The sequence below is a fragment of the Armigeres subalbatus genome, chromosome 1 (genome assembly GCF_024139115.2).
Source record: "Armigeres subalbatus isolate Guangzhou_Male chromosome 1, GZ_Asu_2, whole genome shotgun sequence".
In the NCBI taxonomy this organism is placed as follows: Eukaryota; Metazoa; Arthropoda; class Insecta; order Diptera; family Culicidae; genus Armigeres; species Armigeres subalbatus.
In genome coordinates, this window is record NC_085139.1 from 149,241,914 (window position 1) to 149,386,092 (window position 144,179).

The 144,179-nt window shown below is 40.3% G+C and overlaps 3 protein-coding genes across 12 annotated transcripts in view; 1 reads left to right on the forward strand and 2 right to left on the reverse strand.

The window, feature by feature from the left end:
* The first annotated feature begins 7,107 nt into the window (after positions 1-7,107).
* On the forward strand, positions 7,108-111,856 carry LOC134205239 (cell growth regulator with RING finger domain protein 1-like). 9 transcript variants are annotated; one of them, XM_062680319.1, is made up of 11 exons: positions 7,108-7,250; positions 28,272-28,740; positions 28,819-29,017; positions 29,076-29,940; positions 68,574-68,728; positions 76,761-76,935; positions 77,138-77,288; positions 94,397-94,504; positions 100,931-101,174; positions 110,032-110,129; positions 110,191-111,856. In XM_062680319.1, the coding sequence occupies exons 4-11, from the start codon at positions 29,834-29,836 to the stop codon at positions 110,197-110,199; spliced, it is 1,047 nt and encodes a 348-aa protein (XP_062536303.1). In that variant the 5' UTR covers positions 7,108-7,250; positions 28,272-28,740; positions 28,819-29,017; positions 29,076-29,833; the 3' UTR covers positions 110,200-111,856. The 9 variants fall into 9 exon arrangements, with proteins under 9 accessions (XP_062536303.1, XP_062536294.1, XP_062536295.1 ...); XM_062680310.1 differs by having other exon boundaries at positions 7,109-7,250; positions 110,032-111,856; XM_062680311.1 differs by lacking the exon at positions 28,819-29,017 and having other exon boundaries at positions 7,109-7,250; positions 110,032-111,856.
* LOC134205238 (uncharacterized) lies at positions 105,866-110,022 on the reverse strand. Of its 2 annotated transcripts, XR_009978098.1 has the most exons (3): positions 109,554-110,022; positions 106,236-109,136; positions 105,866-106,178 (listed from the first exon to the last, which is right to left on the reverse strand). XR_009978098.1 is itself a non-coding variant. In XM_062680309.1 (2 exons), the coding sequence occupies exon 2, from the start codon at positions 108,067-108,069 to the stop codon at positions 106,747-106,749; it is 1,323 nt and encodes a 440-aa protein (XP_062536293.1). In that variant the 5' UTR covers positions 108,070-109,136; positions 109,554-110,022; the 3' UTR covers positions 105,866-106,746. The 2 variants fall into 2 exon arrangements, 1 of the variants encoding a protein (XP_062536293.1); XM_062680309.1 differs by having other exon boundaries at positions 105,866-109,136.
* A 27,046-nt stretch (positions 111,857-138,902) lies between the features above and the next one.
* LOC134205241 (superkiller complex protein 2) overlaps positions 138,903-144,179 on the reverse strand; it is a 13,941-nt gene continuing 8,664 nt past the window's right edge. Inside the window, exons 6-7 of the mRNA XM_062680320.1 lie at positions 139,513-139,691; positions 138,903-139,450 (exon numbers count right to left, since the gene is read on the reverse strand). Of these exons, the coding sequence (XP_062536304.1) occupies positions 139,082-139,450; positions 139,513-139,691 (548 nt within the window). The 3' untranslated portion in view covers positions 138,903-139,081. The remainder of the gene's footprint in view (positions 139,451-139,512; positions 139,692-144,179) is intronic.

The window sequence follows — 144,179 nt, forward strand, 5'->3', positions numbered from 1 at the left end:
CCAAGGCGTTAAGCGACCCGTGCCGAGGGGATGCATGGCCAGGGGGGTGAAATAATAAGCTAGGCCTTTAACGGAGCCTGTGGGGAACCTGGGCACTCTCCACAGTAATTGTCCCTTACCGCGTCATGCTGGGCTCTGGCGTGGTGGACCTCTTTTCCCGAGCAACTCGTGGGACCAAAATGGAAAACCAAGTCAATTCTTCAATTAGTGGTAGTAGTGTAGGCGAAAACCCATTCGCAAGAGGTGGGTTGTTCAGGTCTCCGCCTAGGAGGTCAGAGGCAATAGTCGGCAGCTCAGTGCGCAGCGCCAGCGTGGGTCACTTAACCATCTCCCAGGCTCCGCCGGTAGAGGTTATAGACGGCCCATGGCTTGTGAAAGCGATGAACCGCAAACGCGATGGGCTTTCGGCCTTCGAGGTGGCGACGGAACAGCTGAACGCTATCATCGACTTTAAGTCATCGAAGCATAATATCAGTAAGGAACTCAAGAGGAGCTTGCTGGAGCTTCGAAAGTCGATGTTGGACGCCAAGCTGGAAACGGCCATGTGCGAACCCGTGAAATCTGTGGAGTCGAGGTCTGCCCAGACTGAGGCCCAAGAATTAGCAGATTTGGGCAAGGTCGAATCGACCAAGGGCGTGCCAGCGAAGACGGTGGTGCCAAAGTCTACCCAGACTGAGGCTCAAGTATTCGCGGGCACGTCGGGGGTGACTGCTCCAACGGAGCAGACACAAAAACGGGGGAGACAGTCTCCAGGGGATGAGCTCCCTGGTGGCCGCTACAAAACACGGAGGGTTACTACTCCGAACAAGGGTAGTGGGGCTGGGAAGCTGAACCCCGGCCAGGTACCTCCAAAACCGGAGGAGGAAGGACCTGGAAAGGTCCGTCCACCCAGGAAATACAGTGGTAAGGGGTTACGGCAGGCTGAGAACTCTCAGCCGCCCAGACCAGGGAAATAGAGGGGGATGACGCCTCCTGGACCCTGGTCAAGAACAAGAGGAAACCGAAGACGTCAAGGGCCGACCAAGGCGAATGAGGGTAGCAAGAAGTCTGGGGTAGACGCCAATCGCTCCAGGGGCGAACCCCTAGTCATCAAAACGGACGAGGCAAAGTACTCGGACGTCTTGAAGGCGATGAGGAGTGACGTCAAGCTCGGTGAACTCGGCGCCGACGTACGTCGAATAAGACGTACCCGAATGGGCGAGATGATCCTCGAGCTAAAGCGGGACGTCTCGCAAAAGGGCGCCGCCTACAAGAAGTTGGCGGAGGAAGTCCAAGGCGAGACGGTCAAGGTGAGGGCACTCACGACGGAGGTGAATCTAAAGGTTAAAGACCTGGACGAGATCACCGAAGTCGAAGAGCTCGTAACGGCACTGCGGCGACAGTGTGAAGCGGAGGCGTCCACCGCAGCCGTTCGGCTACGGAAAGGTCCGGCATGGACACAGGTAGCATTGGATCGGCTATCTGCAGCGGACGCCTCCAAGCTAGTCAAGTTAGGGAGCGTCAAGATGGGTTGGTCGGTATGCCCTGTGGGCATATATGAGCAACCCGAAGTTTGCTTCAAGTGCCTGGAACCGGGGCACAAGCAATGGAACTGCAAAAGCCCTGACAGAAGCAAGCTCTGTCGACGCTGCGGATTGGAGGGACATAAGGCACAATGCTGCACGAACCCTCCCAACTGTTTGATCTGTTCCAGCAAAGCTGCGAACAGCAAGCACCCCATGGGGGGTTCGAAGTGCCCGGCGTTTAAGCGTACTGCAAAATCACAAAGCAGGTAACGCAGCTAATCCTTAACCACTGTAATGCGGCCCAGCAACTGCTGTGTCAGACAGTTGCTGAATGGGGGACGGATATCGCCATCATAGCGGATCCTTACCAGATACCCACCAGGAACGGTAATTGGGTCACCGATGGGTCTAAAATGGCGGCGATATGGACAACGGGGAAATACCCAGTCCAAGAGTTGGTGTCTTTGACACACGATGGCTTCGTCATTGCCAAAATCAACGGGGTCTTCTTCTCTAGCTGCTATGCGCCTCCTTGATGGTCGATCGAGCAGTTCGTTCGAATGCTAGATTGTTTGACGGCTAACTTGATGGAGCGTAGGCCGGTGGTGATAGCGGGGGACTTCAACGCTTGGGCCGTGGAATGGGGAAACCGATCCACGAATCAACCGGGACAGATCCTGCTGGAATCACTGGCCATGTTGGATGTGGACTTGGCTAATGTCGGTACCAAAAGTACCTACAGCTGGAACGGGGCCGAGTCGATTATCGACGTTACGTTCTGGAGCCCTGGCCAAACGAGTAGTTCATACTGGAGGGTAGATGATGGCTACACTCACAGCGACCACCTGGCGGTTCGCTACAGTATCGACTATACGACCAGCATTCAGCGGACGGAAGAAAGGGCGAGGCCTAGCCCTCGTATGTGGAAGACATCATACTTCGACGACGAGGTGTTTAAAGAAGCGCTCCTCCGCGAGCACAATACTCTCGGTCTGAGCGGCGAACAGCTGGTAACAGTACTCTCGCGTGCATGCTATGCCACCATGCCTAGGAAAGTCCACCCTAGGAATGGGAGGCCACCGGCTTACTGGTGGACTCAAGCAATTGCGAACCTGCGCCGCGCCTACCTACGGGCAAGGAGGCGGGTGCATCGAGCACGCACAGAAGAGGAGCGTGTTGAACGACGGGTGGCGTTTGTGGCTGCTAGAGCCGCTCTGAAGACTGAGATTAGATCAAGCAAAAAATGGCCAAGACACGTAATGGCCAAGACACATGGGGCGATGGCCCCTACAGAGTGGCTCTTCCCACAACACGACCCAAGTCCCTGGCCTCCTTTTGTGGAGATGCTAGGGGCCAGGGTGGCCAACGAGGGAAGAGTAACTGTGGCGGAACTTGCGGGGATTGCACAGTCCCTTGTGTAGGTAAGGCGCCAGGATCGGATGGTACTCCGAACCTGGCCATCAAAGCGGCCATTGCTGAGGCTCCCGAGATGTTCAGATCTGTCATGCAGAGATGCCTGGACGAGGGAGTCTTCCCTGAAGCATGGAAAAGGCAGAGTCCTATTGCCAAAGGCGGGAAAACCACCGGGGGATCCGTCGGCATATACACCAATATGCCTGCTTGATACGGCGGGGAAGGTGCTCGAGAAGATCATCCTCAACAGGTTGTTGATACGCACGGAGGGTGCGGATGGTCTATCGAGTAACCAGTTTGGCTTCCGAAAGGGTAAGTCGACCGTAGACACTATCTTGTCGGTTACCAAATCCGCGGAGATAGCTATCCAGCGTAAGAGGAGGGGAGTTCGCTATTGTGCAGTAGTGACTCTCGACGTGAGGAATGCTTTCAATAGTGCCAGTTGGGCAGCTATTGCAGATGCGCTCCTGCGTCTTGGAATTCCCGAGTACCTGTACAAGATTCTCGGAAGCTACTTCCAGAATCGAGTACTGGTATACGACACGGAGGCGGTGTTATGGAACGGTCCGGGTCTGGATGTTATGGAACGTCATGTACGACGGTGTCTTGAGGTTGAAGTTCCCGGTGGGCGTGGTAATCGTCGGCTTCGCTGACGATATTACGCTGGAAGTCTACGGCGAATCGATCGAGGAGGTGGAGTAGACTGCAGCCCACTCGATCGCAATTGTGGAGGAGTGGATGAGTTCCAGGAAGTTAGAACTGGCTCACCACAAGACTGAGGTTGTTGTTGTTAACAACCGAAAGTCGGAGCAACAGGCGGTGATAAGGGCAGGCTGCACGGTCACCTCTGAACGCTCCATCAAACTCTTGGGGGTAATGATCGACGCTCACCTTTGGTAGCCACGTCAATTACGCCTGCAAGCGTGCCTCCACAGCTATAGTGGCATTGTCCCGGATGATGTCCAATAGCTCTGTGGTTTATGACAGCAAGCGCAAGCTTCTGGCTAGCGTTGCTCTGTCCATACTGAGGTATGGGGGGCCAGCTTGGGGCACGGCCCTGCGTATTAACTGCTACAGAACGAAGTTAAAAAGTACGTATAGGCTCATGTGCTTAAGAGTTGCGAGCGCGTACCGTACCGTGTCGCACGATGCATTTTGCGTCATCACCGGTATGATGCCTATTGACATCGTTATAGGTGAAGACATAGAGTACTTCGAAATGCGCGGCACGAGAGGCATCCGTAGGACTGTCAGATTGGCCTCAATGGTTAAATGGCAGCATGCGTGGGACAGTTCCACTAAGGGTAGATGGACACATAGGTTGATACCGGAGATAGGTACGTGGGCCAAGAGGCGCCATGGGTAATCACTTTCCACCTGACCCAGGTCCTTACAGGTCATGGTTGCTTCAGACAGTACCTACACCGGTTCGGACACTCGGCCTCACGCGGCCTCATACCGGTGCCCTGTGGTCGAACTCGATCCTTTTATCGAACAAGTGGCCGCATGAAGAACAACATGGTATCGTCGCTTTCGCGGCGTCGGTCAACCGGGCGGGTTCCGACCCCGAGGACGGAAAGGGGTCCTCGTCAAGGCTGGGGCAGGCGTAGGCACCGCGTCGGCAAGTCCCTCTGTGTGCTGGCGAATAGGCCCTATCGCAGAGAGGTCAATTTGGGGTGTACGCGGCATCATCATTCTTGATACCAGTCGTGCAGAGGGAAGCAGGCGCGAAGTCGACCCTTCCCACCTTCCAAGGACATAGGGCGTGGTAAACCAACCTGGAAAGCCGACAATGCGCTGGCACGATACCATGGTGTTCTTCTAAAAAAGCGAGTCACGATGTTCGATGCTGTAAGGACACGCAGGGTGCGTTATGCACTGGCCCCCCTTTGAAGCATTACTTTCTGGTTGTACCGAAGGGACGATGGGCTTGGCGGCAATGTTAACGGTTGAGCGGGTCGGGGATGCAGTCCTGCCTCCCTCGTTTGCTGTTGGAGGTCGCCCCTAACCCCGCACTTCCTGGACAACCCAGGATTTCTGTTGAGCAGATTCCACCTCCATTGCTTAGAAAGAAAAAAAAAACACAGACATCACCTCGATTCGTAGAGTTGAGTCGATCGGTATATAACACTATGGGTCTCCGAGCCTCCTATAAAAAGTTTGTTTTTTGAGCGAAAATATAGTCTTTTCGTATATTTTGTATACGAGAAAGGCAAAAAGAATATTTTGTACTGCCGAATTAAAACGACCTCTTGTTAATTTTTAAGGTGGATTAAGTATCTTCAAAGTTGCTCCTTGCATGATGGGTAGTTTGAGATCAGGATGTGCTGTAGCAAAATATCTGAGAAGTGCTGTAATATTGATAATTGATAATTGAAACTGGACACGCATGATCCCCACTTTTTGTTTCGGATGTTTTTTGATGTAAAATGCTTAAATTTATGTGATTTAAAATGCATTTGATGAGCAATTTAATTAGTTATTCAAAAACATAATTGAAAGAATTGATTTTTTCATGAAAGTTATTAAAAAATCAATTTTCCCAAAAGATAGAAAATTTGGCATTTTCGAAACTTACTGGAGACTTGATCCCCATATCGGGGGAAGTTGATCCCTTTATGAGCTCATCATATTTAGGTTTTCTTTCAAGTCTGATGAAAGGCCAAATTGGTTTATTTTCAAATCCTAATAATTCTTTATATTTTTTTATCATTATATTTACGTGTATATTATGAGTACACAAATGCTGGACTGGATTTCTTTTAAAATACTGAATAGAATCGGTAGGATACGATTGAAACAGTGATTCTAAATAAACTTACTCCATTGGAAAGAGAAAGTACAATTGAATAGTAGATCTAACAGTACTGATTTTATACGCGGTTAACACCCCCTTGAATATTTTCAAACCTTTATTTAATCTTAGATTAAACATTATGTTGTTTAATTTACTCGTATTTAATAAAACTAATCAAAGTTAAGTATGTTTAACTACACTTTGTTCTAGGTGATAAGATTAGGCTATTGGCAAATTAAAAAAACGCGTGTGCTTGAATGATAAAATTGAAGGAAGTAAATAAATATATTTAAACTTTTAAATCAGAAAAGAATTATAACAGATCAATAAGTTGCATGAAATACAATAATACGCCAACAATCCAACAAACGCCTAAATATATGCAATATCGAGATCAAGTGTATCCAAAGTGTGGGGGATCAAGTGTATCCATGTTGAGTATTTGTTTTGGTTTATTTCTCCATTCAGTGTGAAATGAGCAATAATCAATTTAATTAGCTTATTCAATTCTGCAATAATAAAACTACGTCCAGTAGAAATTTGACACGTTTTGGTTGGATATATTAAAAGTTATTAGGCCTTTTATCTTTGCAGAAAAAAAAAAGAATTGAGGACGCTGAAATTACAAAACCTTTCTAAAACCCATATACACAAATGAACTAACATCAAATGTTACTCAGATTCAATTATCTGTCTAACGGATATGTTTACACATTAGGTTACACATGTTAATAGGTTTCGAGAAAACAGGGGGGATCATGTGTCCCCGGGAATCACGTGTGTCCAGTTTCCCCTACTTATTCGCTTAATATCAAGAGTTCAATTCCAGTCAAACTCGACTTTACCGGCTGAATTTAGATTCAAAAAATAAACAAAAACTCGTTTCTAAAATCTTTATAATGACACTAGTCACCATTTTCCCCTTAACAAGAAACATAGCTACAATCTTAATTGTGAGAGTTGCAAAATTAGTATCGGTTTCGAGTGTGCTGTAACTGTAATAATGACATACTTCCAGTCCCTACTTTTTTCTAAACCCTTTTTCTGTTTTCTTACAATTCTGTAAAAGAACCTTCCCAAATTTGAATAAGAGCTGGACATATGCAAAAATGGTAGATTCTTTTACAAGATATCATACAGATTTTGGTAGGTTCTTATTCCAAAATAATGTCCAACAGTCAGTTCAAAAGTTACTCAAATAATTAGTTTATGGCACAACGTACAGGTGGAGATGGTGTACTTCTACTAACGCCATACATATCGCACATGCGCCATGCGCACAGTTGAACTTACCATTCTCACACTATATAGCCAAGATAGGGCGTATCATACCTAGCGTTCACGTTTTACAACTCCGTTTATGTACGTCGAAGCATCGTGCTCCTATAAATGGTTGTGTTTATATGAATCGCAGCTGATCGGGTGACAATATTAGTCACACAGAAAGAACGTAGTACTTTTTTATTTTGAAATTTGTAAACATTAAAATGAGCAGTCGAAGTACAGTTTTTCATAATAATTGTTGTGGCAAAATTGTAAGTACAAAACCAAAGTTTCAATGATAGAATAATTGTGGAAAACTCTTTATTGTATGGTAGTAAAATTATTGCTAGCTTGTTTTCTTGTATCTAATAATTTATCTCTTGAAATGATCAATTTTTGACGGTTCAATTTTTATTAGAGATTTTCTGAACAAGATATCAACCTAAATACATTGGTTGATTAATATTAGAAACATTTTTTACGATTATGATGATTAAATTTGTTTTTCGGCTTTATCGATCAGGCACACTTGAAGTTTGAAGGCTTTCAAATCGGTTGTTTTCAATAATAGCTTTCGGTTATCTACTCCCTCATAATTTAAGTAGAATTTACCGATGAAGCCGAAAAACAAATTAATCATCATATTTAAATCAATTAAGATACCCTCGTTGTACCACCGTATTATAAGATTTAAATACGGATGAATAAATTACATCCCAAAAATTAACAACAATTTTCCAAAACTAAATAAGAATATAAAATATTTTTGTTCTTTTTTAAGTCTTTATTATCGTGATTTTTTATAAGTTCATCACGTAAATATTATTGTTTATTTCAAGTGAATTCTACCATCATTAACTAGTAAGGGTCTGCTGTGTTCTTAAGAAAAAAAATTGAGCCATGAGATAGGCAACACACTTCGAAAACGTGTTTGATACATTTGATATATAATTCATTTCACGTTAATTGAAGCGGTATGCAGCGTGGCTACAAAGTAGATCACGCGGAAGCTGACTAGGTTTGATTTCTGTCCGATTACGTGGTGCCTAGCTATGAGTATTATTATTAGCTTGCAGTTCGCTCAGTTCTTATAAAGATCTTGGTTGGTTCTTTTACAAACTTGTAAAAAAAACTAACAAACGCTTGTTGGGTATGGTAATCTAACATTCTAAACAAGACGGTATTAGTGCCGACCGCATCCGAGCCTTGCGAGCAAAGGCGTAGGATTGCCAATCTGGAGATGACGAATTCGATTCTCGATCCGGTATAGGATATTTTCGGGTGGGAAACATTCTCTACTCCCTGGGCACAGTGTATCCATTGTAAGTACTTGACACACAAGATATATACTCATGCAATGGCGGGCAAAGAAAGCTTTCAATTAATAATTGAGGAAATGCTAGTAGAATACTAAGTTGAAAAGTAGGCCAAGTTTCAGTTGGAATGTAGAGTCATTGAAGAAGAAGAAGAAGAAGCGTCTGAGGAATGGAAATAAATTCGATTGGATACAAGCCGAGGTGTCCTCTGGGCTCTCTTGAGAGTAATCCTTTGGAGTTTGGAAAAGAGGCAGATTTGTTTAAGAAATCGTCCGGGTGATCGATTTGCAAAACTAGGGGAAGAAGCCCCAAAACGCCCCCCGGTGCAAACCGCCTTATGGGTATTCTATCATATTTACCCTATTTGGTATGGCCGTAACGAAACTAGACCTAAAATTATGTAGGTTAGGCAAAAAAAGTGTCATAATAACAGATAGGAAGGTTGGAAAACCCAAATTTTTCCACATTTTGATGAAACATTTAATATTTCGGCGAGACAAAACGCCCTATGCGGACTAACCTAGAATGTACTAAGCGTCTCCACGCACTATCCATAGAATGCTGATTCGCCGACGCGTGGTGCGTTGTACCCAAAGAGCTGCCAGCTTGAAGGCGTTTTGCCTCATGAGTTTTCCGGTAACGAAATATCACAACTTTTTTTAAATGTGAATATATTCAATATGATTAAGATTTTCTACAATTTTTAAATGGCATCAGCTAGCTATATTGTTTTACTGTTGCATGAAGTAAAAGTACCCATGAAAATCGTTACAGCTAAGAAACTAAAGCAGTCTTTGCTTAGCTAATGCATATTGTCCCTCCTTCCCCTACATGTTTGAGTGGAACTTTCCATGATTTGTCTGATTAATCATTTGTTATGAGCAATGAATATTTAGCAAACGCGCTTGGGATAGTTTATAATATCATTGAACCTTAAACGCGAGGATCTCACTAGAGCCAGCATGTAAAATTAGAATTCTTAACTGTTATTGTAAGAACAGAACAAAAACAGAACGAGCTGATAAAAAACAAACATGAGGGAGGAGCCACTAAAGCTAATGTTTGAAAAGTTATTAAAACAGAAAGAGACGAAATAAAAAAATATCTAAACATAAAAATTCGAGAAGCTACATTTTGTTCACCCAACCATTAGAGCAAACATCATTTTGAGTATTTGAATTATGTAGACTTTGTACAGCCTACTTGGAATGATTTAGTCTTACAAAAATTATTTTGAGCTTTTTAGTGGAATGTCTTCACTTGTTGTAAGACTAGTTTGGACAATCCCACAAAACGGGATTGTACAAACTCGTCTTATGACAAGAGATGATTTAGTCTATTATTTGATACTTTGAGATAAATAATTTAATTATTGGAAATTTGAAGAACCTGAAAATATCACATTTATTTGAGAACGAACTTCTCATACACATGTGAATTAATCGTGAATGATGCACATGGACTGATCGCATCAATATGTATATAAATCGTTGCTGAAGCCATTGCACATGTCTATCATCCATGATTTCAATGACATGTTACCGCAGCCCAATAGTCTGCCGGGAATAATCACAGATTTTATTTAACCTACACGAACATTAACATCCATACGTAATTGAATATAAAGAATTTGTAATTGAAACAGCTACGATTCGTACCTGAGTTATAAGTAAACTCTAGAATGATATTAATTCTACAGTGCTTGAGACACAAACAACTTAACGTTGATGCAGTCTCGTCATTGTTGAATAAACATAACTGTAGTTACCGTCTAGACAGCCAGCGAAATGGCTTGGCAAACATAGGAAGTGCATCTCACGCATTAGCTACACCACTAGTATCGAGGACAGGTGAGAAAATCTCCCGTAATGCCTATCTTGGTTGAAGAGGATGGATCAATATGCGTTTCTCGGTGATTTTCTATGCAGCTATATTGCATCCGATTGACAACATTCTTTTTTATTTAGTACATCTTACACAGAGTCATGCATGTTGGATCAACAGAGCCTCCATCAATCGAGCATCCACAGTTATTCACCAACCAACAGCGACACGAACAAGTGCAACCAACAATATCACATACAAGCGATTGAAGAACCAACTTCAGGAATAAATTGAAATCACGTTGATTGCCAGCGAGTATGTAGGGGAACTGTTCCGTTTTCCATCTCACTGAACATATATTAATCTCATCGCAATACAAAGAAATTCAACACTAATCTTGGCGCTTCTTTTTGCTAACATGCGTGCTCACTGCTGAAAACAATCACAAAGAATAAGAAAAAAAAAAATCAAATTCCTTTTCATAGTTTGGTTTTTGATGGGAAGAACATGGGAGCTATGAGATGAAGTGCCGAACAGTTTCCCTACTTCGTTTTGCTGGCATTGATCGTGGGTCCTATCCTCGCTGTCTCCTTCTTAAAAGACACTTCTACGGTACGGTAGTCAATCCCGTAATGTGGATATCGTCAGTTATCGTGATAGTGTTGTCGCTCCTAAGCCCATCAGCTCTCCTAATCGCTATATTAAACAGTAATTTCTAGAATAAATAAGTCTGCTTCAATCTATCTAAGAAGCAAATTATGTCGAGATCTTATCCATCTATATATGCAGTTTCGCCTTGAAAACCATTTTCCTTACGTGTCAACCAAAACATTTTCTAGCTTAATTTACCAAAATTCGTTTTCAGCCAATAAATTTCCAAATCAATAAACAGTTGATAGGTCTTCAAGTTATACTCCCGGAAAGTTGTACCACGGAAACGTGCCAACCAACTAGCACTCAATTCCTCTTCAACCAATGTTATCAATAATTCACTCATTTTTTGAGATTTGTGCTAACGTAAGAACTGTATCGCACACAAAACGCGACGAGAGACTGGACACAAAACTTATGGTTCTTACAAGCGAAAAAGGATTTTTTAAATTTACCTTTTTGTCAACCGATTTCGGGCTCGATGTTGCCCATCTACAGGACGTGGTCCAACTCCTGTCCAACCACGTCCTGTAGATGGGCAACATCGAGCCCGAAACCGATCGACAAAAAAGTTAAATTTTAAAAATCTTTTTTCGATTGTAACTGGACACAACCAGTCTCGCGTCGCGTTTTGTGTGTGTTATCATTAATTCCCAGGCCTGTGCTCTTTGCACTCTTCGTCAATGATCTATGCAACGAATTGAAGTCGTCTAAAATCATGTATGCTGATGACTTAAAAATCTTTCGAGTCATATCATCACTGGAGGATTTCTGCGCAGTTCCCCAATTGTTATTAACTATTTGGGGCAATCGCATGGTATGGTACGTGTCTCTCAAGTCAAGACCTGAGCATCATTTTAGACAGAAAATGTCGCTGAGCATAGCGTATGGTACACTGGGTATGATGAAACGCAACACTCGTGACTTCATCAATATTCCTTGGTTCGTAGTATTTGATGCTGTGATCACATCTGTCGTAATCTGAAAAAGTGATGCTATGTTCCAAAATTGGTGTTAACGAGTAATACCCATCGAGCTCTTTAACTGAAAAATAGAAAACCTGCATGTTGTAATTTGGCGCTTATTACTTCACTTTCTCAGATTAAGGTAGGACCCCATGTCGGGATCGACAACAGCTACCACCTTATCAACACCGTTGTGCATTTTTCCTAGTTATAAGAGAGAGGAGAACCTTGCTCCAAAGGCTTTTTATTTTTGACATGCTTGAAGATAACATCGACTGCCCCTTCGTTTCAACGCTCCCGGAAGGACGATACGCCACACAGGATTATTCAGACGTTCGGCACACCGAACGCAATATGGACATAACAATCCGCTTGATGCTTGCTGTATTTCATTCAATAATTTTAATCATTTGTATGACCTACTTATTAGTAGAGATGTTTTCAAGTCGCAAATTATCATTTAAGTTTTAGTCTATATGATGTAAATATGTCGAAGACTGTAAATAACTAAAATAAAATATGTGGCAAAATTCGTAAAGCGGCTCACTGTCATACTTGAAGAGTTTTTTCTCACCTAACAGTCACTTCAGTTTTTCATAACTAGTTCATTCAATTGGAAGGCTCAGTCGTGTTTAACACGGAGCGGAGCCGCGATTCTTAGGTATGATATTTTACAGTCGAAATCTTCTTATCATTACAGTTAGTGTAGAGAAGGGACATAAACCATAATACCGGTGGCGACTTAGGGATATCAAAATACTTAATTCAGAATCAGAACGGACTGGGTAGGGATTTGGGTTTGGGCAATTTCAGCTGCTATTATGAAGAGACTAGTTGACCCGGCAGACGTTGCCCTGCATAGTAGGCGAAAATGCGCCTTTCCTTATTATCCACTGGATATACTAATCTGAGCGTTTGGGTACTTCGCCTTAATATCACTAGTGCTACATGTTCTGTCTAGACATACTTGTGAGTGCACAGGCCATGCTAATTCAGATATTCGACGGATGTCTAAGGCATTCGCTCGGCCTCGATATGGCGCAGTTAGTAGGTGGCGTTGTGGTGGTGTTTTTTATGTAAAAGTGAGAAAGCAGGTGGAAGAAATTCTAAGGGAGGAAAGAGATGTAAATACCCAAGAGAGGAATAAAAAGGCAATGATAAAAAAAGAAGAAAAATGAAAAGAGACGGCGAAAAGAAAAAGATAAAAAATGCTCTACGGTGGATATAGACGGAAAGTAAGAGTACAAGTAGATATGGAAAAGAAAAAAACAGTTGGCCTTCGGTAGAAATGGACGGAGAGCCACACAAAAAAAAGAAGTAAAAAAATATAAAACCGATGGAAAAGAAAATTTTTTTTTTTTTTTATGTTGTTGTTTGATCGGTGTTTTTGGAACTGAAAAACTCAACCTATAATGGTAAAGCCGAGATCAATTGTTGCTAGGATGGTCGGTATTGGCCATTTTTGAATAATACCGGTATTCGGTATTTGGGAGAGTCAATACCGGTAATACCAGTAGAATACCGGTTTTGTGAAAATTTTAGGTATGAAAAGAAAAACTTTTTATTTGGACTTTTGGATGAAAAACAATAATTGTTGGCAAACTTCAAATTTTAAAATCATTGCTTGTTGAGCTGGGCAAAGCAAAACTTAAGTAGGCATAACATAATGAGCAACTCATCCCCCAATCCCCATTGGATTTTGTTGGCAACGGTGCTAGCTACTGAGTATGACTCCTCTGGTTGGACGAATGGATTCAAGACCGTCGAAAATCAGTGTCATGAACTTGCCCTTAATCCCTTCAGATTTAAAGTACAAGAATTCCAAGTGTTTTATTCTGCAACATTCTCTTCACAAGTTGTTCTTTTACTTATAAACCAGAAAAATAATCCATAGAAGCATCTTCTTCGTACCGATCGTCAGGTATGGTTGTTGTCTCTGTTTCAACGATCGCATCAGGAATCACGTCCGTTGCTTAATCAAAGTAGCTCTGGATGACTTGAAGAAAATCGTTTCTGATCCATTCTTAGTTTCATAGGGGTGTGACTGTGTAGATCGGTTTCTATTCGTCGATGTTTTCTTTTTATTATTGTACTATTTTCTCGATGATTTAATGATTTGGTGTAATAAAGGATGATTGTATCTTCCACCAGAATCAATAATCACGATTGTAGCTTTTGAAACATTTGAGTTATTAACAGAATATAAAATCGATTAAGAGAAATCGAACAATACAGTTACGCCCCTATGAAACTAAGCGCGAGAATTGCTTCACGACAGAATTATTCAAAAAAAGCAAAAAGATCGGCGCATTCTGACCGTCTGTTGGATTGAATTTTAATCGAAAAAATAGGCGGAAATTTCTGTTGATTGATTTGATAATTGTTCCAACATCGATTGGTGCGCCACTTCGGCTACATATAGAGTGCAGAACTCACGGCAGAGTAGTTCCACAGCAGCTTGAATAAGTTAGAGGGCTTGAATTATTTCACCAACAATCAACACATGCTATTCCAGCGTGCCTTGGTATCAGCCAGTAGACACTAATTCAGAAAAGACATAATTTTGCAGCAAATAGTTTTTCACAGGGGATCACCGGAAAAGAGCTACTACTATGGCACCTACCTTGTCCCAATGTCATATATTGCGGAAAAAATTAGATGGCTAAGAAAATGAAGCAACACGTTTGATTAATGACAATGATGATCGATTTTTGTGCAAAGTTACTCATACGCGCATTCAATTTTTTGCACGATGAGTATTGCTTGTAACCGAATATTTGTCCCATATATGCTGGATTTCCTATTTATATGGGACAGATAACCGATTACAGGCAGTTCAGCTCATATATGTTGGTGAAAACTATTCGAGATTTTTTATACTGACAGCAACATTTGAAATACCGAAAATACCGGTATTTTCCGTCTCTAATACCGGTATTTTCCGTCTCTAATACCGGTATTTTCGGTATCTAAATTTGGCCGGTAATACCGGTAACAATAAGACCACCTTTTGCTTTTTCTAAAAATAATATGTAGAGGCGAAAAGCGAAAGAAGAGGAGAGTTTTTGATGCCTGATGAGAAATGAAAACACAACAATATGTTCTTTAGAGATTATAATTTAACCAAATTTAATCAGTGGTATTAGCAGGCTGTTAAAAACACCGTATGGAAGCATGAATTATTCGAATGCCAATCGAAGCAATCTCACACCTAAAAATAATCATGTAATTTTAGGTGCTGCGACAACGACATATACGAGCGTCACTTTTGACGTAAAATTAGGTGATACTTTAATTTTACATCACGACTTTATTGACAAAAAAAATTGAACGATAAGAACGAGAATCGAACACAAGCCCGCTGAGTGAGAGCACAACACTTTACCACTCAGCTATCTTCGTCTCTTGGAAGAGAGATTGCTTCGATTGGCATTGGTGATCGAATTATTCATTGGTGATCGAAGTGAAACATGTTCCACGATTTGCACTGAATAAGTATTTTACTGCGCATCAAGTCATCGGCTGCTAGAGCGTTAGGTGCGTCGCATCGGGTGCTGTGTTTGGGTTCCATGACATGTAATTTTAAATCATCTAACATTGAAAAATATGCGATTCAGTTTATGTCATGTGGTTTTCTGTCATTTTTTCACATACGTCACTTGTAATATTCCTAATTTTTTGGTGTGTACGTACTTTCAAATGGTAGGCTCCCATTATTATCAAGACATTAGCTCGATTAACAGAGCGAAACGAGGAATAGAAGATTTTACTAATCGGAACGATAGGGTACATTGCATATATAATATATATTATATATATCACTAGTGCTACACAGAGCCGTAGCGTGGACTCTCAGCGCCCTTGGCGAAACCATTGTTGTGCGCCCTTTATTTACAAAAAAAAATATCAATATTTTATATTTGTATCGATTGTAACAATTGGTAATAGTTTAAAATTTCTAAAAAAAATAACTCTTGATATTTTTACAAATTTCTCAAAGATTTTAAAACCATACGACTCGATCCATTCCAGCTAAGAAAAAAAACAACTCTAGACCTTTAGGCCTATTCGAAGTTTTGAACCACTATTGGACCTAGTTGGGCCAATAAAATCCAACTCTGAAGTGAGATGCATGATGGTAAGAGTTGTTATTAGACCTAGTCGGATCAAAAACCATGTGGCCGGAACCGCCAGCGAACCTATTCAGATCAAGAAAAATCCAAAGCCGGTCGATGGTTTGAAGGAATATTACTGGACTTCGTTGCGTCAAAATAATCCTACTCTGACATGAGTCGATGAAAGGAACCACAATAACCCAGTTACCTACCCGTCCCTGGAATGGGTTAGTTATTTCAATGAAATCCAGTTGTGAAGTGAGAAGATCGATGATCGGAAAGTCGATTTGGATTAAGCAGGCACTACTGGTCTCTGGAAATAGTTGGGTTAAGGAAATTCAGCTCTCAAGTGAGTAGGTTGATGGTCGGAGTTGCTATCGGTAGCAGCAGGGCACATAACTTTCTAATAATCTAATACCAGTCAACAATTTTACAAAACAAATATTTTGTTGTCGAAATCCTTCGCTTCGATCTTTTTTGATGTTTCTATTTGGCAAAATTGTCGGATGAGTACCACTAGTTCAAATATGCATTCTCGTTTTAAGCTTTTTAACTTTTATTGGTCCCAATGAAGAAGTCAAATTCTAACTATCACTGCTAATCTAATATTCAACGGCTTTGTTTTGTTTTTCTACCACCGTGCTAGTTCGTAGGTGGTGCTAGTACAAGTTTCTGGTTTGCTGGTTCCAAAAAGTCGAAAAGTCAAATGCCCCCGAAATGATCAATTTTCGGATCACTTAAAGATTTTCTGAATTAAAAAAAACAAACTTATCTTGAATCAAAGATGAGCAGGCCTAATTCTGCTAGTCTCTATAATAAACGTTTCCTGGTATTAGCTAATAGAGCAAAATGATCCTTTAGAATTTGGTTAACCACCTGATTATTGGGGCGTAGTCCCTAAAAATCTACTGAGAAAATCTGAGTTATCTCAAACCAAATTGAGAATAAATTCTTCTCTCTGCTACATTATATTACGGGTCCAGAGCTCCCGGGTGATATTGGCAAAAATGGAACTAATCCGGTCACGCATATGGGTATCAAGCTTCAATTAAAACTTAAAAATCCACTAGAATCCACTGGAATAGATGAAATATTTTTGTTTGCTCTACATTACTCAAAATATCTCTTCTATAGATCTGTGGACTAAACCGTTTTCTTATTTTTTCGGCCCTTTAATTCATACAACTGTTTTCTTCTCATATGGTGATTCTTGATTTTGGTGCCCCCTTAAGGTTGGCGCCCTTGGCGGGGGCCTACCTGGCCAACCGCACGCTACGGCGCTGGTGCTACATGTTCTGTCTATACATACTTGTGAGTGTACACTGTACAGCCCATGATGATTCAGATATTCGTATAATGTGTGTAGGCAAAATTTCCTCTTTATTATTTCTGCGACTCTTCGTGATGTGAGTTTTACCCTATCCAGTTTTACGTGTCTTATACTTATAAATTACTAGCAGACCCGACGAACTTCGTTTCGTCTAAAATTGATTAATTCTCTGATTAGATCTCGAGTTATGAAGAAATTGGTGTTTCATTTGTATGGTAGCCCCCCTTTTCATAGCGGGGAGGGGTTTCGAACCATCTTAACCATCGAACCATCTATCTCTGCATACAAATTTTCACGCTGATCGGTTCAGAAGTTTACGAGTCTATAAGGTTCAGACAGACAGAAATTCATTTTTATGTATATAAGAAGAAGATGCAGCTTATATCCGTTTCCTTTATCACACAAACTAGTAACGTGTGGCCAAATCAGGTTTACACTACACAAACACTTCGTCCCCATCTTAGTCGTATATGTCTGAATGCTCTGAAAACTTACTAATTTTTCTTCCACGGTTAAATCTCAACTCAGGAACGATTTACAGAGCTCAGCATTACTGATCAAATTAGCATTAACTAGCATGGCATGAAGAGCCGTACATAATGGACGTAGTGATTTATCAAAGCCTCCCATTTATATAATAAAAAAACACACATTCACACTTTAGTATGCAGGTTTCTCTTTTCCATTATTTTGTCAACAACGTTCAAACTAAGAAGATTATAAGTGTATTTCAGCGCAAGTGTATTTCAGACCACTTTCTCCTATGCGTCCATGAATTATGAAGACTAGCGCCTCTGATGTTGTCGACTTGCTAAAAATTCCAGAGTAAATTAGCAGATAGAGCTGTGAACAAGGTATTCACATTGTTATCATCGCCACCATCAGCATCACCACTAAGTTGTTGTGATTTCGTAAAAGATAAACATGTTTTCCAGGAAAATTTGAGGAAAAAAATTCTTCATCAATTAAAAATGTTATTTTCGGCAGAAACGTCTAGCTACCTTCAGTATGGTACTTATCTTGAGTTGTACATGTATCTCGTTGACATACGTGTACGTACAATCATATCAAATAACGAGAGTTTTGCAGCGACATATTGAAATTTCATTGTGACACCTTAATGATGCTGCGCAATACGCCTTGACGTATCATATATTTTAGAAGGTTTTTTTTACAGCGATGTACTGAAATCTTTTAAAAAGGTAGGGTTGAAAATACATATCATAGTAGGCTACATATCATTATATGTTTTTAAATCAAAATAACTCAACTTTTTTGTTGCTAATCTTAAACTAAATCAAATTTCTAACCCAAAAAGTTAAACAATTTTCGGCCAATGTTTAAACGTTTTAATAAGCATTTTAAAATTGACATCATATACCCACAGACAAACAGACGTAACAGCTTGAACATTTTTCTGAAAAATCCATCGCTCAACTCCTCTACCACCATCTTGCGAGCATGTTACACGAAACAATGTTTCGTATGACATTGTCACCAGCAGGCACTGGAGTGAAACGTCAAACTCGAAAGATTACGACGCTCGCGTCTCTAGTTGTGAAACGCATAATCGATCAAATTCAAATTGATCACCATGGTCGAGTCATGGTCGATGGTAATTTCTCTAGTGTTACGTCTGTTTGTCTGTGATATACCTATGCTGTGCCGGTGACATAAACAGGGTGTCCATCCAGTCGTTAAAACCGGGAAAGCGGGAAAAAATCGGGAATTGGACCCGACCGGGAAAAATGCGGGAAATCATAAACCAATCGGGAAATTTAACTATCGATCAAATCATAAACATTCATTACCAAAATTATGAATTATTTTATTCTTGTAATATCTTAAATAACTATCATTTAAAATAATACGTCTGGCAATAGTATGAGTCATCCATTTTTTTCAGCTTTCGGTAATAATGATACAAAATTTAAAGTTTACACAGATCGCATTCCCCCACCTTGAGTAAATCTTCTGGAAGGTGGTCGCGACTTTGGGATGGTTTTTTAAGCATCGTTAGCATTTCATGGTTTCTAAAGTTGTTACTAACTTATCACAATTCACTACCATGTTAGTTATATATGAAATTATCTTTAATCGATTTTCGCATTGCATGTCTGAAAGCTAAAGTCAGAAGGCTATGCCTTTTCTTTACAAATTTAGCTTGAAATAATAGTGATAGCTCAAAAGGAAGTACGAATAGTCCTCCTGACCTGTTAAGATCAAACATATTTATGATGGACATCTTATTCCGTTTTTGGATTCATCAAAAACAAGAACTTTCTTTTCAAAATGATCTAAATATTAGTTTTGATCGGTTAAGTTAAGTAATATTTGCAAATCATGTCGATGTGTTATGATTTGATTGGGTGGATTATATTGCTCTAACATAAATTTTATTTCCTTTGAGTTGTTTGTCGACCATTTTTGAACGCTCAATCCACTACTTATACACAAGTGAATCTCACCATAAATTGAAAGATCTTCATCCGGGGCCTGAACCAGTTGCTAGATACTAATGAGGAAATTTCTCGAGGAACTCGAAGAGCAAGGCATTCTCAAGAGTTTCTAATGGAACTTATTGATGAATATCTTCAAAAGTTTCAAATTATGATAATAATTTCCGATGATTATTTCATGAAACCGATTATTCTAAAAGGAATTTGAAAGATTCAAGACGAGGCTGTGGGTGAACTTGAACAGATTTCGGCACTTTAAGCAAACTTCGGGTTGCTCGTATATGCCCACAGGGCACATCGACCATCCCACCTTGACGCTCCCTAACTTGACTACCTTGGAGGCGTCCGCTGTAGATAGCCGAACCAATACTACCTGCGTCCCTGCCGGACCTTTCCATAGCCGAACGGCTGCGGTGGGCGTCTCCACTTCACACTGTCGCCACAGTGCCGTGACGAGCTCTTCGACTTTGGTGATCTCGTCCAGGTCTTTAACCCTTAGATTCACCTTCGTCGTGAGTGCCCTCAGCTTGACCGTCTCGCCAAGGTCTTCCTCCGCCAACTTCTTGTAGGCGGCGCCTTTTTGCGAGACGCCCCGCTTCAGCTCGAGGATCATCTCGCCCATCCGGGTACGTCTTATTCGACGTACGTCGGCGCCGAGTTCACCGAGCTTGACGTCACTCGTCATCGCCTTCAGGACGTCCGAGTACTTAGTCTCGTCTAGGGCATCACCCCTGGAACGATTGGCGCCTACCCTAGACTTCTTGCTACCCTCATTCGCCTGGGTCTTCTTTTCGGCCCTTGACGTCTTCGGTTTCCTCTTGTTCTTGGCCAGGGTCCAGGAGGCGTCGTCCCCCTCTATTTCCCTGGTCTGGTGCGGCTGAGAGCTCTCAGCCTGCTGTAACCCCTTACCACCGTCTTTCCTGGGTGGATTGACCTTTCCAGGTCCTTACTCCCCCGGTTTTGGAGGTACCTGGCCGGGGTTCAGGTTCCCAGCCCCACTACTCTTGTTCGGGGTAGTAACCCTTTGCGTTTTGGAGCGGCCCCCAGGGGGCTCATTCCCTGGAGACTGTATCCCCCGTTTTTGTGTCTGCTCCGTTGGAGTAGTCACTCCCGACGTACCCGCAAATACTTGACTCAGTCTGGGTGGACTTTGGTACCACCGTCTTCGCTGGCACGCCCTCGGTCAATTCGACCTTGCCCGAGTCCGCGAATCCTTGGGCCTCAGTCTGGGTAGACCTCGACTCCACGGATTTCACGGGTTTACACTTGGCCGTCCCGACCGCCCTCTCCAGCTTGGCGTCCAGCATCGACTTTCGAAGTTTCTGCAAGCTCCTCTTGAGGTCCTTACTGATATTATGCTTCGATGACGCAAAGTCGATGATGGCGTCCAGCGTTCCGTCGCCACCTCGAAGGCCGAAAGCCCATCGCGTTTGCGGTTCATCGCCTCCATAAGCCATGAGCCATCAATAACCTCTACCGGCGTTTTTTTAGCCGAGATGAAGGTTAAGTGACCCACGCTGGCGCTGCGCACTGAGCTGCCTCTGGCCTCCTAGGCGGAGACCTAAACAACCCACCTCTTGCGAAGGAGTTGTCGCCTACACTACTACCACTAATTAAAGAATTTACTTGGTTTTCCATTTTGGCTCGGGAAAAGAGGTCCATCACGCCAGAGCCCAGCATGACGCGGTAAGGGACAATTACTGTGGAGGGTGCCCAGGCTCCACAGGCTCCGGTAAAGGCCTAGCTCATTATTTCACCCCCCTGGCCATGCATCCCCTCGGCACGGGTCGCTTAACACCTTGAGATTAGGGGTTAGGGACGATGGTCCCGTTGGTCGCACCCACTCACTCTAGCTGATGTCAGAAGGACAACATTGCCCAGGCTGCACTACCAGCTAAGTACGCAACCCTTAGCTGGCGGTCAATTGTCATCGGAAGACCCGTGGAAGCGTGAGATTGGAACTTGTGAGGACCAGAGCTGTGTAGGTCGCTCCTTCCCAGATGTCAACTCACCATTTCGCAGCACATGTGGAGATTGGACAAATCAAGCATCCGAAAGATATTCAATTTGCAAAAAAGAGAGCTAACCGTGGTGGAGGTTGGTACTCGGATTCTGATGGCTTTTCTGCAAACGTGACCTTTAAGTGGTCTTGTTGTGTAGGGGTTATCACGCCTATCTAGAGAGTAGTCGGTTGAGGGTTCGAGTCTCTCCAAGACACGTGGATTCTTTTTCGCAAATTTCATATCAATTTGTCCATTTAGAAACATATGCTGTGCATATGCACAGCCAAGATATTTAACAAAAAAATAATATCATGTTTTTTTTTCATTTTATTAAGGTTGCATGGATCGCATCACTTACCAAGGTGAATCCTGATTCGTGCTTACTAACTACTTACCCCGTCCCACTAACAAAAATCCCTCCTGTGGCAACTGGGAAGATGCAGAGGTGATCTCGGTCTCTAGTAACAACGAATGTCACACCAACTATTCCTTCCCTTCCCAGATGACCGTAAGAACGTGGTCGGCGCCGTTATTGATCCTTTATTTACTGAACTCTAGACCTGTACACATTGAGGTTGGAAAGCCAATCCCAAACCCCAACTATTGGTTCCCTGTGCAATTTTGATTGTTCTGGTCTATCACGGAGTAGCAAGTACGAATTGTGCGGTCATCAAGCTCAAACTCAAGAATATTTCTATTACTTTTTACATAGAAAATAAAGATTAAGTTCCATAACTTTGAAAATTCTAATATTGCAATATTGGGTGAAAAAAATGAAACATTAAATGTGGTGAAAAATCGACAACAAAACTCGATTTGAGAAACTGTTTTTGAGCAGTGTAAATAAAAATTTGGGTTTTAGAAGGTCAGAACATCATAAAATTCTGAAGCAATTCCAAGTGATTCTAGAGTTATTTTTAGAAGATTATTTGAAATTAATCCTGACTTGAGGAATTGGGAGGAAAATCTAAGTCTAAGTCACTTCAATAAGAAATTGTGCTTCTGCTTTTTCTGTTGCATGAGCATGATTGACCGCAAACGGTTGCTACTCCGTTATTGCCAGGTCAGCTGTAATTACACAGAGAACCAACAGATGATGTTTGGGACTAACATCTCCTCAATGTGTAAAAACTAGTGACCCAAAATCAAGCAATACCAGCGCCGGCCGTGTCCGAATGCAGGTCAATTGGGGAGTAGGTAGGAAACTGATGACGTGATACTCGCTTTGATGGAAGCCGACGAGTCATCTGCACTTCCACGAGAAATCATTGGGATGTTGGATATATGGGGTAGGAAGTGTAGCAGGGTTCGTTTTGGTAAACGGTTTGCCTTGTGTAACGTGTAGTTTGATGAACACAATCGAACGCGCACTAGTTAATCTATATTAAGTGTATGCGATAACACACTTTTTCCAGACGAAACGAAACGAAATTTAAAATGTCTATGTTGATTTGAAACAAAACGAAATATAGATTTACTTTCGAAACTTCGAAACGATACGAAATAAAGGTCCATTTAATTCGAAATTTTACGAAACGAAACGAAATTTTATGCTTTTTCTAATTTATTATACGCAATTTCTGATTTCATTTTTTCGAAGTCAAATAACTTCTTTACGACCAATAGAGTTATAGTAATAGAAAAAGCAGTCTGTGATAAATTGCCGCATTCCCGTTTATACACCGTTGGCGATAAGGCAAAACCAATTCATGCCAAATTGTGGGATTTTTTTTGTGTTAGGATTCAAATTCTGTTAAAAACTGAAGGCATATACGCAGATAGAGAGATGTTAATGGCAAACATTTGCTTTCTAGAATAATCTTCTGCATCTTTCTAAAATGCACAAAGATATCTATTTCAGAAATGTGATCGCAAAGTTTTTACGACAGGAGTTTGCCAGGTATGGAGAAATATGTTTTCCTTTCTCATACAAAAAGTTGCACCAAAAGTCTATCATTTCCTTCTATATTCTACCTTTTTATATTAGGCTGGGAGACATAGTCTTATATACAATCAGCTCGACGAACAGCTTTATAGAAGAAAATCAATTAAGTATTTGACGACTCAGAATAAGATAATGTAGTAAGCGTTAATAGAAAAAAATGTATAACATGTTTTTGTTTATACACGACCGTACTAGGCAGTATGGTTTAAGTTTAAATTTGTTTCGAAATTCCGCGGAATTCCGTTAAATTTCGTTAAAAGCGAGTTTTTTTCTAGCGAATTTTTTGTAATTTTACGAATTTTTTGTAATTTTACGTAAATCAAGAAATTAGATTTCGCCATGCTCAAATTCCGCTTCCGCGAACTACCTGAAACCAAATATACTCTATTATTATGTTAATATACTATATTTACTGAAACGAAATTTTTCGAAATACCGCATATGCCTATTCTATGTATCACAGACGCATGTACGCGACCTTTCACAAATTACGTAACGCTGTACGGGAAGGGAGGAGGTCATCGAGCGTTACGATCCATACAAAAAAAATAAACCTCCCATTCAAAAAGCGGAAAGGGTCTTCTTCTTCTTCTTCTTCTTCTTCTTCTTCTTCTTCTTCTTCTTCTTCTTCTTATTCTTCTTCTTCTTCATCTCATTGGCATTTCATCCCCCACTGGGGCAAAATGGCCTTACTCATAAAATCACTCATATAATCTGTTGTAGTACATTTACGAACGAATATTACCATTACAATTCATAATTAGTTATCCATCATTGAGCTCCATTGGAAAAATTTAGCAAAATCCCTTCATATTCACTCAAATTTAACGATTTGCTATTTATCCACCACATCCGTAAGATTGTAGTTCAATCCATTAAGAAAAAACAAACAACCTTGCGTTCACCAACATTTTACATGCAATTGTGTCATTTTAGACCACCATTCGGGCGTTTTGCCCCAGGCCAATTTTTAAAACATTTTTTAAATGCGTTAGAAAGTCATGAAAACCTTATTTTTTTGAATAGAAGATCATTGTGGAATGTAGCTGGGTTTGTAAATTGTGCACCTATACGTTGAAATGGTTTGATATTTTTGTTTATATGGGCGAAAACATCGAAAAAGCTTAAGTGGTGCATTTTGGACCGTTCTCCCCTACTATTGTTTTGTTCCCCAGAAACATACGTTTGTGTTTCTCGTAAATGAAGCAGCCCAAGACCAAGAATCTTTTTAGAAAAGATGAACAAAAAACTTTTGTTGCACTTCATTAAAAATTTCTCAATGAAGTGTTGCATGCCAATAAAAATCAAACTATACAAAAAATTATGACTGGCTTACTTTCTTTTGGATTTTTTTGTTCCTAATTTTAAACTCAAACAATCACCAAACCACTCTAATGAACTAATATGTATTCAATATTGATAATGGCTTTCGATTATATAAGAGATGTTTTAATACTATTATCTCATTTTTTTTAAATTTTTCTACAAAAAGAACCACCCTAATGTAAAATAAGTGAATCACCCTAACGAAATATGACATGCATAATATGCAAGCAGTTTCCAACGATATTGTCAGATTTTCTGGATATGATACACTGGTCAGATTTTGTAATGTTCTTAAATGGGTACTTGCACAAAACTTCACGCGGCGAATCACTATCGAAAGGTACGGCCGCGCCAAACAATACACCGCAATGCTATTTACCCATAAGCATGAAGTAAACTGGGTGCAGAAAGCGCGGTGGTACCTTTCCTGAGGTGTACGCCGCGTGCAATTTTGAGAAAATCAGGTAATATAAGACATGTCTCAGTACTAGTGCCAGCAATTAAATTCAAATCCTCCTGTATGTGAAAATTTTCCTGCTTTATGTGAAACTTGGCTAACACCTGATGTGAAACTTCATTTTCCTGATTTTAATATCATTCGCCGGGATTGGGTAAATCGATATGGAGGCGTGATGTTAGGGCACGAAAACAGCATTCTTTCTATAGAACCGATCTTGTTCCGATGTCCGATACCGACGCTGTCGCATGTTCGGTGAAGATTCGTAGATAAGACCTCAGTATCGCCTCAATATATCTTCTTCCGTACATCGAGCTATCTCGTAGAGATCTCTAGCACATCATTTCGGCTCAACCATGCTATAACCGATCATCTATCGATCGCATTTTCGATTTCCAATGGACATGATCAATCTGTTTCTATATCGTCCTCTCGTATGACCCCACCAAGCACATTGAATGGGGCAAATGTGCGGAGGCCATCATTGATAGCGTACATCCGATAAAAGCACTTCCCCCGAGGGAAAAGTACCACTTTCTACCTCAATTGATTTCTAAAAGCATTCCTCAGGCACAAAGGCGGCCGGTGCCAGGAGCTTCGGTTTGTAGGACACCACACTCCGTGGTAGGATACCGAGTGTACGAAGCGTTACAACGAGACATCCATCGCGTTAAAGGAATTTCGGAAACACAGATCGATCGTTCTTTACAAATGGTAGGGGGAAAGACGGCTTTGGCAGGTTTTGTTCTATTATTGGCAGGGGTTTTTTGTCGACCGAATTTTATGAAATTTGGCCACAATATTCTTTGATATGCAAAGAATGTTTAGGCCAAATTTGAGCTTAGTCAGTCATAAAAAACCCCCCTGCCAATAATAGAACAAAACCTGCCAAAGCCGTCATTCCCCCTACATCGAAATTCCGCTTCGGATCGTAATTCGTACCGTCCCATCGCGATGTTGTCTGTTTTCGGAAGCTGCTGGAGAAAACCTATGTGTTTTTTCATGGTGATTCGGCAATTTCACTTTTAAGCTTTAAGGCTACCTTACACCTCGGGAAAATTTTCCGCCGGATTTTGGTCCCCGTGCATTTTAAATGGGGCCGGGATTTTGATTTTCCGTGCCCAAATCCCGAAAACATCGCATATGCAAAAATACATGGGGAAAAAATCCGCGGATCAAATTCCCGAAGTGTGAGGCTACCTTTAAAGGTATTGCCGAAAAAGATAGGGAGCGGGACCATTTGGGCAGCACCCCCTATTCCCGTCCGCAAAGTTAATAACTCGACCTCGTTCCAACCAAATGGCATGATCTTTTGTACATCACTAGACATCGACAGAAACTAACCATGTAGGCTAGGTGTACCAGTTGTGGCTATAGCACCAGTTGTCGCACTAGTGCTTTATATGCCAAATGGCCAATCAAATCACTGCAAACCAAGTTCAAATCGATAAAGCATATTCATATGATACGATAACACCTTTGATTTCCTCCCAAACAAGCAACGCATAATTGTAAAAATTGATTTTGCTTAATTTTTGACGTCCTTTGCACCAGTTGTGGCACTAGTGGTCCCTATTTGGCCAGTCCCATAAGAAAACAATGGGATTTGCCAAATAAGGAACCAAAATTAAGAATAGTGCCACAACTGGTGCATGCGTTCCTATTATGGATTAATCAATTTTGAGGATAATAACAAATTTTATTGTGGTTTTCACAGCTGTACTAAGGAGCAGGAAGTAAAATCTTTCGCTTGATATATAAAGTCCACCCACATGCCTTTTACTTATTTTTTTAAAAATAGTTGTTCTTATGTATGGCGACAATTGGTACACCCACCCTATTAAAAAACAAGTAATTCGGTTTTAAAACTCCCGAGTAATGAACGTTGTGGACGGGAATAGGGGTGCCGCCCAAAAGGTTCTCTACCGAACTAAACCATATTGTTACCGTGTAGGATCTCAGGGCGACCGAGTATCTCGAGGCAGACGTCTGTGTGGAAGATGTGCTGAATATTGGGAGAACTTATGATTCAGTAAAAGCACATGTCCAAGTGCTTCATGGTAATATCGACTTTATTGGAAAATAAAGCAGTATGAATACCATAAATGCACTTAGTCCAGTTTAGTGTTGAACTTAATTTTAAAATTAAAAAAACACTTTAATAAAGAATTAAAAAAAAAAAAAAAAAAAAACTTAGTCCAGTTAGGAGCTACAGGGACTATTACGAATCTCGCCAAAAACAAAAACAAAAATTGGCATATATTGGATCACTACTCTTTTGGCTGCTACACCAGGTGCAGCGTCGGAGATGCCCTCCGACGGGAACCTGCTAATATGCGGACATCATGGAGGTTGCACCGTTGGAGCTAGAAAAAAATCCATTTTTTTTTCAATTTTATCAAAAAATCATTGTACGTAGTATTTTTTGTTTATTTTGAAAAGTGAAATATTGACAACGTTTTGAATAAGAATTCGTTTTCGGACGCAAAAATTTACATAAAAGCTTACACCGAAGAGCCATTTTTAAGATAAATAAAAACGGCTACGTACGATGACAAAAAAAATGTGTAGAATTAAAAAATTCAAACCATGTTTCAATCGAATGAGCCGTTTTTGTAGATAATGACAAAGTTTCAAAATAATCGCGTTTCCTTCGGAGCACTGCGATACTTCTTCACTTTTCGGCATGTAACTTTGCCTAATGAACCGATCTGGTAAAGTCTGCAATAAAGTAGATACTTAAAAAAAAACTAACCCAAAAAAGAAGAAATCAACTTTGCAGAATGTACTAACCTCTTGAACTAATTGTAAACTTTCGACAATGTTTCAAAAAACACCTCCATTCATAGAATCACCATAAAAGATAATTTAACTTGAATTTTTTGTTTCTCTATATTTCCAGAACCTAGGAACAGTTACGAATAAACGGATCTTTGTCTCGAAACGTGTATGCACAGTAAACACAGTTATAGTCATGCGGAGGAGCGGACCCAGACGACATGATCTTGAGCAAAACAAACAAAGCTCTAACGTGCATCGTGGTCTATCTATCGTCTCGATTTATAAGCAACATCAACGCTTCCGTTAGAAACGAACCTTCGTTGATGTGACCAAACGACATACAATACGCGAGTGAGTGTATTTCAAAACGGATCTGCCGGCAGCCCGCGTGTGTAGTTTAGCGGTCTTGCCGAATGGGCTACACGAGCTACACCAGTTGAATCGAGAATGCAGGCTGCACTGCTTGCTCTCGCACTGGGTCGAACAGAGTTGCTGTAGACGTAGCGTATCCACCAAAGGAAACATGTTTCGATCAATAACTTTTTCTTCACACTGTAGACTTTTGTATAACAGTTAGTATACCGCGAAAGGTAAATGCATCCATAAAATATGAAAATAGTTCAAAGCGTTATGTATTACTTACGATTTGGAACAATTATCATTTTTAGCAATTACATCCAAAATTCTCAGTTTGGATTGTTCAGGAATTAACTTTCCTTAAAAGTCGCGCTAAGCATAATGAGGGCGTAAATTATTAAAAAGCTAACATCGAAGAAAATAAATCGATCAATACAATTACAGACACTAAACTGTAATTATCCTGTTCCTGACATGATCATAATGCAGATAGTGCTAACATATTGTGAGGTGGGCGCGTGATTTATTTCATGATACATTCAACATATTTAATGAATGCATTCACCAGGTAACGGCGGAACACACGTTTCGCATTCTCCCCCAATCGCAGCCGGTTGCGAGCGCGCGCGTGGAAACAAAAAAAAACAACACCACGCGTAAAAGGCAAGAGAGTTAAAGCCGACTGAGACGGAAAGGTTTGAATACTAAACCCGTTGCTTCGGATACTATATTTCAACATAGCGGCGGCTGGCGGAGCCTGCTCAGTTATGTTTTTTCTCTTCTCGAGTGAGGTGCAAATTCCGAAAGCGGCGGCAGTTCCGGCGACTCACGCATGTGCGGATCGAGTTATTGCGAGGCTGTTTGTGCAATATTAGAAAAAGTGATTGTAATGGTAAAATTTTTAACGCGCCTTGGGAAAATATAGTCTACCGAACGAGATTCTGCTAGGCGCAAAAAAAAACGAATACCAGTCATCCTTTGTGAAGTGCTATAATCTTGGGAGGTTTTCGCGTGCTTTGTTGAAACGGCAAAATCTAAGAATCTGAGTCGAAAACAGTTAGTAGATGAAGATTGTTCATACTTAGTGTTTTTCTTTTGCAAATTGTGAAATGTGCATCAAGCCTAAATTGTATCAAACTAAAACCTAAGAAAATAGGAGAAGCAAATCGAAATTATAATAGCAAGTGCTTAATTGGAAAACAGTGTTAAGAAAATTTGTGCGAAATTGTGATCAGTGGAAAACATTGACCGAAGGCATAAATTGTGTCAATTGTGTGCTCCTTGTCTTATATAAAGCACATCAGTGGCAAAAGGAAAGCAGCAATCATGAATGTGCTCAATTCCGTAATGCTATCTACGGTGGAGATGTCCAATCTACTTCCACTTGCAGCCATCATCGTTTGCGTTGGAGCCATGATCATGTTTTTGGCCAAGTAAGTAGAACACGAAATTGAAGCATGGGAAATGGAATGAAGGGTCTGTAATACAAAAAAAAATGAGGGCATTGTAAGAGAAAGCTCTGGACGAAAAAGAAAAAGCGAATGATCCATCTAGTAGTTATACAATCATCTTTGTTTCGGACAAGCAACAAACATCTGTGGAATGATTCAGCATTGTCGTCATGACTTTCGAATGGAATAACTAATCATAACAGAATTATAAATGTGTCCAACTAAACATTCGAAGGAAATTTCAGTGGTTCGAATTGCTGTGGAAATACAACAAGGAAAATCTAAATTAGTTCATCTAGTACTGATAGTGCTTTTCTCTCGTGCAGTCGTATGTCAACATTTGGCCGTATACATCGTAATCGTCAACACTTTTGGGCACACTGGCCGAAGGGGATCAACTTAAATAATGATAAACTTTGTTCCCCGTCAAATGCAACTCCTAGCAAGAAATTAATTTAAGAATTATTATTATATGAACAGGGTCCTCTGAAATTTTGACCTTATTTGGATTAAAACTGATTTAGCACAAGCCGTTTCAAGTTTGCATGCAAATTAGTATGGGGAAATCCTTATTTAGCGCAAGTTAAAAGAAAACCTACATAGCTTAAAGGAATACTCAAGAGCTTTCACCCAGCGAAAACCGCATCTTGATTAATCTTTTCAATAATTAGTAATCAAATATAATCTATACCGAGGTTTTCTAATTGCGTAACTCCTCAACAGTCAACATTGCTGTTCGTGGCGCGAAAGGTAGCTCACTCAAAAAATAAATTTTCCCATACTAATTTGCATGCAAACTTGAAACGGTTTGTACTAAATCAGTTTTAATCCAAATGAGCTCAAATTTTCAGAGGACACTCAAAACATGATAAAGAATCAGATGAGCGCTGTGGAGCAAATCGATTGTTTGAACCACCCTAATCTTCTTCTTCTATATAAATAAAAATGAATTTCTGTTTGTCTGAACCTTATAGACTCCGAAATTACTGAACCGATCGGCGTGAAAATTAGTATGCAGAGGTTTTTGGGGCCGGGGAAGGTTCTTAAGATGGTTCGAGACCCCTCCCTCCTTTGGAAAGAGGGGCTCCCATACAAATGAAACAGAAATTTCTGCATAACTCGAGAACTAAGCAGAGAATAAATCCATTTTTGGCGAAACGAAGTTCGTCGGGTCTGCTAGTATATATATCAAAACGAACTTTTTTATAGGAAATCTGGACTCCTACACTCCCGGCCAAAAGTTTGGGTTCACTCTCGAAAAATATAGGCAAAATTTTTTGGCCGTATTTTCGCCGTCTTACATCCGATTTCGGGTATTTTTAGTTGTTAGAGATCGAGGAATGGAAGGAAAATTGAAATGGTTACTAGATTCAAAACAGTTCGTTGCTATGAAAAACGACAACAAATTAAATGTCATTTCTTTTTGTTGTGTTTGTTATTGTCAAAAGATGGTCTAGTAGCCTAAAAATTTTAACATATCAACATGAAGAGAGTGATTCCTGAACAAAATATAATCAGAACACATCGAGATAGAGAGATATCGAGATAGGGAGGTTATCGAGACGTAGAAAACCAAAATGAATGTAGATTGAATGGGCCGAGGAAGTTATAGACATAGGGAGAGACATCGAGATATAGACCATCGAGATGTAGAGAGTCGACTGTACAAAGAATATAAGCAGATATTTCATCGTAGGTATTTTAAACAAATAATTTTTATTTTTTATGTGCTAAAGTATTACATTTAGATACACATTTTTCTCAAATTTATCTTAAATTCATTTCAGTTCAGGACATTGGCAAGTCAGATCACCCCCCCATAAAGGCATTCTGGTTTATTTATTTATTTCTCAGACTATATAAACCGTAAATAACAGTCTTCTCCATTCAACTCGATCCTTGGCTGCACGTCGCTAACGTAGCCCCGCAGTTTGCGGAGGGTCCGCAAATCATCTGCCACCTGATCGATCCATCTTGCTCGCTATGCACCTCGCCTTTTTGTTCCCGTCGGATCGTTGTCGAGAACGATTTTCATCGGGTTATTGTCCGACATTCTGGCTACGTGCCCGCCCCATCGCAGTCTTCCAATTTTCGCGGTGTGAACGATGGATGGTTCTCCCAGAAGCCTATGCAACTCGTGGTTCATACGCTTCCTCCACGTACCGCCCACCATCTACGACCCACCATAGATGGTAAACAGCACTTTCCTTTCAAAAAGTCCAAGTGCGCGTTGGTTCTCCACGAGCATTGTTTTGGGCTCGAACTCGAACAAATCCGTGGTGGGTGGCTTACATTGTCCTCACTTCAGCCTCTTACTATCATGTACTTTGTGTTCGACGTGCTGATGACTAGACCAATCGTTGTATTTACGGTATTTATGCAATATCTGGCGTATAGCAAACATCTGATCAGTTGAAGAGCGTTCACCCATAATTCCCGCCTGGTACAGTAACTGCCCCACGAACTGTACTCCATTTAGTGCTAGTCGACGGTATAAAATTTAAGAGAGTACCTTGTATGGCGTACAGCAAAGTGATTGTGCGGTAGTTGCTACAATCTAGATTATCGTCCTTTTTGTAGATGGGACACACGACACCTTCCAGCCACTCCTGCGGCAGAACATCATTCTCCCAAACGTTGGAAATTACCCAGTGCGGAGCGTTGTCTCCGTCTCTCTCCGATCTCGATCTTCCTGCTGGCGCTTTTTCCTCCGGGAAATCGAGCTTCGCCTGTTCCGCACCCATTTGTATCTTGCCTCGTTCGCCCTCGTACAATTTTGCAGCAATATCGCCCATGCTGTATTGTTCTCCTCCACTAACTGCTCACATTCACCGTCATACCAGTTGTTTCTCTGATCCGGAGGCACCGGGCTTAGTACTGCAATTGCGATGCTTCCAATGGCGGATAGAATATCTCTCCAGCCATCTTCAAGAGAAGAAGCGCCTAGCTGCTCTTTCGTTGGGAGTGCCACTTGCAGCTACTGCGCGTAGTCTTAGGATAGTCTACCGTCTTATAGCCTCCCCATGTATAGCCGCGGCACTCGACTTCGGCGCATGTTGTACACTGTCGAGAGTTTTAACGCAGGCATAATGCTACGAGGTAGTGATTCAATATTCGCACTGCGGTAAGTGCGGACGTTCGTGATGTCGGCGAAGAACTTTCCGTCAATTAGTACGTGGTCGATTTTGTTTTCCGTTTCTTGATTAGATGATCTCCATGTGCCCTTGTAGATATTCTTGCATGGGAAGAAAGTGCTTCGGACTATCAGTCCGATCGTTGGCCGTTGTCGTTCAATACGGTATGCAGACTATTTGGTCCAAACCGGTCTATACATTTCCTCCCTTCTTATCTGATCATTCATGTCACCAATGACAATGTTGGCGTCCCGCAGTGGACATCCATCGTATGTCTACCTCAGCTGTGCATAGAACATTTCATTTTCGTCATCGGTACCCCCTTCGTGTGGTAGACTGCCATCAAATCACGCGTTGGCGCATCTTGCACAGCATTACTAAGCAGGTTTCCACATATTTGGCAGCCACCTAGGTTGTTGCCGATTGTATCGAGCCGTATTATCTCTTATGTCGTTCGAAATGATTGGGGGCTGGGGCCGTCATCTCAGCTCTGTTTTGTGTCCCACACCAGGACTTGTTTTAAATTGGCTTTTTTTTGGTAAAAAATAAATTATTTTTTACCGAAAAAAGCCAATTAAAACAACAAACAGAGCTAGGGGAGCAATGTAGTCATTTTTGGTTTTTAGTAGTGTGTACTTCAATGATAACGTCTTGCAACAACAGTTGGTGTGTCTAGTTCAGTTGGTATGTACAGTTCGGTTGATAATAGTTGACCTGATCCACAAGGTAGGCTCGTAAGGAAAATGACAGTTCAAGAGTGACGCTTATTTTATAGCCTCATGTTGGAATACAAACGTAAGCATGTTGAGACCGCAGAGCATCGTCTCGGTTTAGCATATGTGAATATATTACTTACGTCACATGTTTAAACATTCAAACTGAATGTTTACACGCGTGCTGAGCCTGCGTTGTTTTTTGTATGCCATGGATGTGATTTTGAATTGTAAAAATTGAACAAACTTCTGTTACCAACTTTATTGTAAAATTCATCTCAGGCGGATCCTGTTCGGAATGTGCAGAGGGACTCATGAAATTCACAGTGCAAGCTTCGAACTTCACACGATTCAGAGCTACACAATTCGGAGTGTGTAGATTCTCTATTGGAAACTACTTAGTTCGAATGAGTCGAACTGGTGATTTATTTATTTACTTGTAATTTTATTCATTTAAGAAAAATAGTCTTAATGAATATGCCAATATTACATGATATTCAATTTTCTAATGTTATAAGCGAATTGAGATGCTGACATACCAAAATCAAACATATATTCAACGGAAGTAAACATGCGGATCATTGGCCAAATTGGCTGGTTAAATCCGTAAAGAGTGCGATAAAAGTTCGGTTGCAACAGAGATCGCTGTCTTAGCATTCTACCTGAAGTGCTAGAGTAATGCTGCGACAAAGTACAGGGGCAATTGACGTCAGCATTGAGCAATTTGACAATAAATGTTGCTTGCTGCACCTTACGACTTCAATCAATGGTTTCCAGACCAAGTACTTGATATCTGTCGCTATACGCTGGAAGGTTTCCGGGATCACGCCACGATAGATGTTTGAGGGCTATACATAAGAACCTTTTCTGGACCCGCTCAATTCGTAAGTTCCACCCCTAGTAACATTTTGGTTTTATACTGGTTTTATCACACTCTTGTAGAGTAAATTATGCTTTTCAAGAGCGTTATAAAACTTAAAATGTTACTTGGGACGTTCATTTATTTAGTCTACATCTAAACAGATAACACTGAATCAACAATTTGACGCCACAATACACGGTTCGAGGCCGCATCTCTCCATCCTCGAATACGCCCCACGCTCGCCAAGTCGTTCTGCACCTGGTCTGCCCATCTCGCTCGCTGCGCTCCACGTCGTCTCCTACCTGCCGGATCGGAAGCGAACACCATCTTTGCAGGGTTGCTGTCCGGCATTCTTGCAACATGCCCTGCCCATCGTACCCTTCCGGCTTTAGCTACGTTCTGGATACTGGGTTCGCCGTAGAGCTGGGCGAGCTCATGGTTCATTCTTCGCCGCCACACACCGTCTTCTTACACATCGCCAAAGATGGTCCCAAGCACCCGTCTCTCGAATACTCCGAGTGCTTGCAAGTCCTCCTCGAGCATTGTCCATGTTTCATGTCCGTAGAGGACAACCGGTCTTATAAGCGTCTTGTACATGACACATTTGGTGCGGTGGCGAATCTTTTTTGGTCGCAGTTTCTTCTGGAGCCCGTAGTAGGCCCGACTTCCACAGATGATGCGCCTTCGTATTTCACGACTGACATTGTTATCAGCCGTTAACAAGGATCCGAGGTAGACGATTTCCTCGACCACCTCGAAGGTATCCCCGTCTATCGTAACACTGCTTCCCAGGCGGGCCCTGTCGCGCTCTGTTCCGCCCACAAGCATGTACTTTGTCTTTGAGGCATTCACCACTAGTCCAACTTTTGTTGCTTCACGTTTCAGGCGGGTGTACAGTTCTGCCACCTTTGCAAATGTTCGGCCGACAATGTCCATGTCATCCGCGAAAAAAATAAATTGACTGGATCTGTTGAAAATCGTACCCCGGCTGTTACACCCGGCTCTCCGCATGACACCTTCTAGCGCAATGTTGAACAACAGGCACGAAAGTCCATCACCATGTCTTAGTCCCCGGCGCGATTCGAACGAACTGGAGTGTTCGCCCGAAATCTTCACACAATTTTGCACACCATCCACCGTTGCTTTGATCAGTCTGGTAAGCTTCCCAGGGAAGCTGTTCTCGTCCATAATTTTCCATAGCTCTACGCGGTCTATACTGTCGTATGTCGCCTTGAAATCAACGAACATATGATGCATTGGGACCTGGTATTCACGGCATTTTTGAAGGATTTGCTGTACAGTAAAGATCTGGTCCGTTGGCCGTCAACGAAGCCTGCTTGATAACTTCCCACGAACTCATTCACTAATGGTGACAGACGACAAAAGATGATCTGGGATATCACTTTGTAGGCGGCATTAAGGATGGTGATCGACGTTACGGTGTGCAAATTAATCCTGAACTTGATGCAGGAGAAGACCTAAAAATCGATAGATTCGGCGACGCATTTTCGAACATATCCAGATATTTAGCGGTTGAGAGTTGGCCATTAGAAACAAGCTTGTGAAAACTGAAAAAGCCTTTAAAAAGAAGACTGCCCTGCTGTGCAAAATTACTAATGATTGGGTAGTAAATCAAAATGCGCTTTCCCTTGAGTGAAAGCTCTTGAGTATTATTTCTAGTTGTGTAGGTTTTCTTTTCTCCATAAGGAAGGGTGGCATAAGGAAGCGCTATAATCAGTATATTGAAAGCCCAGATTAATCCGCCTAGCGGTGATGGTGCCTTTCTCGTTTCTTTCGAGTGAGTAATTTATACGCACTTTTGGTATGAAAAAATGTTTTTGGCCATAACTTTTGAACCCATAGTCCGATCCGGCCAATTTCAATAGGAAACAATGGGACAGGATTCGGCGTCGAATGCGAATCGGTTGAGGGTAAGTTCCAGAACAATTGGCGAGACTTTTTGCGCGCATACACACACATACATCACCTCAATTCGTCGAACTGAGTCGATTGGTATATAACATTCGTCTCGTGGGTCTCGTGGCTTTCTATAACAAGTTTTGCTCTGGAGCGAATATATAGCCTTTACTCGTACTAGTGTACGAGAAAGGCAAAAAATAATTTCCTCATACTCATTTCCATGCAAACTTGAAACGGCTTGTGCTAAATCAGTTTGTATCCAAATGAGCTCAAATTTTCAGAGGACACTCAAAACATGAGACAGAATTAGATGAGCGTTGTGGAGCTAAATTGATTTTTTGAACCACACTAATGGAGAGACATATGTAAATCGCAGTAGCCATTTGTGGAACCGTGCACTGCGCGGGACTGAAATGCGTTAAAATCCCCAAACATGTGTTGATTTTCTCGGCATAATTGTCCCGCCAAACTATTTTCATGATCATGGTCGCCAATTCTATTTGTGCGTGAAAAATTAGAATGATTTCAATGAAATTGAGTTTTTCGAATTAGCCTTGGGCTGAAAGTCTCGCTAATAAAGACAAAAATAGTTTTCCGAATGGTCTTATGATGTAGTATTCTTAAATTTCCTACCTGTTGAAGGTCAGTAATATAATAATTGGGGCTCAGTTTAAAATGCCATTTTCTCAAATGTCTTTCCTTGAATTTGGCACAAGAACGGCTGAAGAAGAGTTACCCATTTTAACAATCATGTACTTTATCTACACGCGTTTTCAAGGGCACACCACTCAATACGAAAGCAACGCACAACTGTCATTTTTATTATTTCACGCATGCTGTGATGCAAAGCAAAGCTTTTGAAAATGCGAGTAGATTCAAATTTGGATTCCGGGATGCTTGTCCATAATATATTTGTATATGCTAACTTATCGTTACGGTCTAGCATTCTTGAAATTTCTGTTTATTTCCTGAACTACTTAAACATATTACTTGAACAACAATATAATTTTGAATTTACCACTAGGGTGGGTGTACTAATTGTCGCCATACATAAGAACAACTATTTAAAAAAATAGGTGAAAGGCATGTGGGTGGTTTTTATATATCAAGCGAAAGGTTTTACTTCCTGATCCTTAGAACAGCTGTGAAAACCACAATAAAATTTGTTATTATCCTCAAAATTGATTAATCCATTATAGGAACGCATGCACAAGTTGTGGCACCATTCTTCATTTTTGTTCCTTATGGGTTGTTTTCTTATGGGATTAGCCAAATTGGGACCACTAGAGCGACAACTGGTGCAAAGGACGTCAAAATTAAAGAAAATCAATTTTTACAATTATGCTTTGCTTGTTTTGGAGGAAATCAAGGGTGTTATCGTATCGTATGAATATACTTTATCGATATGAACTTGATTTGCGGGGATTGGCCATTTGTCATATAAAGCACTAGTGCGACAACAGCCACAACTGGTACATCTAGCCTAATTACTTTTTTGAGCATTCTGTCTTTCATGATTTCAGGAGTTGTGCGAAATCATTCCGATATCAGCCAAAAATAATCTCCGCCAGTGTGCAAACATATTTTCAACAATCTCTTTTTAGTTTGAGTTCAACGACCAAATTAAGATAAAATTGAGATCTACTTAAACATCATTATACTAAAAGCATAATGGTTCTAATGGTTCATTCTCTAGATAATCATTTCGTACTCCCATCGAACGGAACAAAGAGCTTGCTGAAAGAAGAAATAACACGTTATTCCTCCGTTACTACCGTTGGAGGCATTGGTGCGTAGCAAAGGTTAACGTACGAAACACTTTGAGCCTTAGTTGCCGCAGAAACAGAAGGCAAAGAAAACAAATTTTTACTATTCGACTACGATTGGGAGTGAACATAGGAAAATCATCGAGACCACCTTGTTTTTGATTATGTATCGCTATACGTTTTCTAGCGATTACTAACTCAAACGGGTTATATTTTATCGCTTGGGTTAATATTTGGATGGCCAGAAGTGGTATAGTGATTTATGACCTACATATTGAAATAAAAGAAAAAAATATGAACAGATACCGCAAACGCAGGGATCCGAGTTGTGGAAAACCAATTTAATTCAGAAGTCCTATTTTTATTCTTAATTTAAGTGAATTTTGGGGTATATACCCCAGTTCTTCACTGAGAATTAAGAATTAAAGTAAACTTTTGAAGTCATTTGGGGAAGAAGGCTCAACCACGACACACATAATGCAGTTCGCCATGGAATGTGATTTGATGAAATGTTGGGAAAAAGCATTTGAATGCAGGCGGGACGTGATCCTACAATTTTCCAGCTTATTTTTACTATACCTGTGTGAAAAGCTTACATTCTTTTAGAAGAATTTAGCAATTTTGTAATGTCAAGATTTTTATTCAGATGTATGATTTTTATACGGCCAGTAATCGCATATTTGCTGCATTTTCTATTCTTATTGTGAAATTTTGCAATTATGTGTAGTAAACATCCGCTGATTGGATGTACTCTTATTGAAAAGCTACCGATTTTAGTGATACTCAAATTAACACCCCCCACCCTTCTCTCTAATAGAAATTTTCCTTAAAAAATAATAAATTGCCAATGAAGAAATCAGGGTTAAAACAATAAAGAAATATAAAAATATACAAAATTTCGATCATGGAGAAAAAAAAGTACGGTAGACCGGATTCTGCTTCAAATCAACTATATTTTTGCATTGATTTATAAATAACAATATTTATTGTTGATACAACCACAAATAGGATTGAATCAACCATACGCGATAGTTGACTCAATTCTCTAATATATTTGTTCCAACCATGCTTTCCAGCAACCATGCTCGAATACGCCCCACGCTCGCCAAGTCGTTCTGCACCTGGTCTGCCCATCTCGCTCGCTGCGCTCCAAGTCGTCCACGTGCTTTCCAGCTGTCACTGTCAAATAATACATCAGAAAATAACAATATTCATGGTTGTTTTTACATTCGAAAACGCTGTGAAACTACTTTATCGACAATATAATGACAACAACAAAAGAGGAAAAAGTGACAGAAGCAGAATCGAACTAGTTACATGGGGAGTGAGAGTCATCCACTTTACCTCTGCACCGTGCCTACTTCATGTAGACAGGATGATCTGCCGTAATCTGAACAAAAAAGACGTAAGTGCCAAATTACAACATGCATGTTCTCCATTTTTCTGTTAAAGAGTTAGATGAGTCGTACTCGTTAACACCATTTATGGAAAATAGCGTATACGTCACTTTTTCAGATTACGGCAGTGATCTATGTTGATCAGTTTGTACAGATTTTCCAAATCATGAAATGGTTGTCAAAAGGACAATATTATTATGCGATTCAAGATTGAAACTACAATAATATTCAATTCAATAAAGCATGTGAACATGCGCTGAAACAACAACATTGAAGAATGAAACAATAATATTCGCGTTGTTTGACAATCGGAATACTTGTTTCAATTCTTCTGCCTGATGAACATTAAAAAAAATCTTGAAATTCATATCAGCAATAAACAAAATTACAAAATTTTCCACAAAAAAATCTTTTTTCCATAAAAAAAAATAATACAATTTCCATTTTAAAATATAAAAAACAATAAGACTGAGATTTTTTTCCATAGATGACTCCTTCTTTTAAAAAGTTTATTGTTAATGGAAAATTTATTAGGATTTTTGCTTTTTTCTATTTTTTTTAAGAAAACTTTCTTATTTTTTTATTGTTCTTTATAAATACTACGAGGAAAGTTTTCAATTTTTTGTGGAAAATTTTGCAATTGTTTATTGCTAATATTGATTTATTTATGGAAATTTTATATTTATTACCTGCTTCTACCCTGATTATTAGCAATTTCCAATTTTTAGGGAAAATTTCTAATTCTTAAAGGAAATTTTATTTTGTTGCTATTATGTTTCCTCCTTTAAGTAGCTACTACGATAGCACACACCTGAGTGTTGTTTATGGAATGTGTCACCACGTTCAAACTGGACATATCAAGATTGTCATTTTAATCACTGTCCTTAAAAGTCTATATTGATGAACCTTGTCGACTAAACTAAAGCTTGCAAATACAACAAATTAGGTAAACAAATTTATTCATATTCCCGTTCATCGAATTCCATAATGCTGAACGTAGAGACGACTGATCGTGTTTTTGTTTAGAGTTTAGTAACCTAATCTGACGAATTCTTCTCAAAACAAACCATTTTCTGGTCAATGAGCCACATAAAAAGTAGGAAAACAAATTTACGAATCCGAAATATATGAAAAAAAAAACAAACAAGTCTTGATATAAGAAATGATCTGGACGCACCACATAGGAGTACGCAGTATAAAAGCTTGGCCAAAACTATGCCAATCATGTTGTCGGCTGTAAATGCATTCAATTTACAGTAAAGCGTATTTTATTGTTTTTGTGCTCTTTGTATTACACTAGTAGTGAAGTATGACCACCGGCGACGTCAGTTTTTATTATTAGGTTGAGCACCACTTGGCGTAAGAACGCTGCCTTTGGGAACTACAGCGAGCTTGCGACGAGTGGTGTCCTCCTCTCACTCTGTCAATGAGTATGGTTTTTATGTTAGTTTTCATTCTTTAATTATTACTTACCAAGATTGCTGAAAATGTGCTTCGTTTATTCACTTCAACTATATCAATTTGTCATCAGATAATAAGTCCCTGGATAATTTATTGATATTACAATTAATGGAGCAGATCAGATAAATTCGTTGCACTTCAAGCGCTTTATTTTTTAACAACCTTTTACATCCGAAAAATTCGTATCCTTTTCATCAAAGTCCAGCTCTTCTTTGAAAGCGAACCATTTTATGAGCTTTATCGTTTAAAATCATAAATATTTATTTTTTTCGCCTAGCTTTTCTTAGAAAACTTCACTATATTCAATTAAAAACAACTTACGATTGCGTGAGGATGCGTGAAATGTTTTTCGTGGAGCTTATTGAGGAAACTTCAATCTTTCCAACGCTGACAATTTTGTTGCTTGATCGGGCTTGGAACCTAATTAAAAGTTTAATTTTGTAAAACATATTATTGTTAAAAAGGTCAAAAAAGCTAGCAATTAATATCATCATTATGGATCACCTAAAAACAATTTCAGACCGAATCATGCTTGGAAACGATTTTACATACCCTCATTATTGATACCTATATTGATTTCCATCTTAAAAATCAATAAAAACCCAGAAAAACACGATAAAACATGAACATTTTTCATGGACAATTGCGATAAAACTAGCATGTAAATTATGGTGAATTTTGGCAGCCAGCATTGCTCACAAGTAATCAATATTGATCCAAAAATCCCAGGGCAAGTTAGTATTACTATTTGAGAGTACAAAAACGAAAAATAATATGGAGATATCTGAAAATATTGTTTTTGACTTTTGGCCAGGATTTGGGGTGAAATACTCCTTAGTGCGCACTTAGAAAATTAAGTAATAACAGTAAATTTCTTCAAATAGTTGTGGGATGATTTAAGTGATTAATCTTAAAGGGCAAAAAAAGGAATTTTCTCATGCAGAAAACATGATTTTATATCAACAAAAGTGTTTTCTTTCGCATAATTCATTTCACTCAGCGAAATAGAATATGATTTTGCACTTCATACAATCTTGATCGGAACAATCGATCAAGCCGTATGGGACAAGTTTTCCATGTGCTAATAGATAAAGAATTTAGACATTTGGAAGCATCCATAAAAACCTGTTCCATGCGTTGTGAATCGGGTATCGTCACTTTATTGCTGTACTGGAGCTACTCTAAAATCATGGTGCGTAATCGCTCGCCTCTATAAACGATTCCCCTTTGGCTGTGGTCAAAATTGATTCGATTAATCAACGGCGTGGCTCTTTATCAGAATGTGAATTAGTGCTTAGTGGGGTAATGTTGAATAAATATTGGAAATATTTTACTGGGCACAACAGGATAATAATAACTCCGTTAGGTACTGATTGTAAACACTGACTTTCTAACTTCCTTAAATCAATTTTTTGAATGGATTTAAATATAAAGTACACTAGAAGACCATAATAGACGAATTTCTAATCATAATGGACGTACGCTATTGACGGATTTTGAATCATGAAATAATCATAATCGATTGGTATGTGACACTATGCGTCTCCGAGCCTTCTATCAAAAGTTCGGTATTGGAGTGATCCTATAGCTTTTTAGTACCGATGTTACCGATCATTCAGTAATTTGCGTTCGATCATTTGTAGTTTGTGAATAACCCAGAAGCTGAATTCCAAAATGTGTTGTATGTTGGACTTCAAGTGCGAAGGTTTTTGTACAACTCTGCCTAATGGTTCGTTGTTAGAATTCAACTAATAACGGAGTTATAGCGCTAGTTGCAGTAACATAAACTAAATTATTGGAATTTAGTTATCATTTAGTCTAAGTTACTAAAACTATAGCTATAACTCCGTTACTAGTGAAATTCAAACAACGAACCATTGGACAGAGCTATAGGAAAACCTCTGTACTAGAAGTCCACCATACAACACATTTTGAAATTCAGCTTTCGGAATAATCGACTCAGCTCGACGAATTGAGGTGATGTCTATACGTGTGTATGTATGTGTACAAAAATACGAGACACATTTTTTGGAACTAGTTTTTTCTAATTGAAAATTTGCTTGATCGGTCATTGCGTTTTGGAGTTATTAAAAAAAACATTGTTTTTTTTATTCAAAATCGAAAAATTAACGCTAATAGATGTGAATTAATTGAACATTAATTAAATTAATTAAATCTATCCCCCATAAATGCTATTTTGACCAATTTTATGTGTGTTTTCATTTAATTTTACAATAGACGAGGAAGGCACCATCACCGCTAGGTGGATTATTGTGTTTTTAATAGTGTGACAGATTTGATGAATTATACCAAGACTTTCATCGAATGAAATAACGCATCGAGATACATAAAACGATATTAATATTGTATTGTACATAACTAGCATACTTGGAATCGAACTTATTTCGCATCATATCTAATAGTTCGTACTCCACTTTGTTTCATTGCGATCGTCATTCCTTGCAGTAGTACAGCGCACGGTATCCCGTATGCAGAAAACCAACAAAATTCTTGGTGACGTGAATTCCAAAGATTTTCATCCATAAAACAGCGGTCGTCCACATTACGGTAGGCAAACCGACGGACCAAAACTAACCATCCATCCAGCGTTGTCGTCGCCGACCGGCGTCCTTGAACGTTTCCATCAAAAGATGAGAACAGCAACAATGGTCGCGGCTAGGTCGTGATGTGCATAAATTATCATGCATTAGTCAATCACTTATCAGGCCTATGTTCCGGAAGGTTTGTAATTATCACATCTGGATTGTATATAGAAATTGCGGAACTGTATATCATATACACATATATGAAACAGAAATATCAGGATGTAAGTTGGTTTTAGGGAAAATTGTAAATGAGTTGCATCGTTGCATTACGGTTTTGTTTTCTTACGAAAGTTATTTCAGCAGTCAATTATAAAGCTGATTTCACACCTCTAAATCAATTACCGTGTTGGTCATACTCACATCTTAATAAAATCTTTTTTGTTTGAATTTTTGATCTCTCCAGTAGTCAGAAGGAAAATTTGAGCAGCACCTCGTTTTCCTTTTGAATACTATTTTAGTTTCTGTAAATTTCATATGATCTACTTCCAGAATACCTGAACATGCTGTTCATACTGTTTAAGGTTAATTTCCTACCTATGAGATGCTAATTTCGAGTGATTTCAAAACTTTCCAACCACAAATGTGTGCCCGGGGGGAGTTTTAATAGGCTGTAAAAGTGTTTGGCCATATGGTACACTAATTTTGTACACACATACATGTTCTCATCCACACTATTATTATTATTTATTCAGACTAAGGCCGAAGTGGCCTGTGCGGTATATAAGAGTCTTCTCCATTCGGCTCGGTCCATGGCTACACGTCGCCAACCACGCAGTCTACGGAGGGTCCGCAAGTCATCTTCCACCTGATCGATCCACCTTGCCCGCTGCACACCTCGCCTTCTTGTGCCCGTCGGATCGGAGAACCATTTTCACCGGGTTACTGTCCGACATTCTGGCTACGTGCCCGGCCCACCGCAGTCGTCCGATTTTCGCGGTGTGAACGATGGATGGTTCTCCCAGCAGCTCATGCAACTCATGGTTCATTCGCCTCCGCCACGTACCGTCCGCCATCTGCACCCCACCATAGATGGTACGCAGCACTTTCCTTTCGAAAACTCTAAGTGTGCGTTGGTCCTCCACGAGTATCGTCCAGGTCTCGTGTCCGTAGAGGACTACCGGTCTAATGAGCGTATTGTAGATTGTCAGTTTGGTACGGCGGCGAACTCTATTCGATCGAAGCGTCTTGAGGAGTCCAAAGTACGTACGATTTCCAGCCCCTATGCGTCTCCGAATTTCTCTGCTGGTATCATTTTCGGCAGTCACCAGTGAGCCCAAGTACACAAATTCTTCTTCCACCTCGATTTCGTCACCACCGATGCAAACTCGTGGTGGGTGGCTCACATTGTCTTCTCTTGAACCCCTTCCTATCATGTAGTTCGTCTTCGACGTGTTGATGACTAGTCCGATCCGCTTAGCTTCCCTTTTCAGTCTGATGTAGGCTTCCTCCATCCTCTCAAAGTTACGTGCCATAATATCTATGTCGTCGGCGAAGCCAAATAGCTGGACGGACTTATTAAAAATTGTTAATCCCTGCTCTTCGTATTACCCCTTCCAAAGCGATGTTGAATAGCAGACATGAAAGACCATCACCTTGCCGTAACCCTCTGCGCGGTTCGAAGGGACTCAAGAATGCCCCTGAAACTCGAACTACGCACATCACCCGATCCATCGTCGCTTTGATCAACCGTGTCAGTTTATCCGGAAATCCGTGTTCGTGCATTAGCTGCCATAGCTGGTCCCGATCGATTGTATCATATGCGGCTTTGAAGTCGATGAATAGATAATGTGTGGGAACGTTGTATTCGTTGGCAAATGGCGAACACCTGGTCCGTGGTGGAGCGTTCGCCCATAAAACCCGCCTGGTACTGCCCCACGAACTCTCTTGCAATTGGTGCTAGTCGACGGCATAAAATTTCGGAGAGTACCTTGAAGGCGGCGTTCTGCAATGTGATTGCACGGTAGTTGCTGCAATCCAGCTTATCGCCCTTTTTGTAGATGGGACACACGACACCTTCCATCCACTCCTGCGGCAAAACTTCCTCCTCCCAAATCTCAACAAAATAATATGAACTCAAAAGCTATGCCGAAAAATTGTCAAGTATCCAATATCTTACATAGATAGAAGCAAACCATATCACAACACTAAGCACTGAATTCACAAGAAGGGGTTTCATTTTCAAATTCTTGACGACGGTAACGACGTGGCGACCATATGATACGTTAAGTATGTTCAAAAGCCACACAGCTTTAAATCCTTCAGCTGATAAAAAAATCCAAAAACGAAAAAAATAGTTTATCACTTGAACTCACAGTTTTTGTCAGTTTATGTTCAGCATATGCCAAAGCAAAAATTCACTACTTTCGATTCGCACCAACGTTGTTGAGTACCTACCGACGACTGAAGCTGAAGGACAGCTAAAGATTTTAAGTTTATAATGGGAATTTACATGTTTCAAAACGTTCTAATAGTTTTAATAGGCTTTGCTTTTCGTGGGAGTGCCATCAGCTTGGACATATCGACGAATAAATCTTTGTTTACAAAATCACATACGTCCTTTTGAATAAGTACCCGAGAATTATTGTAATTGTATTTATGATTGTACCCCGTTTGGCATAAAGTCATTTGGCATAATGCCGTTTGGCATAAAGTCATTTGGCATAATAGCCGTTTGGCATAACGGCCGTTTGGCATAATGGTCGTTTGGCATAAAGTCATTTGGCATAATTGTTATTTGAGCTTTGTAATGGATAAGTAAGATTTGTTGAGCCATTCAGTTGATTGTACCCCGTTTGGCATAAAGTCATTTGGCATAATGCCGTTTGGCATAATGTCGTTTGGCATAAAGTCATTTGGCATAATAGCCGTTTGGCATAAGGCCGTTTGGCATAATGGTCGTTTGGCATAAGGTCATTTGGCATAATTGTTATTTGAGTTGTGTAATGGATAAGTAGAATTTGTTGAGCCATTCAGTTACGTGGTTTCCTTCATATGGGCAATACACGATAATTGGGAATGGAATTGTACGACGTGACAAGTTAAGAATAAAAAACCTGTCAAAACGGGACCATTTGAAATGTTGACGCACCTACCAGCAAGATAGATCAGTATTAAATTAAATTGACATTTGTGGCTTCTTTTGTCTTTCATGTAAGGGCAAGCAAGAAAACTTGAGCAAACGGTTTCAAAGAAAGGATCGTATTTCCCCTAGCGTACCAAACTCTTGAATTGAAAGAAGGAGTAATATTCTCTTGGCTTCTGCAGGGCAAATGCCTCATTTAAAAGAAGGGATAATTATTTCAGTTTCCTTAAGCCGAGCAAATGCCTGAATTAAAGGAAGAAATCATATCGTCTTTTGCCGTCTGCCGGACAAATGCACCTTTTAAAAGAAGGGAAATATCTTCCCGTGTCTTAAGCCAAGCGAATTCCTGAATTGAAAGAAGGAACCATTTCGACTCTATGACATTACCCATATATCCATTACTCATAACGCCATTACTCCAAAGACCACTACCACGAACGCCATTACCTAAATGTATGTCATCACCCCGAGTGAGTCACTACCCCGAATGAGCTAGTCCTGATTTCAAGTTAATAGTTTATTTCAGTGAAAAAAAATTCAATCAATAGAAATTTATTTATAATTCATGTGCATGATTATTACTTGTTTTACGACTTAATCAATAGCAGGCGACTCCAGTTGAGTAAATTACACAATTTTTACGATAATTTTTATCGTGGATCCTTACTTATTTTTCGATCCTTTTACAAGGTTCACCGTGTTGGACTCGCGATTCGTCTCATCGAACTCGAACTGTTTGAACCATTATCCTCTGTTTGCCTTATATTGGACAAATGCGTTCATTAAAAGAAGGCATTATCATCTCCGTTTGCCTTAAACCGGGCATATGCGTTCATTTGAAAAAGGCATTACCTCCTCTGTCTGCTTTGTATTGAACAAATGCATTCATCTAAAGAAGGCATTATCTCCTATGTTTGCCTTATACTGGGTAAATGCGTTCATTTCCAGAAGGCATTACCTCCTGTGTTTGCCATAAACCGTTACTGTTCATTTAAAGAAGGTATTTTTTCCACTGTACACCTATGTTAATAGAAAGAAGGTGTTATCTCTTCACTTACACCATTTCGTAGAATAGAACTTTTCCAGATAATAATGGCGTAGAATGATAATTTAAGTGAAAAATGTTTATTAAACATAAGCTTTATTGCGTTTATCTGAGTAACTCTAAGTAGTATATACTTTTATTCTAAACAAATTATTTTCAAAGATTGGCATTTTACGATTCATCGGTATCTGTGGGTGTTAAAAATAGTAATAGTAGAACACTACAGATTCGAAATGTATTCGGGCTAATGGACTTTCGGGGTAATGAACTTTCGAGGTAATGGATCTCGGGGTACTGTCCCATCCGGGGTAATGGCATTCAGGGTACAGGGGTGGAGCCACCATTTCCTCTCTGGACTTCTTTCGAGCGAATGCATTTTCAGAATGAAGGGATCATACATTCCTTTCCTTAAATCGAGCAAACGCCTTGAATAAAGGATTTATGTCGTCCTTTACCTTTTGCCGAGCAAATGCATCCTCTGAGTGACGGATTCTCATCTTCCCTTGCCTCTAACCGAGTAAATGCTTGAATTGAAAGAAAAACCATATCATCGTTTACCTTCTCTGGACCTTCTGCCATCCGCTGAAAGAAACGATCATATCTTCCCCCACATTAAACCGAGCAAATGCCCGGACTTGGAAGAAGGAAGCATATCGTATTTCGCCATCTACCGGGCAAATGTATCTTTTAAAAAATGGAACCATATCTTCTTTGATGTAACTGTCGGGAAGATGCATCCTTTGAAAGAATGGATCATATCCCTCTTTGTCTTAAACCGAGCAAATGCCTTAATTGGACAAATGAATAAAATCTCCCTTTGCCTTCGCCAAGAAAATGCATCCTCTGAAGGAAGGAGCTATATCTTCCCTTTCCTAGAACTGGATATTGCATACATTGAGAATAGAAACCATACATATTCTCCCTTGTGTTATGCATAAAAAATGCATTACTTAAAAAAAAGAAGCTTACTTTTTAAACTTATGAACAACAAAGTATGCTTTTGAAGAGATGAATATATGTCATGCAGAAATAACTTCATTTGCTTTTTATTGCACTTACAATTTTGTTATTTGACTTTCCGTATATTGCAGTTTGATTTAGTCAACGATGATCTTGCTGCCGACCCAGAGGTAAAAAGATTTTAAGTGAAATAGACAGATAATAAAAAGTCTAAATAAAGTACCTTCAAGCAGTGATTTGATAAAATCTGAACTTTGAGTCGGAAAAATCAATTTAGAACATCTCTTTTATAACCGTCTAAGACGAATTAAGTACTTAGTAAGTAAGTACTTAATTCGTCTTAGACGGTTGAATACATTCCACTAAAAGAGCTATATATATATTTTTCTGATCTCTTTTATAATTATCATTATAAATAATTGAACAGATTATGCATAAGTTTCGAAATTGATGATTACACAACTATTATGCCAAATGACCATTATGCCAAACGGCCATTATGCCAAACGGCCTTATGCCAAACGACATTATGCCAAACGACCTTTATGCCAAACGGCCTTATGCCAAACGGCGTTATGCCAAACGACTTTATGCCAAATGACCTACCACCATTCAGTTACGTGGTTTCCTTCATATGTGCAATACATGATAATTGGAAACGGAATTGTACGGCGTGACAAGTTAAGAATAAAAAAGCTTCCTGTCAAAACGGAACCATTTGAAATGTTGACGCACCTGCCAGCAAGATAGATCAATATTAAGTTAAATTGACATTGGTGGCTTGTTTTGTTTTTCACATAAGGGCAAGCAAGAAAACTTGCCCATTTCTCCCTTTTATGAGCAAATGGTTTCTAAGAAAGGATCATATTTCCCCTTGCATTGAACCGAGCGTACCAAATTCATGAATTGAAGGAAGAAATCATATTCTCTTTGGCTTCTGCTGGGCAAATGCCTCGTTTAAAAGAAGGGATAATTATTTCCTTTTACTCGGCTTAGTAAATACCTGAATCGAAGGGAGAAATCATATCGACTCTTGCCGTCTGCCGGGAAAATGCACCTTTTGAAAGAAGGGAAATATCTTCCCGTTTCTTAAACCAAGCAAATTCCTGGATTGAAAGAAGGAATCATTTCGACTCTATGACATTACCCATATATCCATTACCCATAATGCCATTACCCCAAAGACCACTACCACGAACGACATTACCCGAATGAATGTCATCACCCATCACCCCGAGTGGGGCACTACCCCGAATGACCCAGTACCCCCAATTGTCCTGGATCCTTACTTATTTTTCGATCCTTTTACAAGGTTCACCGTTTTGGATTCGCGATTCGTTTCATCAAACCCGGACGATTAGTTCTTGGTCCAAAAACTCCCATTACATATCATGTGCTACCTTTGAAGATTGTTTAAGCTGAGGGGAGAATTTCGAGAAAATTTCAGCCCACGTCGAATGGGCTTGAGACGACTCGCGAACATGTATTTAAACAGAGTAAAGGTGTAGAAAAAGTTGCTTCTGAAATTTCCCGAGGATAAACCATACTGTGACAAGAAGGGCATGACAACAAGACCCTAGCTTGAGAAAATCTCTTCTGTTCTTCGAATATGCTTGTTCCTCTCATGGCATGGTAGGAATAATTTCGTTAAACTTTGCAAACGCAATCATTTAAAAGAGGTATCAGTTTTTGTTCGCCTTATATCGGGCAAATGCATTCATCTAAACAAGGTATTATAATCTCTGTACACATTAAACCAACAAATGCGTTTATTAAATATTTTCTTTTTTACCAACTCTTTTCACCTCATATCCGGCAAATGTGTTCATCTGAAGAAGGCATTATCAACTCTGTTTGCCTTAAGCCGCCTGCATTTATTTGAAGAAGGTGTTATCTTCTATGTTCACCATATACCGGGCAAATGCGTTCATTAAAAGAAGGCATTATCAACTCTGTTCGCCTTGTATCGGGCAAATGCGTTTATCTACAGAGGGCATTATCACCTGTGTTCTTTTTTTTTCTTTTTTCCTTTTTTCCATTTCACCTGTGTTCGCCTTAAACCATTATCCTCTGTCTGCCTTATATTGAACAAATGCATTCATCTAAAGAAGGTATTATCTCCTATGTTTGCCTTATACTGGGCAAATGCGTTCATTTAAAGAAGGTATTATTTCCACTGTACACCTATGTTAATAGAAAGAAAGTGTTATCTCCTCTCCAGATAATGATGGCGTAGAATGATAATTTAACTCAAACTTTTGTATTAAACATAAGCTTTATTGCGTTTATTTAAGTAACTCTAAGTAGTATATACTTTGTTTTAATAAATTCTATTAGAAGATTGTCATTTTTCGATTCATTGGTACCTGTGGGTGTTAAAAATAGTAATAGTAGAAAACTACAAATGAAACTGCCGGGAAAATGTATCTTTTGAAAAATGGAGCCATATCTTCTCTGATGTAACTATCGGGGAGATGCATCCTTTAAAAGAAGGGATCATACCCCTCTTTGCTTTAAACCGAGCAAATGCCTTAATTGAACAAATGAATAAAATCTTCCTTTGCCTTCGCCAAGAAAATGCATCCTTTGAAAGAAGGAGCTATATCTTCCCATTCCAGGAACTGAATATTACATACATTGAGAATAGGAACCATACATATTCTCCCTTGTGATATGCCTAGAAAATGCATTACTTGAAAAACAGAAGCATATACTTTTTAGACTTATGAACGACAAAGTATGCTTTAAAAAAATGAATATATGTCATACAGAAATAATTTCATTTGCTTTTCGATGTACTTACAATTTTGCTATTCGACTTTCCATATATTGTAGTTTGTTTTAGGTTTTAGTCAACAAGGATCTTGCTGCTGACCCAGAGGTAAAAAGATTTTAAGTGAAATAGGCAGATAGTAAAAAGTCTAATTAAAGTACCTTCAAGCAGTGATTTGATAGAATCTGAACTTTAATTCGAAAAAATCAATTTAGAACATCTCTTTTATAATGTTAAAGTGACAATCATTATAAATAATTCAACATATTATGCAAAAGTTTCGAAATTCATGATTACACAACTATTATGCCAAATGACCATCATACCAAACGGCCATTATGCCAAACGGCCGTTATGCCAAACGACATTATGCCAAATGACCTTTATGCCAAACGGCCTTATGCTAAACGGCGTTATGCCAAATGACCTACCACCGTATTTATTGTATATCTTGGCATATACAATTCACCTTGCATTATTTTTATTATCTTTATTATAGAGATTTACAGCTCTAGGCTGGCTCATCCCTTACTAAATTGTAAGATTTCAATTCAATACAAAATCTTCCGAAATTGTTGCCTGCGCTGGAGGCGCCATTTTACAAAAAATATTCTATGAGAAATAAAACATTCATATGATTCACGAGGTCAAACTAAAGCCTGTCCACGTTAAATTTCGGACACCCATCGCATAGAACGATTTTTGAAAAATTTCACAAACCACTGAGATGATCAATTTACATGACAGCTGAATCTGTCTGCTTTATGTGCTGCTTTCAGCATGTTTTAAATACGCCAAAATTGATTAAATGACGACAGATCGATTGGACACATTAGCTAAGTGTCCGAAATTTAACGTGGACAGGCTTTACTTACCGTCTAATATATAATAAGCAAAACAATCCATGTCAAATGTATTTCTTTCTTTTTGACCGACATTTGACAGCTATTCCATTACATATCATATACTGTGTCCCACAATAATTGGCCCAACCCTTTTTTAGAATAACTTTTTTGCAACAATATATCCTGAATTTTGCGTATACTAAATACTATGGGTTGTTTGAAACACTGGCCGAAGAGTAACAAGGAAGGGCAAATAAAATCGCGCAAAAATTATCGGACCGCTGCACCCTTTGTTTTGCATTATGCCGCTATCCGATAACTCGCCTGATATCATTTGTCTGATCAACCGATAGCGATTCCGATTTGACTGATAGATCGAGAAGCGACATCTATGCATGAAGTATATCATCGCACATCACTAGCTGTTCCCTCGTTCATCGACTACCGATTCAGCCATGTATGCGACAACTTGCGTTCTTTGACATCCGTCTTCGTCAACCACAGTAAAGTGACAGCTATAAAAGGAACCTCTGCAGCATGGACTTGGCTTCTTTTATCGTCATGGAATCAACCAACAGGTGGAGTTGAAATCACCATCAAAAGGCGTTGCAACAGAAAATTTTGGACAGCAAGTGTAGAATTTGAATTAACAGTTAAAGTTGATTTTGTAGTTATTAAATATTTGTAGTTATCAAATGAAAAGTGGATTAAAGTTATTGGATTAGTTGTGTAAAAAGTGTTGAAATACAGTTAGAACAATAGAACCTAACCTACTAGTGTAGTTATACATAAACTATAATAAATTGGACTATTCAGTGATTTAAGTTGGGAGAAGTGAAGAATTCGGAAATAAATCTAGTTCTTATCCGCTGTGCTAATCGACATTGGTCCTTCGAACCGGATAGCGTGAACTCCGCTAGTCCGCCAGCTAGGAATCTTCGCCAAACCCAGCCACGTGTCCAGGAGAATAGCTGTTGGGAGTTACTTATATAATTCAAGGCACATATATTGCCTTTTCAAGGTAATTATCACTCCAACAACTCTAACCCGTCCCGTTTGAGCTACGCGGTCTTCTGCCTTACAGACTCCTTCGTGAATTCCGCTAGTCTGCCAGCCAGGCATCTTCACCAAACTCAGCCACGTATCCTGGAGGTTAGCCGTTTGGAGCATTATATAATACAAGGCACATATATTGCCTTTTCAAGGTAATTATCGGTCCAATACCTGTATCCCGTCTCGTTTGAGCTGCGTGGTCTTCCGCCTTACAGATTCGATCGATCCTTTATCTCCGTCTAATCCCATCATGTCCACGGAACGACGCATCAAGGGCCTCAAGACGCGCCTGAAGAGCCTTTTGACGTCGTTCAGACTCATCAAAACGTTCGTAGACGAATACCAGGAAGAACGAGATGCTGTCCAAGTCTCGGTACGCTTGGAACATCTTGTGGCACTCTGGAAGGACGTCAACGCAACTCAAATGGAGCTTGAATCGCTGGACGAAGATGGATTGGACCAGAACCTCAAGATCCGAACAGATTTCGAATCTAGTTATTTCCAAGTCAAAGGGTTTCTACTCTCACTCAACACCTCTGCTGTCCCTAGCCCCGCACCTGCTTCTCAGGCAACAACACAACTTCCTCCGTCGTCGTCAGTACGGCTACCCGACGTAAAACTGCCCGTATTCTCTGGTCACATCGATAGCTGGTTAAACTTCCATGACCTCTTCGTCTCTCTCGTTCACTCGTCACATGAACTCTCAAGCATTCAAAATTCTACTACTTGCGGTCTTCCCTATCTGGAGACGCCCTTAAGCTCATCCAGACAATCGTCCTCAGTGCCAATAATTACCAAGTGGCCTGGAATTTGTTGGTTGATCACTATCAGAACTCCTGTCCGACTAAAGCAGTCTTACGTAGACTCGCTTTTCGAATTCACGTCACTGAAAAGAGAATCAGCGTGTGAATTACATAGTCTTGTCGAGATATTCGAAGCGAACGTCCGAGTAGGTACTTAAATAGATGGGAAAAAGAACTGAATGCTGGGACATACTCTTGAACATAATGCTGAGCAACAGGCTCGACTTGACTATGAGGCGTGATTGGGAGGAATATTTGTCATCGAAGGGGAATGTAACTTTCAACGATCTCACGAACTTCATTCAAAGAAGAGTCACGGTGTTACAGACAATCCACAAATCGATCGATACTGTATACCAAAGTTCGACGAAAAGACCTGCCTCCCGTCCCATCGCCAGCCACGGGGCCAGTCAACCGAATTACCGGAAATGTCTCGTCTGCTCTGACCATCATCCATTGTACCTGTGTCCCGTTTTCTCAAAAATGACAGTTGAAGATAAGGAGAAGGATGTTCGACGCCACCAATTGTGCCGAAATTGTCTCAGGAAAGGTCACCAAGTACGTGAATGCCCGTCGTCAAGCACATGCCGCAAGTGTAAAGGTCGCCACCATACCCAGCTCTGTCATGGTGGAAAGTCAGTCTCTGTGAACTCCAGGACTGAAGAATCTAGTACACCGAATATTGCTTCTGTCCCTGTCGTAGAAGAAATCCCAAGAAACTCCACCGCTGCCATACCTGAACACGTTAGCTGCACTTCTTCTGGCGTGCAAAGGAAAAGCGTCTTACTGGCTACCGCGGTAGTCATTATCATCGATGACAATGGTGTCGAACATGTCGCTAGGGCGCTACTAGATTCCGGCAGTGAATGCTCGTTCATGACTGAATCGCTCGCTCAACAGCTAAATGCTAAGCGCACTAAAATCAACATTCCAATTGCTGGTATCGGTCAGTCCTCAACCAACGCTCGCTCAAAACTAAAATCAACCGTTCGATCTCGTTTTGGTAATTTTTCGACCGCCGTGGAGTTCTTGGTACTCCCGAAAGTAACAGTAAATCTACCATCGATATCCATTGACGTATCGTCCTGGGAAATTCCTCATGGAATCAAGCTAGCAGATCCATCATTCTATAATACAAGACCAGTTCAACTCGTTCTCGGGCGGACATTTTCTTCGACCTCTTCGGGTGTCCGGTCGGATTCAACTCGGCGAATCTCTTCCGAATCTCGTCAACTCAGTTCTCGGTTGGATCGTATCTGGAGCAACTGCCAACCTTCTACCGACACAATCGATCACAGCTAACGTCGCTACAGTAGCAGATCTTCATCAACTCATGGAAAAGTTTTGGATCATTGAGGAAAACAAGGATGTTCCATTCTTTTCCGTTGAAGAAGCAGCCTGTGAGGCTCATTTCCGCAAAACAGTTTCTCGCTCTCCTGAGGGACGTTATATCGTTCGCCTTCCGCTGAAACAAAACGCTTTACTGCACCTCGGTGATAACCGCCGCTCAGCCATTCGTCGTCTGCATCTCGTCGAAGGTCGTCTCACTAGCAATCCAGAGCTGGGTGGTCACTACCGAAATTTTATGCAAGAATATGAAGAATTAGGCCATATGAAACTAGTTCGCGATTATGAAAACCCACCATCTCCCTGTTATCATCTGCCTCATCACGCCGTTCTTCGAGAAGACAGCACGACAACAAAACTTCGTGTCGTGTTTGACGCATCCTGTAGAACCACGAAGGGATCATCCTTGAATGACGCTCTCATGGTTGGCCCAATCGTCCAAGAAGAGCTCCGCTCAATCATCATGCGCTCCAGAACCCACGCCATTATGCTCATCGCCGACATAAAGCAAATGTTTCGCCAAATACGGATTGATGAAAGAGACACACCACTTCAACGAATCGTTTGGCGATCGTCTCCAGACGCAACTTTAAACACGTATGAGTTGAAGACCGTGACATATGGCACTGCTAGTGCACCCTTTCTGGCCACAAGGGTACTCCGTCAGCTTGCCGATGACGAACAACACCGCTTTTCAGAGGCCGCCGACGTTCTACGCAAGGACTTTTACGTGGACGACCTGTTCTCCGGAAGTAAGACTGTGGAAGAGGCTATCAGACTTCGTAACCAACTAGACTCTTTACTCTCTGCTGGAGGCTTTGAGCTACGTAAATGGGCTTCAAACGTGGAGGAAGTCCTAGAAGGCGTGCCCCAGAGCACCGAGCGTTAAAGACATCAGTAGATCTCGATCGTGACGAATGCATCAAAAGTCTTGGGCTACATTGGGAACCAGCAACCGACCAACTTCGTTACAAGATCGACCTACCTTCGAGTAACGACACTCAGCTCACGAAGAGGATCGCACTGTCCCAAATTGCTCGTATTTTTGATCCACTTGGCCTAGTCGGACCCGTTATAACAACGGCCAAGTTGTTTATGCAGGCTCTATGGACATTGAAGGCTAACGATGGAAACATATGGGGATGGGACCAGGAACTTCCGCCTACCTACAAAGAACGATGGTTCAATTATATGTCTCAGTTGCCATACCTAAATGATCTCCGCATAGAACGATACATCCTTTGTTCGAATCCTTCATCCATTCAGCTCCACTTTTTTTCTGACGCATCTGAGAATGCCTATGGTGCTTGTTGCTATATCCGTTCATCGAATTCAAACGGAGAAACTAAAACCGCACTTCTTACGACAAAATCAAAAGTTGCCCCGTTGAAGCAACAGAGCATCCCGCGTCTCGAACTTTGTGGCGCGCTCCTTTCCGCGGAACTGTACGAGAAGGTAACCAGCTCACTGCAGATCCCTACAGATACCTACTTCTGGGTGGACTCGACGATCGTTATTTGCTGGCTTAACTCTACTCCGTCAACCTGGACCACTTTCGTTGCGAATCGTGTCTCAAAAATACAACTTGCCACAAAAAATTGTACTTGGAACCATGTTTCGGGACAACAAAATCCTGCTGACCATATATCTCGTGGTTTGTCTGCTGAGAATCTACTCCACGACGAGCTTTGGTGGAGGGGCCCACGATGGTTAGTACTGCAGAAGAAAAACTGGCCTGTCCAGCAAGCAATTAACTCTGCTGATAGCATCCTCGAGGCAAGAAAACCGTCTACCATCGCACTTTCCGCCGTCACAGAACCATCGTTCATTGATGATTTAGCCACCAAGTTTTCAAGCTACCATAAAATGCTACGGGTGGTGGCTTACTGTCGACGTTTCATTAATCATTGTCAGGAAGATCGAGACCATCCAGAACAGTCATCACTGCAGAAGAACAGCAAGCAGCGGAAATGAACCTGATACGATTGGTGCAGCAACAATCATTCACCACCGAATGGAACCAGTTGGCCTGAAATCCCGTATTCGCAGGTTTCACCCATTCATTTCGGTCGACAAGATAATTCGAATCGGTGGTAGACTAAAAACGCGCAACAACCCTATGACAGTAAACACCAAATCTTACTACCATCCGCCCACGCCTTTTCAAATCTTCTCGTACGGCACCTACACGAAACAAATCTTCATGCTGCACCGCAAATGCTACTCAATATCCTTCGTTTGCGTTATTGATTACTGGGGCCAGAAGTCTGGCTCGAAAGATCGTTCAAAACTGTATTGCATGCGCCAAAATGAGACCAAAACTTGTTCAGCAATTCATGTCTGAGCTTCCAAAGGAAAGAATCACCGCCGCTCGTCCGTTCACCATCACAGGAGTCGACTATTGGGGTCCAATATTGTTAAAACCAATTCATCGTAGAGCAGAACCGGGAAAGGCATACGTGGCAGTCTTCGTCTGCTTCGCAACAAAGGCTGTGCACCTCGAGCTGGTGGGGGATTTAAGCACTAGTAAATTTATTCAGGCACTCCGTCGTTTTGTAGCCCGACGTGGGCTGTGTGCTGAAATTTTCAGCGATAACGGCAAGAACTTTGTTGGTGCAGCAAACGAACTACGTCGAATCGTCCGGAGCGATCAGCACCAACAATCGATTGCGGAAGAATGTGCTGCTAAGGGAATACCAAGGCCTCACATTTTGGAGGACTGTGGGAAGCAGCGATACAGTCTGCTCAAAAGCACTTTTTCAGAGTTTTAGGGAATCACACTCTATCGATGGAGGATATGCAAACACTTTTAGCACAGATCGAATGTTGCCTAAACTCGCGACCATTAGTTCCTTTGAGCGACGATCCTCTGGACTTCGAACCTCTCAGCCCTGGACATTTCCTTACTGGAACATCGTTGAAGTCCGTTCCAGATGTCGATGTCACCAACATTCCATTAAATCGCTTGAAGGCTCACCAACAAATACAAAAACTCCTACAGCAAATTTGGCGGCGCTGGCATATTGAATACCTTTTGCACCCTTCAAACTCGCACGAAATGGATCAACCCTCCGGTAGCCATTCATCGGAACCAACTTGTGCTGCTTAAGGAGGACAACGCCCCGCCTTATCAATGGCCTACTGCTCGAGTCCTCGAAATACTGCCAGGAGTAGATGGAGTCACAAGAGTCGTTACCGTAAAAACACCTGCCGGAATATATACAAGACCAGTTTCGAAAATCAGCCTTCTTCCTATTAGTACACCAGTAGATGCAAACGATGAACCGCAACCATAACAAAAACAATTGGAACACTACTCCAGCTGCTGCCTACGCAGTTGAGTCCTGTATGCACAGGTCCACAGTTTCCCGCGAGGCGCGCCGAAACATAGAGAAAATCAAAGGTCCTTGTTATCAAAGGGTCAGAACACAAACATCAATTGACAACACGGGTTTCATCGACAATAAACCGAATCGCATCTGTAAATCATCGCCAAAGACGAAGCACCAGTCAGAACTCGATCTTCGAAGGGCCAGGATGTTCGCATATGCGAGAAGCGACATCTATGCATGAAGTATATCATCGCACATCACTAGCTGTTCCCTCGTTCATCGACTACCGATTCAGCCATGTATGCGACAACTTGCGTTCTTTGACATCCGTCTTCGTCAACCATAGTAAAGTGACAGCTATAAAAGGAACCTCTGCAGCATGGACTTGGCTCTTTTATCGTCATGGAATCAACCAACAGGTGGAGTTGAAATCACCATCAAAAAGGCGTTGCAACAGAAAAATTTGGACAGCAAGTGTAGAATTTGAATTAGCAGTTAAAGTTGAATTTGTAGTTATTAAATATTTGTAGTTATTAAATGAAAAGTGGATTAAAGTTATTGGATTAGTTGTGTAAAAAAGTGTTGAAATACAGTTAGAACAATAGAACCTAACCTACTAGTGTAGTTATACATAAACTATAATAAATTGGACTATTCAGTGATTTAAGTTGGGAGAAGTGAAGAATTCGGAAATAAATCTAGTTCTTATCCGCTGTGCTAATCGACACCATTTATTCTATTCTATTGCCATACATTTTATAAATGTTTCAAAAATTCATTTTAATTTTTAACGGTTTTCTACTACTTTTGTGGACGTCTTCCAATAAATTTAAGATATTTTTACACGGATTTCATTCGAAAATCTGGAAATATGTAGGTCCACCGACAGTTTCAAAAACAGGGAATGTTTACAACTTACATCGACTTTCAGGTTTATTTTTTTATACACCGCCGAACATTTATTTATATTAAGCTTATTTCTTTTATGCATAATTCAAATTGAATGAAAAATGAAAAATATTTTACATTTTGTTCATAGCGAAGTGAACCGTGTCTTTCGATTGCTTATTGGTTTTGCTATTGCTATGAAGTTCGAGTCAAGTACGAGACACTGAAGACGACCTTACTGTTGAGGTCGAAATACGTTCACATTAGTGGAGCGTGAGTATTTAGAATGTCTGGTGGCTACACACATACTTCATCACTGATCAAGTGAGGTTGTGTGAGCTATTTGCCAGTCGGGCAGACCCGACCGCATTGTGTAGGCACATAATATACATATTCACATAGGTCATATATGTTTCGTCGTCACGAAGTAGTTAAGATATCGAAGTCTTCGTGAAAATGTGTAAGACACGCGTTGCTTTTCCGTTTTTGTATCATCATGAATATGGCGTCGTTCAAAAGAAATAATTAATCGCTTACCAACGCGATTTCCAATATATTTCCTTCCCAACTATGCCTATTCCTTTCCAGTGCGCTCATGGAGATGCAGAGGATTCCTTGGTCTCTTGTAGCAATGAGTGGCGAACTAATTTTCCTCCCCTTATCCTAATTGACTGTGAGGACGTGGCCGGCATCGTTATTGGTCTTGAATTAAAGAAACTCCGAAGCATGTACATTCAGAATAGCTTTCTAGGCTGATTTTCCAAATGATCGTATGTTGACCGATTCCTGTAATTTCGATCTTATGGTTTATATGCTCGAGGCTTATGGTTCACTATATGTGCTTGGCGATAGCAAATAACGAAAGTTTTTTGAGAAAAAAAACTTCAGATTCTGAGCGGCTTCCGTGATATTTTAATCATGATTCTGAAAGAAATCCGTTCGGGACTCTGAACAGAATCCATTTGATTTTTCAACAGAATACATTTGGAATAATAAAGAGAAGTCGTATGTGATTCTGAACAGAATTCCGGTCGAGATTCGGAGCCGGATCCTTTTGGAATTCATTTGAAGTTCTGAATAGCGTCCGTTTAGGTTTAGGAGTCCGAATCTGTTTGAGATTCTTAACATAACCCATTTGGAATTCATAGCTCAAACCGTTTGGTTGGAAGTTTGGTGACGGTTGTGAAAGGATTCGAACAGATTCGTTCGCGATTCTGAACAACATCTGTTTGGAATTCTAAGCATGGATGAAATCTTGATTTCGTTAAATATGTTTTGTATAGTAAAGTAAGTTGACATAATAGTTGATAGTCAACGTATTTTCGGGAAGTTATAATCCAGCAATATTATGACGCGTGAATGACGCGCTGCTGCTGCTGCTGCCACGATCGCCACAGATACCGTCGAACGCCAACGCCACCGAGCCGTTGTTACTAGACCGCTACCAGACGGTCTACGCTCTAGCGAAGCGGTCCGCTCGCCGTGAAATCTAGAGCGAAAATGGCGCGCGCGAAAGGCACGGCTCTTTTTATGCCCAGAGATACTGAAGCGGTGGGCCAAAAGGTGCGTACCTTACATCAATCTGATGTCCGTGTTGGATATGCATGACCGCGATTGGTTGGATCTGAAATGTTTACCAGGCGTGAAAGAACTAAACTTTTCAATAGTTTGACGTTGGTAATTAATAGTTTTATTACAATTAGCGAATTGATTGATAATTTTATTGAGTTTGCGAATTGATTGATAATAAATCCATCGAAAGTTAAAGTCGCTATTGACATGATTTCGTGACGGTCCCCAATTTAGAAATTTTTATTTTGCACCCTGTATCCGAGGCTTCTCTTTAGGCGTAGTTTACGTAAAAAAAACTGCATCGGATAGACAGACCCACCGAGAAGTGACAATAATTTGCTTTGTTTACGCTAATTTTATGTTGGGGACCAGACAGCTGTGTAAATCAAGTTGAAATTCATCCTCAGAACCAGTGTACCTAGCTTTTGGTGATTTTAAAAAGAAATTTATCATGGGGTATAGCCTTCCGAATCAGTTATTTATAATGACAGTTTGCGAAAAATGTCTCTCACGGTATGCTACATATCGTATATGTATAAAGAGAGGATAGGTGAGAGATTTTTCCATTCTCTTTTGAATTCAAACCATTCCGTAGGGGAGACTGGGTAGACTTGATCCCCTTTTCTGATTTCCGATGTATCACAGCCAAAAATAAATAAACATACGCGATTTCCACACAGACTCTCTAAGAAATATAGTATTTAACTTTACTGATGTTATTGATACACAATCGATTTTTCAGAGTGCTGTCAAAAATCTACTTTTAAAATATTCGGGGGAAATTGATCCCTCACCAAGAACTTGCTTTGATAAAATTAGAAAGGGGCCCTCAGATTTTTTAAATATTTTTCCTTCAAAATACGCGCAATTTTCGAATTGCTGTGCGTATACATAAACGATTTTTGTTATTGAATTCGACAGCACATGCAATTTTAAAATTTGAGGAGACTTGATCCCCTTTCTATGATATCTACGCAATAAATAATTTTTCCTGCCAACCCTCCATCAGATCTGTCAAATCTACAAAAAATTAGAAGCCTGAGAACACATTTAAATTTTTTTGAATTTTTTCGCCAAATTTTTGTATGGGTGACTAATGGGGGATCAAATGTCCCCATATTGAGGCAATAACTTCAAATCCAAATATCCCAAAACTTTGATGGAATGTTGACATTTTCATCAGTACAAATCATTAAGCAAATTTATGGCTTTGTGCTGTGAAAAAACGAAAGCATTTGGTCATTGTTATGAAAAGTTATTAAGAGCCAGTTCGCGAGAAGCGCGACCCCCTCTTGTATCGATATTCTCCGATTTGGATGAAATTTTCAGGGTTTGTTCATATATGTAAGAGAAGACATTTAGCAAATTTTCAGATTTTTTCATTGAGGGGAAGTGGGGTAAAACGGCCCTTCAAAAATTATTGTTCAAAAATCGCCAAAAACAAAAAAATGCAATAACTTTGGCAATGAGTGACCGATTTTGTTAAAATTTTGCACGTTTTTTCTACTCAATTAGTTCTTTGTACCAAGTGGTTAATAGGGTTATAAAGTTGTTTACTTTAGGAGAAAATTGACTTTTTCGATAAAAAATTGTCGTTTTTCCAAAGGGAATATTTTTCACCAACAGATCTAGGATAAAAAACTAAACCCGTAAGGCAATTAAGGAACTAAAGAGCTTTCATCTCATATATAATGTAGAAGCGCCAACTCAAGAATTTCTAAGAAAATCGCAATTTTCTGCAACACTGTTTATTCAAACGAAAGTTCGCACAAATTTTGACCCTTCTTAAGTTGATGTTTTCCGATCTGGGGTAAACTGTCCAAACTTTTTTGTTTAAGTTGAAATTGAAAATCAGAAATTTCCATTAGGGGAGTGTAGGGTAAAATAGTCCTTTAAAAATAAATGTCAAAACATACATCATTTTTTTTATGTGAGTTCTAGCAGAAAATACATAAGTTTTAAAAAACTGTTTCTTCTTCCTTTCAATTCATCTATATTTTTCGTCTCAATAGATACGTATATCCTTCGCTGATCTATATTAGATAGCAAACTATTTGCAGAACAATTTTCAACAGAAGTAAAATAGGTCCAAAATAAGTTCCTTAAACATTAGCACGTTCTTCGCAAACTGAAACAAAAATGAACGGATTCAACGAAAGTGCTTGTTGATATTTTTTTTTTTGAATCAGCTACAATTAATGTGGGTACCGGTACTGATGTTGCTTTTACAGCTATGCGAAAAAAAAACAATTATTCTTAACGGCAAATGAGCAAGTTCGTAACGTTTAAACATACACAGCAAATAATTTTGAAAATTCAACGACGTGTAAAATTGCAGTTGAACCCATCAAATGAATTAACATTCGATATTCAATTCAATTTGGTTGAACTTTGTAAGCAAGCACCGTTTAAATTTATTTCGATTTCAAAGAATAGTAAGATCGATTGAATGTTGCGTTTATTTGCATGCTCCAAACATGTGCATGGAAATACATTTAAAATCACAACATATTTTTATCTGTGTAGCTTGTTGGTGGAGCTGCTTCTCAGATTATATTTTTCTTTTGTACCTACTTGCATCAGGTTACCATAGTCTTGTTTTTGTAGCTTGTAACGATTGTGTGGTATTCATAACTCTCTTTCATCCTCCATCATTATCAATTTAAACCAAATTCTGCAAGTTTATTGTGCAAAAACTTCAAACCGTGTATCATTCATACATTTTGAATTACTAACCTTCAAACTGCTAGCCAATATTACAGAGATACAATCTGAACAAAATGTTTGACTGAATGGACTATACCAGTTCTAATCGGGTGTATATATTTTCAAGAGTTGGACAATTTTATCTCATAGGTAATGGAATACCCTCGATTCTATGTTTACACAACTGTGTAAAAAACACTCCAAAGTTTAACAAAGTTGCATTCATTTGGCACAATACGGGAAAAACCATTTTTTCTACAACGAGCTGATTTTTTACACGGAGAGCGTAACAATGTAATGTGTATACTATTGAATAGGATAATGTATCAATTGTCTGACGATTTGAGAACACACCCCTCATGAAAATACTTCAAATTTTAGGATACACGTTTCTACACTCATAGATAAAGTATGTAAATTGTAGATCGCTTAATCAATTAATTTAAAGATTACAAAGCAAAACTGTTTTATTCTCGGCTTAATTTACACCACCTGAAAGTGCTTGAGTACCTCAACAAAACTGTGTAGTTGATTGTAAAAAGGATGCCTTAAATATCAGCCTTTTTCTCTTGAAATCTAAGGTGTGGTTTGCTAACAAGTAGTACTTGGGTAGTAACAGCTTGCAATACTTTTTGAGAAATCTATCTATTGCTTTTTTCACCGAGGAATAGACTACCGTGTTGAAGTACCAATGTAACAAACAAAGTACCAAAACATGTTCTCACTTCCGAATGGATGGAAACTAGCTAAAGCATTGGATTTTGCTTTACGTCGTTCTTGAACCATGCATCGTTCTTGCAATTAAGACGTCACCATGGAGGAACTGTTGGGAATACATTTTGGGGGAACAATAATTTTGAACGGCACAAAGTTTACAGTACCTCCGCCGGAATATTATAGAAATGACATGACTAGTTGACTAGTTCACGTTATTTTTTGAGATTGAGAGATTGTGAAGAATTTAATTGTTGACCGATAGAAAATCATAAAAACACTAAGCTTGGAAGAATTTCGAAGCAAACTAGCAAAATCACTAGATTAGTTGCCAGTTGGGTCGGAATAATCAAATCTAAGGAGTGTGGTTACGATTATCTTGTTTCGTAACATTATTTATATTTGAAGATCTATTTTACCCCTCTCTCCCCATCCCAATATTTTGCCAAATAGTTTCATTTACATATAGAAATAAACCTTGTGAGTTTCAGCCAGATGCTGAAACATCGATAAAATGGAGTTGCGATTCTCACAAACTGGCTTGCAAACAAACAGTGCAATGAGCAGAAATTCATAATTTGATTGATTATTCTTAAGTCGGCGCACTGAAATAAGTTTCAATAAGTTTGATGTATATTCTGCTTGAGCTCACATATAAAAATTTATGAATTTTTGACATTTTATTTTTACAAGACTATTTTACCCAATTTACCGAAATTGCTCATTTGTCGTTAGGAATAATTTCTTCGGTTGAAAATTGTTTTGCAAATAGTTTGCTATCTAATATAGCTCAGCGAAGGATATACGTATCTATTGAGACGAAAAATATAGATGAATTGAAAGGAAGAAGAAACAGTTTTTTTAAACTTATGTATTTTCTGCTAGAACTCACATAAAAAATGATGTATTTTTTGACATTTACTTTTAAAGGGCTATTGTACCCTACACTCCCCTAATAGAAAATTCTGATTTTTAATTTCAACTGAGACAAAAAAGTTTGGACAGTTTTCACCAGATCGGAAAACATCAACATAAGTAGGGTCGAAATTTGTGCGAACTTTCTTTAGAATAAACAGTGATGCAGAAAATTGCGATTTTCTAAGAAATTCTTGAGTTGGCGCTTCTGAATTATATATGAGATGAAAGCTCTTTAGTTCCTTAATTGCCTTACGGGTTTAGTTTTTTATCCTAGATCTGTTGGTGAAAAATAATCCCTTTGGAAAAACGACCATTTTTTATCGAAAAAGTCAATTTTCTCCTAAAGTAAAGAACTTTATAACCCTATTAACCACTTGGTATAAAGTACTAATTGAGTAGAAAACACGTGCAAAATTTAAACAAAATCGGTCACTCATTGCCAAAGTTATTTCATTTTTTTGTTTTTGGCGATTTTTGAACAATAATTTTTGAAGGGCCGTTTTACCCCACTTCCCCTCAATGAAAAAATCTGAAAATTTGCCAAATGCCTTCTCTTACATATATGAACAAACCCTGAAAATTTCATCCAAATCGGAGAACATCGTTGCAACCTCCCTTGGGAAGGGGGTCGCGCTTCTCGCGAACTGGCTCTTAAAATTTTGCGTGTTCAATAAAAAAATCTTTAGGAAGGTCAAAACATACAAACCGCCCTGCAGAATAAATAAGGTTGTCAATCCAAAAAATAACTCACCACATAAAGGTCATTTGTCTAGAGGATCTATACTAAAAAATACGCTAGAACAAAACTACTTTAGTTCTCGATAAAACAGGGGGTGATCAAGTCTCCCCGGGGATCAAGTCTACCCACCTTCCCCTACCAAGACCGAACCACTTGTAATCAATTTAAAGCGATTTGAATCAAATTTCATGGATTTGTTTTTGTCAAATCTCTATATGTAAATATGTATTTTTTAATGATTGCATAACCCGTTAGAAATGGGACGACCCCCCGTTTTTGACTGACGTACATGTTCAAGATAGAAGTAAAAGCGAAAGTATGGATTTGATAGTTTCGTTAGGATACGGCAGACATGAAGAATTTTTTATAGAAGTCGATTTGAAAGCGAGTGGAGGTCAATATTTGTGATGGTATAAATCGCACGACCTTCCTTTTGCTAAACTCCTGTAAGAAGGGGGATGGAAAAATATCAGGGTAAATGCTGATATATCTCCACTGCCAAAAGGAAGGTGGGTTGATTTGCTCATATACTATCGCGTGCAGAAGGGTTTCTATCGACGAGTACTGTTGTTTAGACGTTACAGCAACGCTAATTTTTTGGCAAAGTCTTTCGGCCTCGTTCAAACTATATGCTAACCTATTGAGCAACGTGATTGGCGATAAATTGAGCTGTTAGGAGCAAAATTGCAAAAAAGTATGTTTTTCAATACTAATCTCCATATAAATTTCATACACGATGGAAAGCGGGTATACCCCGTTAGGCATAACAGACGATTGGCATAATGGACGATAGGTATAATGTACGTTAGGCATAATGGACGTTAGGCATAAAATGACCCAAAGAACAGTCTATGACATAAAGGCAGAATTATGCCAAACGTCCATTATGCCTGGACGGCCCTCCTTAGCCGTGTGGTAAGACGCGCGGCTACAAAGCAAGACCATGCTGAGGGTGGCTGGGTTCGATTCATGGTGCCGGTCTAGGCAATTTTCGGATTGGAAATTGTCTCGACTTCCCTGGGCATAAAAGTATCATCGTGCTAGCCTCATGATATACGAATGCAAAAATGGTAACCTGGCTTAGAAACCTCGCAGTTAATAACTGTGGAAGTGCTTAATGAACACTAAGCTGCGAGGCGGCTCTGTCCCAGTGTGGGGATGTAATGCCAATAAGAAGAAGAAGAAGTCCATTATGCCTAAGGTACATTATGCCAATCGTCTGTTATGCCTAACGTCCATTATGCCTAACGTCCATTATGCCTAACGTCCATTATGCCTAACGTACTTATGCCTTTCGTCCTTATGCCTAGCGTACTTATGCCTAACGTCACGGACCCGTAAAAAGCGGGGAAGTAATCAATGGAGTGTATATTCGAGAATTAGTAAAAATCTTTAATGTTCATAGTAAAAATGTTAGTTTCATTTTCAAAATCCTGTATCACAAGATCGGAACAGAGTACCTAAAGGTTTGAAGCGTTTCCAATTTAAAAATGGCCAGAGAACACGTTGGTGATGTTATTTTTTAAATAAAAAATATACTCATTTGGTGGAATTTTTGGTGGAACATTTTCCAAGCAAAAAAAATCATTTGGCAACGCTGCACATAAAAAAAATAAAATTTATGAGTTCCATAAAAAATCTTCTTTTGAATGGTTACTTTAGATTCATTTTAGACCTCGCAGTTCCAGAGCTGTTAAAAAAACAATATGATGAGTTTCATACATTTGTCCGTACAGGGGTCGTATTGATCGTGGGGAGGTCCAATCATTACGAAATTTTGGATTTTAGGGTATAACCATACATAAACAATTGTTACATTTCATTCAATTCAAAGAAAGTCGATCGCAAGATTGCATTTTTTCTCGATCACTTCATGTGGAATGACTCATATGCATTACAGAGCTAAAAAATAAATAAAAATATCAAAATTAAAAGCAAAAACATCACTTAACTGATTATGTTATTTTTTATTCTTCCAGGGCTGCCGTTATATTGCGTGTGCAAGCGGACGATGTGATACGACCGTCAGCAATGACAGCAAATCATGGTGTGCCGGTGCCAAGACTGAAAATGACTCGTGTCCATATACCATTTACGTTTCGACTTTTGGAGGCTGGAAATAACTCTTTCGAAGGTACGTTTCCACAGCGTAACGGAAAAATAAAATATCAGTACCTTGTTATGAACTGGAGTAATGCCTGCCGATGAGAGAACTTCAGACACTGCAAAATCGATCCCCGTATTCCCCAGTACTCAATTTTGACCGCATTTTTAACCGGTTGTGAGAACCTCTGATATATTGTTTTTAAATGGAAAAATATTATAATCAATCCTAGTGAATCAATGTCAATGTAAACATGAAAAATAATTTCTGGAGTATGATAAAAATACCTAAAAACCCAGATAAATCCACATTGCGGTGATTATGCCCTTTTCACTCATTATTAAATGTATTGAGAAAATCGAATCAAAAAGGTAGACATATTACATAAGGGGGATAGATATCATTATTTCCACAATTTAATATTATCGAGACACTGAAGACTGCCTTACTGTTCAGGTCGAATTATGTATCTGCAAAGTTACAATCAAGTAGCGGAATTAATGAGATAGTACTTACTTGTCTTAGGACAAGGGAAGACATTCAATTAAAAATCTCTAAATAATTTTCTTGTCAAAATGATTTTCCAATGATTACGGAACGCAATGTCCGATTAAGCCGATTTGCAATAACAAACATGGGATCAGATTAGTCGTCGAATACAACTTATTGCGAGTATATCCCACAGCCGGCAAATTTTGATGCCCGCAACCGGGAAATGCAATGCTAAATACTAGCAAATTTTTTTTACTCGAAAATTTTTATTGCACCGATATTAAATCACGAAATATAGTAAATTCCCACATACACAATCATTACACTGACCTTTCGGCAATAATTGAGTCCAATTTGTGGCACATTCAACACAACAATATATTGCAATGTTCCCGATTTTGCAGATGAGAGCATGTGATCGACTGTAGCTACCGGGCATGTGCATCTGTTTGCGTCGAAGTTAGCTCCGGACATGCGCGCCCGTTCGCTCCGAAATCAACGTGCTTACATACCCCACAAATGACACTCATTAAATTCGCTATGAATGATTACTATTGTAAGTTAAACAGGTGTGCCCACAACCGGACAATTTCCCCTATAAATTTAATGGCCAGCCCAGTTCATCATAGCCGACAAAATCAGAGCAGCTTTTTAATTTTTTTTTGTTGGAATTGATCAATAAGGCAAAATTACGATTCACAAAATCCTCAAAACGTATTGAGAGATAATGTATAAACTAATAGTCAGGCGTTAATAACTACTACGTCATCAGCGCTCTAGTATTTCTAATTCTACTGCTATAGCTTACCAATTAGTGAGGATAACGGGGTTTGTGTCGTACGTGACTATTCTAACGTTTGCTCGGAAACCTTACTTGGCGATAGTACAGCTTTCATAAAGAAATTACTATACGATGATGATGACTGTGATGTGTTGCTTTGTGCTAGTCTCTGTAATGAAACCCCAGGCTATGATTTACTACGATTAATAGGATATGCCTGAGTCACCTTGCTCATTTGCCATAGAATGTTGCAGTGCAGGTACTTGTAAGATGAGAGGTGGAATTGTCACGCATCTACAGGGTGAGAAAAAATCATCCATGGTTTTTTTCATCACAGTTCATCAAAAAGGTGCAACAATCTACCAATTAGTCTGCCAGAAGCTTTTTAAAGACACTGTAGCTCAAAGGGGCAAGTACACGTTTTAGTCAAAACGAATAAACGTTTCTGCAAGATGAAGCACCAGCACATGGAGCCAAAGGGACGCTGGAACTTTATTACAGGCTTTTAAGATGCATGAAAACTATCTTTTTGCAATTCCTGATCATAATACCTGGTTTACAGTTCGTCTTTGAGTGATAAAACGGCCTACTTTTCCATACCAACGAAATGGGTGCTTTAATGAACATTATGCAACTCAAATGGGTTGCATAATATTCATTACAGCACTCATTTGGGTGCTATAATGAAAAACCAACATAAGAACAGTAGTTTCATGACTACATTTTGCCGAATGAGCTTGGGTAAGTGTTCAAATAGTGTATTCTCTTCGTTGCGTAATAACTGAAATAGTTCGATGGACATGACATCAAAAATTTCCATCTATCGCTTCACGGCTTTGCAAACTATGCAATGTGGCACGGTAACATGGAATCTGATTGTTTTTGCAGCAATATAATTTATCGGCAAGAATGATCATGTGGAGAAAATTAGACTGTACATTTTTGGTACAAATTTATCAAATTAAAGTCCATTTTTCGTCATTGCAAAAAATAGCGTGTGCAACTCGTTGCAAAACTCGATTTTTTCAGCACTCGTAGTATTTATCCAACTCGGCAAGCCTCGTTGGATAAACGTACAACTCGTGCTGAAAAAATCATCTTTTTGCAACTTGTTGCACAAACTACTATTTGCATATCACTTTTGTCGCTGTCACTTAAATAAAATATCAAAAACGTTGTTGTGAAACTTGTTAGCTATAAAAGGAGAGAGTTGCTTAAAGGTTTTTTTTCTATGTATAGGGGGAATGACGGCTTTGGCAGGTTTTATTCTATTATTGTCAGGGGGGTTTTCTATTACTAATTTTACTCAAATTTGTCCTGAACATTCTTTGCATATCAAAGAATATTGTAGCCAAATTTCATAAAATTTGGTCAACAAAAACCCCCCTGACAATAATAGAATCTGAATCTGAAATTAATTTATATACGTTTTGGAAATTATCCGCCCTTTTATATTTTTTTTCTCATTTTCAATTGTTACCCATCTTGACCCTCTATGGAACGATTAATATGAGTCTTTCGATAAAACATGTATTGAAAATAGTAGGGGAATGTGTCCAGTTGTGGGCCACCCTAAGTAGTTGTTGACACATGAAAGATTCGACAAATCTGAGCAACTTGTTAATTTCCAGGGATTTCGACTAGATTTGTTACTTCTAATCAGGATTTTCGGCTTTCAGTCACATGTCACAATTTAAAATCATTGCCAACATTTCGATACTGAACTTCGGATTATCATCAGGGCCTGTCATTTTATTGACATAACCCACATGAATTTTTTGCATGTTCTAAAAAGTTTTAGAAAATATTAAAAAACGTCGTTTGGTAGCTATTGCGACTTTAAAACTTGAAAAATAAAAAAAATGTTATAACAGTTTCATTGAACTTTTTTAGTCATATTTGATTTAACTGCCACTTGACAACTAGTAAATTATAGCAGTCAGTCTCATCCGCATAACAAAGTACAAGTGACGAACTTTAAATTAATACCTGAACTATAGAGTTGTAAGCGAATGTAAGAAATGTTTCATCAACAACCAATTCCTACTATGCAAAGCAGAAATCAATCTTCCATCCACAGTGAGTTGATGAACCAATGCACCATGCGTCTCCATATGCCTGTATGCTAATACGTCGAACATGTTCAAAGTTTGTTGGCATAAAAAGCAATAAATCAATCTCCAAAAATAATTAAATAACGAACAAGTTTTCTGGAGAACAAAGTTTTTCAGGAGAACTTTTGCTACAACTCTCGCGAAGACATATACCTTGCAGTTTTAGGGGGATTGATCATAAGGCTGAATACCTCCAAAGAAGCGGATCGACTTACTGACAGAATATCTCGAAGACGTCATTACGCTAAATCGCATAATAAAGGTACTGTAGGGAATAAGAATATAATATTGACATTATAATAATACTAACTCATTCGTGAATAGCAAATATTAGTTAAAGTATTTGAATATAGCTCTTACTCAAAATTACTTAGTAATTTATTAGAGTGTCCGATCGAAAGTGTCTATTTGGTAAAATTGAATTGACCAGAGAGGATAGAAATGCGGGGAGAGTGAGATGCGAACGACGTTGAGAGGATGCTTGAGAAGCAGAGAAGTCAGTTTTGTGACGAATGGCGTAGATAGCTGGTGTAAATCGTGTAAATTGAAAGTATAAAGAAAACCTAAATAATAATAAAAAATAATAATAATTACCTATATGGAAAAATGTATTGTGTATTGTGTTTAGAGTTCATTAAAAGAAAATCCCGACAATGGCCAAGTCGGTATTGACTGTGCGCTCCCAGTTTTGTTTGACCATTGTTGAGTGTAAAATAGTGAAAAGTGTGTTTGAGTGTGGTGTGGAGTATTGAATCTCGAGCGGGTTAGTGATGTAGGTATGTTACAAGAAATGAATTTCTTTCATCGGATCCATATTAGACTGTGGTTTGGCCGAAATTGGTGTTTATCTTGATTCGATTTCCTATTTTCCCATAACGCATTTGACAGGAAACAGGGTGTACAATTTGTGTGAATACAAGGTACAGGGCTCTACAAGGGAAGGAAAGAATTTTGATCATTTTAACTACCATACAGGGGTGTTTAAGAATTGTTTCTTATTGTGAGAATGGTTGTTCGTGATTGTTTAATATATTAATGATTTTAAACAAAGTGACGATGATATTTTTTTACTTGATCATTAAGCTTTTGTTCCTTCTGTATGTGGAATGTTTCGTTATCGATGTAACACTTTTGTTATGTCTGTTCTGTTGAAATTGGAAGATTTGACGGTCCTTCAGCTGAAACAAATGATGGCTACAATAAAATAAATGTTTTTGTATGCTCTGTATGTATGGATAACATGATACTACAATACCTGAGCTAAGAAAATTAATAATAACTGTCTATACACCCATTGAAAAAAAAAGTGATTGTGTATTCTGAAGTAATTTGGTGCATCTCCAAATTAATGTTCTATCCTGTTGATGGAAAGTACAATCCTTGAATGGACGCATGATTAAAGTGGAGAAGTGAACGAAAATTCAAACTTTTAGTTGATTGGTGTGTCTCTGAGTGGACAATTGATATTAGTGGATCGATTGAAAAAAATCCAATCTTCGAGTGGATTGGTGCGTCACTGATGTCTTCTACTTTCGGGGAACGTGGGATCCGGATGAAACGATTGAGAGAAAATCCAATCTTGAATGGATTGGTGCGTCTCTAAGTGGACGTTTGATCCAAGTGGGTCAGTTAAAAAATAGTCCAATCCTCGTGCGGATTGCTGTTCTTGAGCCTGGGAAATTTCCACCCATGAAAGCAAAACAAGATCGATTATTGAAATCGTGTAGAGATAGAACTTGTAATACTTGAAGTGGACCGGAGTCTGATAGAACTTGTAATACTCGATGTGGAGGTTAGTTTGGAAAATATTTTATGATTTTGATGCCGGATTTAGCCTAAAAGCCTGGTAAGCTCTATCCATGACTGCATGAACAAGATCAGCTGTTGCTATGAGTATAGCGTTAGAAAATGTAAATTGAGATAAACTGAGAATATTGTTAGAATTTTACTGGTTTTGATGCAAGATTGTTCTTCTAGAGCCTGGTAAGCTCTACGCATGACTGCATGAACGAAATCAGCTGTGCGATGAGTATAGTGTTGAAAAGTGTAAACTGAGATGAACTGAAAATATTGTTGACAGTTATCCGATTGTGAACAATTTTTTATATTTGAACACATTCAATAAGACTGGATGATATGCCAAAATCCAATCTCCGAGTGGGTTGGTGCGTCTCTGAGTGGACGTTTTATCCGGGTGGATCACATGGAAGAAAGTCCAATCTCTGAGTGGGGTGTGTCTCTGAGAAGACGTTTGATTCGGGTGGATCCTACAGAAAGTCCCATCTCTGAGTGGGTTGGTACGCCTCTGAGAGGACGATTGGTTCGGGTGGAACCAATTAAAGCAAATTTATTCTCAGAGTGATAAGCTCTGTCCCTGATTGCATAATAAAGATAAGATGTGACATTGAGAATAAAACTAATAATTATTTTTGGTGCAAGATAAATCAGCTGTTGCTATGAGTATAGTGAAAGAAAGTGTAAACTGAGATGAACTGAGAATATTGTTGGAATTTTTCTGGTTTTGATGCAAAATGTTCTTCTAGAGCCTAGTAAGCTCTACGCATGATTGCATAAACGAAATCAGCTGTTGCTTTGAGTATAGTGTTAGAAAGTGTAAACTGAGATGAACTGAGAATATTGTTGGAATTTTTCTGGTTTTGATGCAAGATTGTTCTTCTAGAGCCTGGTAAAGTCTACCCATGACTGCATGAACGAAATCAGCTGTTGATATGAGTATAGTGTTAGAAAGTGGAAACTGAAATGAACTGAGAATATTGTTGGAAGGTTTCTGGTTTTGATGCAAGATTGTTATTCTAGAGCCTGGTAAGGTCTACCCATGACTGCATGTACGAAATCAGCTGTTGATATGAGCATAGTGTTAGAAAGTGTAAACTAAGATGAACTGAAAATATTGTTGGAAGTTTTCTGGTTTTGATGCAAGATTGTTCTTCTAGAGCCTGGTAAGGTCTACCCATGACTGCATGATCGAAATCAGCTGTTGCTATGAGAATCAAGACAGGTACTATTTAATTGACGAGCTAAAACATGATTTTAGCACTCGTGCAACCCCTTGAACATGTTTTTTCATCATATATTTTTGATTTTCATTTCTACATTTTTTTACATGTTTTAGAAAATACTCCGTTTAGTGACTGTTGCAACTTGAAATCTTGAAAAATAAAAAAAGTTTAAACAGTTTTGATAGAGTTTTAGTCATCGAGACGAGCCAGCCTCGTGCTGAAAGTCTCGGTAATAAAGAACAAAAATAATGTTTTAGTCATATTTGGTATAAGGGTCTGTTCAAATATTACGTAACGCGAAAAATGTTGTTTTTAAGAACCCCCCACCCCCTCGTAACAATCTGTAACAAAATTTAGAACTACCCCCACCCCTATGCGTAACGCGTAACAAACACATTTTTGTTTGAAAAAAAATTGTTTTTGGTAGAATTAGAACCACGATACAATAAATTATTATTTTTTGTATATTTTATGCTATTTTGAAGACAATAACTATTTTTTGAAAATTTTTAATATTTTTTCTCAATTGTTACGCGTAACAATTTCTCGAAGGACCCCCACCCCCTATATTTTGCGTAACAAATCGTAACAAAAATCAAATAGACCCCCACCCCCTATTGCGTTACGTAATATTTGAACAGACCCTAACTGTATCTTGACAAGGGGAAAAATGTGGCAGACAATCTCATACGCAATACGCATATCAAAGTACAAGTAATTGACTTTGATTTAATACCTGAACTGTCAAGTTGTTAGCGAGTGTGAGGCATGTTTAATCAAAAACCATTTCCTGCTGTTCAAAGTAGAAGTCAATCTTCCTTATTTTGCCATTACTCTTGTGAATCTACAAGTAGAAATTATCCGCAGGCCATCATTATCATAACTTGAAGCAAATAAGCTCTCACTGCTATGCAGAATATTATAAACCTTTAAATTTTGCACAAAAAGTGTTGTCACAAGAAGAGAAACAATTCACCATGCGTCTCCATATGCCTGTGTACTTTATGATGAACATTATTGTCATAAAAAGCAAAACAATCTCCTGAAGTAATGAAATTACTTGAACTTGGTGTCTTTGACAAAGTTTTTCAAGCGAAGTTCAAAGTGAAGACGCAAACCTTGTATGTTATAAAGTAAACATAATATTTTGTTCATCTCAATTTTAGGAGGATCGATCATTAGGCTGATTACCTCCAAAGAAGCAAATTAACTTATAAGTTATCAGTATACTGATAAAATGTCTGGAAGACACCGGTACGCTTAATCGCATAATAAAAGTACTATTAAATGAACGCACTAAAAAACGATTTTTTGCTGTGAGATGAAGAATCGCAAATCACAAAATTCCAGAGGAAATTAACGGATTTTGATCGATAATGCAAAACTAACATTCAGAAATACCATACAAAAGATTATATAAGACACTTTCTAAATTAGCTTATTTTCCCCGTGTGTGGGTGCGTTTTGCACTGTCCACCAGGGGAAAATAAGTTATCCAGGTTGAGAACCACTGACATAGGAGTCTGGTTTTTAACTTTTGTTAGTGATTCTTCGACAAAACCAATATTGTTAGTTGCAATCTTCAAACAACTTAAAACAAACGATACAATGGAATTATTAATGAAATTCATTCTTCTTCCTTCCTCTCATTGCAGAAATACGATTAGCTGTTTCCAGTCAAGTGAACTACAGCCTTCAAGCATTCTGGGCTGTTTCAATACGAGAACTTCATATGTCCCTGTGGCGAACCTGGAGCGAGCTACGAGATCAAACAAAACACTCAACCATAGTCAATTCGAGTCACTGTCAACAGCTGGCTACCAATGTGAGGTTAGGTTTAGTACCGTAAATTTAGATGCTAAGGTTGTGTGTTCTATAACAAAACTAAAACGCTTTGAGCCGCTGCATGTCTAATCCCAACTAAAAAAAATGCCTCAATTGAATAAACACGTAACGTTTGTATGATACCTTAACAACAACAGCAGCTATGCATGATCACATGCATAACTAGTTTTTCTTCATCCTATTACAGGTGTCAACAACCTCACAGCGAAAAAGTGGTGATACTGAAATCGCCGAAGCCTCCGCTTGTGCTTGGAGCGCCACCGCGGTTAGCCTATCCGCTCGTTGTATTCATGATTCGCGAAATCGAAAGCGACGAACTGCTGCATCCAGATGAAACGGTAAGTAAATGTCAACTTGTTCGATTGTTTTTTTTTTCAATGAATAATGTTATCTAATAAACTAAGAAGTAATATCATATTGCAAAGTTAGTATAAGAATGGATATTGTATGTTTCATATAGAACATATGATATAGAGCAACTTGATGTCAAAGTTGATACATCTATTTAAAACTAGAAACATTGTACAAATATTTATGTTCATAAAGATACTGATATAACTCGTATTCTGATTAACAGGTTCGGTGTACCAGTCTAGGCTTTAGCATAAACTATGGTCAGTGCTGGAACAATAACACTTACTGATAATACTTTTTTTCGGGAATTGCTGCAATACATTAAAATGGGAGAAAATTAATGTGAATTGATGCACCAGTGGAATCTATCCTCCTAAAGTGCTATTTTAGTCCTCTAATGTGTTTTTCTCATTTTTTAGAAGTAATTCGTGAGAAAAGCCTCACCAACGCTAGGTGGATGATTTTGGGTTTCGTTTAGAAAAACGGGTTTAAATTTACGGAAGTACGTATTTTATTTGATTTTTTTTCTTAAGCACCAGTGTTCGGAATATGAGTTATGCCCGGGATTTGAGTAAAAATTAGATAACAGGATAAATGACTAGAAGCATAAAAACTGTTTTTGGGTTTTTGGATTTGCACAGTATTTTGCAAAGGTTTTTTTACGCTATACATGAAAATCGCGAAAACCCGATTCGTTGAAGTCTTGCTTGTGTGGTTTTTGGGTTAGGAGCACTCTTAGTTATTGCTGAATTAACAAACGGACAGAAAGAGCACAAACAGTGTAAGGGTTCAAGATGTTCGACAAGCAATGGAGCCACTTACGCACATGACTTATGCTAGACGAAGTGAGAAATACTGTTTGAAATGATCTGCGAAGGCGAAGAAATGTCTTCGAACTGGCTTGCTAACCTCATATATCCTATCTACAAGAAAGGCTTTGTACTCAAATTACGTAACGACTGAGACAGAGGAAGATGAGTTGAGCAACCGTTACTGATTGTGACATAGGGGGAGGAGGAGTTTATGAATCGTTACGTAACAAACAAATCAAATATTTAAAAAATTAAAATTTGAATCGCAGTTTACATTAATACATTGTCCTGCTTAAAATGAGGATAAAACATAAAAAAAAACAACAATAACGGTTTTTTGTGATGTGTTTGTAACAATTGGCCAATAGGGAGGGACGCTGTCTCAGTACGCGTTTTTAAAGGAAGGGGGAGTCTGGTCACGCGTTACTTGTTGTTACATGAGGGGGGAGGGGGTTCAAAGTCCCGATTTTTGCGTTATGTTATTGGTGCACAAAGCCAAAGGGCACATACTTTATTCTGCTAACTATCGAGATATAACACTTCTCAAAACCGTATTTATCACAAAGGAATTTGTCTCGAATTCTACTGCATCCATTTGCGAAGGACTAAAATGAAAACACACCAAAAAAAATCCATAAACAATTAGAATGAATAAATAAGGGTACAAGTAATAAATAAATATAATATTTCCATAAATGATGCAAAATTTCCATAAACAATAAAGAATTTTTCACGCAAAACAAATATGCACTTTTAAAAGCAAACATTGCAATTGTAAGATAAGAATTTTCCATAAAGAAATTTAACTTTTCCGTTGAAAAGATACAAAATTTCCATAAATAAATCAAAATTGGCAATAAAGAAATACAAACATTTTAACAACATATTTTTTTTTACAAAAAAAATTGAAAATTTCCACAAAAATCGATGAAGAGCAATACAAAAATATGAAAATTTCCTCAGAAAAATGTAAAAAAGCAATGGAACTGAGCATTTTTTCCATAGATGACCCATTCTTTAAAATCGTTCCAGAGGTGATCCAGCCAAGGGCTGAAGGCCTCTCGAATTCAATTTAATTGTATTGTTCACTAGCAGACCCGACTATGGGGTTTGAGTTAAATGCCTTCAACGTGTGTTACTAAATTCACACATCAGCGTGTCAATCGACGAGCAGCAAGCTATGACTAGGCCTCTTGTAGTCAGACCTCCGCGGCTAGCGGTCTTTTATCGCTGTCGGAGAGTCGCTGTCATAACTTCGTTCCGGCCATTTAGGGTCACACATTTTGGCGATCCTGCCAGTATATTTTTTGGATCCTGTCGCTGATTTCATGAGGTGAGTTGAATTCAAGTGGTTAAATTGTGACGAGTGATATATCAATTTGCAAAATCACAAGGAACGTCTCAAAGACCGTCGGAAAATGGTTTGTGGTTTGCTAAATCACAAGACGCGTCTCGAAGACCGTCGGAAAATGGTTTGTGGTTTGCTAAATCACAAGACGCGTCTCGAAGACCGTCGGAAAATGGTTTGTGGTTTGCTAAATCACAAGACACGTCTCCAAGACCGTAGGAAAATGGTTAGTGGTTTGCTAAATCATAAGACACGTCTTGAAGACCGTCGAAAAATGCTTTGTGGTTTGCCAAATCACAAGACGCGTCTCGAAGACCGTCGGAAAATGGTTTGTGGTTTGCAAAATCACAAAACGCGTCTCGAAGACCATTGGAAAATGGTTTGGGGTTTGCTAAATCACAAAACGCATCTCGAAGACCGTCGAAAATGGTTTGTGGTTTGCAAAATCACAAGACGCGTCTCGAAGACCGTCGAAAATGGTTTGTGGTTTAGAAAACTATAGCGTGTCTGAAAGGTGAAAGAAAAAAAGTATTGTAGTTTGTGAAACTACAAGGTGCGTATGGAAGACCAACGGAACATGGTTTACTATCTAGAAAATTTCAAAGTCCTGCGAGCCAAGCCAAGTCAAAATCAATTTCACAAAATCAAATTTATATTCCATGAAGCCACTTGGCGACGTACATGAGACTAGCAGTTGAGCAACCATATAACAAAATTTGAGAGAAATGGAGAAATATTCAATGCTGTAATGTTCTAAACTGTTCGAAAAGCCAAATATATTTTCTAGAAATTTATCTTGGAATGTACTGACTTAGTAGCAATAGCGGGATTACTTGTAGGAGCAGATATCTTGGAATTTGTAAAATTAATAAGGATGCCGGATTTTACAAGGCTATTCGGAAGTTTGAATTTATTATGCGTAAGATTAGTTTGGTGTCATTGGCTTGCAGTACTAGTTGATGGCAAATTGATGATAGTATACTATACGCGAATCTAAAAGCTGGATTAAATGTACGGATTTGGATTGTATTTGGAATGGATTTGAATTGGATTTGGATTGGCTTTGTATTGGATTTGGTTTGAATTGGGTTTGGAATTGGATTTGGATTGTATTTGAATTGGATTTGGATCGGCTTTGTATTGGATTTGGTTTGAATTGGGTTTGGAATTGGATTTGGATTGTATTTGAATTGGATTTGGGTTGGATTTTGGTTGGATTTGTATTTGAATTAGATTGGATTGGATTGGATTTGGATTGGATTTGGATTGGTTTTGGATTGGATTTGGATTGGATTTGGATTGGATTTGGATTGGATTTGGATTGGATTTGGATTGGATTTGGATTGGATTTGGATTGGATTTGGATTGGATTGGTTTGGATTGGTTTGGATTGGTTTGGATTGGTTTGGATTGGTTTGGATTGGTTTGGATTGGTTGGATTGGTTTGGATTGGTTTGGATTGGTTTGGATTGTATTTGGTTTGGATTGGTTTGGATTGGTTTGGATTGGTTTGGATTGGTTTGGATTGGTTTGGATTGGTTTGGATTGGTTTGGTTGGTTTGGATTGGTTGGATTGGATTGGTTTGGATTGATTTGGATTGGTTTGGATTGGTTTGGATTGGTTTGGATTGGTTTGGATTGGTTGGATTGGTTTGGATTGGTTTGGTTGGATTGGTTTGGATTGGTTGGATTGGTTTGGATTGGTTTGGATTGGTTTGGATTGGTTGGATTGGTTTGGATTGGTTTGGATTGGTTGGATTGGTTTGGATTGGTTTGGATTGGTTTGGATTGGTTTGGATTGGTTTGGATTGGTTTGGATTGGATTGGTTTGGATTGGTTTGGATTGGTTTGGATTGGTTTGGATTGGTTTGGATTGGTTTGGATTGGTTTGGTTGGTTTGGATTGGTTTGGATTGGTTTGGATTGGTTTGGATTGGATTTGGATTGGTTTGGATTGGTTTGGATTGGTTTGGATTGGTTTGGATTGGTTTGGATTGGTTTGGATTGGTTTGGATTGGTTTGGATTGGTTTGGATTGGTTTGGATTGGTTTGGATTGGTTTGGATTGGTTTGGATTGGTTTGGATTGGTTTGGATTGGATTTGGATTGGATTTGGATTGGATTTGGATTGGATTTGGATTTGGATTGGATTTAGATTGGATTTGGATTGTATTTGGATTGGATTTGGATTGGATTTGGATTGAATTTGGATTGGATTTGGATTTGATTTTGATTGGATTGGGATTGAATTCGGATTGGATTTGGTTTCGATTTGTATTGGATTTGGATTGGATTTGGATTGGATTTGGATTGGATTTGGATTGGATTTGGATTGGATTTGGATTGGATTTGGATTGGATTTGGATTGGGTTTGGATTGGGTTTTGATTTGGATTGGATTTGGATTTGGATTGGATTGGATTTGGATTGGATTTGGATTTGATTTGGATTGGATTTGGATTGGATTTGGATTGGATTTGGATTGGATTTGGATTGGATTTGGATTGGATTTGGATTGGATTCGGATTGGCTTTGGAATGGATTTGGATTTGATTTGGATTGGATTTGGATTGGATTTGGATTGGATTTGGATTGGATTTGGAATTGGATTTGGAATGGATTTGGATTGGATTCGGATTGGCTTTGGAATGGATTTGGATTTGATTTGGATTGGATTTGGATTGGATTTGGAATTGGATTTGGATGAGATTAAGTTTGGACTAGCATGGATTTTCTTATCTTTATTAGGTTGTTCTTAAATCTTATTAGTAATGAAGTTCAACACCGCTTAGTTTTCGATGGCATTTGGGTAAGATTTGGAATGTTTTTTTGGAAGAAATTGTCATTGTGTTTGACAAACAAATGAAGGCCAATGGCTTCGTAAATTTGTTGTTTTCTAATCATCCAACGACAGCTTGGCGTTTATCATGACCCCGAGGAACTTCAGGCTTCGCTTTAACGTGATTACAACTTCACCTACATGAATCACTGGATGTTGTGCTGACTTGCGGTTGTCGACGATAACACCGGTAAAGCCGACGATCTTGAAACCAGGTCTCCGAAGTCTCAGAACCTCGTCATACATAAGGTTCCATAATACCGGGTCCAGTATTTTCCTTGTGGATCTCTTGCGGAAATAGGAACGCTTCTCAGACCGGCATCGGTCTCGTATAATAGCACACGATTCTGGAAGTAGCTTTCCAAGATCCGGTACGGGCCCACCGGCAGACTAAGCCGGCGTAACGAGAGCGTGATGGCATCCCAGCTTACACTGTTGAATGCATTCTTCACATCAAGTTTCACTAACGCACAATATCGAAAACATCGCCTTTTCTGTTGGAACGCTATTTCAGCGGTCTTTACCACTGAGTTGACAGCGTCTAACGTGGACTTACCCTTACGAAAACCGAACTGAAAGCTGCACCCGCTAAGTATGGAATCAGTTTGATGAGGATGATCCTTTCCATCAATTTGACCCTCATGACAATTAGACTGCGGCTTCTCGGCCTTTGGCAAAAGAATCAACTTCTGCATTTCCCATCTATCGGAGAAACTACACTCATCGGGGCATCTCTGCAAAGCTAGCCTGAACATGTTCGGTTTCACTATGCTTGCTGCCCTGAGAGCGCTGTTCGAAGCTCCATCATGCGCTGGAGCTTTGTTCGTTGCCAGGGATTTAGCCACCACGAGTAACTCTTTATTCGTCACCCAAAATGCCGTGCGATGCAGGAGGCCGGGTACTTGTGACTCGGGAGTGGAAGAGGAACTCGAAAATCCTCGCCAACCTATCCGGGGACCGTTCGGAGGATAAAGAGCTCCCTTTGGTTTTGGCCATCACAATCCTGTAAGTGTCCCAACGGATTCGCAATGGAACCTTCGCATAGGTTGTCGAAACACGCTCTCGTGCTGCTCTTAACGGCCTTGTTAAAGGTCAATTTCGCAGCTCGAAACACTTCGGTGCGCTCTTGCATCCTTATTGCGGACTCGTTCCATTCTTCGTCTAGCCTTAAGGCCGGTTGATCGTTCATCTAGCCTTAAGGCAGGCTGATCGAATGGCTGCAAAATCGATACTTCACCAATATACCGGGAGTCTGCCATTACTCGGTAGGACGTTCCTCGGCATGGTGGCGTTGCAAGCACGTGATAGGACAACTTCCAGGGCAGCGGTGTAAACTTTGCTGTTGAAGTGGTTGGTCTTCTAACCACGGGTCTGACAGGGATCTCTCGCCCTCGTATGTTGCACGCCAGTTGACCTTAAAGCAAATTGCTTAATGATCACTATGGATATAGCCCTCGTCCAACATCCAGTCCATGTCTGGTGCCAGACCAGGACTAACAAACGTTACGTCAATCTCCTGGTTGAACAGTTCCACTTTCGTCACCTTGGTGGGGCATAGCATCTACAGTAGAACACACCATTGATTTTGGCTATCGCAACACCCTCAGTGGAGGGTTGTACCACCTTTTGGATCGGGTACCGTCCCGACACAGGTTGGTACGGTCTGGGTTCTTAATGTCATGAGACTTATGTCAAGACTCTAAGCACCGATAGCACCTATCCACTAAAGGTGGCTGGAGTATGCTTATTGGGTATTTCGACCAACCGATTTTCAACGTCCCTCGCTCCAGGACCTGGATTTAAGGACTTCGACGTATTTTGCCTTATCGTTTTTGAACAGCAAGGTGAGTCTGGATGTGTCCGATTTCGCTTAGCCGTACTTACCAGCTGCCAAAGATTTTCTGTCCCTTGTGCCGATGTCATAGGCTGGCTGGTAGCCTCTTTGGGCCCCCCTATTTTTAAGCCGAGAAGGTGCCTTCTCGAGTCGAGGCCTCTCGGGCTACACCACACCACAATCTGCTCCTTCTAAGCGATGTTTGGCTTTTGGGATTGCCTGAAGCGTTTCGAGCCAGTCGCAGCCCTATCTCCGAAATCTATCGCCTCGACCATCGTTTCTCCTCCAAGGAAGTTGAAGTCCTCGGTCTGCATGATCTTGTCTGCTTTCTCGCTTCCAGCCACCCACCTGACAAACGCTTGCTGTTCCTGTCTTGCGTCTCGAACAGTCTGTCGGAGCACCAGAAAGCTATGCTTCATATCCTTGGTGATATTCATCCACGCGCTCGTGTACTCGATAGTCTTATCAAGCTTCTTGACGACTACCCGCATACGTCGAGCGTAATGATAGCCGGGCTATCTATCGCCGCCATGCAGGGAGGCCATGCGAGGGTTGACACTTTCGTGTTCATAGATCAGCGCAAGTTAGGAAATGGCATCTGAGCCTATTCCCAACCAGAAGGCAAACTGACACGGTTTTAGCCCACTCTCTGGGTTCCTGTGCGCTTTGAGCGGCGCACGGTTGCTTTGGTAAGGCTTGCTTGCTTGCAGCTTTTTGTACGTGTTTAACCGAGCTCACTGCCAAACCCCACCACGTCCTAGGCAGACTGGGCTGTCCATAGTGTACCATATACCTATCGACTCAATTCGCGCAGTAAACTGAGCAAAAATTTGTCCGTGTGTACACAAAAAATATTGCTCACATAGAGATGAGCCAGCCTAGGGCCCCAAGTTTATCCAATAAAGTCAATAATAATAATTCCTCTCCTTAGCCGTGCGGTAAGATGCGCGGCTACAAAGCAAGACCATGCTGAGGGTGGCTGGGTTCGATTCCCGGTGCCGGTCTAGACAAATTTTCGGTTTGGAAATTGTCTCGACTTCCCTGGGCATAGAAGTATCATCGTGTTAGCCTCATGATATACGAATGCAGAAGAAACCTCGCAGTTAATAACTGTGGTAGTGCTTAATGAACACTGAGCTGCGAGGTGGAAATGTCCCAGTGGGGGTGTAATTCCAAAGAATAAGAATAAGAAGAAGAAGGAGAATAATAATCCCTAACCAATTTACGCAAAATACGTTCTGTCAATCACCATTGAATTTGATTATGTTCGGCCGCTACGCGTAAAAAGTTACGAATGGCAAATTACGAAAAATGCGGTATAGCTACTATCATTTTATGTTCCGTCGGACTATTTCATCACGAGTGACAACCACCGACGCCAGGAAGAGGAATCACACATTTACTACCCACCAACAACACACAAGCTGTGACCTACGGCTATCCTCGAAAAGGCTTGACCAGGCCTTCTTCAATTTGAAAATTCAAACGGCGCCTTCACTCTTGCTACTCAACCACTACTTGCCACTTCCCCATCAAGCGCAGGTTAAAAGAAAACCTACATAGCTAAAAGAAATACTCAACAGCTTTCAATGGGGAAACGTCATTAACAGTATAATGAAAAAATAAATTTCCCCATACTAATTTGCATGCAAACTTGAAACGGCTTGTGCTAAATCATTTTTAATCCAAATGAGCTCAAATTTTCAGAGGACACTCAAAACTTGGTAAATAATCAGATGAGCACTGTGGAGCAAAATCGATTTTTTGAACCACCCTAATGATTACCTATGAAACCTTTTCTGCAATATGTGCAAATGTTCATGCAATTCTAATAAAATTATACCCAAATTTACAGACTCTCTACATATTTTGATTTTAGAAGATGCTTCAAATTTCAACAGCTATGAAGGAAACTTTTTCAGCGATGAACCCTGTTTATCAAAAACTCTATAATGAAACATGAACACTATATTTAGGCAGCCCACTTGTAATCAATTAGTTGGTTATCTTCTTTTTCCCTTGTTCAATTTTAATAAAATATTACGCAATACTAGTCTGGCCGGCCTATTACCCTAATTTGCAAACTTGCGAATCATTATTTCCTTGTGAAATTGCATAACATGACCGTCCTACAAACGAACGCTGCGAAAATATAATAAATGTCCGTCAGGAAAAAAAAATCATTCGTAATCTCAATCCAAATGGCGTAATATACCGGCAAAAATACTTTCACTTACTGTAAACTTTCATTCTTCCGTCCACTGTAGGTAATGCCGTCTCCGTATGGCAAAAACTCGCCTCTTTGAGCAAAAAATCAAACCGGCTGCCGAGGGTAATTACTCTCACTTTCATCTGCGAACGCGCGAAATGGTGAGCACACATCGTAAATATACATGGTATTGAATAATATACTGGCTGCCCGACGACCGATGGGCAAATGTGGTGATTCATCCTTCATTTCTGGAGAGCTCGTCTCGAGTTTGTAGTCAACTTTTTGCCGGTGGCGCTCACGCTGTCATAGCGTTTTATTGCAAACATGTTAAAAACAATCTTGTACGTCACGTATAACCGGTAGGTACGTACTTCAAAGTATACACACCATCATGGGATGGATATTATTTAATCAACATATGTTTTACTGTACGTGTAGACGTCACCCTTACCTATCTTTCGTAACTTCCCGACTATAGTGGAATAGAGTCAAGGGCAATATTTTCGTTTGTTTTTTGGGGGTACGGTCCCACTGAAGTATGATCTGCTTCAAATTTGATGTTTTCATACAGAACCCCCGCAACATTTTTTTCTTTATATTCTTAATTCTAAATTGATTACTTCAGCAGGATGTCTTGAAGTAAACGATGTACGAAGCCATTATTTGTTTTACCTTATGTTTCTAACTGGTTCTTGCCAGCTTTTCGACTATCGATTATTTTCATGTCCACGATTAATAATTGAAGTCCCAGGAAATAGCCAATCACCCGAAAAGATTTTAGACCGGACAGATAATCAAACCATGCGTTTTGTTTTTGAATACTTTGCATTTTCTTGGGCACTGATTTCTCTTACATTGAACGAATCATCTAGAACATGATACGTTCAATGTAAAGGGCAAAACATGTTTTTGATGCATGCTCCATGTAAACGAGCAAAACGTTGCATTTCCATTTCACTGCATTCAACGGATCGCCGTGGCGTGGTGACCTTGAAAATGCGAGGTGGAGTAGAAACAACCATGTAGACGCATGGTCGTTCATTATCGTTAACCATAGAGAGTTGTACTCATTGAAGTCTAATCTAGTCTGAAAACGAACCTCAAGCGCATGTTTCTAGCACAACTATTGACACTCCTCCGATATTTATCCTTATCGTTTGGAAAGTACAATACTGGGTCCAGCCCGTGAAGTCAAGCCGATTTCTATTCAATTACATATAACCAGCACAAACAATTGCCAGTCACGTCACATGCTCTTTGAACATACATCTAATACACTTTTGATTTCGACTTTGATCATTGAAAATTAATATTGTGGATTGTCATTTGTAAATTGCATATGATTATCAATTCCGACTTTCGCCTATATGCAAACTGAGAATGCCGCTCCACAGAATACAGTTCACTTCTATACTCTTCTCTCCAGTTTTAAACAAAATAATCACTTCGTGGATTACACAATCTTTTTTCACATAGTCATCCTACCATAATATATCATTTTTGGTTAGGTAATATTGATTCACGATTTGTCATGGAGTATTTGAACAGTATATTTGAGAGCCAAGGGAATTGTTTTCAACGTTTAACTTTCACTGGAGGTACGACACTGGGTTGGGAAAACATCATAATAATTTGCAAGAAAAAGATTCATCATGTACGATTTATGAATATCTTTCTCGCTTAATGAATACAATGAAACAGTATGTTGCTGAGAAGGTTTTATGATATGTTTGCATAATGTTTGGCCAAAAAAGTCAGTGCATAACAAGAAATAACAAGCCATAGGTCCACAACCCATTATCTCATTAGGCTAGGAAGCTTACAGCAAGTCTCTAAAAAAAATAGTAGCAACAATTTTGACCTGTGTTTAATATAATTATATAAATAATATATAAAACATTTTGAGATTTTCTCACTGATCGATTCGTCTTGGAATCAACTGTGTATTTATATATGAAAAGATATAACACTAAGCTGGGAAAGTTGAACAAATATAAAAATCATACGTTTTTGTGAGTTCTAAAGAAAATCATCAAGCTCAAACTGAAATCAATCTAGAGTGCGACGCTGCAAATGACTAAACGAAATGACAACCCGGGCAAGATCGGGCAGGTTCGACTAGTCTTCTATATATAAAAATATATAAAAATTGTCAAAATTCAATATTAGGGCGAGTTGGGAAGAAACCCAATGCGAAAGCACAATAGTAGTTTGTGAAACAAGTTGCAAAAAGATGATTTTTTAAGCACGAGTTGTACGTTTATCCAACGAGACTTGCCGAGTTGGATAAATACTACGAGTGCTGGAAAAATCGAGTTTTGCAACGAGTTGCACACGCTATTTTTTGCAATGACGAAAATGGACTTTAATTTGATAAATCTGTACCAGAATTGGAGAGCCTAATTTACTCCACATGACCATTCTTCCCAATAAATTATGTTGCTGCAGAGAACAATCAGATTCCATGTTACCGTGCCACATTGCATCGTTCGATAAGCCGTGAAGCGATAGATGTACTTGCCTTTGGAAATTTTTGAGGTCATGTCCATCAAACTATTTCATTTACTACGCGACGCAGAGAATACACCATTTGAACACTTACCCAAGCTAATTCAGCAAAAAGTTGTCATGTAACTACTGTTCTGATGTTGGTTTTTCATTATAGCACCCAAATGAGTGTTATAATGAATATTATGCAACCCATTTGAGTTGCATAATGTTCATTAAAGCACCCATTTCGTTGGTATGGAAAAGTAGGCCGTTTTATCACTCAAAGACGAACTGTAAACCAGATATTATGATCAGGAATTGCAAAAAAAATAATCTAGAGTGCGGTGTCGAAAAAAAATCGAAAAATGACATTTAGAACGCCAACAAACCCGAGCAACGCAGGATACATTCTGCCAGTAATGGATATAAAAGCTTGCACTGGAAAGCATTTTTTTAAGATGAGCATGATTGACCGCCCACGGTTGCTACTCCGTTATTGCCAGGCCAGCTGTAATTACACAGAGAACCAACAGATGATGTTTGGGATTAACATCATCTTCAATGTGTAAGAACTGGTGACCCAAATTCAAGTAATACCAATACCCAAATTCAAGCAATTCAAGCGCCGGCCGTGTCCGAATGCAGGTCAATTAGGGAATGGGTAGGAAACTGTTTACGTGATACTCCCTTGATGGAAGCCGACGAGTCATCTACACTTCCACGAGAAATCACTGGGATGTTGGATATATGGGGTAGGGAGTGTGGCAGGGTTCGTTTTGGTAAACGGTATGCCGGGTGTAGCGTGTAGTTTGATCAAGAGAAAAACACATTCGAACGTGAACTAATTAATTGACTTATGACCGCACAATGCAGAACAACATATGTTGATGATCGCGCGATCGTTCTGCGTACTAAAGGAAAAACGATCGTCCCGCACTTAAGTTTTACTTGCTACACCCGCACAACCCAGAACAACATATTTCGATGATCGCGCGATCATTCTGCATGCTAGAGGAAACACGATCGGACGCGCACTACACAGAAAAAGTAAAACACCGAAAATACACTGAGTACAAACTTTGATTTTTAAACTCTCACTTCTCTTATAAATAATATAAAGGAAACACGACGGAACGCGAACTCGTGCATCTACTATCGAAACTTTTGCATTTCCTCGTCTGTCATTTTTTTTATGAATTCAATATTTTTCTCTTTGAATAGACACTTTTTGGACACATATAACCAACACTTACAACTACTATATTAGACTCATGTAATGTCGAAGTCATCTTATGAGATTTAGAGCCGATTGTTCTACCCTCGCCATCGCCTAAGCGTATGGGTAAGCACCACTCAAGAGATAAGAAGAAATCGGCCTTCAGAGATAAATACTTTCCAAATAAGCGTAATAATAGGAGGCACTTTGATATATATTTCTACGGATTGCTACCATTTCGTGTTCTGAATTCAACGTTTACCTCATAAAACAAAACAAGAAATGTGTAGTGAATCGAATATTTGTAAGATATGGGAGCATCAAATCATTTAAATGAGAAATATATGCGCTATGGAAGTTATTTAAAACATACATAATTCATGAAATGCATCATGGCAAATGCACATAAACTATTAAAAAGAAACAACGTATCTTTAACTTTCAGAACGTCGGCTCCAGGGGCACGTTCACCTCAATTTGGGAGATTTGTGCCATTATCTTTAACTTTAATCCGATGGGCAAAGTGATTGAGTTTGGCCGCACTGAGTTTTTTTTTCTTTTCTTTTTTTTTGACGTTTTAACCCCTAACAGTCATTCACGTCTGAATCGGCCGCACTGAGTTAAAATCAAAGGGATAGTACAAAACAGACTCGGCAATATATTTTCTTTCATATATCTCTTTAAATAGGTAAATGACTATTAATGGCATATGAGTCTTATAAATAAATGAATGAAGAAAAAAGACGACATCAATCGTTTCTAAAATTCGAAAATAAAACGTAACATTTACAAGATTATTTACAATGTAATAATTCTTCACAAAATAAGCGAATACTTTGAAAAGAGTTCAAAACATACCTCATATGTCTTCCCACGCAAAGTAATATATTCGTTCAATTACAGTAGAATAATGATCAAAGTTAGTAAGTTGAAAGGAAGTTGAGAGGAAATTCCAATAGAATTCTAAGATGAAAAGCAGGCCAAGTTCCAGTGGGAATGTAGAGCCATAGAAAGTGTTATTTGAAGAAAAGTTTGGTTTTTAACCAACAATAAGTGGTCTATTTCTCTGCGTTGATTGTTACTATCAATCTCCACCATTTGTTAAACTGTACGAACCGGCGGTGGCGGTGTAATTCCGTGAAATGAGTACCAGGAGAGATCTAAGCAGCAGACATAACAAGCCAGAAGATGCTGTCAACAACACTGCCTATGATTTCATAGTTTATGTAACAACCATTGCACTTTTTTTCTCCTCGTTTGTCGGGTGAAGATCACTGCGTCCAGATTTTAGGACTATTGTGATATACCCTTTTACTGTGAAATACGCAAGTTATCTCAGTAACATGTTTGTCACTGAGATACCTTGGTATCGACTGAACTCAAGACCATCTATTATTGATGAATAGAGATCCTGAGTTACAGTATGTGACTCCCCCATTCTGGCGAGACTAGCTTTATGAAGCCAACCACGTCCTTGGGGGATAAGATCCATATGTCAGCAGGCCCTAAAAAGGGCTTGCTGAGAACTTTGAACCTACGTTGGGTGAGTGCACTGCAATAGCAGAGGATGTGTTCTGATGTTTCTCTCTCCTCGTCACAGAAGCGGCAATTTGAGGTTTGGATTGCTCCGATCTTTTGTAGATGGTATCTGCAGGGGCAGTGTCCAGTTATTAGACCGGTGTAGATGTTGAGATCCCTTTTGTTGAGACCTAATAGTTGTTGGGTTTTCTTGGGGTTAATCGTTACGAGCCTTTTGGATTGGCTCGTATGGGGAAGTGCATTCCAGTTTGATGTGATTTGACTGACCATATATTTGTTCAGTTCCATTCCATTCCATTCCAGCAGAAGGGCTCAGGGCCAATGAACCTTTCATTAGATCCATTCCTGGCTAGCTCATCAGCAATCTCGTTTCCCTCTAGACCCGTATGTCCTGGGATCCAATATAGGTAGACTCGATTGCGTATGGATAAGTTTTTCAAAGCCAGAATGCATTCCCACACTAGCTTTGAGTTACAAGTGTAGTTATTAAGCGACTTAAGTGCCGCTTGGCTGTCAGAGAAAATACATATTTTTGCAAATCTATACTTTCTCCTCAGGCATAATAACACGCATTCTAATATTGCATATATTTCCGCCTGAAATACTGTGGGCCACTGTCCTAAGTGGACAGAAATTTTTTGTTGTAGGGCCATAGATTCCGGATCCTGTCAGATTATTCATTTTCGAACCATCTGTGAAGAAATTTATAGAGCCTGTTGGAACGTTGGTCCACCTCCTTCCCACTCCTGGCGGGAAGGAATGAACACATCGTAAGGTAAGTCATAATTGACTACCGTTTCCATCCAGTCACTACAAATTCCTATTGCGGGATTTATGGCAAATTCATTTAATATGCTGAGGTGACCCTCACTGACCCTGCACTTCCGCATGTATTTCGAATAATTTAGGAACAAACATATTTAACCAATACTTTTTTAACCAAAAACATCATCGAAAAAAGACAATTTTTCTAAAAGCGCAGCAGAAAAAAGACAATTTTTCTAAAAGCGCAGTAGGCGATTATAGTCCTATTCTGTTTCATTTTGGGCAAACGCTTGTTCCCAAGCAGCACGCGCAACATCTATCAAATAGGTGTTTGTTCCTAATAAATTGCATTGAAGACACCGGCAATACATCGAGTCACATTAAAGCCACTTCCCAGTTTCAGAAAATCACAATGTTTCATTTCCGTTTAAATGACGTCGCGATATTCTACCCATCTGACTTCTTGGGTGGTTTAAAATTCGATGTGTTTCATATCAGAAACAAAACAGATAAGTTGCAGAATTAATAACATTTCGGTTGATTGCTGTCACGACAATGTTTCTGATATGTTGCAAATCACTTTGAGCTCAGGCGCTGGTACACACCTGTGCGTGGTGTGTTACGGTGTAAGATCTACCACGGTCACATTGTCAGCTACAGGCAAATCCTGACCCAACGAATACCTTCCCCAATATCCAACTCCGTGGTATTTATGAGGGTTTAGCTGAATCGGGGGCCTCTCGTTAAGTAAGTACTATATCAACACTTCCCTCCTCTCCCAAGTTACGGTGAAGATGGGCGTGGCCAAGAAAAACATGAGTATCACTAGTGTCCGATCTACGAAGTACACCGTAACTATGCTATGCTATGCGATGCTATGCTATGCTATGTTGCAAATCACTTTGAGCTCAGCTGAGCAGTATTTTATTTTTGACAGACCCCTACATGTTCCGTACAATGAAGTTACAAATGACTTTGTTGTTTATGTAGTGCACTTGTAGCAGAATCTCCAAAAAGAATTGTTGGTGTGATGGTTATAGTAGAAGGTTGCACATCTCAAGGTCCATGGTTCGATTCCCGGTTGGTTTTTGTGTTTTTATTTTCATTGTAGCCGCAAGATGTTGCAAATAGGCTCCACCTCTTACGCTTTTTGTGTCACAAAGGAGTTCCAAATACGACGCGTTGTGCATAAGTCAGACCTTTAGTAAGTCACACCACAGTTGTTGTTACTCACTGAGAAACAAGAGATGTTGCTTGGGTTGCGAGTTGAATTTGTCCCGACATTTACAAGAGATTACAAAGTTGTAGTTGTAGACAACATTGTAGTTTTACATTCACTGATTTCATGAGAAATAAATGTTGAACGCATGGTTTTTTGTTTAACTTAAGGGATTTAACGACAATTGTTCCGAATAAAATGAAATAAGGTTTTTTTTTAATCTTTTCATTGTAATATACACATGAATAAAAAATTACGATTTGTAAATTGTAATATTTGCTCAGAAATATTATATAAACGATTTCACGAGAAATTTTATATGTCCCTGCAGTTCCAGCATTTCTGTGTTGATGGAACTTTTCTTTTGTAAATAATAAGGAGAACCAGAAAACGCAATACTTGCATCTTATCTCACAACACACATGTCAATAGAGGTGCTGATGAACACTAGCTTGCATGGTGGCAATGTCTGAAACAATTGTCTCGTATTCACCAAACTTTACAACGATATCAGAAATGCAATTAAAGGTTTATTCCGGAATCTTACTTTAAAATTGATTAAGTTTTTCGAATTGATGTGATCCATTGAAATAAATTGATCGCCTACGGTTTACAACCTTATTATGCCTTTCAATTCCTTCGCTTCATACTTTGCGAGTTTTAATCATTTCTCTTAAACTTCGAAATTCTAATTCACGCAAAAACTAGCAAACCGATTAAAATAAACTAGTGCCCGAATAAACTGCAGCAAGCAACCAACCGTTGTTCACTATTGGTTCCACCGTCTAATCAACTTTCGTTTTCTTGACATCTCATTGTAGGTCATTCTCGTGAATGTGGTGCATCTGAGAGACCCGGTTTGCCCTCTGCCGACGTCTATACTTGCGCAGTATCTGAAGCAAGCGAGTGGACAATTATCATGCTTGAAGGTAAGACTCTGTACTATAAAAAGACACTAAAGCGGAGATCCATGAGACACTTCGTGCGACTAAACCGGTTTAGGTCATAGCGGTATCCGAGACGAAAGAATCTATTCAAAACAAACGTCTATCAGATCAACCACCACTGTACAGTGGTCCTGAATGATATCAGAAACAATTTTTAGTCTTGATGAATTGCGTTATACATAATCTTTATATTGTTGATACAACTTGACTCCAATGTAAGAAATCTATTAATATTTCCATTACAGGTATTGATAACGTTATATTATTACTCCAAATTATAATGTTCTTTTATTCCGAACACAGTTATATTAAATTAAAACGCCCCAAGGTAGTTACGCAATTTTCTGACGAATCAAATTGGTAGCAGAGTTTGAAACTTTATTTTGTGAAAAATTATTTAGTAGCTTTTGATTGATTTTTTGAAGATACTTGATACTTGATAAAATATTGATACTTTTGAAGATTTGTATGTTTTCTACGAAAAAATGTTGATTCCTAATTGCGATGATGGTGGATGATCTCAAGGAAACTTTCTGTCAATTATATATTTGTTATTTTTTTCAAAATATTTTCTTTTATGAAAACATGTGATTTTTTTTAATGGAGAGTTCTGACAGTGTTGTTTGCATTCATTATAATACCAATTCTTACAAGTTTTTTAAGCTAAAATCATTAGTTAAGCATTCTAATCCAACTATTTGTCCCAATTGAGCAAATGTAACTTGAAGTTAAGAAGAAATAACACATAAGCATACATATCAATACCTCTTCATTCTTCCCAAAAAGTGAATTAGTGCAGTAGCCGCAGTTGTCTTATTATTTTATTCAGCAAACCGTAATGTTTAACAAATCGCAAAGCGTCTCTTAAATCGTTTTACCCGACGTCATTAAATGGTAATTTATCTTTTCAAACCACTATGTAATTTGATTCAAGAAACCGTGAACCTATGAAAACGGTTCAACATACCGCAAATAAATTATGCTTACGATATAAGGCCAAGACTAACTCAAAGTAATGATTATTTATGCCTTAAATCAAGTGCAATTAATGCTCACGCTATATCAAGCGTAGTCGTCGAAACTCGTCAATACCCATACGGTAGATGTAAGTCTCAAGCTTATTTGTGTACATAAATGCCAAATGATCTCTCCCAGAACAAACTTTTTTGATTCAAGAGTTCCTATCAATTACATAAAAAAACAAATTTTAGAATTATTGTAAAAAAAAAACCTTGGCATTATACAATTCTGCAAGGTTTTCATACAAAGAATGTAATATTTGTTATAGCTACTGTATTGAAATAACTTGAGTTGTATTAAAATCTTCTGAAATTGTATGAGCCATAATTTTATATAATTTCTGTAAGGTTCTTATGCAAAACTGTATTAAAATATGCCATCCGCTGGTTGGATTTAGAAATCCTATTTTTTATTGTGACTGACTTGACTGTCATCGTTTTCCATTTTTCTAAAACAAATTTCCTATTTTGATTTGCATGACGCATACTGCCTGAAAGCGCATAGTTGTCTCATTTTTGCTGGGTTTCCTATGCATATGGGACAGTTATGCTATTACAGGCAGCATAGTTCAAGTAAAAAAGTTATAATAACTCAAAATTAGCATAACCAATTTGATTCGTGCAAATTCCTATGTGGTACAAGCCTAGACCTTTGTATGAGAGTAGCATAACTTACATCCTTCATCAAAGATAATTATTTAGGACTAACAACTAGCATTTACGATCACATGCAGCTCTATGAGTAAAGAAAAACAATTGATTTGGAATTCTTCCACTTGGCGGCGCTAGAGTATATGAAACCACCAGTTTGGTTCGATGTCTCGAAATTTATGGGATTTTGAAAGTTGCCGTCTTCTACAAAGTTGTTCGAGGATTGGAAAAAAATATGTTGAGAAACTGTTTAACTTTTGAATTCATCCGCAAGGCAACGCTGATGTATATGAGAGATCAGTCTGATTCGATATCTCGGGATCTGTTGGATTTAGAAAGTTGCCGTCTTCTACAAAGTTGTTCAAGCATTGTTAACGAATATGTTGAAAAACTGTTTAGTTTAAAATTCATCCGCAAGGTGGCACTAATGTATATGAGAGGTCAGTTTGGTTCGATATCTCGGGATCTGTTGGATTTAGAAAGTTGCTGTCTGCTACAAAGTTGTTCAAGGATTGTTAACGAATATGTTGAAAAACTGTTTAGTTTAGAATTCATCCGCAAGGCGGCACTAATGTATATGAGAGGTTAGCTTGGTTCGATATCTTGGGATCTGTTGGATTTTAGAAAGTTGCCGTCTTCCTCAAAGTTGTTTGAGGATTGGAAACCAATATGTTGAGAAACTATTTAGTTTAGAATTCATCCACAAGGCGGCGTTAAAATACATGAGAAATCACTTTAGTTCGATATCATACATATCACGGTATGAATTTGAAAACTGTCGTCTTCTACAAAGTTGTTCGGGAATTGGAAATCAAAATGTTGAGAAATATTATTTAGATATATTTATAATATTAAATTATTATTATATTATTTAGATATAATAATCAAGGCGTTGCTAGTAATATGAAAGATCAGTTTGGATCGACATTTCAGAATATGTGAGATTTAGATAGTGGCCCTCTTCTACTACGTTGTTCAGGTATTGTAAACCAATATGTCAAGAAACTGCTTAGTTCAGAATTCATCCGTAAGGTGGCACTACTGTATATGAAAAATCAGTTTGGTTAAATATCCCGGGATCTGTGGGATATAGAAAGTTGCCGACATTTACAGTTATTTGGGAATTGAAAACTAATGCGTTCAGAAAGGTATGTAGTCATATGGCTACCGTTTCAGGCTCATACGCAGGAGGCTGTGGGTTCGTTCTCAGGCATGTTTCATTCTCCTGCTTTGTATCTTTCTCAATATTTCTCATGTTCCAGATTGGATTGACTTATGCTGTTAGGGTAACCATTGACTCTACCAAGACAAAGTACATGGTGGCAGGTAGAGATAGAGGAAGACCTAGTGATGTTGGTACTGAGGTAGTGCTTGATGGGGATGTTTTTGTAGTTGTTGAAGAATTTGTTTACCTTTGAACCATCCGTCAATCCGCCAGTTTACCTCTTCTCGTTCGGATTAATTCTCGCTTAACTTTTCAAAAGGACCTAAGTAACATTTTTTTCATGAATTAATTTGAATACTGCAATCAATATCTTTCATGTTGTTCTGTTGATTGCGCTATTCAAATTAATTCATGAAAAAAATGTTAATTAGGTCCTTTTGAAAAGTTAAGCGAGAATTTTATTTCATCGTGGTCTGTCAATATAACCTCACCAGAGTCAGCGTGGCGTTTTTGTCTTGTGCTTTTGCTGCTGACGGTTTACACGATTACCGAGTTGGCGTCTAATGAATCGACGTTGGCTATATAGTGGCTGGCCAGGAGAATTAGGGATTTTATCGAGCGAGGCATTTCCGGTTGTTGGTGACACGTGATTATGCCTTGTCATAAGACGAGTTTGTACAATCCCATTGAATTCCACCAATTGACTCGACTTGACTTGACCAAGTCGAGTCAAGTACGAGACACTGAAGACGGCCTTACTGTTTAGGTCGAAATACGTATCTGCCAAGATACAATTAAGTGGTGGAATTCAATGGGATTGTATAAACTCGTCTTATGACAAGTGAAGACATTCCACTAAAAAGTTCCAAATAATTTTCTTTGCAAAAAGTTTGTTTATTACAACAAACAAAGTACAGTCACTCTCAAAATTGAGCGTACAGCATGGATTAGATGAATATATTCAAAAATTTCAAAGGAAATTTTATTGTTGGCTCGGTTGTTTTTAATGCATTTCAATATTCATCCCTTTCTTCAATGTATGCGTACATAAAATGGTTGAAATTTTTTCTCTAAAGTTCATTTATTTGAAAATACGCCTATCAGATGTGACAAAATTGAGCGTACACCGAATTTTTGTCTATAAAATTTCTTATTATAAACACGATTATGGTATTTTAATATTGTTTTTTCATGATTATATTTATAGTAATAAACATCCGCTACTTAAACATGCAATGTTTTGAAATTAAACCATGTTTTAATCAAAATGGCGAATAAGTCAGATGTATAAACAATGCTATTTAACAATTCAATGCTGCTGGGCAAAATAGATGCTTAAAGATATGGATTTCTCCAGCATCGTGTCTTATATATGAAAGATTATCAAAATCGAGCGAGACATACGATAAAATTGGGCAAATTCAATCGGTAAATGATGAAAACAGATGTAAACATACAGAGAAAACGACAAATGTTGGGAATGGCATATTTCAAATTAGGTATAACTTTATTTAAAAGTCGATGTATAGGTAGCTTATAAACTCAGGACACTCATTAATAATAATATTAATAAAAGAGCAGCACACGGATTCATTTTATATTTGAAGACTCAGCCACCGTAGGAACAAATTTGGTTGAATCATTTAAATTCACCAAGATATCATTAAATAAGCTGCCGAACTCTTAAAAAAGTTTATTTTTATTCGCCGCATGGAAATCATCCAATTGTATCCCTTATGGTAACAGATCGTGGAGTTTATTCCAAATTTAATTTTGAAATTACGATTTTAAGCTATCTTTTCAATATTCAATCAGAAGTGCTCTATGGGGTTGAAAAGCTCTTTTTATGTTCGGTACCTTAACATGCACCTTGTACTTTTAGAATTTGACTGAATGATTGGATTCAATAATATTACCCCTAATGATAGACCTGAGACAATAATAGAGCTTTAAAACAAATTTAAGTTAAAGACATACTAAATTTGAATTATGCCATTCATAACTTTTGACGAAACATCTGTTTTCATCATTTACCGACTGAATTTTCCCAAATTAATCGTATGTCTCGCTCGATTTCGATTATCTATCATATATAAGATACGATGCTGGTAAAACATACAAATTAAAGCATCTATTTTGGCCAGCCGCATTGAATTGTTGAATATCAATGTTCTTACCTCTCACTTGTTCGCCATTTTGACCAAAACATGGTTTAATTTCAAAACATTGAATGTTTAAGTAGCGGAAGTTTATTATTATAAATATAATCATGAAAAAACAATATGAAAATACATTAATCGTGTTTATAATAAGAAACTTTAAAGACAAAAATTCGCTGTACGCTCAATTTTGTCACATCTAATAGGCGTATTTTGAGATTATTTTCAAATAAATAAACTTTAGACAAACAATTTCAACCATTTTATGTACGCATACATTGAAAGAAGGGATGAATATTGAAATGCATTGAAAAAACCGAGCCAACCATTCAATTTCCTTTGAAATTTTCGAATGTAGTCAACTAATCCATACTGTACGCTCAATTTTGAGAGTGACTGTATATTTATTATTATTGGCACGGTCAATAAAACCCAGTCTGCTCTATGATAATTTAAAGATAAGCTTAGTAGATCCTAAAAAGCTTCTTGCGAGATTTCAAGTCATAAAAATGAGGTCAGAATATATAAATTACACAATAGGGTGGTTCAAAAAATCGATTTTGCTCCACAGTGCTCATCTAATTCTTTACCATGTTCTGAGTGTTCTCTGAAAATTTGAGCTCATTTGGATTAAAACTGATTTAGCACAAGCCATTTCAAGTTTGCATGCAAATTAGTATGGGGAAATTTATTTTTTCATTATACTGTTAATGACGTTCCCCCATTAAGCGCAGGTTAAAAGAAAACCTACATAGCTAAAAGGAATACTCAACAGCTTTCACCCAACGAAAATCGCATGTTGATTAATCACCCCAATAATTAGTAATCGATTTTAAGACAGGTTGCGAATCTTTAGTCATGATCGTTAAACTTCTTTGAGGGCATCACTGAAATGTGCAGTGCAACATAGTAGCCTGAATTTGTGTGTGCTATCTTTCGCGCCACGAGCAGCAATGTTGCCTGTTGATGAGTTATGCAATTATCTCCAGAAAACCACGGTATAGATTAAATTCGATTACTAATTATTGGGGCGATTAATCAACATGCGATTTTCGTTGGGTGAAAGCTGTTGAGTATTCCTTTTAGCTATTTAGGTTTTCTTCGAACCTGCGTTTAATGGGGAAGCGTCATTAACAGTATAATGAAAAAATAAATTTCCCCATACTAATTTGCATGCAAACTTGAAACGACTTGTGCTAAATCAGTTTTAATCCAAATGAGCTCAAATTTTCAGAGGACACTCAGAACATGGTAAAGAATCAGATGAACACTGTGGAGCAAAATCGATTTTTTGAACCACCCTATTACACATGTTATTCCTACTCCCGCCAAAACGTATTGCATTCATTACCATCCATATAAATGTAACAAAAAATGTAATAATTTACTCCTTCTTTCATCTATTCAATTGCAGCAACTCTACCTTGCTACTGGTGATCCCACATCCTCCGAAGATGGAGCCCCTAGTCAAATAACCGGATCGTTGTCGCTAGCCGAACCGGTAGCGTGTGCCGACAATTCCGGTCCTCTGTTGTGTAGCGACTCGATACTGCGAGATTGCCCCGGTATCGAGCAGCTATGCGTCGTGTGCCATTATTTCCCTCTATCGCGAGCGTTGCTACCCTGCAGGCACACGTGCATATGTGCGGTTTGTTTTAGTAAGTATGATCCCAGCCAGTTAGCGGTTGATCTTTGAAGAAAGCAATAAGGGACCACTCACAAATTACGTAACGCAAATTTGGGCAATTTAGAACACTTCCTTCCTCGTTGTAATGCTTTTTGTTTATTTAATATTTGGCTGAACTTGAGCTGACCCGCTCCCTGTACAGATTTACGTAATTTGTGAACAGCCCCTGAGATACTATTTTTACTTACATCATACTGCAAATCAATAGTGAACATTATTTTGCAGGTCAGGTGACCAACATTTATATAATTTATTTATAATAACTTTTGATTATTCAATTTTTATGCTTTTCTCAAATGCGTATGAGATTACATTTACAGCGTAATTAAATTACGCTCATCAGGAAATAATGCTTTCAAAGAGCTTTAAGGACAAGTGAAACTCTAAAAGTAAAAACCACAGGAAGCTTTTTTTCGATTCCGCGTACATGCGTTCTAATCTATATGCAGAAACCACCTACTTTCTTTTTAATACACTGTTCGAAGGTTCAGAACATTTTCCTTACAGTAAAAACATACCAAGGTTAAACGTTTGCCATCTTTTAGCATTTCTGCACGTGTAGTGACAATCATATAGATACAGTGCTAGCTTTTTAGTGTGGTCATAGCTAAACAGAAAGGCACACGCACTTATAGCATGTCCATTTTACTGTTCTGACAACAGTGACTTTGAAACGCATTCTTGTTCACGTTCAGCTCAAACTTGTACTACTGGTTCTACCAAATTCAGAACACTTGCCTTTTTTGTTCCTTCACAAACCTTTCTGTGGGTTGTATACACTCACAGGGGAGTTTGCAAATACCAGATCTTGTTACACTATGTGAGTGCAAACGGCATAGATCGAATAAAAAAGATCTGATCAACACCTGATAGCATTCCAATGAACTGGAAATGGTGAATGGAAGTTGGATGTAGAAAGAACATTAAGCGCGTCCACGTGCTAGGTCGTGGGTGGGACAAATAGGGTAAATGTCGGACTGTACAACAGTTTTGGTGCTGACAAATCGGTGCAAATTGCATTGTATTGCTAATAATTCTAATCATTAAAAATAATATGAAAAAATCAGAGATTCTTCGTGGCTTCAAGAGATCTTGCCGGATAGAATCTCCGCATAATTTAAGAAATAGATTTTAATTAAAAATATAGCATTTCCAGAATTTATAATGGATTTCCAGGAAGCATGACATACATCCTGGATTTTTAATGATTTTTTTATATCTATTGCGTTTAATTGACAGACTCAGGCGTGTATAACACCTTATTGATAATTAGTAAGGAGAAAGGGACATAGACCAAGATACTCGTGGCTACTCGTGACTCAATGTTAGATTGCGTAATTTCATGATGGACGGGGTTGGGACTTAGGTTTGGGGTATTTCAGCTGCTCATCCGGATATTTGACGGCTTTAATGATGTAGCGCAGCATCGTACTCGAGTTGTGTTTCGTCAAGGAGCATCTTCCAGAAGGACAAAGCTTCATGGTATACGGAACAATAAGACAGAGACAAGAAAAAAACACTGAGAAAGAAAAAAAGATAGTATTAATTAGACTTTGATGTCAGACGAGCAAAGAAAGGCATAGATAGCCTGCATATACACCACATCGAGATCCCCCGAACTACATCTTATTTCCCTGTAGGGTTGTTTACCTCGGGCGATAAGGGTATCCAATAGTTGCTCTCTGGAGGCGTCGTTTACCGAGCAATACCAAACTACGTGATCGATGTCATCGTAACCGTAACCGTAACATAATTTGCTATCGACAAGGTTCATTCTGTAGAGATGTGCCTAGGGCTGAAAACCTCTCAAATAAAGACGAAAAAATGTGCGTTTAGTGAATAGTAATTGGACATAAGCCTCGACATCGTGCAAATGAAGCCTCGACTTAAGTCTTCTTCTGTCTGTCTGAACCATATAGACTCGGAATCTTCAGAACTAAAAATTTGTATGCAGAGGTTTTTGGGGCCGGGGAAGATTTTTAAAATGGTTCGAGACTTCCACCTACTTTGGAAAGGGGGGCTTCCATACAAATGAAACGCCAAGTTCTTCATAACTTGATAATTAATCGAGCAAATGGAACCAAATTTGGCATGTGGGGGTTTTGGAAGGGAAAATATGTTTCTGTGATGGTTCGAAACCCCTCCTCTTATGGAAAGGGGGGCTGCCCTGCCATACAAATGAAGCACACGTTTCTGCATAACTCAAGAACTAATCGGAGAATATATCAATTTTAGGAGAAACAAGGTTCGTCGGGTCTGCTAGTAAAAAACAAAATCCATCATCAGGGTATTTGCTTAACTACGAAATCGAGTAGCTAAGCAACATACTGGGTGTTGTAAGATGGTAGGAGAAAATCTCTTTTGAAACGATTTGGTATGCTTTGAAATAAAAAAAAATCATGGGGTGTCCATGATTGGCCCAAGAAATATCTGGTCACTTTATACCATTTTATATACAAAACATCACTTTAACAACTGTTAGCGTTGATTCTCTGGAGCAATGAAGACCTCTTGATAGCAGCTTGTGGTTTTGGCAGCTTCAAGACTGCAACTTTATTGCTTTAAATAGTTGTTACGATTTTGTAATTACAAATCTACTTACATTTAAGTTTCATGCTCCACTACAAGTTTCGACTCCGCTAACTGTGCTTCACATAACAAATAATATAGCATTAGAACTTTCTATGCACTAGATATCTACTATATGTTCTATTTCATATTTTGACAACTAGTCAAACCGCATACAATGGGGAGCTCGGGACACACTAACATGCTGCAACAAATCATCCTGTTATTTTCAACATACCCCGACCCGTGTTGTCCCGAAATCTTCATTGTCTTATGCATAATTCCTAAGCTATGATTCGATACCTTGCATGCCTTTTACATATAGCCATCTACCCTAGTATATTTTGCATGGCTCACATAGATGAACTTGCACTCGCAGGCACATAATTTAGTTTCTTGCAACAATGTGATCATGATTAATATTCAACATCATATCAGAAGCTTCTGGTTCTCTAAAAATAAACAATGAAATAAAGTTTCTGCATCAGTAATTTTGTCCCTTTGCAGTGATGCATCTGCAAGATGCCAGTTAATTCATTGTGTTACCAATCATAAACATGATCACATCACTTTACAGGACACAACTGCTCTTGTTCCAATTCTAGATATGTTATTCATAATTTGGATAACAACACTGGATAATACTATTGACTATGCAGAAAAAATCTTCGATAGTGCGTGGAGTGATCCACTGCCCGTTTCCTCGATGTGTATTCCTCTCCGATAACAATCTATCACGTCATGTTTACGAGTACCACTACACGATCCTCCTGGATCGAAACCCGTGCGACACCCAGCGTAGAGAGGAATGCAGTCAAATACATCATGTAGTCTTCCTACGACCAATATATGTGGCTCGTCTGATAACGATCCACATCGTATTATAAGGCATTTTATGAGACGTTTCGCGGTGGCCCGATTATTTACTTCTAATGTTTTGTTTTGGTATGATTCTGCGTGAACATTCCTTTAGGTCCGAACACAAAATAATGTTTGTAACGTTTTACTTTTCATTCGTGTTTTCTTCAGCATTTCTTGCTTAGAATGCAATGGTATGAATTATTTAACGACACGCTTTAAGAATCATATGAAAAACTTTGTTCTAAACCCCTGGTAGACGAAAAGTAAAACAGGCAGAATAGATGATGGGACCCATCGGAATGTTCGGCGCGAAATTAACAAACAAACGGGCTCCCACTAATTGTCAAAGTAGATAAACACGAGAAAAACAGCTGTTTCGATCTGTCTCATAAAATGCCTTATTACTGCTTCTCTTAACGAAATTTCTATTCTCTCGTTTCTCCTGCACCTTCTAGTGTGTAAGGCAATATCAACTAAGAAAAGACTGTTGTTGTAGGACTTGAAATGCGTGGATTCGCTCATGGTATCTAATTTGTCTTGAGTGACTAGCATGGTATTAGTTACCCAAAACAATGTTTCTTGGATTGGAGTATCGATAGGAGTTGATTTACAAATACTTTCGGGTAGCTTGTTATCTGCTGGGTGCCCGCCAATGTGATCTCTACTGGCGATCGTGCTTACCACTACTGTGTTCGATCTCGATGTCGCCGACTTGGAATTAATAACGAAATTTTTCGATATACCACTAGAATTTCGTCTACCCCTGGAAGTATCAACCATCACTGCTGGTGTTACATACAGAACAAGCGGCTCCATACTCCGAAGCCGTTTGTCATCTTCGTTTACTCGCATTGCTGATAATTCTGCACTTTGATGATAAAACTGTCGGTTATTTTGATTAGGTTCTGAAACTAGACACACTGTTTCAGCTTGCAAAGAAGTGACACAGACGGGAGACACCATATCCACTTTTACTTCAAGTTGGGAGGGTGGTGCTAACCGTACTTTGTTCACATGTGTTGAAGGTGGAATCTGTTCATTACCGTCTATGACAGCCGTAGAGGGAGACGAACTGTAAGGTTGAATAGTTTGTGGGATTCTGATAGGAATATCAGAGCACCTGATATCGAATTGAAGGTTAGACACAACTTTTCATCCATCAAATTTGCTTCAACCAGCGGTTTTCGATGATGTCTTCTCCGTTAATATCGTACCTAGCTTTCGTACCTTTCTTGGTTTTGTAGAACAGATGTACCCTACTGATAGACTGCTTTCCAACCTGCTCCAATTCTTCCAGCTTCCGTTGGTATTCTTCCCGTGAACGCCGACTCTCTTCCTCATACTGTGACATTCGCTGCTGATGTTGTTCCTCCAGTAACTTCAATCGATGCATCATCCGTTCTTTACGGATACTACTTTTACCGTCGGGATGCCCCATAGCTGCTCCAGCTTTGGTTAAAATTAAATTCTTGAAGTTTGTTAGCGTTGATTCTCTGGAGCAATGAAGACCTCTTGATAGCAGCTTGTGGTTTTGGCAGCTTCAAGACTGCAACTTTATTGCTTTAAATAGTTGTTACGATTTTGTAATTACAAATCTACTTACATTTAAGTTTCATGCTCCACTACAAGTTTCGACTCCGCTAACTGTGCTTCACATAACAAATAATATAGCATTAGAACTTTCTATGCACTAGATATCTACTATATGTTCTATTTCATATTTTGACAACTAGTCAAACCGCATACAATGGGGAGCTCGGGACACACTAACATGCTGCTATTATAACCGGCAAGAGCGACTGAGGTAGACGGAACCGAACGGAGATACTCGCGGAGGAACGATTGGTTAACTAAATTATAATAAATACTTGAAGGGTTTCGGAGCTGTTGTAAAAGGAGATGTTACTCGCTTGGTGGTTCGCGTTGAAAGAGGCCGACAGTCGCCGGACCATTTATTAGAACGGTATCGGTCATTACCGTTCGCTATAAATTATGTTACCATAAAATACACGGAATGTACATTTAAATTATTTTAAGGTACACATCAATCCTTCCGTTTTTCAAGACTTTCGATAGTCTATAAGACTTGAGAAGGAAACGTAACTTTCAAATATTTACCAAACAATTATTCGATCACATCTGATATAATTTCTTCTTTTCGAATACCTTGGCAGGCCATCGAGCGCCAAATTCGATTTACTTATTCTTCTTTCGATGCGGCTTGACCGGCGACTGGAACCCCCACAATGCTGACTCCGAGAATCCCCGGAAAGGCTTTTCGCTGACTCCTCATCGACACGCGTTCCTCGTTGTGGTAATGGATCGGGATCATCGACATAGGGATCTACATGTACCATCATCGATTGACATCTCCGGACGTGCGCATCGCCAACGGCCTTCATTTGACTTTGGAGTGCCGTGGCAGTCATTCCGCCTCCAACTGTAGTCTGTAAAATATTTTTACAAATACGTTTACGAAAATTAGCATACAACCATTTGTCCTGAGGGTTACTGTTCCTGTACCATAAGGCATCATCAGCCATCAGGCTGTCCAAAAGATCTTTTCTATGATTTTTGCCAATATCATCATTAGATCCAGTAATTAATTCATCATTGAGATAATCACAGCTAATTAATGGTACTTTACTGTTGTTGTTGTATTGCTTTACATTAATCATATAGATTAACAATTTAAAAGTATAGCCTAAAACCTTCTGAGAAGAAATAAATCCTTCCATTGTCATATCATTTTTAAAATTTATTAAAAATAGTCCAATTAGATCCTCCAATTTTGCGTATGAGCATTTTGGGTCAAGTAGAAACATTTTCATTACATCCTTAACCATACGAACTATTCTCTCTGCCTTGCCATTAATAGCAAGATTATACGGAGGACTGTTTAAAACCCATATTCCTTGCCTCTCAAAAAAGTTATTGACATCATGAGGATTGAATAACGGACTATTACCTGACATTCTGTCTGGAAACCCAAATTTAGCCAAATATGCTAACAGTAGTTTTATAATCTTTTCACATTCCTTTCTATTTTTCATCCATTCAACTTCCATCTTATTTGAAAAGCCATCAACGTTCAATAAATGAACGTGATGTTTGTAGTAGAAAAATCCTTGGTGTATTCTACCAAAAAGTTTTGTGGAAGGAATCCATTTCGTATTAATCAACTGTTTTGGTTGCTCTGTCATAACAGCAGAAGTATCACAAGCACTAAAATTTTTGTCCAAATCAGCAACTGACTGCTCCAATGGGAATCGCAAACAAATATCGGCACTATTATCCCTTAATGCATTGGGAACGTCAAAAGCTTTCCTATAAATAGGTGTGTCGAATTTTAAAACCATCTCGGCTTCATTACCTTTAATAGGAGTCAAAAAATCTTTGATGAAAACATCAGACAATTTAGTCTTGACATAATTCATTAAGTCGTTGTTCTTGTGTTCAATTATTCTGTTTCCAGTTACTTGTTTTTTAAAACTATTACGCCAGTTTGGAAAGAAAACATCCAACCAGGTTCTCCCAAATAAAGGAACAAAATCATGATTACTATCCAATACTAGAAGTTTTAATTTTGCCTTTATATTCCGAAAAATAACCGAAACTATAACTTCACCAGCAATTTTCAATCAAGAACCGTTTACCACTATTAAAGTTTTAGAACTTTTCTGAAGGGGAACATTGTATTTAGCCAAAAATAGCTTCTTTCCAATTACAGAAACGTCGGAGCCACTATCAATCTCCATCTGCATATTGATGCCTTGAATAGCTAGTTCTAGTAAACATGGATGACTTTTGTTAATGGAAGAAACATGCATGCACTGTAATTCACCTTGGTCTGAGTCATCAGTCTTGTCTTCCCAACAATTTATCTTTGTTGATACGAAAATGGTACCCTAACCGCTTAAACCATGATGCAAAAGATTGTCCCTTACGGTACGGATCGATGTTTGATGCTACGTACGACATAATCTCTATAGCTATTAAAACCAACCAATAATTAAAATTTTATAAAATAATAAACCCAAAATAATTCGGATTAATGTTTCAAAATAATTTGTTAAAATGGTACCATATAAGCACCTTAAATTAAATATCTCAATTGGTTTTAAATAATTTGCGCACAATTTATCAAAAGCAACATACTTCCATTGATCATCAAGAAAAATAAAAAATCACCAAATAAATATATCAAAACCGTTTCAATTTAAGGCGTATCCGCCATTAATGCGATAAACGGCCTTTTGTCTAATTGTTACTCAACACAATGCACTTTTTCACGAGCAATGTATACCAAAATAAAAAAATCACTTTTCTCACTATTTAAATATGAATTTCAAATAAAAGAAACAATATCACGGAAACAATATCACCACACAACTTACCACAATCCAATAATACCAAACCCGAAAATTTATTGTGCTCCGGTAAATACCCTTCCACGGACTTAAGTTTCAAAGGGGAAAACCTGTCCGCCGTCAATCGCCGCTATCTGTATGGAATATAAAGAAGAAAAACACTTATTAATCACTAACTAAATAGTTTTAAAAACTTTTCACTTTTCTTTTGTTGTTCCAATCCTTTGTTACAAAAATAACACAATAGGCGTAGTTTTAATTAAGCATAATTATCTCATAATCAATAAGAAAAATAAATCTTTTTTCCACTCAACAAAAATCTTTTCAAAACTTTGTCTTTTCCGTGTTGTCGTTTGTTTTGTTTCGATGAAATTAAATCACTATTATACACCTCATACACCACAAAATGGTGTTTCACTAGCACAAAAACGTGCTTTCACTAGCTTTTTCAATCCCTTTATACTTCACCAATACCGCTTCTCCGGAAAATCCCAGTCGGAAATGTTCCGATATCTACCACCTGCTCTGCAACCAGTCTAAACTTTTTGTACCGCTGCTGTTTAAATCGCGCTCCGCCCCGGAGGCAAAACTGCACACTGCCTATCCGGCAATCGCCCGGGGAACAGCACTTTTTTTTCTCACACGCGCACTTTTCGTAGATTTTCCTCGTCGCCAATATTATAACCGGCAAGAGTGGCTGAGGTAGACGGAACCGAACGGAGATACTCGCGGAGGAACGATTGGTTAACTAAATTATAATAAATACTTGAAGGGTTTCGGAGCTGTTGTAAAAGGAGATGTTACTCGCTTGGTGGTTCGCGTTGAAAGAGGCCGACAGTCGCCGGACCATTTATTAGAACGGTATCGGTCATTACCGTTCGCTATAAATTATGTTACCATAAAATACACGGAATGTACATTTAAATTATTTTAAGGTACACATCACTGCAACAAATCATCCTGTTATTTTCAACAAACAACAATGATATCAAATGCATCATTTAAACCTAATTCAACATTTTTTTACAGACAAACTGGATCGCTGCCCAATGTGTCGGGCCGCTATCACAAGCTATTTCTGTATCCGGACAGAAGACTACGTACCGCCGACCATCGTAGAATCGAAGGTAAACAGCAAATCCAAAATGGCCGTTCACTGGCTGGACGCCCTGAATGACCGTTTGACAGATTTTTTAGGGTTTAGATAACTCACCTCAGGGTTGGACCTAGGATATTATAACAGAACGTATGTGATTAAAATGATGTGAAATATGAGGCGCATAGAGAGGGAAACCATTTATTTTGATGGAAGCCCTACAGACAATGATCGATATCAAGTTTAATATATCAGATTACCCGTTTTATTGGAAAACCGGACGTGACGAAAAGAGATGCCGGACTCTGGCAACAGATAGAACTAGAGGTACGAATGGAAATCAATTGATTTTTCTAATTGTTACTATGTAGTGTAAATTGACATGTGATAGACTGTTCTCGTCCCTTGTGGCTCGTCCTTTTTAACATATTTATTTTTTATCTCGACATACTGTTCCTCTTGCTTGCACATTTCACTGACTGTAGCTTATTAAGATTTAGTTAAGCCGATGTTCCCCAATTTAAATATTCGAATCGCAAAATAATCAAAAGCCATTATCAATCAGCTACGTGAGCTTGGATTGGTATGCATAAAGGGCCAAAATTCCATCATTTTTTCCTACTTGCAACCATTTTAATCGTTAAGCTCAATTATTTCATTTTCGCAAATACCAGATTCAGGATTCAAAGGATAATCACTTTTCCAAATTAGTTGACTTAAAATATGATAAAATGTAATGAAATTATTGGGTGGGCGTTATAAGGCCTCTTCCCCTAACGAAAATGAACTTATTCGGGGAGACTTACTCCATGATAAGTTCCTTTTTATAAAGGTCAAGATTACCTGAACCTTCCTGAATAAGCAAATGTTAGTTAATCTTTTCGAGTTTCTACTTCTGCTGACATTTTAAGTGAACTAATTGACAAGTAAATCTACTCATCATCACACCGCAGAATTCCTTTGGAGCAACAAGCACAGAGGTAGATTTTCATTCAAAAAATACATTAAGTTTATAAATGAGAGATATCTAACCAAGTAAGTCACAGAAAACATTGTATCACTATTTTTTAGTTTTCAGATACCTTCAGTATAAATACTTAATGTATATGGTTGAAAAAACCTTGATATTTCTTAACATCATAATTCCCACACTAAAACGCTTACGGCTATTATCTTTACAGCAGTTGTGAACTGAATTAAACGTGATCATTACCCGATTTTGAATTTAATTTCCAAATATTTTCAAAGAGCTTTCTTTCAATTTCTAAAGCAAACTATAAGTGAAAAATATAAAATATGTGCTACATTCGACGAGAAAAAATCATTGTTACCGAGACAGAACGGAATGACACATTTAATTTAAAAACAAAAGTTGCTCCAGAGAAATTCTCTCAACTCATTAGGTTCATTTAGACTTGCACTTCTGAACTTCATTTCTCATTAAACACGTTAATTTTATAAGTAGACATAATGGTAATAAATTATTATTGTATTTTCTATCAACGTTTGTTCTTTTTTCTTAATCATATTTATTCGTGGAATAATAATCACAAAACTTTGTGATCTATAATAGTGGATCCATTACGGTTGTTTCCTTATATGTTTAATGTTGATTTGCATGGACATCACAAACAGCAAGTATAGCATAGCTAGTTTTATTCAACGTCAGTCTGTCATCTAGCCTTCAAGGAAATAGCAAATCATAGTGTAAGTAGAGGTACTGATTAGATAAAAAAATTAAACATGTTTCAAAAATTATTACTATACTCATTGAATATTTGCTGTGAAATCCTTTAATTCTTCAAACTTTCGCTGTGTTTATCAGGTGAGTAATTTAGATTATTATACCTAGTATACAAATATTTCTCAGTCACATAACAGATCATAGCGGCCATCGTACAAGATATACTTGCAAGCCAGTCAACCCCAGACTGATCACGAAGCGAGTCGCAGGTACAGAGTCAGAGAACTTGGTATTATATAGAGACACGTGCAGGAAACAAAAGCAATATGGTTTCACGGCCAGCAGACAAAAACATCCTGTGCAACATAAAAAATTATGATAACTTGAAACGAAAAAAAAAAAAATTGAGATAACATCAGATCTCGACGTTTCATGCGTTTTTAAGCCATTCAGCATCAAAAACAAAAATTCGACTTTCGACTTTTCCTTTGGTCCTCCTCTTGGTAAAATTTTCATGGGTAAAAATTTCAAAACTTTGATGAATTTTAGGCACCCCTAAATCATATCCGATTGAGCTCAAATTTTGCATAGGGTCATATTTTGGAGTAATGAAACTTGTGAGCAATGTCGTTTTTTGAAATTCGAAAATGTCATTTTCATTGGCACCCTAATATTCATCAATAAATATAATCATTTATTTTATTTATTCAGACTAAGGCCGAAGTGGCTTGTGCGGTATATAAGAGTCTTCTCCATTCGGCTCGGTCCATGGCTACACGTCGCCAACCGCGCAGTCTACGGAGGGTCCGCAAGTCATCTTCCACCTGATCGATCCACCTTACCCGCTGCGCATCTCGCCTTATTGTGCCCGTCGGATCGTTGTCGAGAACCATTTTCACCGGGTTACTGTCCGATATTCTGGCTTCGTGCCCGGCCCACCGCATTCGTCCGATTTTCGCGGTGTGAACGATGGATGGTTCTCCCAGCAGCTGATGCAACTCGTGGTTCATTCGCCTCCTCCGCGTACCGTCCGCCATCTGCACCCCACCATAGATGGTACGCAGCACTTTCCTTTCGAAAAATCCCAGTGCGCGTTGGTCCTCCACGAGCATCGTCCAGGTCTCGTGTCCGTAGAGGACTACCGGTCTAATGAGCGTTTTGTAGATTGTCAGTTTGGTACGGCGGTGAACTCTATTCGATCGGAGCGTCTTGCGGAGTCCAAAGTACGTACGATTTCCAGCCACTATGCGTCTCCGAATTTCTATGCTGGTATCATTTTCGGCAGTCACCAGTGAGCCCAAGTACACAAATTCTTCTACCACCTCGATTTCGTCACCACCGATGCAAACTCGCGGTGGGTGGCTCACATTGTCTTCTCTTGAGCCTTTTCCTATCATGTACTTTGTCTTCGACGTGTTAATGACTAGTCCGATCCGCTTGGCTTCCCTCTTCAGTCTGATGTAGGCTTCCTCCATCTTCTCAAAGTTACGTGCCATAATATCTATGTCGTCGGCAAAGCCAAATAGCTGGACGGACTTATTGAAAATTGTACCACTCGTGTTAATCCCTGCTCTTCGTATTACCCCTTCCAAAGCGATGTTGAATAGCAGACACGAAAGACCATCACCTTGCCGTAACCCTCTGCGCGTTTCGAAGGGACTCGAGAATGCCCCTGAAACACGAACTACGCACATCACCCGATCCATCGTCGCTTTGATCAACCGTGTCAGTTTATCCGGAAACCCGTGTTCGTGCATTACCCGAGCAGCACAAGTCAGACAAAAATGGTTACAGCAACTTGATTGGGACTAAATCCGGTCACATTAGAGATGCAATAACCTATGTGGAATTTTTGTGCTGCTAGGGTAGCTGCCATAGCTGGTCTCGATCGATTGTATCATATGCGGCTTTGAAGTCGATGAATAGATGATGTGTGGGCACGTTGTATTCGCGGCATTTCTGCAGTACTTGGCGAATGGCGAACACGTGGTCTGTGGTGGAGCGTTCGCCCATAAAACCCGCCTGGTACTGCCCCACGAACTCCCTTGCAATTGGTGCTAGTCGACGGCATACAATTTGAGATTGCGCGGTAGTTGCTACAATCCAGCTTATCGCCCTTTTTGTAGGTGGGACACACGACACCTTCCATCCACTCCTGCGGCAAAACTTCCTCCTCCCAAATCTTGGTAATGACCCAGTGCAGCGCTCTAGCCAGTGCCTCACCACCGTGTTTAAATAGCTCTCCTGGTAGTTGGTCAACCCCAGGGGCTTTGTTGTTTTTCAGCCGGCCAATCTCCTCCTGGATTTCCTGGAGATCCGGGGCCGGTAGAATTATGTCCTGCGCGCGTTCCCTTAGGTCCATCACCATACCGCCATCTTCGTCTGCCACATCGCCATTCAGGTGTTCTTCGTAGTGCTGCCGCCACCTCTGGATCACCTCACGCTCGTTCGTAAGAAGGTTCCCGTTCATGTCCTTACACATATCAGGCTGTGGCACGTGGCCCTTACGTGAACGGTTTAACTTCTCATAGAACTTTCGTGTGTTATTAGCGCGGTACAGTTGCTCCGTCTCTCCACGGTTTCGATCTTCCTGCTGGCGCTTCTTCCTCCGAAAAATCGAGTTTTGTCTGTTCCGCACCTGTTTATATCGTGCCTCGTTCGCCCTCGTGCGGTGTTGCAGCAATCTCGCCCATGCTGCATTCTTCTCTTCTACTAACTGCTCACATTCGCCGCCATACCAGTCGTTTCTCTGATCCGGGGGCACCGTGCCAAGTGCAGCGGTTGCGGTGCTTCCAATGGCGGATCGAATATCTCTCCAGCCATCTTCTAGAGACGCTGCGCCTAGCTGCTCTTCCGTTGGGAGTGCCACTTCCAGCTGCTGCGCGTATTCTTGGGCGAGTCTACCGTCTTGTAGCCGCCCAATGTTAAGCCGCGGCGTCCGACTTCGACGCATGTTGTACACCGTCGAGAGTTTTGAGCGCAGGCATACTGCAACGAGGTAGTGGTCGGATTCAATATTCGCACTGCGGTAAGTGCGTACATTCGTGTTGTCGGAGAAGAATTTACCGTCGATTAGAACGTGGTCGATTTGGTTTTCCGTTTCTTGGTTAGGTGATCTCCATGTGGCCTTGTGGATATTTTTGTGGGGAAAGAAGGTGCTTCGGACTACCATTCCCGGGAGGCTGCGAAGTTTATGCAACGTTGGCCATTGTCATTCGATACGGTGTGCAGACTATCCGGTCCGATGACCGGTCTATACATTTCCTCCCTTCCTACCGGTACGTTCATGTCACCGATGACGATTTTGACGTCCCGCAGTGGGCATCCATCGTATGTCTGCTCCAGCTGTGCGTAGAACGCTTCTTTCTCGTCGTCGGGTCTCCCTTCGTGTGAGCAGTGCACGTTGATGATGCTATAGTTGAAGAAACGGCCTTTAATCCTCAGCTTGCACATCCTTGCGTTGATTGGCTGCCACCCAATCACACGATGGCGCATCTTACCCAGCACTATGCAGCCGGTTCCCAGCTCGTTGGTGGTGCCACAGCTTTGGTAGAAGGTAGCCGCTCGATGCCCGCTTTTCCACACTTTCTGTCCTGTCCAGCAAATCTCCTGCAGCGCCACGACGTCGAAGTTGCGGGGATGTAATTCATCGTAGATTATCCTATCGCAACCTGCGAAACCTAGCGACTTGCAGTTCCATGTTCCAAGCTTCCAATCGTGAACCTGTATTCGTCGCATAGGTCTTTACCGATTATATCGAGTCGCATTATCTCTTATATTGTTCGTAATGATTGGTTTTCCAGGCGGCTTATTGGGCCTGCGCAAACCTCCTGTCTCGTCGGAGGGCCGTCGTGTCAGGGCTGTTTAGCGTCCCACCTAACACCAGGACTTGGGCTTGTGCGCTTTGAGCGGCACACGGTCGCTTTGGTGTGGCCTACTTGCGGATACATGCAGCTTTTTATAGAGGTTTAACAGGGCCCACTGTCAAACCCCACCACATCCTAGGCAAGCCCCACAACTCGCAGATGGCCTGGGGAGGGATCGTCAAGCCCTTGGACATAGTTCCTGCTGCCCGCATAAATATAATCAACTACATTATATAAACTTGCTATGTGGACTCTGGAAACATCTTCATTTACCTATTTTTTCAAACTTTTTAATAATATCTATAAAGTTGATTACAATACTTATACTGAATACGCGCAATACCGATTGGTAATGTTTGTTTAGTTTGCTCGTTGGGTACCGCGTTTGACGGTTCGTTTGGTACTTTCGGCTTCACTCTTTGCGGGTCTCTATCTATAAACAACGTCGCTGGTACAAATAATGCAAACATGATAGGTGATTTCAATAGAGGTAATAAACCATAGAGGAAGATTGTCACCAAAATATGTTGGGAACACAACTGTCAAAACGTACAAAGCGCCTTTTTTTTTACTAGGCGTAATGCATTATGCTCTGACCCAGCACACGCGTAGTAGTTGTCAAGCTACCACACAGTGTACCGTAGTGTGGGACTCTCACCCACTAAACCCTCATTGGGCACCATCCCTAATTTCCCCCCGGAACAGCTTTCCATCATTACTTCTGGAGGATGACTGTACTTAATGTGCTCATTCACATAGGCGCTCACAGGGCTGCTGGGAAGGAGCGACCTACACAGCTCTGGTCCTCACAAGTTCCAATTTCACGCTTTCACGGGTCTTCCGATGACAATCGACCACCAGCTAAGGGTTTTGTACTTAGCTGGTAGTGCAGCCTGGGCACTGTTGTCCTTCTGACATCAGCTAAAGTGAGTGGGTGCGACCAAAGGGACCATCGTCCCTAACCCCTAATCCCAAGACGTTAAGCGGCCCGTGCAGAGGGGATGCATGGCCAGGGGGTGAATTAATGAGGCCTTTAAAGGAGTTTGTGGGGCACCCTCCACAGTAATTGTCCCTTACCGCGTCATGCTGGGCTCTAACGTGGTGGACCTCTTTTCCCGAGCAACTCGTGGGACCAAAATGGAAAACCAAGTTAATCCTTCAATTAGTGGTAGTAGTGTAGGCGACAACCCCTTCGCAAGAGGTGGGTTGTTCAGGTCTCCGCCTAGGAGGCCAGAGGCAATAGTCGGCAGCTCGGTGCGCAGCGCCAGCGTGGGTCACTTAACCTTCTCCTCGGCTATGCCGGTAGAGGTTATCGACGGCCCAGGCGATGAACCGCAAACAGTGAAGACGGTGAAGGCGATGAACCGCAAACGCGATGGGCTTTCGGCCTTCGAGGTGGCGACGGAACAGCTGGACGCCATCATCGACTTTGCGTCATCGAAGCATAATATCAGTAAGGACTCAAGAGGAGCTTGCTGAAAGTCGAAGTTGGACGCCAAGCTGGAGAGGGCGGTCGGGACGGCCAAGTGTAAACCCGTGAAATCCGTGGAGTCGAGGTCTACCCAGACTGAGGCCCAAGGATTTGCGGACTCGGGCAAGGTCAAATCGACCGAGGGCGTGTCAGCGAAGACCAAAGTCTACCCAGATTGAGGCTCAAGTATTCGCGGGCACGTCGGGGGTCACTGGTCCAACGGAGCAGACACAAAAACGGGGGAGACAGTCTCCAGGGGATGAGCTCCCTGGGGACCGCTCCAAAACGCGGAGGCCCAAGCAACCAGAAGTTCGGATAAGAAGGGCTATTTTGGCTTAATCAGCTCTCATTTTAAGTAATTTTTTGTATGTAACGGGACTTTAAGTGAACTTTAAAGTTCCGTTAAGGATGCTTGGAACTTGATGTGAACCATAGTGAACCAATTAGTTCGGTTAAGAGTAAATTTAAGTAAAATCTGAACTTCTGGTTGCTTGGGGGGTTACTACCCCGAACAAGAGTAGTGGGGCTGGGAAACTGAACCCCAGCCAGGGATCTCCCAAACCGGGGGAGGAAGGACCTGGAAAGGTCCGCCCACCCAGGAAAGACGCTGGTAAGGGGTTATGGCAGGCCGAGAACTCTCAGCCGCCCCAGACCAGGGAAATAGAGGGGGATGACGCCTCCTGGACTTTGGTCAAGAACAAGAGGAAACCGAAGACGTCATGGGCCGAAAAGAAGGCCCAGGCGAATGAGGGTAGCCAGAAGTCTAGGGTAGGCGCCAAGCGCTCCAGGGGCGATGTTCTAAACATCAAGACGGACGAGGCTAAGTACTCGGACGTCTTGAAGGCGATGAGGAGTGACGTCGAGCTCGGTGAACTCGGCGCCGACGTACGTCGAATAAGACGTACCCGGATGGGCGAGATGATCCTCGTGCTGAAGCGGGGCGTCTCGCAAAAGGGCGCCGCCTACAAGAAGTTGGCGGAGGAAGTCCTAGGCAAGACGGTCAAAGTGAGGGCACTCACGACGGAGGTGAATTTAAGGGTTAAAGACCTGGACGAGATCACCGAAGTCGAAGAGCTCAGAGACGCCCACCGCAGCCGTTCGGCTACGGAAAGGTCCGGTAGGGACGCAAGTAGCATTGGTTCGGCTATCTGCAGCGGACGCCTCCAAGGTAGTCAAGTTAGGGAGCGTCAAGGTGGGATGGTCGGTGTGCCCTGTGGGCATATACGAGCAACCCGAAGTTTGCTTCATGTGCCTGGAACCGGGGCACAAGCAATGGGACTGCAAAGGTCCTGACAGAAGCAATCTCTGCCGACGCTGCGGATTAGAGGGACATAAGGCACAATGCTACACGAACCTAATTGCTTGATTTGTTCCAGCAAAGCTGTGAACAGCAAGCACCCCATGGGGGGTTCGAAGTGCCCGGCGTTGGGGCGTGCTGCAAAATCACAAAATCACAAATTTAGAGGAAACGGCGGAACACGTGTTGTTCGTGTGCCCACGTTTTTTTCAATCGATTAATTTTTGATAGTTTGGTCATACTTGACGAGATCTGTACCCTTGGTGCAAATTTGCACGATTTTTTTTTTGAAAATAAGCGCAGCAGTGTACTTTTATCAAAAAACTTACGTTGTCTGTGCTCTGGGGTCATATGGACCCCAAATTGAAATCATTATAACTTTTTTATTGTTTGGCCAATTTTAGATTTTTAGGTCTGTTTCGAAAAATAATTTAATCATCTTTCAGGACCTAAGATTGATCATAGGTGGGCGGGTACCTCGCGGGAAGGAGTTTTCGTAAATAAAGGTAAACAGGGATTTTTCATGCTTATTTTACTTAATCTGAAAATCCTACCCATTTTGAACTGCACCTTTTCAAAAAGGTTATGCAAGAAGGCGTGTGCTTTGACATGAGGCATTGGCTAGTTTCAGTGGCGCCGGGAGTGGGTGGGATAAGTCGGACTTGTCCTACGCTTGGAAATACCTTGGCAGGACAGTCAAAGCATTGTCCTACCCATGATTATGATAAGAACATACCATATGGACAACTGAAGGATCTAATTCTATCAATACTGTTTAAATTTCTGGATATAAAAAAAAATCTTTCAAATATTTCAAAGTTAATCAGAGATTTGAAACTAGCAATCGTGGAGGTTTCCGGGGTTATAAAGAAACCATCTTTTCCGAAAAGACTCCTCACTGTTCGCGAGTAATTCTTTCTATTCCAAGAAGTGCTCAATGATGTATTGAGATTTTCCAAGAAGTCTTGAAGTTTTTATTATTTTCTTATCATAGCATAGCATATGTGATAGTACAAATCGTGGGTGGCTATACAATGCTCAACTGAGCAATCTACTGTATATTGTCGTAAATTGATACTTGGGATTAGTACCTTTTCCTATACAGTAGCAGTTGTATACCTGGCCACGTCCTTACAATCACAGAAAGAAGGGAAGGAATGATAGTTCAACATCTACTAGTGAAGATGCAGGGAACCCATACTACCTTCATAGATGTCTCGAGAAGGAAAATTTGTGTTAGTGGGTAAGGTGAATAATAGGGAGCACTATTCGACAATATAGAGCGTTTGTCAATAATAGTACATGCTGAAAAAATATTAAAATATATTCATTTTACTTACGAAGCGTCCAAAAAAGAACAAAATAACCCGAATCTTACAACTCTCTGCTTACTGAGCAGAAACACGAAAAAAAAGCACTGATTGATTTTCATTTCAACCGCACAAAACCAAAAATTATCGTGCCACGCTAACTGTCTGCTTACTGAGCAGCAACACGACAAAACAAGCACTCTTATTACCGATCATTCTGCTGTCCAAAACAAGAGAAATCACGCACTGTGTTACGGTTGGTTTTATTTTGTTCGAATAGTTGTAAATATTCGATCTAGGTCTGTATCGTTTGTGCTATATTGTGTCTATTTTATTCTATAAAGCATTAATTGATTCTAGGTGCCCAAACAGGATCTGAGTCCTAATACAAATCCAGCTATGAATACCATGAATACAGCAGTTGGTTTCTGTAGACAAAAAGCGCAATACGCAATAAAAATATATTTACGGGATTTGGCTGATGGACCAAAATCTCATATGAAACCTCGTCATTTCCCGTAATGGGCACCACCTAGCCGTCTCTCTCACGGCACCAAAAGAGAACGTGCATTATTTTAATTTGTTATTTGTTACAACTGAACTCAAGTTTTTATTATTTTCCATTCTTCCACAAAATTATTGAATTTATTTGGAGGTACGTAATTATTTCTGCTAGCTCAGGGTGGCTCAGCTACCACGTGTCCCTAGCCGTTTGCGGTGATTACGGTCGCCGCCAGGGTCCCGACTTCCGTATGCTAGTCGTTTCCGTTCGCCATCGAAGAACCCGAAACTGGCCTGTCCAAAAGCAGACTAACTGCTGCCCCAAAGCCGCTCAGAGACACGCTGAGACACGCACTGAGCTGCCGACTATTGCCTCTGGCCTCCTAGGCGGAGACCTGAACAACCCACCTCTTGCGAAGGGGTTGTCGCCTACACTACTACCACTAATTGAAGAATTGACTTGGTTTTCCATTTTGGTCCCACGAGTTGCTCGGGAAAAGAGGTCCACCACGCCAGGGCCCAGCATAACGCGGTAAGGGACAATTACTGTGGAGGGTGCCCAGGTACCCCACAGGCTCCGTTAAAGGCCTAGCTTATTATTTCACCCCCCTGGCCATGCATCCCCTCGGCACGGGTCGCTTGACGCCTTGGGATTAGGGGTTAGGGACGATGGTCCCGGATAACTCGCAGTGGCCATGGGGAGGGGTCGTCAAGCCCTTGGACAAAGTCCCTGCTGCCCCCCTGCTGTGTGTACTGCGCATGCTGAGGCAGGAGTGTCATAGTGTAGTATCACAGACAAACAGACGTAACAGCTTGAACAATTTTCTGAAAAATCATCGCCCAACTCCTCTACCACCATCTTGCGAGCATGTTACAAGAAACAATATTTCGTATGACATTGTCACCAGAAGGCGCTGGAGTGAAATGTCAAACTCGAAGGATTACGACGCAAGCGCCTCTAGTTGTGAAACGCGCAACTAATCAAATTCAAATTGATCGTTGAAGTCATGGTCGATGGTATTTTTATAGTGTTACGTCTGTTTGTCTGTGGTAGTATTGTTGGTTGGTCCCTACACGGAAGAAATAAACTACCCAATAGTGAGTTTAATTCACCCAACCTCGAACATCCGTACGGGAAACCAAAATTGAGTAAGTAGGGTCGAAGTAGTTTGCCTTTACTCTCATGTTAAAAAAGTACCCAACGGAAAATTTATTTACCCAAATGTAAGTTTAATTCACTCAATTTCGACCTCAGGTAATAAACTCAAAATTGGCTTCCCGTATTGAACTGGCGTGGCACGGCAAATGCTGGGTAAAGCGTACCATTGGTACTTCGCGTACCTGAAGGAATAAAATAGACCCCATCTCGCGGTCCTTAGCCTCTTACCCAGCAACTCCTATCCCTACCTCCCCGTGGTGCTGGCCGGGATACGAGCAACCTTAGGGAAGATCGGGTAACCAACCCCGGTGGGAACTATGGTCGTATGCTGACAGGGAAGGGGGGTTTGCTCCTCTCCGGAGGTGCATATCTTATTGAGCGTCTGTTCTCCATGTCAGGATCGGCTTACAACAGCGTCTGTTCTCCATGTTAGGGCGGCTGATCATCGTCCGAGTGCCAGCGAGGACTCTAAGTGAAACTGTGCACCATGGTCCACCGGAAATAAGGAGGAATGGTCCTCCGGAAATTTAGGGGTTTGGTGTCAGGCCAAGCCAGCCTTTAAAAATCATAAGCAACGAACAATCAACAAGAGAGTACGGACCGGAACCATCGGCGAAGACCACTGCGACGAAAAGGGACTAGCGATTGGAAACTCGGTTCGTGGAACTGCAAATCTCTCAACTTCATCGGGAGCACACGCATACTCGCCGATGTGCTCAAGGACCGTGGATTCGGCATCGTAGCGCTGCAGGAGGTTTGTTGGAAGGGATCAATGGTGCGAACGTTTAGAGGTAATCATACCATCTACCAGAGCTGCGGCAGCACACGAGCTGGGAACAGCTTTCATAGTGATGGGCGACATGCAAAGGCGCGTGATCGGGTGGTGGCCGATCAACGAGAGAATGTGCAGGTTGAGGATCAAAGGCCGGTTCTTCAACTTCAGCATAATCAACGTCCATAGCCCACACTCCGGAAGCACTGATGATGATAAGGACGCATTCTACGCGCAGCTGGAACGTGAGTACGACAGCTGCCCAAGCCACGACGTCAAAATCATCATAGGAGATTTGAACGCTCAGGTTGGCCAAGAGGAGGAGTTTAGACCGACTATTGGAAAGTTCAGCGCTCACCGGCTGACGAACGAAAACGGCCTACGACTAATTGATTTCGCCGCCTCCAAGAATATGGCCATTCGCAGCACCTACTTCCAACACAGCCTCCCGTATCGGTACACCTGGAGATCGCCACTGCAGACAGAATCACAAATCGACCACGTTCTGATTGATGGACGGCACTTCTCCGACATTATCGACGTCAGGACTTATCGTGGCGCTAACATCGACTCTGACCACTATCTGGTGATGGTTAAACTGCGCCCAAAACTATCCGTCATCAACAATGTTCGGTACCGACGACCGCCGACCTAGAGCGACTGAAGCAACCTGATGTCGCCACTGCATACGCGCAGCATCTCGAGGCAGCGTTGCCGGAAGAGGGTGAGCTCGATGGGGCCCCTCTTGAGGACTGCTGGAATACAGTTAAAGCAGCCATTAACGACGCAGCGGAGAACAACGTCGGGTATATGGGTCGAAGTTGACGGAACGATTGGTTCGACGAAGAGTGCGGACAGATTCTGGAAGAGAAGGACGCAGCGCGGGCGGTCGCGCTGCAGCAAGGTACCCGGCAGAACGTGGAACGTTATAGACGGAAGCGGAGACAGCAGACCCGCCTTTTTCAGGAGAAGAAACGCCGCCTGGAAGAAGCGGAGTGCGAGGAGATGGAACAGCTGTGCCGTTCTCAAGATACACGCAAGTTCTATCAGAAGCTCAACGCATCCCGCAAAGGCTTCGTGCCGCGAGCCGAAATGTGCCGGGATAAGGATGGGTGCATCTTGACGGACGAACGTGTGGTGATCGAAAGGTGGAAGCAGCACTACGAGGAACATCTGAATGGCGCTGAGAGTACAGGCAATGAAAGTCAAGGCAGCGGAGGAGATGACTACGTCAGTTCAGCGGACGATGGAAGCCAACCAGCCCCCACCTTGAGGGAAGTTAAGGATGCCATTCAACAGCTAAAGACCAATAAAGCAGCTGGTAAGGATGGTATCGGAGCTGAGCTCATCAAGATGGGCCCGGAAAAGCTGGCCACTTGCCTGCACAAACTGATAGTCAGAATCTGGGAAAACGAACAGCTACCGGAGGAGTGGAAGGAAGGGGTTATATGCCCCATCTACAAGAAAGGTGACAAACTGGAGTGTGAGGACTTTCGAGCGATCACCATCCTTAATGCCGCCTACAAAGTGATATCCCAGATCATCTTCCGTCGTCTGTCACCATTAGTGAACGAGTTCGTGGGAAGTTATCAAGCCGGCTTCGTTGACGGCCGCTCGACAACGGACCAGATCTTTACTGTACGGCAAATCCTTCAAAAATGCCGTGAATACCAGGTCCCAACGCACCATCTGTTCGTTGATTTCAAGGCGGCATACGACAGTATAGACCGTGTAGAGCTATGGAAAATTATGGACGAGAACAGCTTCCCTGGAAAGCTTACCAGACTGATCAAAGCAACGGTGGATGGTGTGCAATACTGTGTGAAGATCTCGGGCGAACACTCCAGTTCGTTCGAATCGCGCCGGGGACTAAGACAAGGTGATGGACTTTCGTGCCTGTTGTTCAACATTGCGCTAGAAGGTGTCATGCGGGGAGCCGGGTGTAACAGCCGGGGAACGATTTTCAACAGATCCAGTCAATTTATTTGCTTCGCGGATGACATGGACATTGTCGGCCGAACATTTGCAAAGGTGGCAGAACTGTACACCCGCCTGAAACGTGAAGAAACAAAAGTTGGACTGGTGGTGAATGCGTCAAAGACAAAGTACATGCTTGTGGGTGGAACCGAGCGCGACAGGGTCCGCCTGGGAAGCAGTGTTACGATAGACGGGGATACCTTCGAGGTGGTCGAGGAATTCGTCTACCTCGGATCCTTGCTAACGGCTGACAACAACGTTAGTCGTGAAATACGAAGGCGCATCATCTGTGGAAGTCGGGCCTACTACGGGCTCCAGAAGAAACTGCGGTCGAAAAAGATTCGCCACCGCACCAAATGTGTCATGTACAAGACGTTAATAAGACCGGTAGTCCTCTACGGACATGAAACATGGACAATGCTCGAGGAGGACTTGCATGCACTCGGAGTATTTGAGAGACGGGTGCTTAGGACCATCTTTGGCGGTGTACAAGAAGACGGTGTGTGGCGGCGAAGAATGAACCATGAGCTCGCCCAGCTCTACGGCGAACCCAGTATCCAGAAGGTAGCTAAAGCCGGAAGGGTACGATGGGCAGGGCATGTTGCAAGAATGCCGGACAGCAACCCTGCAAAGATGGTGTTCGCTTCCGATCCGGCAGGTACGAGACGACGTGGAGCGCAGCGAGCGAGATGGGCAGACCAGGTGCAGAACGACTTGGCGAGCGTGGGGCGTATTCGAGGATGGAGAGATGCGGCCTCGAACCGTGTATTGTGGCGTCAAATTGTTGATTCAGTGTTATCTGTATAGATGTAGACTAAATAAATGAATGAATTGAACTGGCGTCGTTGGATTGTTTGGCTCTTTTGTTTTTGACAACAAAAGAAAGGGTGGATGAAAAAGAAGAGAAAAAATAACTCAAAAGTAAGTTTAAAAATACTCAATTTAGGGTATTTTTTTTCTTCCGTGTACATACCGCTATTGACACCTCGATACATGCCAGTGGAGTGTTAGGGGGCCCACATACGCTCCGACATGTTGTACAACTTTGAGTCCGCCCCTAGCAAATTCGGTTCGGTCGGAGTAAAGTCGGACCGACTGTGGGCAAGTTGTACGACTATTGAACAGTACAACTTGCCCACAAACGGTCCGACTTTACTCCGACCGAACAAAATTTCCTGGGGGCGGAGTCAAAGTTGTACAACATGTCGGAGCATGTATGGGACCCCTTAGGGTGAGCACCCAAATAAGACTTACAAGGGGCGAGTGACATTTGGAGAAGCTACTTCGGCGGCAGGGTGGTAGTGGGTTGAATCCTCACCCACAGTGAGGTACAAGTGGTGCACGGGGAGTGCCCCTACTTCGGTGAGTAGCGCGTGGTCTGCTTCGGTAGAAGAGTGGGTGATCGGCTTGTGCTGAGGGAGGAGTGTCTTAGCGTAGTATCTGTTGGCCCAGGCAGTAACCGCTATTGACTCCTCGAGGCATGGCAGTGGAGTGTTGGAGTGAGCATCCAAGTAACTCTCAAATTGTGTGAGCGCCAATGTTTTTTTTTTCTTCCTAAGCAATGGAGGGGGAATCTGCTCAACAGACATCCTGGGTTGTCCAGGAAGTGCGGGGTTAGGGACCACCTCAAACAGCAAACGAGGGAGGTAGGACTACATCCCCGACCCGCTAAACCGTTTCCATTGCCGCCAAGCCCATAGTCCCTTCGGTACAACCAGAAAGTAATGCTTCAAAGGGGGCCAGTGCACAACGCACCCTCGAAGTTAGCTGCGTGTCCTTGCAGCACCGAACATCGTGACTCGCTTTTTGAGAAGAACACCATGGTATCGTGCCAGCGCATTGCCGACTTTCCAGGTGGCCTTACCACGCCCTATGTCCTCGGAAGGTGGGAAGGGTCGACTTCGCGCTTGCTTCCCTCTGCACGACTGGTATCAAGAATGATGATGCCGCGTGCACCCCAAATTGACCTCTCTGCGATAGGGTCTATTCGCCAACACACAGAGGGACTTGCCACGCGGTGCCTACGCCTGCCCCAGCCTTGACGAGGACCCCTTTCCGTCTTCGGGCTCGGAACCCGCCCGGTTGACCAACGCCGCGAAAGCGACGATACCATGTTGTTCTTCGCGCGGTCACTGGTTCGATAGAAGGATCGAGTTCGACCACAGAGCATGACACCGGTATGACCCATGAAGCCGACTCCGATCCTTTGGACCACCTCTTATTTGCGCCTAAACTAGCCATCCTTGTGTCCACGCGCCACCTTATGTGTTGCTCCGAGACGATTTGGGCGATAGCCGATAAAACGGCGTTCCAGCCAACTTCATCTTCACACATCCTTCGAACTAGGTTGTCCGGGGTAGTGTCCAGACCACATGTGGCAAGCATGTGGTCACGCATTGCGCGAAAACGTGGGCACACGAACAACACGTGTTCCGCCGTTTCCTCTAAACCTGCGCACACCAAACACTCGGGCGTGGCCGAGCAAGCCAGCTACGTTACCTGTACTGTGATTTTGCAGCACGCTTAAACGCCGGGCACTTCGAACCCCCCATGGGGTGCTTGCTGTTCACAGCTTTGCTGGAACAAATCAAGCAATTAGGTTCGTGTAGCATTGTGCCTTATGTCCCTCTAATCCGCAGCGTCGGCAGAGATTGCTTCTGTCAGGGCCTTTGCAGTCCCATTGCTTGTGCCCCGGTTCCAGGCACATGAAGCAAACTTCGGATTGCTCGTATATGCCCACAGGGCACACCGACCATCCCACCTTGACGCTCTCTAACTTGACTACCTTGGAGGCGTCCGCTGCAGATAGCCGAACCATGCTACTTGCGTCCCTACCGGACCTTTCCGTAGCCGAACGGCTCTCCACTTCACATTGTCGCCGCAGTGCCGTGACGAGCTCTTCGACTTCGGTGATCTCGTCCAGGTCTTTAACCCTTAAATTCACCTCCGTCGTGAGTGCCCTCACTTTGACCGTCTTGCCTAGGACTTCCTCCGCCAACTTCTTGTAGGCGGCGCCCTTTTGCGAGACGCCCCGCTTCAGCACGAGGATCATCTCGCCCATCCGGGTACGTCTTATTCGACGTACGTCGGCGCCGAGTTCACCGAGCTCGACGTCACTCCTCATCGCCTTCAAGACGTCCGAGTACTTAGCCTCGTCCGTCTTGATGTTTAGAACATCGCCCCTGGAGCGATTGGCGCCTTCCCTAGACTTCTGGCTACCCTCATTTGCCTGGGCCTTCTTTTCGGCCCATAACGTCTTCGGTTTCCTCTTGTTCTTGACCAAAGTCCAGGAGGCGTCATCCCCCTCTATTTCCCTGGTCTGGGGCGGCTGAGAGTTCTCGGCCTGCCATAATCCCTTACCAGCGTCTTTCCTGGGTGGGCGGACCTTTCCAGGTCCTTCCTCCCAAGGTTTGGGAGATCCCTGGCCGGGGTTCAGTTTCCCAGCCCCACTACTCTTGTTCGGGGTAGTAACCCTCCGCGTCAGGGAGCTCATCCCCTGGAGACTGTCTCCCCCGTTTTTGTGTCTGCTCCGTTGGAGCAGTGACCTCCGACGTGCCCGCGAATACTTCAGCCTCAGTCTGGGTAGACTTTGGCACCACCGTCTTCGCTGACACGCCCTCGGTCGATTCGACCTTGCCCGACTCCGCAAATCCTTGGGCCTCAGTCTGGGTAGACCTCGACTTCACGGGTTTACACTTGGAGATAAAACATGTTATATCTTTTGTCTTATGTGTTGCGATATCGAATTATATTAAAATATGTTTTAAGATTCTGCCGAGACATTGTAAAGTCGATAGCTTCGCAGTGTTGATTGTAAATGTCCATTATTCGATTCAAAGGTCCAAATTTGGCATAATTTGTTCGATGATAGTTTGTTATAAATAAGGTACGATTACGAAGTTGCCTTGAAGGAATATAAAAGTTTAATTCTGATAAGATTTCAGGCGAATCAACACGTTGCGAAACGATATCATTTACGAAGGAAACCATTGCTATTTCACGCCGCTCTTTCAAAGTCTGTATGTCAATAATCATGCAGCGTGCTTTGTATGATGGGAGTGGAAATGATGTCCAGCCTAATTTACGAAGATCAAATAGTAAAAATTGCTTTTGTACAGATTCTAATCTCTCTTCGTGCGTGATTGAGAAAGGAGACCATACAATACTGCAATATTCCATTATTGATCTAACATAAGCTACATAAAGTGTTTTAATTGTATATGGGTCATGAAAGTTATAGCAGAAACGCTTTATGAACCCTAGCATGTTATTAGCCCTGTGAATGATTGTGTTGTAGTGGTCTACGAAAGAAAGTTTAGAGTCTAAGATTACTCCTAAGTCCCTTACTCTTTCACATTTTTCCACATTCTGATTCCCTAATGCGATTGAAATGTTTGGTATTGTTCTTTTTCTGCTAAATGATATTAAGTTGCATTTCTTTACATTCAGTTCTAATAGGCTTTTCTTGCACCATATGTAGAATTTGTCTATTTCATTGCGGAATACATTGATGTCGACTTCATTTCTTATTTCCATAAAGAGCTTCATATCATCGATGATACAAGATAAAAAGAAGAGGGCCCAAATGAGAGCCTTGAGGGACTCCCGAAGTGACTTGAATTGGTTTTGATTTGTGTCCATTAAATTTGATAATTTGTTGGCGGTCAGTTAGGTATGATTCAAGCCATTTCAGGAGTCGTCGTTCAATTCCAATTTTGTGTAGTTTAAAAAGCAGCATAGGTATATCAATGCGATCGAATGCCTTGCTAAAGTCCGTATATAGAGCTTTTACATGGTTGCCGTTATCCATTGCATTCAATGAAAAGTCTATGAATTGAAGTAGATTTGTTGAGGTCGAGCGACCTTTAAAAAAGCCGTGTTGTGTGTCAGTTACTCTGTTTTTGATTTGCAAAAATAGCTTCTCGTTGACAATTGCCTCGAAAAGTTTTGGAATGCAAGAGATAAGGGCTATGCCACGATAATTACGTATGTCTGATTTTCGACCAGATTTAAATATTGGTACTAGAAAAGAGCTTTTCCATATTTTTGGGAAGATTCCAGATTCCAGACTTATTGAAAAGCCAATATAGAGGATTAGTGAGTTCTTTTGCTAATTTTTTAATAAATACTGGTGGAATCGTGTCAGGGCCAGGTCCCTTCGAAGCATCCAAGTTCATTAGAGCGTCGAAAATTTCCTGGACTTGATTTTGATTTACACCAACATCTCTGAAAAATTCTGGATAAAACGAAAAATAATCGCGATCGCGATCTTCTTCCGAAAATGTAGTATAGATGTCTTGGAAAAAAAATGGCAAATAAATTACAGTTTTTTTCCGAGCTATCGCCAACATTTTCGTCGAGGTGCATGACAGATGGAAAATTGTCTGATTTTAATTTTGGACTTTATTTCAAGCTTTGGGTTCTTTGGACAGGACTTTATTACAAGCTCAGTTTTTGAATTATATTTTTCAAGTGCATTACTGATGGCTAGATTCAGTTGGTCGCAGATTTCCAAATATTTCGCTAAGTTTTGATCACTCTCTTCTTTCTTGTAGATTTTATGTGCTTTTTGTTTGCGATTTTTCAAATTTTTTATTTGACTGTTGTACCAGCTTGGACTTTTTGTATTTCTTTGTCGTCGTTTTTTCTTAAGTGGAATTTTTTGTTCAATTATTTGCTGTAAAGTTTCGTTAAAAGTGTATGCAGCAGTATCGATGTTTCCTTCATTCCTTATTATTGACTGCCAATTAATACTATTTAATCTTAGTTTAATTCTTTCATAGTCTACTGAATCGTATTCGAAGACTTCCTCTTGGGCCACTTCCACGAAGACTTGGTGGGCGTGAATGATTAAAGAATATTCGATTGCTGTGTGAAATCGCTTCATTTTTTCACAATGGATTTAATTATTCAGTCACACAGAAATCTTCATATACGTTAGTTAATAAAAAGTCCAAATAGCATTGCTGTCTGTTTTTTATATGGTTAATTTGATTAAGCCCAAGTTTAGAGGTTGAATCGAAAATAAATTGCAATGTTTTATTGTCCCCAACGACTGGGAGTAGAATACTTTCATTTTCAGAGTCCAGAATGAAATCGGCATTGCGTTTGTTAAAGTCACCATAGATGTGAACTTTAACCTCTGGAGGGAGTTGTGATAAAATTTGTTCAGCACATTGGAAAAAACTTTCATACGTGCTTTTATGAGCATGGTCAGGTGGAAAATACACCGAGGCAAACACGTGTGTTTCATCTGCGATGTATGATTTCACCCAAACATGCTCAAATTCTTTAAATTTAGATGTAGGAATCATTTCTGAATTAAAGGTAGTCGAAATAGCTACAAGAACTCCCCCACCTGATTTTCTATTGGACTCATGAAAATTTCTGTCGTTTCGAAATACATTAAAGCCGCTTCCAAAAACTTCTTCACTTTTTACGCTTTCGTCCCAGCTAGTTTCGGTAGCCAAAATGGCCGAAAAAGACGTGCTCAAAATGTTTTTATAAATTTCCTTCAGTTTAGCTGGACTTTTCATGCGATTGAAATTTTGACAATATATCGAAACTTCAGTCACATTCTGTTTAGATAGTTTTTGGCTGCTCGTTGGTGCTACTTACTTCAGGCGAAGAAGCCGTCCTTACTTGCGAAAATTTCTGGGGGAAGGAGAGTGGAACCTGGTTGAGCTCTCCCTTAGCTGTTGCAAGCGATGTGTCCGTTCACTCGAAAGGTATTGGCGATAAGACTGCAGGTCTGCTGCGGCTTCATCTGGCCCAACTCCATATTCCCGATGGACTTCGGTGAATATGCGATGAAGGTATTCAGGAGACGATGGTAGTCCTTCAGATGCAAGAAGCATCTTGATGCTGGTTGGCGTCATTCCATCGATGCATACATTTGGGGACTGGTCTTTCATGTACGCAAGATACAACCGAACAACCCTCATGATGGTAGGGTCTCGTAGTCTGGCTTTTAGGAACCGCCCGTCCCCTTCCGTAGATTGTTGCGTCAGACGAACGATGGGTGGTCTCATTGGGTTTAGTTCGAATTGGCCGTCAGGATTTGGTGGCTGTTCTTGTTGCTGTAGTTGCTGCTGCTGATGCTGTTGTTGCTGCTGCTGCCGTTGCTGTTGATTCTGCTGAGTATTAGCGTAAGGTGGTTGAGGTTTCATTTGTAATTTTTCAGCTGGATAGATGGTTTCACCCTTCTTAAAGTGGATGAAACATTTTGCACTAGGAGGTGATAGAGCTGCAATTGGATGTTCTATTGTTATTGGAGGACCAGAAAATTGACTTTTTGCCATTAGCAGTAGTTGCTTGTCATTTGGTTTGTTGTTGCTTTTACTGCGTCGTTTAGGTCATAGCATGCGCCACGTCATTATGGTCATAACATGCGCCACGTCATTATGGGCAAAGAGGAGCTACCTATGGGACTTCTTGTGAGGAACCGGGCGTCAATCTTGACATACTATTAGAGAGGATTGCAGCAAAAAAGGGGAGTTGAAAAAAGGAGAATTTTTGAACCATTGGAAACCATTAGCTGTTAATTTTTTTTTTGTCACATCGTTTTGTGAATTTAAAAAAAACATAAGCAATAGATTTATGTCGTGTCCGTCTTTCAAAACTGCTTCCAGCTCACCCAGGAGCTCCAGTTCACGATCGCTTTCCATAAATGAAACAGCTTTTTTTCTACGTCCGCTTGCGTCAAACTCACTTGCAAAACTGATTTTTATTTTAGAATACCTACTTAGATAATTTTAACAAGTTCAATGAAAACCTGATTTTTCAATGCAACAAACAAGTAATAAAATAATTTTATAAATTTGAATTACGTATCTAATATATACTCTACATCCGCTCTCTCATCTATTCTCATTCATATATATTATATAACAACATATCTTGGAACTTCTTAGGTTTTACGATACTTCTTCTTGGACGACCAGCTCCTCCAGAATCCGTTGCTTCTGACATCTTTAAATATTTTGGAGCACCAGCAAGTGTACGATCCATTTTAACACTAAATGATGAATCTCCTTCTATTACATTAGAATAATTAGTCAGATCTCCCATTACTGCATCCTCGTTTGTATCGCTAACGGTTGTACTGTCCATTTTGTCATCTAGCGATAAATCTTCCTCCCTTGCGTAATCTATATACAAAAAAAAATATTCAATTAAATAAAATGCCAACTCTACATAAGTTGTATCGAAAATCATGTAAAAATTAAAATACCAGAAAATTGTTCCACTGATGAGTCTTTTCTACTTGATCGTCTGCAATACTACAATTGTTGAAAATCGGCACTAACTTGACGTCTCTGATATTACGACAATATTGAACACCTCTTTCGCTTCTGATGATTATCTTTCCTCCTTCTCTTGATAGAACCGTGTAATGATCTTTTGAAAACGTTGGATCCGTTTTAGTTTTCTTTGGAATTGCCATTACAACTATATCGCCAGGAACAATATTTGAACATTTTGCTCCTCTACGACTATCCGAAAATTGATTACTTGACAATTTTGATAAAGCATCTTTCTCGCGTATATCCGATCGATCAACTTCTTTTCTTGATTGCCATAGACAAGGAAATGTGCCTCTGTATTTCCATCCAACAAGAAGTTCAAACGGTGTAATTCCAAGTCTCGAATGTGGTTTTACAGTATTGTGCACATGAACATATGTATACAGTGCATCTTTCCAATTCTCATTGTCTTGTTTAGCTGCAGAAATTGCCTTGGTCAAACCTTGATTTTGACGTTCAACTCCACCATTCGATTGCGGATAGAACGGAATTGATTTCCTAACATTAACACCTTTGTCAAGCCAGAATTGCATGAATTCACTACTCTGGAAAGGGGGGCCGTTATCACTTTGTATTACGAGCGGTAAGCCCCAAGTCATAAATATTTTTGATAATGCCGAATTTGTAGTTTTGGCATCTTTAATTTTCATTTCAACAACAGACAAGTAACGAGAATAAACATCGACTGTTATTAGAAACTCTCCAGCGCCACACCCAGGAAGAGAAAGAAAATCAATTTGAAGTACTTCCCAAGGCCCGTCAGGGAGCCGACGACTTGATAAATGTATTGGTGGATTTTTTCTTGAAATTGTCAAGCAAGTTTTACAGCTTTTAACAAATAACTCCACGTCATTACTCAATCCAGGCCACCAGAAAAATTCTCGCAAAATTCTTTTCATAGTAGCACATCCAATGTGGCCTCGATGAGCGGTTAACAAAACCTTCTGTCGTAATACTTTTGGTAGAATAATCCTTTCCTCTTTCAAAATTCTTGGTCCCATTATACGTAGCTCTTTTCGATGTGCTTCAAAACGATTGAGATATTTTGGCCATTTTCCTGAAATTATTGCTGCCTGAATAGCAATTAGTTCTTCATCCTTTTCCGCAGCTAGATCAATGTCTTTCCATGTAATATCCATTGTCCCTGCGTCCAAAGCATACAACATATGCTTGATAAAAAGAAAATCGTTCTACGCCCCAAACCATAGCTAATGCTTCGCGTTGGGTTTGTGGATATTTTTTTTCTATTTCAGATAGAGCTTTTGAAGCACAACTTATTATACGTGGAATGTTTTTCTCGTTATACTGAATTAGTGCTGCCCCCAATCCAATCGGAGAAGCATCAACATACAACTCCGTTTCATCTTTGTATCTAAAGAATCCTAGTCTCTTAATCATTTTCAACGCTTCTGTCTTCAAAAATATAAATTCTTTTTCTTCATTATGACTCCAATAAAATGTTTCAGCCTTTGCCAAATTTCTTAGATAATTTGTTTTCTCAGCTCGGTGGTAAATAAAACGTTCTGTGAAATTCATCAGACCAAGGAAACTTTTTACCTCTGATTGCGTTACAGGTCTTCTAAAATCTTCTATTGCTTTCATTTTATCATCCTCAATCCTTAATCCATCTTTTGAAAAATTGAATCCCACAAATTTGACAGCTTGTTTTCCGATAACGCATTTCTTTTTATTCAAACTAACACCATGCTCATGTAATCGAGTTAGAACTACCTTCAAGTTAGCATCATGCTCTTCTTTAGTTCTTCCACGAACCATTACATCATCCAAATAGTTCACTACTCCTGCACATCCGGCTAACACAACTGTTTGAAGAATCTCTTGAAAAATATCTGGAGCATTGCATAATCCAAAAGGCAATCTTTTGAATCTGTATGTAGCATTGCCAGCGAAAAAATTCGTCAAATGTCTTGAATTTTCATGTAGAACGACATGAAAGAAAGCACTGGTAAGATCTATTGTGGAAAACCATGCTGCTCCATCTAAATCAGCTAGTATTGCTTCCAATGTTGGCATCGGAAAAGGAGTCCTGATTATGCTTTTATTCGGTCCCCTCAAATCAACTACTAAACGTATATCATCTTTTCCTTTCGGAACGACTAATAAGGATGAACAGAAAGACTTATCCATTTAATTTGTAACTTCTTCAATTATTCCAGTCGTCAATAACTCCTTGATTCTTCGTTCAGTTTCATCTTTAAAAGCCGGTGGAATATTTGTGAACACGTTACGAGAAGGTGGTAAACTTCTATCATAAGCAAGTTCAACGGGAGGAACATTGAATTTAGGAAATTCATCAGAACTGACGGCGAAAATTTCACCAGGAAAATGTTTTATATCTGGCTTGGAATGGCATGAGTTGATTGCAACATTAAGACCAACTTGTAATACACTATATCGAATAGCAGTGTTTCTTCCTAAAAGTGGCCTACCGTTTTCAACGGCATAAAATTTTTCCATATAGTGTGGACGGTCTGTTGAAATAAATAAATCAGCCACAAAAATAGCAACAACCTTGATTTCTCCATGCGAAGCATATGGTCTTAATTGTGTATCGGTGCCCATAGATAAACAAATAAATTTATCTTTAGATAGATTGCTGTTCTGCAATATTTCAAAACTATCCTTATCCACAGTGTTTACTTCAGCACCAGAGTCAATCAAAAATTTTACTGGAAGTCCTGCGACTTGCCCAACAATAATTTCTTGTACGTTTGTATTTTTATGATTATTCATGACTCGCAATATCGTTCCCTGTAAAAAATGTGTCGAACAACAAAAAAATAATAATGAAGAGTACAATCATATTATGTATATTTATCTTGAATCATTCAACCAATTAATCAATATTCAAAATATGAGAAAGAAAAATTTAATCACTTACTACATCGTCTTTCTCATTTTCGTACATCTCGTCCTTGGGAGTCGTGGAAATCTTTCTTACTTTTGCGGAAGTTGCTTCATCTCTGTCATCATTCTTGCGTTTCATCGCAGTATCATTTCGGCAAGCTCGTTCGATATGGCCCTTCTTGTTACATTTATGACAAATTTTCTGCATCGCATGACACTCCATCGCCGAATGATAATGGCTTGTACATCTCCAACAACTGTTACGAGAATTCCCAAATCTCGACGATCCTCGTCGTACAAATCCTCCTCTTCCTCTTGAACTTTGCCCATGATTATTAGATTTGTTGTGAAACTTTGAAAAGCGCTGATCTCTATCTTGTTCATGATGAAACGATACTGCTGCTACATCGACTTTCTGTACATTTTGATGATTTTTCGAATAAATTTCCTCATTTATTTTCTCTACTTCTTGCGCTCGTACTTTGTCCAAAAGATTAATCAAGGATCCACCCTTCCGCAAAATTTTTCGTCCTATTTCTCGTATCTTCAAATTTAAGGCATGACATTGGATAATGTGGCAAACATTTTCCAATAATTGATCTTCTTCGAAATCACAGAGTTTAGCTGCTGCTACAACCCTTTTAACGTACTTCATATCAGGCTCATTAGGTTCTTGAAACATAGAACGTAATTTTTGTCTTTGCATCAAAGTATAATCACGAGAGCCAAAATATTTATGCAAACGACTCATAACATTGGAATAAGGTTCAGTCTTAGGATCTGGATCATTTGTATCTGTAGATGTTCCATTGAGTACATCTAATAGTTTTGGGCCTGCCTTGATTTTAAAAATTTGTATTTGAATCCATTCATCAGGCACGCCGACAAGACTCATAGATGCCTCCAACAACTCTTTCCACTGAATAAACGATTTCTTATCGATCTCTTCCTCGCCATCCGAAGGCTTACAATCTGGCACGTTGAGAGTAGCGAACGATAAATTATTCATAGACATCGTCAACGTGGAATCATTTCCTCCATTTCTATAACAAAATAGTACATACACATAAATTTACTTTAGTTTACAGCCTTTTACATGTTTTCACTTTTATTGAAAGAACAAAAGACATTAATAGTCCCAACACTAGGAAACAGCTTGTATATAATTGATTCAAAACTAATTACCATTTTTATTACAAACAAGTCATACACTTTGTCAAAGAGATGTTCTGTATATAAACTCGAGAACAAACGCTGCTTTTGTAAAAAAAAAATATTCTTGAAATTGAATTTCTCATTTTCTTTGAATAATACCAGTAAATTGAAACTTCTAATTCCAACAAGCAAGATCTGTCTTACCCTTTGTCAAGTGCAGATCTCGAAAACTAAATTACATCTTACTAGGGATTGTTCATTGACTTGTTTAAACTTCACTGAAAACAACTACTCAGGGTTGCTTCTACTAGCATCATTAGAACTCATCTGCCACGCAGAGCAATGTAATACTTCACCATGCTAGGTTCTACACCGTGTCAGGGTGTTGGTTCATCAAAAAAATATCTCGAAATCTTATTCTTGTTTTCATACAAACTTCTCAGAGTTTTTTATTAGACTTTAGCCACTCAAAGCCTTTTTTAAACAAAACTATCGATATCTAGTTGTTGAAAATTTAATAAATCATCTTCATATAGCTTTCCAAATACATTCATTTCGTACCTTGCCAGGGTACATTATAATAACAACGAACTAAACATTAAACATCAATTTTAAACGCTGATAAATCACACCATATTCGTTAGTAAAACAAAATCAACATATACACATACCGTATCTAATCCATAAAATGCACTATATTTCACAACAATTAAGCAACAAATATGACCTTTTCACTGAAATATGTCTTCCACGTCTTCTATTTCATATTCATAAAGAGATATTAAAGCTTTAAATTTATAATTCTTATTCCTTAGCAACCGTATAGCATATTGTTTAGAAAATTTTCACTTAGCAACACCAAAAAACACAAAAAAATAACCGAAAATTAAAATATTTTCAAAATTTGCACCTTCTATTAGCCTTTTTAACTCAGCAAAGTAATAAAATTTTATGTTCATTTCTAAAAACTAAATAAAATGGCTCTCTCTCACCTTGTGTTAGTAACCTGCTTCTTTGCAGAACAAATTGTGGCCTTGGAAACACCGGTAGACATCCGGACGCTCCTTTTTGGTCGAGCATGAGGCCATCGTGGATGATCCGGAAGCTTGAGTTTCAGATGCCGTAGTTTTCGAAACTTGCTTGTAAGAACTTGCAAATGTGGGAGCTTGTACTTCGGAATCCTGCTCTCTTGCGCCAATGTCGTGTCCGTCTTTCAAAACTGCTTCCAGCTCACCCAGGAGCTCCAGTTCACGATCGCTTTCCATAAATGAAACAGCTTTTTTCTACGTCCGCTTGCGTCAAACTCACTTGCAAAACTGATTTTTATTTTAGAATACCTACTTAGATAATTTTAACAAGTTCAATGAAAACCTGATTTTTCAATGCAACAAACAAGTAATAAAATAATTTTATAAATTTGAATTACGTATCTAATATATACTCTACAATTTACAGGCATTAGACAAAACGGTTGAGATTGGCAACATTTTGACGAAATACATAGGGGGAATGACGGCTTTGGCAGGATTTGTTCTATTATTGGCAGGGGGGTTTTTTATGACTGACTAGGCTCAAATTTGGCTTAAACATTCTTTGCATATCAAAGAATATTGTGGCCAAATTTCATAAAATTTGGTCGACAAAAACCCCCCTGCCAATAATAGAACAAAACCTGCCAAAGCCGTCTTTCCCCCTATTAGCATAAACAATAATCTGATGAGAAACAGTTCTCGATAATGACCCGACGGACTTTGTTGACAACTAGCAGCTATAAACCGAGTGATACAAGGTTTTTTGCGAACTGCGTAGGCCTCTCTAGCTTTAACCCCTTCGAACCTGAACTGTTATGCCGTTCTTTAATGAATAATAACTAATATGCCTGCAGTGTTGAGAAATATCATGGGATTGTTAAATCAAAATTAATTTCCTATTTTCCGACTTGGAGATAATTTACAATGTTAGGAAAACTCCGATGTGAATATGTACTGAAAAATAACCACTTTCCTTCGATGGGATTCGAACCCACGACCCGCAGTACGCTAGATGGTTCTTTTCACCAACTAAGCTACGAAGAACCTCCAATACATTTTTCAAATCAAAATCTTCCACATAATGTACACATTCACATCAAAGCTCTAGGAATCCTATACATATCTAACAGATCATAGTTAATACCCTTGGTCTAACAGATCACTCTAAAAAAGTGTGTGAAATTACAGAAATATCTTGATTAATGGTATGAGACAAATTGGCTCAAACACTACCGATTTCATGTATGTTAGTTCGTATAAATTTGGCTTAAACGCTGTTGATTTCAGATTTAGGGCAATGATCTGTAAAACAAAATTATAGGGTCTTTTTGAGCTTTAAAAAAAATTAAAAGAAAAATATTAACTAATTAGCCTCATGACACCAAAGTGACATTTCCCAACACTGTATGCGAGAAATGGATGTAATTAACAGTTTATTAACGGAATTACAAAACTAAATTACAACAAATATGCCCGGGTTTTCAGAAGGAAAAAAATAACGTGCAAAAAGCCATTTGCGCCAACTTATTCAGGTGCTGTCAAATCCAACAACACGACTATTGTAGATCGTTGCTCGTTCGAAAAAACTACTCCGTAGCCAACTCAACTGCAATTGGTGTAGTTGAAGTGTACAAACTTGCTGCGAACACAATATCTCTTTTGATAGCATTTGATGCCTCTTCCATTTTACTGTGTAGCACCGGATCGCCAATGATACGCGCAGCGTCCTTTACATTGCATAACGTTTCATTCAGCTGTTGAATACAACGCACTATGATGCCTTCCTTGATGTCTGTCAGTTCCATTATCTCTGCAAACGGCTTGTTCCGGGCCCACTCGTACACAACTTCTACCAAGCCAAAGTTCAACTCATCCTTCTCCAAAATATCGGTTACGTTGAACATTCTCTCTACGTACCGAATATCGTTTTCAACTTCTTCGAATAACAGCTTTGCCTGAAATATATTTTGACATAAATTAGTATTGTAATTGATTGACCCAACCACATTTTTTATACCTTCTTCAAAGTTTCTGTCATTTTTGGATCCACTTCCGTTTTGGCCTGGAACACTAAACTGGACAACAATGCAGCAATTTCCGCTGGTTGTAAATCTGTGAGAATGTTTCTCAGCACCAGCTCCGTTATCATCAGTTCGTTTTGACCCATTTCACACGCCACTCGCCCTTTCATAGCCACTGTGAAAAGATGAAAAAATAAACCGTATTAGAAAAATTACCGTAAATAATTCACCTGCTGCACTGACGCCACTTGTATATCAAGGCACTTTAATTTTCTTGACTCCTACTTTTCGAAAGAATGGAAATCTTTCTCGCTTCTCTTTTATATTCCACAGGAAGTATAATACAACTATTAAAACGCTTATTCTGACTTTAGCGAAGACGCCGTTTTATCGGCTATCGTTCAAATCGTCTCGGAGCTACACAGAAGGTGGCGCGTGGACTCAAGGATGGCTAGTTCAGGCGCAAATAAGAGGTGGTCCAAGAGATCGGAGTCGGCTTCATGGGTCATACCGGTGGTCATGCCCACACACTTAGAATAAATCGCCGAATTCGGTAAAATTTTACCGAAATCTCAACAGCAGAACTGTTCGGTAAATAATTTTACTGATTTTCGGTGATTTTGACAGTTGAACAATGGAAAAAATTACAAAAAAATCTGTAAAATAATTACCGAACAGATCTGCTGTTGAGATTTCGGTAAAACGTACCGAATACGTTAAAATGAGATAAGTGTGCAGTGGTCGAACTCGATCCTTTTATCGAACAAGTGGCCGCGCGAAAAACAACATGGTGTCGTCGCTTTCGCGGCGTCGGTCAACCGGGCGGATTCCGAGCCCGAGGACGGAAAAGGGCCCTCGTCAAGGCTGGGTCAGGCGTAGGCACCGCGTCGGCAAGTCCCTCTGTGTGTTGGCGAATAGACCCTATTGCAGAGGTCAATTTGGGGTACACGCGGCATCATCATTCTTGATACCAGTCGTGCAGAGGGAAGCAGGCGCGAAGTCGACCCTTCCCACCTTCCGAGGACATAGGGCGTGGTAAGGCCACCTGGAAAGCCGGCAATGCGCTGGCACGATATTATGGTGTTCTTCTAAAAAAGCGAGTCACGATGTTCGGTGCTGCAAGGACACGCAGCTAACCTCGAGGGTGCGTTGTGCACTGCCCCCCCTTTGAAGCATTACTTTCTGGTTGTACCGAAGGGACTATGGGCTTGGCGGCTATGGAAACGGTTTAGCGGGTCGGGGATGTAGTCATGCCTCCCTCGTTTGTTGTTGGAGGTGGTCCCTAACCCCGCACTTCCTGGACAACCCAGGATGTCTGTTGAGCAGATTCTCCCTCCATTGCTTAGGAAAAAAACGCACGCACACACATACACACAGACATCACCTTAATTCGTCGAGCTGAGTCGATCGGTATATAACACTATGGGTCTCCAGGCCTTCTATAAAAAGTTTGTTTTTGGAGCGATCATATAGCCTTTGCGTATACTTAGTATACGAGAAGGCAAAAATATGCATCCCAATCCAGGGTTGGTTCGTTCTGAGGAGTATTCAAGAGAAGGTGTAAAAACTTCTCTTTCTCGATCTGTTATTTGAGTGTATCGTGCCGAAATACACTTTCTCTTTGTATGAAAGATCGTGCGCCATACCCACTCTTCGTCACCCAAGCTCACAAGTGTAGAGAGTACAGGAAAATGACAATTTGCTGTTTACCAAAATGCATACATTTAGGCTGTGTTCTAAATCTTCCATATAAATAGGTTGTTGTGAGTGCCTAAAAATAGACCTTTTTATACACAACAGCAAAACACACGGGGGCTGCGAAATGGTGAGTTGACATCCGGGAAGAGGCGCCTAACATAGCTCTGGTCCACACAAGTTCTCATACTCACGCTTCCACGGGTCTTCCGATGACAATTGACCGCCAGCTAAGGGTTGCGTACTTAGCTGGTAGTGCAGCCTGGGCACTGTTGTCCTTCTAACATCAGCTAGAGTGAGAGGGTGCGTCCTGTGGGGTCTGCCTAGGATGTGGTGGGGTTCGATAGTGGGCTCTGTTGAACTTCTATAAAAAGCTGCATGTGTCCCCAAGCAGGCCCTATCAAAGCGACCGTGTGCCGCTCAAAGCGCACTAGCCTAGTCCTGGTGTTGGGTAGGACTTTAAACAAATTTGACCCGACTGATCGAGCGTCTGTCCACCAAGGAGGTGCGGCTCCAACAGTGTCTGTTCTGGCATCCAGCGGCTGAGTATGAAATGCTATTCCCCGGAAGCTATACCTAAGATGGCAGCCCCATCCCGGTGGATAGGGAACCTTGGGCCAACAACCTACTGTTCCCGAAACATCAATTTGTTCGAGAATCCGATAATGAAAGAATACGGACTGATTTTACGGCGACGACTCTTAGCGCGAAACGACGGACACGAATAGGAACATGGAACGTTTTAACCCTAGCCCAGCAGGGTAAATTGGCACAACTTGCCAATGAGGCACGCCGCATGAAGCTTGAGATCCTGGGACTGAGTGCAGTCCGTTGGCCAAACTTTGGAGAACACAGAACGCCGTCGGGACAAGTTCTGCTATACTCTGGTTTACGAGGTGAACACGCTCCCCGGCAACGCGGAGTTGGCTTCCTACTAAGCGTTCAGGCACACTCTGCGCTTATGAAGTGGGAACCTATAAGTGAAAGGATAATCGTTGCCAGATTTAGAACACGGGTCCGAAACCTTACTATAATCCAATGTTATGCGCCAACCGATGCTGCCGATCTGCAAGACAAAGAGAACTTTTACAGTCAACTCAATGCCGTCGTAGATAGAATTCCGAAGGGTGATATCAAGATCTGTTTGGGCGACTTCAATGCGAAGATCGGATCCGACAACTCGAACCATGAGCGCATTATGGGACGCCATGGTCTCGGAGAAATGAGCGAAAACGGAGAGCTGTTCGCAGAATTGTGGTAATAACGACATGGTGATCGGGGGATCGCTCTTCCCTCATCGACCGGTTCACAAGGTCACGTGGGTCTCCCGTGACAGCTTTACAGAAAATCAAATCGACCACATCTGCATCAGCCGAGCCGGAGCCTTCTTGATGTACGGAATAAACGTAGTGCCGATATCGCGTCTGATCATCACCTCCTCATCGGCGAAATACGCCTGCGCATTGCGCGGATTCGTCGGCAGGAGGAAAGAGTTGGACGACGATTCAACACACGCCGACTGGAAGATGCCACGGTGAAACGGTCCTTCGTTGAAGAACTGGAGACGCGTGCTGCAGATATTCCGGAAGGTGGCAGCGTGGAAGACCAATGGACCGCCATCAAGAATGCCTTCATCGCCACCAGCGAGAACAATCTGGGCAAACTACGCATCCAGAGAAAACAATGGATCACCGATGAGACTTGGCGGAAAATAGAGGAGCGAAGAGAAGCCAAAGCCGCGATAGAGCGATCGAAAACCAGAGGAGCCAAAGTCTTAGCCCGCCAACGATACGCGGCTCTTGAGAAGGAAGTAAAACGCTCATGTCGACGGGACAAGCGAGCGTGGGCAGACTCTCTGGCCGACGAAGGAGAGAGAGCCGTCGCAACCGGGGACATTCGCCTCCTCTACGATATCTCACGACGCTTAAGCGGGGCGAAGATGAATGCAACGATGCCTGTGAAAGACGCGAATGATCAGTTATTGACCGACCCAACTGACCAGCTGAAACGCTGGTTCGAGCACTTCGAACAACTTTCTCAAGTGCCAGCCAGGCCATCACCACCTCGGCATGATCTGCCTAGGATCCGACGTATAACACGCGTCAATACCGAAGCTCCATCACTGCTAGAGATTCAATCAGCCATCCAAAGCATGAAATCGAATAAAGCCCCAGGGGTCGACCGCATATCAGCCGAGATGCTCAAAGCTGACCCCATGACATCCGCTCAACTACTGCATCGTTTATTTCAAAATATCTGGGACACCGCAACTTTCCCGGTCGACTGGATGCAAGGTATCTTAGTAAAGGCGCCCAAAAAGGGTGACCTGACTGTATGCGATAACTGGCGAGGCATTATGTTGCTGTGTACCGTTCTCAAAGTTCTGTGCAAAATTATCCTAGCCCGGATTCAGGAGAAGATCGATGCGACTCTCCGGCGGCAGCAAGCCGGATTCCGTGCCGGAAGATCCTGTGTGGACCATATTGTCACGCTCCGCATCATTCTGGAGCAGGTCAACGAATTCCAAGAGTCCCTTTACTTGGTATTCATTGACTACGAAAAAGCTTTCGACCGTCTCAATCACGAGAATATGTGGGGCGCCCTGAGACGCAAGGGAGTTCCTGAGAAAATCATCGGCCTCATCGAAGCACAGTACGAGGCCTTTTTCGTAGAGTGCTGCACAATGGGTCCTGTCCGACGCTATCCGGGTCTTAGCTGGTGTGAGGCAAGGATGTATCCTATCACCGTTACTGTTCCTCATCGTAATCGATGAGATTCTGGTAGATGCGATTGACCGTGAACCAAACCGCGGGCTGTTATGGCAGCCTATAACCATGGAGCACCTAAACGACTTCGAATTGGCTGTTGACGTTGCACTCCTCGCGCAACGGCGCTCTGATATGCAGAGTAAGCTCAACGACCTTGCCGAGCGCTCCCCCTCGGCAGGTTTAGTCATCAACGTCAACAA

Coding starts and splice junctions, on each gene's coding strand:
- LOC134205239 (XM_062680310.1), top strand. CDS start 29,834: ATGAATGTGCTCAATTCCGTAATGCTATCTACGGTGGAGATGTCCAAT. Junction 29,941..68,573: donor ATGATCATGTTTTTGGCCAA/GTAAGTAGAACA, acceptor TTATTCTTCCAG/GGCTGCCGTTATATTGCGTG. Junction 101,175..110,031: donor CATATGTGCGGTTTGTTTTA/GTAAGTATGATC, acceptor ATTTTTTTACAG/ACAAACTGGATCGCTGCCCA.
- LOC134205238 (XM_062680309.1), bottom strand. CDS start 108,069: ATGAATTATGTCAAGACTAAATTGTCTGATGTTTTCATCAAAGATTTT.